The 144,179-nt window shown below is 41.2% G+C and overlaps 2 protein-coding genes across 2 annotated transcripts; both read right to left on the reverse strand.

Annotated features, from left to right (window-relative positions):
- Nucleotides 1-5,927: 5,927 nt before the first annotated feature.
- On the reverse strand, nt 5,928-16,049 carry URAD (ureidoimidazoline (2-oxo-4-hydroxy-4-carboxy-5-) decarboxylase). Its single transcript, XM_059377562.1, has 2 exons — nt 15,811-16,049; nt 5,928-7,084 (listed from the first exon to the last, which is right to left on the reverse strand). The coding sequence occupies exons 1-2, from the start codon at nt 15,992-15,994 to the stop codon at nt 6,744-6,746; spliced, it is 525 nt and encodes a 174-aa protein (XP_059233545.1). The 5' UTR covers nt 15,995-16,049; the 3' UTR covers nt 5,928-6,743.
- Nucleotides 16,050-27,879: 11,830 nt separating this feature from the next.
- Nucleotides 27,880-103,121, reverse strand: FLT3 (fms related receptor tyrosine kinase 3). Its single transcript, XM_059377815.1, has 24 exons — nt 102,991-103,121; nt 80,500-80,621; nt 74,454-74,656; nt 71,629-71,744; nt 67,029-67,158; nt 64,987-65,114; nt 64,518-64,657; nt 64,271-64,424; nt 63,109-63,277; nt 54,313-54,416; nt 53,257-53,365; nt 52,805-52,983; nt 51,925-52,031; nt 51,706-51,838; nt 51,512-51,616; nt 48,236-48,346; nt 47,199-47,352; nt 45,077-45,159; nt 44,129-44,256; nt 40,143-40,265; nt 37,239-37,350; nt 36,614-36,713; nt 36,056-36,161; nt 27,880-28,487 (listed from the first exon to the last, which is right to left on the reverse strand). The coding sequence occupies exons 1-24, from the start codon at nt 103,031-103,033 to the stop codon at nt 28,365-28,367; spliced, it is 2,982 nt and encodes a 993-aa protein (XP_059233798.1). The 5' UTR covers nt 103,034-103,121; the 3' UTR covers nt 27,880-28,364.
- Between the last annotated feature and the right edge of the window lie 41,058 nt (nt 103,122-144,179).

The following is a 144,179-nucleotide window of genomic DNA, read 5'->3' on the forward strand; positions in this document are numbered from 1 at the left end:
GAACAAAGCTGGTGTTGGCCTCTCCATTTTACAGATGACACCCACCAAAGCTGCAGACCGGAAAGAGGCCAGGCCCAAGGAGGATCTGAACTAGCCCAGGCCTGTAGGATCTCCTGCTTGCTGGTCCCTCCAGGTCTTTGCCTTTCCTAAGGAAGATGGTTAAAAATCCGGGCTCAGTGGAGGGTCAGAGAGCTGAGCGCTCAAGAGGTGGGAACCAGGAGCAGGTTCTGCATGTGGACCTTCCCACCTGGACCAGACAGCTGAGTGTCACTGGACCTCTCAAGAAATAAAATAGGAAATACATCGCACATTATACATATGTATATATGTAATGAGATCCGTATATCTGTAATGTATAAATGCATTACAGAACCCAAATCATTGAGCTGGGGGACAGGGGGAGAAAGGGGGTGTCTGTAATCCTGATGAGAATGGGCTGAGAATATGGGAGGTTACATGGTGGGCATTGCAGACTTTTGATCTACCAAACATCTCCCTCCCCTTCCTGGAGACACAATTCCTCTTTCTGTCCCCCACAACCCCCTCCCCAGCCTCGAGCTCTGGAAGCCGAGGCCCAGGCTCAGCCTGTGTCTTCGGAATGTGGGCATTCTTTGGAACAATCACTTTATTGGGGACAGCCATTCCCTCCGCCCTGCAGTGGCCACTTCCTGCGTTTTTATGGCTCGGCCGCCGGCCGCTGGCTAATTGTCCCGGTTTCCCAGCTGTGTCTCTGTGCTCTGCCCCCGAGAAAGGGTTCTGGCCTGCCCAGCCAAATGCTTTGGGAGCACCCGGGGTTGCTCTGGCCCCAGGGGTCATGGCGGGCCCCAGTGCTGGTAAAGCCCACAGGTTCATTTGGGTGGCAAGTGCTGGAGAAAGGAAAGCGTGATGAAAAAACAATTGGTTTTCTTCATGGAAAATGGGCCTGCAAGCAATAGGTTGTACCCCCACCCCTCCCCACCCCTGCCCCCAAGGTCCTGGATCTAGGCTGTTTGGTGAGGGAAAGGAGCCTCTACTGATGTCCTTGGACAAGCTCCTCAGATTGGAAATGTCCCTTCACATCCAGTTGCCCTCTCAAACAAGAGGCCCACGTGGGCCCCCAAGAGGTAGGGCGGCAGGAGCAGTCAGAGAGCATTGGAAGGTGGCTGGCTGCTGAGAAGAAAGCTTGCATGCGTCTTTTTGTCATTATGGCTTAGCCTCTGGTGGGTCTTCGTCAGGTGCCTACCCTCTGGAGGCCTGCTCTAGTTGGGACTCTACCAGCCTTTGGGTGCAGATGTGGGCCCTGGGAGGATGTTGGCGTCACCTGCACAAAGCCCCACGGGGAGCTTTCTCAGTCCTGGACCCAAGGTGCTTGGCAGCTTTGTTAGAACCATGTGAGCTGAAAACTGCCTGGGATAGTCGTCCCCAACTTCTCTGCTCAAGGTTCCTTTCCAGCCAGTACCTCTGGTCTCCAACTGGCTGCCCCACCAGAGAAGCCTTCAGCAGATCGTTCTGGAGGAGGCACTGGTGGTAAGCTAGAGGCTGGGGTTGGGCGGAGGCAGAATGTGACCCCATGGAACCAGCGCTAAAGCAAGCTTTAAAGGGTAGGAGAGGGTGGGAACAAAGAGACCCAGGTAAATAAAGCATCAGGAATACTACAGGGCAGCCACAACTCGGTTATCAAAGGGATGTCTCTTTGTTGCTAACATTGTAAAGGCCATTCAACATTCCTCGGGGAGAGTCAGGGCTTCCAGAATTCTGGCTGGTGGCAAGGGCAGGGGCGCCGGGCTAGGGCGGGGCAGGGGAGCGTGAGGCACAGGAAGGGGCGGGCTGCTCCTCTAGGCAGATGGGACACTCCTTGAATCCACAGATCATTGACAGAACTCTCTCCCTGCTCAAAGGTCCCCAGTGTTTGCTTCAGCTTGGGGGACCCTCCTTTCCCCTATATTTGTAGCTCCTGAAAACTGGGGCACCTGTGATCCTTGTAACCCAGACAGGGCAGTCCATCTCTGCCCACCTTAGCGTGCTGGTCTACTTTTGGAATCCCGTTCAGATCAAGGGAATTATCCAAATAGTGCAACATTTCTGTTCTCCCTCTCCCCCTCCGCACAGGAAACCCTCACCTTGCACTGACCTGGATTCCCAGCATAATTAAGGAAGAGTGGGAAGGAAGAGAATGCGGTTTGATACAATTGGTCAGTTTGGCAATCTACATTGCTGAGGAGATCTCTACTTAATTTGGTGTTTAAGGAGTTCTTCAGCCATTGCACCCAATCGGCAACCCCCCTGCACAAAGAAAGGCTCAATAATGGGTGGTTTGACCGCAACGGCCCCCGCCCCCCCGCCGCGGCTCACTCAGCTAACATCTCTGGGAAGGAAATCGAAGGAAATCGATGGCAGTGTCCTTTCTGTGGGGCGTCCCCAGAGTCCATTGCCCGCTCAGCCCCATCAGGCCACAATGGATCCCCAACGCGTTCATTCTGAACAACAGTGAGGGCCGCAGCTGTCCACAGCTGCCCAGGCTTCCCTCACAAGAGCAGATGTCCCTTGCCCCCCTCAGAGTCGAGACTGTTCCCCCACCCACCCTCTGCGGCAAACTGAGTAGCTGGGCTTTTCTACCTGAGGAAAAGTTCCTGAATTTGTGGGAGGTCTTTAGTGGACTAGAGTTTTACCACTCAGGGGAGAGGGGGCAGGAGCATGGGGGAAATCCACTGCCTTATTTGTCTCACAGAGGAATCCAAGGCTTTCTTGTCCAAGGCAAGGAATTTACAGTTTTCATTATTCTCTTCTATCTACATTCTTGAAGTCAAGAGATTTAGGAAAAGAAAGAGCCTCAAGGGAAAGGGTGACATTTGGGTATAGAAATCCAGTTTTGCTCATTGGGTGAATATGATGAAAATAAGTGATGGTGGCCTGTTTTCATTCTTTCTTCTGAAATTAGAGTCTGTGGTCACTGTGGAGTTATCGTATAACCCATTCCCGTTCCGTGTGATGGATGAGCACTGAGAATGATTTAAAGTCCCCCAAGGGAGGGCCTTGGGGTCTTACCCCAGGAGAAAAACCCTTGATGCTGAGGAGAATCGGGCTCCCGGGCCAGCAGCAGCTAAACGTTATCACTTGGTCTTGACGTGGAAGGCCTTCAGTTACCATTTGTTCACTCACAACGTCTGTGCCTAGAGTGACCTTTGCTTATCATATGAAAATATGTTCCGAGGAAGCCCTACACAGTAGTCTTTATGAGGCTGAGGGAAGGGGCTCAGATAAGGTTCAGCTCTCCTTGAGTCACTGGGAAGCTACTCACCCGGGAGGGGGGACAGGGGACTTACTGTTCGTGCAGCACTTCCACTTTATAGGGGAGAAATCCAAGGCTCAGAGAGGTTGGGCGACTTTCCCAAGGTCACACAGCTAGCTGTTCCAGTCACTAAAACTAAATGAGCTACTATAGGTACATTGGAACCCATAAGATACTGTATGGATGTTAATTATTACTAAGGTTGCTGGTGCCACCCTGGAAACACAAAACCAACTAGACGATTCCCGGAATCCAAACTCCCCACTGCCACCCCCCACCCCCCACACCAAATAGTACCAGAACAATCAGGTTCTGCTGTTGCAACATTTCGGACTACTTCCCGCATCCCACTTATTTCTCTTTTATTCTCTCTTTCACGGGCACCTGCTAACTGCTGTTTATTAGTTTATTGAATGGCGAATTTTCCATAAATTCCATCCCAAGTTTTCCATCCCAAGAAGGTCTCCATCTACTCCTGTCCTACAGTACATACTTACTAAAAAGAGCTCTTTATTTTTGAACTGGAATTGACATCCTAAGGCTGATCTCTGGAAGTGCGTCAAATTTAAAATGAATAAAGAAATTTATGCAAAGAAATTGTCTTGTCATTTCTCCCCTTTCTCTTCTTCCCATGCCCGTGTCCGTGGACATCTTTTGGACACACAGACCAAAAAGACGGCATCTCTGGGCAAATGAAAGCAGACCCCTCCCCAACTTGGTTTCTCAGTTACACATGTGAATGCCAAGCTGGGACTGGGCTCGTGGATTCCTAGCGGGAGCAGGGAGCACTCTTTTTGCTCAGAGCACACGCTGGGTTGGGGTTGGACATTTTAAGAGGGGGGTGAAAATTGGCAAAGCAGTACCGGCACCTGGGAAGGGAGTGTGCTTGGAAGGGCTGCAGGGTTAGGGGACTGAAAGCAGCTCCTCGCCTTCCAACTATTTTTTGCATTGCTATTGTGTTCGTGTGTTAACGAATTAGTAAGTAAAAGATTAAATTACCCACCCTGGGAGCTGCACCAACAACTCTGGAACCCCAGATGCCCAATGCTCTCAGGCCACCCCGCCGCCTGTGCTGGTGCACACACAGGAAGGCCTCAGACAGTGGCCCTTGGTCTCCACCATCTGGGTTTGTCTCCCGCCTCTTGCGCAGGACAGCACGGAAACGAAAAAATGTCTCCGCCAGGCCAAGGCCAGCACAAGCCCAGGGCGTGTTGCTGTGTGAGTCCACAGAAAACTGCTCTCCCGGACTTTGGCAGCCACAGGTGACCTGCTCCCACAAGACCCAGCCTCGGGCTCTTCGCTCCTACTGGAGGAAAAAAAAAGCCAGAACTGCCAGTTGTATTTGCCAGAGCCCTTGCCAGCTTGGCGCCCCTGTCCCGCGTCCTGCGTCTGCCTGTAAGACTACAAGAGCTCCGGAGTCTTGGCCGAGGAACCTCCCAGCTCCTTTCAGGGGTGGATCCAGGGTCTCCCCCCACGGAACATCCCCCTGCAGAAAGAAACAATTTCGGGCAAGCTTTGAAATGTAACTGTGTGACTGAGGACACCCAGGTGGAGCCAGCCCCAGAGGTCCAGATCTCCTGGACACTCAGTCTACAATTGTAGCTGGAAGTGTCGTCCCCCAACCCTCCAAGCCTGGCTGCCTTAGGTCGAGCCTATTTACAGGGACAGTCCAGACTCTGCAGTGGGGGGCCATCTATCTAAGCAGGACTTATCCTAGGGTTGGACAGGGTGGCTTGAATATAGTGGATTAGTGTGTCTCAGACCCAGTCTGATGGCACTTGTATCCTAGGCCCCCAAGTTACCCATCTAAAGTGAAGCAGGATTCTAGCCCCAGGCCTAAGGGGCCCATCGTGGCCTTGGGGTCCTACAGCACAGGAACTGAGTCATCAAGTTGCCTTTGTAGTGTACACCTGGTGCTCTTGCTTCCGGAGAAGCCTCTGGCACAGGCCCAGGCCAGCCAGGCCCTGGCATTAATCTACAGGGATGTGGGTAGCCACAGCTCACTGCCCTGGCACCCCCACCTAGCCCCCTCACCAGCTCCAATCTTCCCCCCTTACCTCGAGCAGAGAACATCTGTATGGTGGGAAAGGAGGGATGGAGGTTCCCTGTTTGAAATACCTGGTGTGGTCAGAGCAGCTTCTTTCTGTGAGATTCAGCCCCCCCAACCCATGTGTGGCCACACTGCTTTTTGTGAAAAAGTTTTCTTGCTGCTGTTGCTGCTGCTACCCTGGGCCTGGGATGGTCCCTAATGGAGGTTCCAGTCTTCAAAAGGGCCTTCACTTCTTACCAGGTCTGCATCTAGGAGGATGGGTATGACTTGTTTCTCCTGTGCCAACACAAACTTCAGTCGTGTTGTTGGGGTCAGACAAACCCTCCAGTGTGTGGGGAGAACCCATGCTCCCCAGAGAGAGAGAATGAGTGAGATCAACCCCTTTTGCATGAATGAATGGACATTCTGGCTTTCAGGACCGACAGCGCTGGAGCCCCAGGGTTGGTAACCTCCCCAGAAACCGCCTATGCGGGCCAGAAAGATTGCAATGGGCACCATTTTCCTCCATTACCTGCTTTATCAGCGCTGTAGGGGGTGGTTTCATCCTCATCTTGGGGGCCAGAATATCCAGCACTACTCAGTGAGTATTATTAAATTATTATTATTTATTTTATTATTAACTTTTTAATGACCGATGGCTCTCCCGAGGCAGCCTGAAGTTCTGACGACCCAAGTCTCAAGGGACGACCTTTGTGAGAGTCGGGGGTGGTGGGACGATCTCTGGAAGAGGCGGGGAGGCCGCCTGCCCCTGACTTTCAGGCCCGTCCAGCTTGGAGACACCCCCACTCCCACCCCTCTTTCAAGAGTGCCTGTGGCAGTTGCTCCGCCTGCCCCCACGGGGCGCCTTCCCAACGTTGGCCCGTCGCGAGGCTCCCATTCGCCCACGGACCCCCCACCCGCGGCTTGCCGGGCGCGGAGGACCCAAATCAGTACCTCGCTCTCCTCGCCCGGGCTCCCGGCTCCCGTAGGCGCCCCAGAGGGAGAAAACTACTTCTGCTCACATGTTAATGTCGGTACGGCAAAAGAGGTGGGGAAGAAAAAACAAAGTGCTGTGGAATAAAAAGATGCCTTTTCCTCCGGTTTTGCTTTGCAGCTCGGGCTTAGCGGGAGAGGATGCGGACCCAACAAGAGCTGGATAAGCGCTTTGGAATCCACAAAGGCTGGTGGTGTCAACGGGCTGCAAAGGGAGTGAAGAATTGAAGCAGTGAGCTGGATAAATCGGGGCCAAAGCACGAACCTCTACAGAGATTTTGGCAAAGCGTGCGCGTGTGAGTGGGTGGACAAAAAGGCTCATTATTCGTGCGGTGGCTTCAGTTCTCCCCTCCCTCTGCGCGCGTGTTGGACGCCGTTCCCGGCCCGCGCCAGCTACCGTCCCCGCACGTCCGGACGTGCGCCCCGGGTCCCGGGCTCGCGCGGCCACTACAGTCAGGTTTGTTCCGCGCCCAGGAGGTCGGCGAGACGCAGGTGGCCGATCTTCTTCACCTCGCCCAGGGCGGTGCGCAGCTCCTGCTCCGGCGGGCAGTGCAGCCTGCGCGCCAGCTCCCGCGGCACGGCCGCCCTGTCGCTCAGGCGCGCGGCGAGCACGAACGGGAAGCCGAAGCGCGCGCGGTACTGCGCGTTGAGCTCCGCCAGCCGGAGCCGCTCTTCGGCGTTCAGGCTCGTCAGGCCCGCGCTTCTCTGCTCCCGCTGCGACTCGGCGGTGAGCGTTCCCCGCTGCAGCTCGCGGCCCGCCAGGTCCGGGTGGCAGCGCAGGATGCCCTCTTGGCCTGCAGGAAAGCACAGACACGCGACGGGAACACGTTACCCCGCGGGCGCGGCGGAGAGGGCGCACGGGGCTGCGGGCCGCCCGAGCCCGGGCGCCTGCACCGCCCGAAGAGGGCTTCGCCAGGGAAGCCGGGTCTTCAGGAGGTGACGAAGGGCAGCAAGGGGTGTCCTGGAAGTGCAGGGGTGCCCACGGCCACCGTCCCTCAAACACGTCCCGAACCTTGCGCCCCTCCGTCCCAGCTTCAGGGGCCTCGGCCTGCACCCAGGGGCGGGGCGGGAAGTGACAAGTTTGTCCTTTGAGACCTTGGGGCAAGAAGAGCGGAGGGGAGAGGCCACTGGGGCTCGGAATTTACGACTTGCTCGGGAGGGAGCAGGGACGCGCGATAAGGAGACCGAGCATTTCGTATCTTTTCAAAGTCCTTTGCTCTCAAGGGGGCTTTGATGTCTCAGAGGGCCGGACACGGGGGCCTGAAGACTTCCTGCAAAAGCCACAGAATGGGTTTCGTTCTGTTCCAAAGGAGACGGGCGGGGAGGGTCCAGAGGGATAACATCCATGGGGCTTGGCAAATAAATGTCCAAGATTTTGTGATCCTAAGTGTGAGTTTTGGGCTTCTGGAATCAAGCATCCAAAGAGGCTTACAGATGATTAAGTGTAAAGAAACCCATTTCCAGCCGGAATTCCACAGCCCTTTGAATGAAAGTGACTTTTTTCCTTTTAGGAAAATAACACCCACTCATCACCTACCCTGCCTGAGGCTCCTTCCCCTTCTCCAACTGTAGGTTCCAAAGACACTGCAGACTGCCTTGGAGTTTTCTTGGGAGATAGTTTCTCATAATCTCCTAGACCTAAAATTGGAAATCCCTGGTGATTGACACCTGAGATTTTAAATCCAAATCCAGAGAGTTTCCCTGAGCCCCAGCCAGCCATTTTGCTCTCTCTCTAGAGAGAGAATTCGAATAGTCAAGGCTGGGCAGAATTTCAGATATGGTCAGCAGACAGCCGTAATCTGTACAATGAGGATAATGACATCTAACTTGCAGAGGAGCTGTGAGCATTAGAGACAATTCATTTCCCTAAAACACAGTGCCTGAGTCCGTGGGTGGCTTAGTGGGTTAAGCCTCTGCCTTCAGCTCAGGTCATGATCTCAGGGTCCTGGGACCCAGGCTGCATTGGGTTCTCTGCTCAGTGGGGACCCTGCTTTTCCCCCTCCCCCTGCCTGTCTCTATCCTTACCTGGTGATCTCTCTTTATTTAAATGTGATCTCTCTTTATTTAAATTTAAATGTGATGTCTTTTATTTAAATAAATAAAATCTTTAAAAAAAGAAAAAAACCACACACAGTGCCTAATGCTAGCAAACATCCAATAAACAGCCATTATTAGAAGTCGTAGTAAACACTGTTAATGGGACTGTGGTGCAGTTGGGAGTATCCGACTGTGGCCCTGGGATTAGCCATGAGTTCTGTTGGAAAAGAAGATCATTTAAAACTTGCTTTAGTTACGGCATAAACCTCCCAGTACTCAAACCTGGTAGTTTCTGCCCAATTAAACGATGATTGGGATGGCACCACCTAACTCTTAGACAGGGGCCAGGTAGGGATAACTGGGGTGGGGACATCTTTATTTAAGAAAACATTCAGTGAAAGTTCCGATGGGATTAGGTGACCTACCCAAGGTCACTTAGTAGCTCAAATGCCAGGCGGTTTGGGGGCACTGGCTGCCCCATGAGGCTAAGGGGCGCTTATTTAAACGAAACTCGTGTCGCCAATTCTCCCATCTTTATAACACCACTGTTTTAGACCCCCTCTCAGGAGCCCTATCCCTGGGGCGCTGCAAATGCCAGGTGGTTCTTTTCCATTTCCTGCGTCCAGCCCGGTCCGGGTGGGGCGAAAATGAAGGCGTTAAATTCCCTACCTGCACTCCCGGCCCCAAACGCTGGCCCTGGAGCTTGGCTGTGCCCAGCGGACACCTGCCACGCAGAATCTACTCTGCACCCACCCAGCCCTGGGCCCCCGCAAACAGTCGGCTGGGAATGGGGAAACAGAGTCGTGCGTGGCTCTGCAAGTCGACCCTGAGGGCTCCCCCGGGCTCTCCCTCCTTGCATATTCAGGTTTTCAAAGCAGCATGTAGACAGTGGTGACTTGTGTGTGTGTGTGTGTGTGTGGGGGGTCTGGCTGAGAGTCAGTATTCTCACCGACTCCCCTTCTCTCAGCTTCCCTTCCCCCCTTATTTCTTATTCTCTAGAGACCTAACTGGAGCTGGGGAGAAGTAGTTAGCTATTGGGTGGCGCCCGCATGGGGGTCCTTCCCCAGCGGACTCCCCTAGCTGACCACAGAGCAGAGAGAGGTAGAGGTGCAGTGGGGCTGGTCCCTCTTTCCTTTTTGCTTTCACACCTCGCTTCTCACTCCCCTGGGTTTGATTCCCCTCTTGAAAATGCCGCCTGGGGTTAATGTTTGCCCAGGATCCAGCCTGTGTTTTACACTGTTTGCAGGGAGGAGTGGGAGAAGAGGAGAGAAGGGAGGCCCAGAAAAGGGCAGAGCAAAGAGAAGAAGAACACACACACACACACACACACGCACACGCACACGCACACGCACGCACAGAGCTGCAGATAAAGAGAAAAGTACAGGGAGTCCCTCAGAGGATGGCAGCTCAGGAAAAAAGGGAACCTGATCCCATCTAACCAAAGACTTCCATTATTGCCCCACACCGCTGACCCCATGAGCATTCTCCCCACCCTCATTGGGGGGGGGCAGCTCAGCAGTGGAGTATCTTGTGCTTCTCAGGACTATGTCAATGCTGCCTAATCTTCAGTCTTTCTTTCTTTTTTTTTTTTTTTAAAAGATTTTATTTATTTATTTGACAGAGAGAGATCACAGTAGGAGAGAGGAAGGGAAGAGATCACAGAGAGAGAGGAAGGGAAGCAGGCCCCCCCCTGAGCAGAGAGCCTGAAGAGGGGCGCCTGGGTGGCTCAGTGGGGTAAAACCTCTGCCTTCGGCTCGGGTCATGGTCCCCGCATCAGGCTCTCTGCTCAGCGGGGAGCCTGCTTCCTCCTCTCTGCCTGCCTCTCTGCCTACTTGTGATCTCTGTCTGTCAAACAAATAAAAAAATCTTAAAAAAAAAAAAAAAGAAAATTAAAACCTACCTTTGATTCCCTACTGTCCTCTAGTTTCTTTCTATATCGCTGCTCCTCCTTACAGTGAACTCCTCAAAGGAGTTGTCTACGCAGTGTTCCCCGTTTTCTCACCTCCTATTTCACGCCTCCTATTTCACGTTCATTCTGTTAAGCTTTCAGCCCCGCCCACTAGCGAGTGCACACTCATCAGGGCCACAGATGATGGACATCTTGCCCAAGCCCCATGACCAGTGCCCGGTCTTCTTCCTCAGCCTCTGGAGAGAATGTCACAGGCTCGCTCCTCTCTCCTTAAAAGATTACCAGCGCTGGCCTCCTTTCTTCGCTGGTTCTTACTTTGCCAGATCACTGACACGGGAGTACCCCAGGACTCAGTACTTACCTGTCTTCCCTTCTGTATTTACACTGATGCCCAGATGTTCTCACTGAGTTCTGTATCTTTAAATGTCATCAGTTTTTTGTTGTTGTTGTTTTTTAAGAATTTCATTTCTTTATTTGAGAGAGAGAGAAGGAAAGAGAGGGAGAGAATGAGGTAGGGGGAGGGGCAGACAGAGAGAGAAGCAGGCTCCCCGCTAAGCAGGGACCCCACCAGCAGGAATGCCCTCTGTTTTGTTTTGTTTTGTGTGTGTGTGTGTGTTTTAACGACACCCAGATCCAGTCCAGCCTACAGCTTGCCAATGAGTTCCTGTGTTGTAATCCATAAGGACACTCAATATTTTCATTTGGATGATTATTACGCCCCTCAGACACAACAAGCTCCCATTTTCTACCTTGTCTTCTCAATTGTAAAGTTTTCCCCATTGTAGAAAACGACACCACTGCCCATCCAGTTACTCAGATTAAAAATTTAAGTTACCCTTCATTTCTCTTTGTTTTTGATCTGTCTTCCCCCCCAAATCCATTAAAAAAACAAACAAACAAACTATTGAGGGGCAATTGGGTAGTGAAGTCGGTTAAACCTCTGCAGACTCTTGGCTTCAGCTCAGGTCCTGGTCTCAGGGTCCTGAAATACAGCAGCCCCCCTCCCCAGTCAGGCCCCACACTCAGCAGGGAGTCTGCCTGAGACTCCCTCTCCCTTTGCTCCTCCCCCCATTTGCTCTCTCTAAATAAATAAATACACGTTTTTAAAACCTGCAAATCAAACTCTAAAATGTATTCTGAGAACCCAGTCACATCTCTCCATCTCTCCTGCTCCAACCTGAGTCCAAATGAGCATCTCCCCTCACTTTTACCACCTCCTCAGTCCCTGTACCTGACCTCCCTTTCCTTCTATCTCTCCCCTTGTCACTATTCTCCCCACACTGTGGGCTTTCTGTGCTCCCGAAATGCCAAAAATTTTAAGTGCCTTTTCTCAGATGGCCTTCTCCTGGATCTTAGACTGCTTCCTTCTCATTTCTCAGTCTTAAACTCAAATGTCACTTCCTAAGAATGACCTCTTTCATTACACATTTTCTTCTAAGAGTTCCTAGAATGTGAAAGTATCTTCTTATTCATGTTCATCCTGTCCCTCTTTACTAGAATGTAAACTCATTGAAGGCAGGCACTTGTCTTGTTCACTGCTCTGTCCCCCATGCCTGGTACGATTCCTGGGACCCAGTGGGCACCTGACCAACACATCACTCTCAGGAAGGAGTGCTATATGTTTTTTTTGATGGAACACCCTTTAATAGTCTCTTCTAAGTACCTTATAATCTGCATTTCAGGGAATTATGAGTATCTTTCTTATTCATTCAACAACTATGAAATATGTATTAAGTAATAAATTATAGAACGACTGTGCAATTTTGGAATGTCACAAGGAGATACACGATTAACCCTATGTTATGAGAGGGCTTTTTCCCTCTTTGATTTTTAACACAAATCAATACTGAATTGGTTTGTTATTGGCTGTGTGTGTTTGTGTGTATGTGAGGGTACGTGTGTATGGGTGTTTCAACCATCTTCCCTTTACTTTTGCCCTGCCCCTTGCCTGGAAATGAGGAACTGTTTGGCTCAGAGTACTTTGCCAGTTGAGCTAGAGCTGAATATTAATCCTGGACTGCCACCTACTGACCAATAATCATCATAGTGCAATGGAAATAGATTGTCAACCTTGGTTTACTCTAGAAACAAGATTTTCATTTCCACTAATGGTAGACGGTTTTCTTTTCTTTTCTTTTCTTTTCTTTTCTTTTCTTTTCTTTTCTTTCTTTCTTTCTTTCTTTCTTTCCTTCCTTCCTTCCTTTCTTCCTTCATTCTTTCTTTCAGATTTTATTTACTTATTTGACAGAGATCACAAGTAGGCAAGAGGTAGGCGGGGGAAAGGGAGGAGGCAGGCTCCCTGCTGAGCAGAGAGCCTGATGCGGGGCTCGATCCCAGGACCCTGAGATCATGACCTAGCTGAAGGCAGAGTGCTTAACGCACTGAGTCACCCAGGTGCCCCATAGACAGTTTTCTTAGATCATGTATAAAACAAAGTCTTGACCAAGTAGATTACCATATCCCGAACTTTACTTTAAGGTGTCTTTTAGCTTTCGGATTCGAAGACTATTACACCCATTTGTTCCCAACCATGCAAAGATTAAAGCTAGACTAGTCAGTAAATCCTATTTTATTTGCTTATTTAAACAGCTGAACATAGCATCTGGGACATCGGGCATTAATATTAATTGAATAAATTACTGAACAAATAGATGTAACCCCTAGAAAATGTTTCTAGCTGTTCCTCCCTGATTCTCTAAAAATGCCGCAAAAGCTGTTGGGTTGACTATCAGAGTTCTGAATTCCAGTTCTGCCACTTTCTAGTTGTGTGTTCTTTTGACCAAGTTATTTAATCTCTCTGTGCCTCAGTTTTCATCTGTAAAATGGGTATAATAATAATACTTGCTTTATAAGATTGTTACAAGGATACAATGAGTTGACAAGTGCAAAGTGCTGAGAAAAGTGCCTGAAACACACCAATAGTAAGGGTGAAATGCATTGTAGCTATTGTTATTATTAGTTGCTTATTTAACAACATCAGCAGCAGCAACCTCATCAGTGTGACCACCCATACAGCATTGAAGCTCTGCTCCCACCTGTCTGAGAGAGTGTGGATGCTGGCTTAGGGCTGAGAAGTAGCCCACAGGGAAGTCCCTCCACAGAACAAGGTCTAGTCCAGAAACGAACAACCCTCCAGTTTCCTCTGGGCATTTTGTCCCACTGACTTGCCACTAAAGTCACTCCAGGGAAAATGTGTGGGAACAGCGTAATATCAGGAACCGTCATCTTTAAAAATCATTTCATGATTTCACCTTCTAAATCATTTCATGCATTTAAATCTTTATTAAGTCCCAGTATCCTATTCACTGAATGATGTAAGATTCTGACACTGGCTGGAATACAGAGTTCCTGTTGAGTTAGGAGAAGGATCAAAAACAAGCCTTGGGAGAGAGGGAGTGAATGCCAATCCCCAAATCCCACTTTGCTCGGGATTGTGATTGGATTTAACCTTAACCAGACCTTTTTTTTTTTAAGATTTTATTATTTTTTGACACAGAGAGAGAGACAGAAGCAGGCTTCCTGCAGAGCAGAGAACCTAATGCGGGGTTCGATTCCAGGATCCTGGGATCATGACCTGAGCCGAAGGCAGGTGCTTAACAACTGAGCCACCCAAGCACCCCTTAACCCAGAACCTCTGCTCAAACCTATCAGGGTGCCTGCTGGTGGGAAAGAAGACAGAAATAGGGAAGTTTTAATTTTATTATCTAAGTTTCTGGCACAGCAAACTCTAAATAAATGTCAAGTAACTGGATAAACCAGTGAATACTGGATTTAAATTATCCATGTAATACCTTCCCTCCCCAGCCCCATCACCCAGTCCCATCATCCCTTGTGTTTTAAGACAGATAATGGGATTTTTCTCTTATTTTTACCGTGATAGAAAAAAATGCTATTCATAAGGCATTCACACCCTTTAAAAATTATTTCCCTCTGGTCTTGAAGGCTTTCGTTTGATCCACATTTTCCTGTCAGACATTTTGAACACGGGTTCTGGTGAACATGGTGAACATGAACATGGGTTCTTGCTCTTTCCAGCTCACTCTGTAGGCTGTGGGCTGACAAGGGGAACCCCTTCCCTCCCCAAGCCAGGGCTGAACATTCCTGTGAGTCATCAGTCACAAGGCTCTGGTGTCCATCAGCCTCATTAATTTCTGAGCCCATGGCAGAGCTGAAAAAGGCCCTGAGAACTGGGTGACTGCCAACAAAGTCTTGATATTTCTGTCAGTTTGATTTTCTAACACCTTCCTCCCCTCTTGCTAAATGTGCTTAAAACAAATTAAAATGAGTTCCTTCCTTGGGAGACATTCATCTGACAATTGGAAACCATCCTGAATGTCAAACTCCGGATGGATAGGCAAGAGTTCTGTTTCTTGGCCTTGTAATGGTGAAGAGAGTGGCCATTTTCCCCCAACCCCTCCAAACACAGACCAGATCTCTGTAGAAGGCCCCTCTGTGAAGGCAGCCCTTGCCCCTCATCTCCCTTCGAGCTTTTCTGAAGATACAGGACAGCCCAGTGAGTGGGCTCTAATCCTGGGCCTCTGAATCTTTGTGAGGCCATGTGTCATTCTGAGTCACTTGGGGTTAGACTAAACCTCCACCCCCGCCTCTCCTCACCCTACACCCAGAAGTGTCTTCTTTTCTCTCTCTACCCAGAGGAAGTCAACAATTTCTTTCCCTTTCTCCAGAGGAATTCTTTCAGATTTTTGTCTTTTCCCCTTCACTCCCTCAGGGAGTTGCTGATCTGAATGAGTTTACTTTCTTTGGCGGTCCAGTCCAAACTGGCCCTTTCTGGTAAAAATGTCACCCATCTGCTCTTTCCCCTGGGCTCCTGAGATATTCTGATACTGTGCTGTCTCCTGTCCTGCATACAGGACATTCCCAAAGTGAACACACTTGGCTAAGAGAGGGTGGGCCCTCTGCCTGACCTTTGGCCTCTGAGCCACTATGAGGCCTGAGGAAACAAGTGCCTGTTCCTCTTCCTCTTGACCTCATAGCTTTAATATTTAACAGCTCTTTTACCTGAGCCAACGTATGTCTCTTTTTCTAAAAATTTAATACAATTTTTTTAAAAAACAGACTCTGTGCCCAGTGTGGAGCCCAATAAGGGGCTAGAACTCATGACCCTGAGATCACTACCTGAGCTGAGACCAACATACATCTTTAATTCCACTTTGGCCTAACACCTTGCAAGTGTCTGACTCGCATTGAATAAGCCTGAGGAAAGTAAACCTTACAATAAAAAGTGCTGATCAACATATCAGCGATAAGCAACTAGGCTGAAACATATAAAAATATTTTGAGGGGCGCCTGGGTGGCTCAGTGGGTTAAGCCTCTGCCTTCGGCTCAGGTCATGATCTTGGGGTCCTGAGATCAGCCCTGCATGGGGCTCTCTGCTTAGCAGGGAGCCGGCTCCCCCGCTCCCGCCCTCTGTCTGCCTCGCTGCCTACTTGTGATCCTTCTGTCAAGTAAATAAATAAAATCTTTTTAAAAATTAAAAAAAAGATAAAAATATTTTGATAAGCATATTCGAAATCCTTTTGTGGAGATTCTCAGCGTCTAATGCCGAAGCCTTACCTGACTGCGGAAGGGCGTCAATGAAGGCAAAGAAGTGCTTCTCTAAATCTTCCAAGTTGGAGAACGGGCGCTGGGACCAAACAGCAGCGGCAATCAGAGGACACCTCTCAATGACATTCCCAAACACATCCACAAATTCCCCAAAGTCCATGGAGTTGACCTTCTCAATGTCCATTGCTTGCATTCAGCCCGAGGCCGGAGAACGGCAGCTCCCCTCTCAAAAGCAGGTGACCCTGGCTCTGCTCGCCAGCTTATATTTGCTGAATACGCAAGATTTTTTTTTTTTTTTTTTTTAAATGCAACACCAGCGTGGCATGTTTTGAATGCCTCTGGCAGGAGTACATCCACAATCCTTGTGTAATGAGCAAACTGAGGTTAAGGTTCTAATCCGGGGAGTGGAGATCTCTATATGGGAAATGTTTCTCACCAAATTGTTCCCACCAAGCTGGGAGGGACCCTATTTCACTGTGGGCCTTCAAGCCAGAGACCCTTTTGGTGTCATTAACATTTTTTTTAAAAGATTTTATTTATTTATTTGACAGACAGAGATCACAAGTAGACAGAGAGGCAGGCAGAGAGAGAGAGAGAGCGGAGGAAGCAGGCTCTCCGCGGAGCAGACAGCCCGATGTGGGGCTCGATCCCAGGACCCTGGGATCATGACCTGAGCCGAAGGCAGAGGCTTTAACCCACTGAGCCACCCAGGTGCCCCTGTCATTAACATTTTAATGTCAAGGGTATCCCAGGAAGTTTTGTCTGATAACTCAAACACAGGTCACAAGTCCACCTGCCTAATGTGTGATTTCCCATTGGTTGCTGCTAGAGAGGTCAGATGGTGTGTTTTATCTTTTCTCTGTATCTCAGATGCTTAACATGACAGGTACTTCATAAATGCTCATTACACAGGATGTGGCATCTAAGAGATAATGGTGTCCCCTTTACAGTTGTCTCTCAGACACCATGACGTGTTAGTTTCTTCCTGAATATATATACAAACCTATCTGAAATCACCTTGCTTATTGTATTTACTTATTTGCATATCATCTCTCAGCCCCAACTAATTCCATGAGCCTGGAGACAGTGTGTCTTGTTTGCCTCTGTGTCCTGGGTGCCTAGAGCTGTGCCCACGGTAGGGGTGACTTAGTTGACCAAAGGACCACAAAGATTTAATTTCTCACCTATAGCTTTCATGTGTACTCAAAACAAAAGAAACCATGGAAGATAAAGTTAAAAAAAAAAAAAAGAAGGGTCAAAATTTTAAAATAAATTGCTGCTGTTTCCCTTTAGAACAAAAAAATGCAAACATATTTGTAAAAGTCATACTAGCTACATGTTTGCCTCCATCGGAGTCAAAACTCAAGGGTAGAGTGGCCATATTAGCTTTTTTTTTTTTTTTAAAGATTTTATTTATTTATTTGACAGACAGAGATCACACGTAGGCAGAGAGGCAGGCAGAGAGAGAGGAAGGGAAGCAGGCTCCCCGCTGAGCAGAGAGCCCTGATGCTGGGCTCCATCCCAGGCCCCTGGGATCATGACCTGAGCGGAAGGCAGAGGCTTTAACCCACTGAGCCACACAGGCGCCCCCCCCCCCCCCATATTAGCTTTACTAAGTCAACTACATCGTCCACTGTGGTTTATGACAGGTGGGTGACAATAGTGCCCTTGACCATCTTTCAGATGTCATGGAATTTGTCCTCCTGTTTGTGGACATTGTCTAGCCCAGGTTCCCTCTGACGACCTGACAGAGGGACCAAGAATTCATCTCTTGAAAAGAAGCTGGTAAGGTTTGCTTTTGTAGGAAGTAAATCCAGTGACACGAGACTGCCATTACTGGCTTGTCTTCATAGAAGTTAACAGGGATATATAATGTACCATGTATTTGTGAAAACACAGAGAATCCCCTAGTGTGTACACGGTTTGGGGTATAGAACTCAGTGTGGAGAGCACAGACCCAGGAGAGTTCTGATCCTGCCTCTGTCACTGATCAGACATTTGGCAAGTGATCAAACTTTCTGTTCTTCAGTTTCTTTGTAAAATGGGGATAATGATGTATTTACCTTGTGGGATTTGGGGAAAGATTGGTGACTACACAGAAGTACAGAAAACAGCTCCTTTACAGAGCTCTACATGGGCTAACGTTTTCTGCATACAATCTCTCCATTAGACCAACCACAGAATTTTCTCCTTTATCCTTTCTGTCATTAGAGCTTTTTCCTTGTCCATGCGGACTTTGCTGCAGACCCCGCTAATAGCTCAATATCCATTTTTTCCCTTTCTTGAGGACATCCCTGCCCTGAGCCTCGGTTCACTCTAGCATGACCTGTGCAGCATCTGCAATGTCCAAATAAGACTGTGGAGAGATAAGACTGAGGGGGAATCTGGCTGGATCCCCACGACTGGTCTGTCCAGGCTCTCCAGCCTTATTACCACCCTCATTCCTGGAATCTGGGAAAAGAAGGTAGGCCAGAAGCCAAGAAAGAAGACCATCCTGGGTCCACGGCTCTTTGTCCCCCACCCCTCAGTCCTGACCCCTTACAATTTCCTGCTCTTATCTCTGCACACTGAGGGTCTCCACCAGCAAAGGAGCTCCTGCCTGGGGCTGGGAGCCTGGGGGTTCTCAGTTCCTCTGAGAACAGCAGGAGATAGACATCTGAATTTGCAAGTAGAAACTCCTTCCTGTCATGGCAATGCTGATACACAAGGATGGGAAGGACCTCCCTGCTGATATTGCTACCTTTCTGGCACAGACTAGACACTGAAACTTCTATTTTGCTCTATCTATTGTATAATAATGAAACTCCAAATTACCTACTAACATTCGAACTGCGAGACACAAAAAAGTTAAGGAATTAAATAATTGCAGACATAAAAACCTATGGACAAAAAAAAAAAAAAAACAAATTACTAATGTGGAACTCAGCAGCTCATGCTGCTGGGCTTAACTCAGCACTCTGGGCTTCACCTCTGTTGACCCTCACCGATCAAATCAATCGAAGAAATGGCAAGTGGTCAGAAGGTAAGGCAATTTGTAGCTGAGCAAAAAGCCAATATATTGAACAGTACACCATACAGAGGGGGATTGTGTGGTATACAAATTATATATCAATAAAGCTTTTTAAAAAAGTGCAATGAGGGGGACCTAGGTGCCTCAGTGGTTAAGCATCTACCTTAGGTTCAGGTCATGATCCCAGGGTCCTGGGATTGTGCCCACATCTGGCTCCCTGCTCAGCGGGGAGCCTGCTTCTCCCTCTGCCACTCCCCCTGCTTGTGTTCCCTCTCTTGGTGTCTCTCTCTCTGTCAAATAAATGAAATCTTTTTTTTTTTTTAATTTGACAGAGATCACAAGTAGGCAGAGAGGCAGGCAGAGAGAGGAGGAAGCAGGCTCCCCGCTGAGCAGAGAGCCCAATGTAGGGCTCTATCCAAGACTCCGAGATCATGACCTGAGCAGAGGCTTAACCCACTGAGCCACCCAGGCGCCCTGAAATCTTTTTTTTTTTTTTTAAGTGAAATGATATAAACATGTAGCCTCATAATTTGTTTGATCCTACCAGATAGGATTCTTACATTCTGGTTGCTGAATATATTATATTTGATTCTATTATAATTTTTCTCTTAAGACGCTTTTAGCTGAACATGGAGAATTATTTTTTTCTTTAAGTAAGCTTCATGCCCAGTGTGGAGCCCAACGAGGAGCCTGAACTAATGACCCTGAGATCAAGACCTGGACACTTACCCGACTGAGCCACGCAGGCACCCCAACACAGAGAAAATAGTTAACCACAAATTTTTGTTTCATGTTTTTTTGGTTGTAACACTCACACATCCATTCCCTTTAACTGGCAGCCCTTAACTTTTCATTTATGGAGCTTAAACGGGAGCGTTTTCCCAATGAAATGCCAGAAAGACAGATTGCTTTTCTTCATATTATGTATTTTTAATTTGAGGCAAATTGGGAGTCAGAACTCATAATCTTGCTGTTACCAGACCACGTTCATTAGCTGAGGACTGAGGCAAAGCAAGAAGCACTGGCAGGAGCCCAGACCTTGGGTGTGGCTGTGAAGAGGCGGAGGGTGTGGTGCTAGGCCAGGCCAGAGCTTAGTACCTGCTTTGTGTGGCTAAGTTGGTGACAATCTTCCTAAACCTTGATTTCACCGGTTGCTAAACTGCCACAGCACATCCTTCTACCTCCCGTCTTGTTCAATGAAATACACATGTGAAGCCTTCAGCGAGTCACTGGAATACAGTCTATTATCAACAAATGTTCATATAAAGCCAGGTGCAAAATGACCAATACTGGATGGTTCTACTCCTATGAGGTACCTAGAGGAGTCAAATTCAGAGACGCAGAAAGTAGAGGGGCGCCTGGGTGGCTCAGTCGGTTAAGCATCTGCCTTCAGCTCAGCTCATGATCCCGGGGTCCTGCTTGTCCCTTGTCCTCTGCCCCTCCCCCAGCTTACACATGTGCACTCTCTCAGTCTCTCTTTCTAAAATAAATAAATTTTTTTTTTAAGAAGCTTTTTAAAATAACTTTTTAAAAGTGATTGTCAGGGGCTGGAGGTAGATGGAAAAGAGAGTTATTGTTTAATGGGGACAGAGTTTCAGTTTGTAAAGACAAAAAATTTCCACCAGAGCTGGATAGCGGTGATGGTCATATAACACTGTGAATGTACTTAATGACATCGAGCCCTACACTTAAAAATGATTAAGATGGTAAATTGTACATGTACATGTATGTAGGTTATATATATTTTACCACAAAAAACTCATCAAGCCTTTTCTGATTAAGTAAGATAATTTGGAATTTAAGTACATGGTAGGCTCCGAGGAACTAAAAAGATGTGCTGTTTTTATTTTTACTTTATTTATTATTAGTATTTTTTAAGGAAGCACACAGAGTTCTGTCTTTTCTTTTTCTTATTTTAAAAAGATTTTTATTTATTTGACAGAGAGAGAGAGACAGTGAGAGAGGGAACACAAGCAGGGGGAGTGGAAGAGGGAGAAGCAGGCTTCCTGCAGAGCAAGGAGCCAGATGCAGGGCTCGATTCCAGGATCCTGGAATCATGACCTGAGCCGAACGCAGATGCTTAATGGACTGAGCCACCCAGGTCGTCCAGTGTGGTGTTTTTAGGTGATAATTCCCCCTCACCCTTTTTTTCTGCTGCTTAGAGTCATGATGGCATAGACAGAAGCAAATTTGAACGCTGATAGGTAATTTAACAGAAATGACAGTGGGAGTGGCAAAGGGGTTCGGATAATCATGTCACTGGGAAAGTCCCTCCTGAAGAGCTGAGGAAAGAGAAGGAAGATCAGGAAGAAACACAAGTGGCAAAGGTGGGTGAAGGAGGGACAGAAGATGGATAATCGAAGGGCTGGAACTTTGATAAGAGGTCACCCAGGACATCTTCCTGCTGCAGGCCAAACACCCCTGGCTGTTTTCCTTACTCCAAAAGATCTCTGAGAAAAAGACTCGGTTTTCAACTGGAAGCCAGCCAGTCCAGGCTCAGGCAACACTATGCATAGAAAGTGTTCCAAAAAGAATAAGCTCCAAAGTCAGTCCCCTGTGCTGGTAAACGTGCTGTGCAGAATCTAGTGGTAAAAACTGAGTTCCATAAAGAAACTGACAGACTGCTCTGTTAATGTGGGAAATGTGAAAATAATGTGCGAAATGTGAAAATAATGTGTGTAAAATGCGCAATAGTTATCATAGTCAAGAAATAACCAGGTACTGAATAAATGAATTTTAAGTGATCTGTGTAGAGGATTGTTCTTCCTTCTAATTAATAGACTGGCCTTTTCTTTATTCTGCTTGTTAAAATTTGTCTTTCCAGAGGCAGGGTGAGGGAATGAAGTCCAGCCCCCTGCTTGGGATTAATTAAAAACACAGTAGTCCTAGGGCGCCACCTACTGGTCAGATGGAAGGGACTGCACGCAGTAGCAAGAACACATCTCTAAAATCAGTGCTTGTAAGTTGTGTTTTTCCACGTGGTAACAATGTGTGGTTTGGGGCGCCGGAATGGCTTAGTCAGATTACTTAAATAAATAAAACTTAAAAGAAATTTAAAAAATTAATATTTAGTTTTTATGTAATCTCTACACTCAACGTGGGCCTTGAACTCACAACCCCATGGTCAAGAGTCGCTAGTGCTTCTGACTGAGCCAACCAGGAGACCCCAAAATAAAATCTTTTAAAAAAAATGTGTAGTTAAGTCAGAGATACAACTTGACCTACATTAATACCGGATCTGTGATAAGAGCTGGGTTTAGTAGAGTCTAATTCTGTTTTCCCCAATACAGTTTTTTAAATGCCTCCCTTCCTCAGAGAATGTTGCCTTTTAAATATCATATTATCATTTTTGATATTTAAATATCATATTATCATTCGGCTCCGGTGGTGGTCCCAGAGTCATCAGGCTCTCTGCTCCGCAGGGAGCCTGCTTCCCCTTCTCTCTCTCTGCCTGCCTCTCTGCCTACTTGTGATCTCTGTCAAATAAATAAATAAAAGCTTTAAAAACAAACAAACAAACAAACAAATAAATAAATGTCATATTTGGGTGAGTTGGGGGAAGTTGGGGGGAAACTGGAGGGGGAGACCAGCCATGAGAGACTGTGGACTCTGAGAAACAAACTGAGGGTTTGGAAGGGAAGGGGGCGAGGAGTTGGGTGAGCCTGGTGGTGGCTATTATGGAGGGCATGTATTTTTTTTATTAAAGATTTTATCTATTTATTTGACAGACAGAGATCACAAGTAGGCAGAGAGGCAGACAGAAAGAGAAGAGGAAGCACGCTCTCCGCTAAGCAGAGAGCCTGATGAGGGGCTAGATCCCAGGACCCTGGGATCATGACCTGAGCTGAAGGCAGAGGCTTTAACCCACTGAGCCACCCAGGTACCCATGGAGGGCACGTATTGCTTGGAGCACTGGGTGTGGTGCATAAACAAAGGATGCTGGAACACTGAAAAGAAATAAAGTAAAATAAAATGGAAAAAAAATAAATATAATATTTGGTATTTTAAAAAGTTATATTACAAAGTAAGATAATATCACTGAACACCATGAACCCATTATCTCACCTAACCCAAAAAAGCCTCAAATATCATCAATGTGAAAATGAATGAATAGTGTAATTTTATAGTCACATCACACATCAATGAAATGAAAGAGTTTGAGATCCATAGAACACCACGAGTGAATCTTAGAAAGCATGATGTTGATATCTTTTTTTTTTTTTATTTTTAAAGAAAGCAGGAACTGGAAGTCTATATAGAGTATGGTGCCATTTTTGTGAAGCTCATCAACAAGAGAATATTCATTTTCAAGGAAATCAAAATTTTGGTGCTGTAGATACTACAACAGCAAGGGGTGTGTTGCGTTGGTGATTCCATGTATAAATGTATTTGGTTCCATCTGCAGTGAATTCATGTTCAGAATATATGTGCGTCTGACATAAAATGTGCTTCTCTTTTCCTCCCTATGATCACCCACAGTTTTGGCCAAGCTGTTGAAGAGAGCTTACTCAATGCTTGTGACTCTACTTCCTCAGATCCTGTCAACATAATGGAATCAAGTACAAATGAAGATAAATTATTTGAAAGTTGAAAGGAGATCACTGGACAACCAAAACAGAGAGGACTTTCTAGAAAAGGCCAAGCAGATGAAATCCTCAGTTTGGCAGAGGAGACTATATATCGGTTCAGGTGTGTGTGCCAAGGGTCTTGGCTGTGAGCTCTGGAGACAGATTTGGGCTCCTGGGGCAAGGGGATTTACAGAAAGGACACTGGGTAGCTCACAGGCCTAACAGGAAGGCCAGAGACCAAGGCTTGTGCAAGAAGAGGGACCAAAGCAGCTCCAGGGATCTAGGAAGTGGGAACTGCTTGTCACTTTTGTCGGAGACCGGTAGTGTGAGAATAATGAGTTCTAACTCCCTTTTTGATCCTTGCCTGAATCTAGTCCAGATGCAAAGTTCCAGAATAAGAGAGGAGGTTTATGAGCTGAGCTTCAGTCAAAGACCCTCCTTGGCTAGAAGACCACTTATGCAAGTCCCACTCTACTGCATGCCATCGGGAGAAGCCATGCCCCCAACCACAGAGCTGTTATCAAAAGAAATGGGAATTGATACTGGATGGCCAAAGAAACACATGATCACTACACCAGGGTCTTTTAAGATAATACAACAAAAACTTAAAAATAGAATTACCAGTTGATCCAGCAATCCCACTTCTCTATAAAAGCATATGAAAATATACCAAAAAAGTTGAAAGCAGGGTCCCAAGAGGTACTGGCACCTCTGTGTTCATAACAACAGTATTCACAATAGGCAAGAGGTGGGAGCAAACCAATGCCCATCAGTGGATAAATGAATAAATAAGATATACACACGTACTGTGAAATAGTTATCAGCATTAAAAAGAAAGAGAATATGCACATACTTCAACATGGATGAAACTTGAGGCCAGGACACTCAGTGAAATAAGTCACTCACAAGAAGACACATATGGTATAATTCCACTTATATGAGGTAGTCAAATGCAGAAAAACAGAAAGTAGAATGATGGTTACTAGGGCTTGGGGGGGGTCGGAAAAAGGGGAATTATTGCACAATGGGGGCCAAAGTTCCAGATGTAAGAGACAAGAAAATTCTGGAGATGGGCTGCAGAACAATGTGAAGATACTTACCATTGCTGAACTATACACTTAAAAATGGTTAAGACGATACGTGTTGGGTTTTTTTTTTTTTTACCACAATTATAAATAAATGGATAAACAAATACAATAGATAAAATACTGGTAGGACCCAGGAGTAACTACATGGTAAGTGTTAAGAGGGGCTTGGAGACCACAGGTTACTAAATTAAGCTCCAAGTTCTCCAGAAATACATGGTATCATATTAGTACCTACTTCATAAGGCAGCTAGGAAAATTACAGAAGGTAAAACATATATCAGTCTTAGCACCATGCTTGGCTCGCCACAAGTCGTACACAGACATGTATAGTTGGGAAAATATCAATACATGGTCAAGAACAAAAATACGTTTGGCCATAGTGCTAGTATAATTCCATTTATATAAAAAACAGAGTTTGGCGGGGGTGCGTGTTTGTGTAAATACCTGTAACATCAAGTATATTTAAGCAAGAAGATGGAAGAATTATACCTGATACTTGAACAGCATTTCCTCTGACGAAGCAATCTGGGATTTGGGCTGGGTGCATAAAGGGTAAATTTCACTTATTACTATAAGAAAAAATACAAAATTCTTTGAATTTTTAACATCAAGCATATTTTATGCTTTAACCTGAATAGGTAAAAAATAATTGAATACACATATGGTGCGCATCCTGACTGTACACACAAATAGGAATTAGGCATACAACTTGGAATAAATCGTATCTACTTTCAACCTTCTAAAAATCCAAGTGAAAAGACATAATCCTTAAGATCAGAGAACCAGGGTCAGCTGAGTTCAAAATCAGAGGGAGACATGGCTATAGAATGGAGAGATGAAACACCGTAGGCTATAAGGAAGGAGGAAGGGGGCCAACTGCCAAGGAATTCCAGCAGCCTCTAGAAGTTGGTGAGGAACAGAGTCTCCGCTAGAGCCTCCAGAAAGGAAGGCAACGTGGATGACTCCTTGATTTTAGCCCAGAAGGACATTGCTGAACTGACTATAGAACTCTAAGATATGCTTTTGTTGCTTAAAAAAAAATCCAGGTGAAAATAAGGAATGTTTGGGGCGCCTGGGTGGCTTAATTGGTTAAGCGCCTAACTTCTGCTTAGGTCGCGCGATCTCCGTCCTGGGATCAGCGGGGAGCCTGTTTCTCGCTCGCCCTCTGCCCCTCCCCCTGCTCGGGCGTGAGTGCGCGCGCGCAGACACGCTCTCTTCCTCTCTCGGTCTCTGAAAGAAGAAAAGAAAACAAAAGAAAACAAAAGAAAAAAAAATAGAATAGGTGAGGAGAGGAGAGGGAAGGGAAGGGAAAGAAAGGGAAGGGGGGAAGGGGGTAGGGAAGGGAAGGGACGGGGAAAAGAGGAGAGGAGGGGCGGGAAGAGAAGGAAGGGAAGGAAACGGAAGGAAAGTTTATGTTAAGAGCCAGTTGGGGGGCGCCTGGGGGGCTCAGTGGGTTAAAGTCTTTGCCTTCGGCTCAGGTCATGATCCCAGGGAGCCTGCTTCCTCCTCTCTCTCTCTGCCTGCCTCCCTGCCTATTTGTGATCTCTATCAAATAAATAAACAAAATCTTAAAAAAAAAAAAAAAAAAAGAGCCAGTTGGATGATATGGACAAGGAGCCTATAGATTTCAACGGAGGAAGCCAGCACCCACGACTGGTGGAGCTGAGAAAGATCTGAATTATAAGACAGAGCTCAAGTCTGGCCACGAAGCAGGGGTTTACTTGAATAGGAAGAAGCATCCCAGGATGGTGGCAGGTGAAGAAAAGAAACACAGGAGATGGGAATGCCCAAGACATTCCCACTGAACACGAGCAGATGGTTTGGGCGACAGAGAGTTATGTAACCTGACACAGAAATGCAGGGGAGCCCAGCTGTGGTGGGCGTGTAGGCTGGCAAGAAAATCCGGCTTTAGCTGATAGACACTGGGAGCCACGGGACGTGCTCCTGCCGGAAGTGGCAGGTGCACAGGAATACTTTAGGAAGACAGATCTTTCTGTGGCCAGAGAAAACACTGGATGGCCCAGAGCTTGGGAGAAGGGGTGACGTGAAGAACGGATTTGTGTAATCTAGTTTTTGTGGTCTCGTCTAAAGTAAAAGATTAAAACCAGAGAGGGAAGTGCAAATGACAGATTAGGGTACATTTATGGACGAGGTACTATCTTTCTGTAATATAGCTCGTCCTCAGCTTGCGATGGGGTTATGTCCCAGTAAACCCCTAGTAAGCTGAAAATATAAGCTGAAATACATTTAATACTCCAACCCATCAAACCTCACAGTTTAGCCTAGCCCACCTCAAACGTGCTCAGAATACTGATGTCAGCCTCGCGTTGGGCAAGATCATCTAACACAAAGCCTATTGTATAATAAAGTATTGAATATCTCATGTAATGTATTGAATACTGTGTTGAAAGTGAGAAACAGAACGGTTGAATGGGTATACAATGGCTGTCAGTGTTTTGATTTTTCACCCTGGGATCCCATAGTGGACTGGGGGCTGTCACTACCCAGCACTGTGATAGACATTGAACTGCATATCGCTAGCTCCGGAAATTCAAAATTCAAAGAATGGTTTCTACAGAATGTGTATCCCTTTTGCACCACCGTAAAGTCAAAAAATTTTAAGTTGAGCCACCCTTAGTTGGGGACCATCTGTGTGTCTATTATAACATACATATATTATATATGTAGTCCATCTAATCCTTATCAGAACCATGTAAGATAGATGTCATCCATTATTATTTCGTCTTCCAGAAGAGGAAGCCGAGACCCAATCAAGTTGTTACTTGCCCAAGGTTGCCCAGTGTTGCTCAACTAAGCAGCATTGGAAGGAGAATGTCAGCCCAGGCAGACTGGCTTCAAGGTTCTTATCTTAACCACGCCCCAGAAGGGAAGACAAGAAGAGGCAGACCTTGGGGAGGTGGGTTGGTTAAGACCTGGGTGGTTCAGTTGGCTAAGCAACTGCTTTCTGCTCAGGTCATGATCCTGGAGTCCCAGGACCGCATCCCACATCAGGCAGTACTTTCTCCCTCTGACACTCCCCCTTCTCGTGCTCATTTTCTCTCTCAAACAAATAAATAAAATCTTAAAAAGAAAAAAAGGAGAACATCACCACACATACCCTTCACCGAGAACCACGCCTGGAAAATAAGGATGAGGGCAAGTTCAGCTTTATAAGCCTGTAGGAGGGAAGAAGCTAAGCTGAATTCGAAGGGCGAGAGAGGCTGAATCCACGGAGCGCCGCAGAGAAGCCAGCAGACCTCAGTGTTTCTGCCCTAGTCTGGGGGCAGGAGTCACGCGTCCTCTTAAGAATCTGATGGAGGGCTAGAGCGTCTCAGTAGGGAAAAAAAATACACATGCACAAACAAATCGTTGCACATAATTTCATTAGGTTCCTGCCCTCCTGTTAAGTCTTGCCCTAAATGGGACATGTAAACAATTCAATGACAAACATTTCTAGAGAAGAGATTTTATTTCCATTCATAAAATATATCACTAAATAGCTGAAAAAAGTTACATATTATTTTAAAACATAGATTTAAAAAATCATATCAGCTTCTCCTTAGCAAAATGCTTTTGTGTTATCTATTTACAAGAACGTACTGTACCTCAGGTACACGATTTTCACTCAAGCCAGCCCAAGAAGGCCTTTGGATCTGGATAGATACTCCAGGAAAAGTACTTATCAGCTCTTCCCGCCTTGTGCAAAGGATGATTTGTTTTTACAAAAGTCCCTTTGAAAACAAGAGTAAATACAGAGAGCTTCTAGAGAAAAGCCCAGCAAAGCAGCAGTTGAGATCATGCTTTCTTTTGGTGATGAAATTAATCCTGTTTTGGTAATCTATAGCCTGTTTAAGGAGGGAGTCAGAGGGAGGAAGGCCTTAAGACTCAACTGTTTCTCTAGGAATCTTCATCATGAGCCTGTGGAGGCAGGAGCCCCGAGTCCACCTCTCTGCTGTAAGGTCGCCTGTTTTGGTAGACAGAAGAACGGTCTGAAACGTGGCCCTCCATGTTCTGATACATCTGAAGGTGAGGGAGAAGACAGAACACTGATTACCATCCAAGGAAGACGGACATGTCAAGGGCCTATGTTGCAGATTACTTGCTATTATGATACAGAAGTCTTAGAGGACAATCTTAGAGGATGTTAATTGACAAACCAAAATCAGTTTACTAATGGAGAAATCAAGTCACCATCAAATAGCTAATTCCAGTATCATTTCTGCTCTTGCATTTAAAGTCCCAATCTAGAGGGCGCCTGGGTGGCTCAGTGGATTAAGCCGCTGCCTTCGGCTCAGGTCATGATCTCAGGGTCCTGGGATCGAGTCCTGCATCGGGCTCTCTGCTCAGCAGGGAGCCTGCTTCCCTCTCTCTCTCTCTGCCTGCCTCTCCATCTACTTGTGATTTCTCTCGTCAAATAAATAAATAAAATCTTAAAAAAAAAATAAAGTCCCAATCTAGAAATCCAAAAGGTGAGCAGTAAAACCATAAAAAAGGGACTCCTGGGTGGCTCAATTGGTAAGCGTCTGCCTTCGGCTCAGTCATGATCCCAGGGTCCTGGGAGCGAGCGTTGAGCTTCCTGCTTAGTGGGAAGCCTGCTTTTCCCTCTCTCACTCTCCCTGCTTGTATTCCTCTTTTGCTGTCTCTGTCAAATAAATAAATAAAATCTTTAAAAAGCCAAATAAACCCATATAAGAGAAAGGCCACTAAAAATGATCTGTTCATTATGCAACTAATACAGGTGATTCTTGACTTTCACTTGGGAGGTCAGTGACTTTAAAATGTTTTTCCAAAATGAAAACAGCTCTACTTTCTGTCTGACTTTAAAGTTAACACACATTCATATAGACACCTTAAGCAATATAGGAAGATATATAGAAAAAAGCCTAAAATTGTCAGAGATAGCCCCCATGACAGATGGTTTGCTGTGTATACGCAATTTTGTGTTGGTAGGCTCAGAGTGTAGACCTTGTTTCAGAACCTTATTTTGAATTTCTAAGACGTTGTTTGCAGGTTACACATTACACATTTTCATATTTACTAAATATGAGCACATTCATGTTTTTAATAGTAGCCTAGCATTCCATAGTATGGATGAACCATAATTGACCTTTTGATGGACTGTTTGTATAACATCGACTGAGAAGTGCACACTGGCCCTGTCTGTCTCCAGGGTGAATGAGGGCAGTGGAATTGCCAGGTCAAGGGGGATGCACATTGAATGGCGACGTACCTCAACAGGCTGCCCGGCAGAAACCGTTACTTATTTCCACTCCTCTCCGCTGTGTCGGGGAACAATGCTGCTTTCTCCCAAGCCCTACAGCAGGGGTGTTAACTATCGCCCACGGCTCTAGCCCTTTGTCCAGGGAAGGTCTGATCCCCTGGCCTGCGTGTTTCATGATAAGCAAATCTGAACATCTTTTTCTAGATTCAATGAACATTTGCACTTCATTGGGAATTGTCTGCTTCTCTCCTTTGCCCTTTTACATTGGGTCATCCAGGTTTTTCTTATTACTTATGAGAACTCTGTGATGTAGGGATCCTGGATTCTTATGTGAGTTGGACAGACTCCCTCCCTCTCCCTGGCCATCACTACTGTGTATTTGTTTGTGTTAGTTCACTTGGCAGTTATCGTGTTCACTGAACGGACCATCTCCTCCTCTTATTTTTTTCTTTCTGGAAAACAAATGGACAAAAATCTCCTTTTAAACCTGGTCTTCACCATAACAGTCTGCCTCTATCCTTAAGGATGAACAGTAATGATACGTTGTTTTTGTAGAGCGGGCCTAGCAGTTGGTTATGACCTGTTGAACCAAATGTTCACGTCCAGCACTGAATTTTGACCATCTAAGGAAACCTGGGACAGAAATACCAGTAACACTTCAAACCCAACAGCTCCACACCTGAATCCATTATCTCTGATCCCTGATCCTTCTTTCCTTCCTGGATCGAGAGTTTCACTTAGTGAACTGCCCCAACTCCAGGCCCAAGATCCAGGACTTTCAGAATCATCTTCTCAACCTCGCTGTACTCCCACAGCCAGAGACTGGGTGCTATTCTGGTGTGTCCCCACTTTTAATGTCTTCCTGTCCATTGCTTTAAGAGATTTTTGTTTATGTTAAGTAATTAATTGGTTTTATTGATGTATAGATGAAACACAGTGTTATACCAGTTTCAGGAGTACAACATAGTGATGCCGAAACAAGTCTGTACATTACGCCATGCGTCCCAAGAGCAGCGCTCCCTTCTGCCAACATATAGCACTATGACAACCCCATTGACTGAATATTCTCTGTGCTTATGGCCTTTCATCCTGGTGACTTTCATTCCCTAACTGGACGCCTGTGTCTCCCACCCCCTCACACCTTTAAGTGATTTTAAAATAAAATGTGTATATGCTCCTTACAAAGATTTTGAAACCCTAGCTTTTCAAGTATATCAATAGAAAGAGGTGCATAAGATTTTCTTACATTTTTTTAAATGGTGTCTCTATCCAAAGTATGTTCTTTTTATCTGAATGTCATCTGTGCTTTCTCTTTTTTTCCTAATTGTTCTCTTCATAGTGTGCGTTAGTGGTATATTTGTATACCATATTAACATACAATATTAATATATAGTATAAACTAGATCCAGACTCCTGTGTTCAAATCCTCAGTCTGACACTTACTGGGTTACCTTGGGCAAATGACCGAACTTCTCTGTATCTCAATTTACTGATCTGCAAAAGAGGTAATACTCAAACTTACTTTGTGAGATTGATGTGAGAATTAACTGTTCGTATGGATAGTATATTAGTAGAGTGTATGGCAGACACTTAAAAAATGTTTGCCATTCAATCTTATTATTATTAGTTCAAAAAACAACTTCTGTGTTTCCTGATTATCACTCTTGTTTTGGGGGCTACTCTCAGTTTAATTAATTCTGCCTGTAACTTTATTAGTTCTTTTATTTTATTTTTAACATTAGTTACTTATTTTAGAGAGAGCACACACAAGCATGGGGAGGAGGGAGAGGGGGAGGTAGAGAGAGGGAAGAAGAATCTCAGGCAGACTCCACGCTCAGCATGGAGCCCAATGATGGGCTCCCTTCCAGGACCCCGAGACCACATGCTGAACTGAAACCAGGAGTCCGACACTTCACGGGCTGAGCCACTCGGGCACCCCTCTATTAGTTCTTTTCTTCTGCTTTGTTCATTTTCTTCCTCTACTCCTTCCTCCTTGTTCATTGTGGGTTTTTTTTTTTTTTTTCTCAGTTTCTAGAGATGAAAGTTTAAGTCATTCATTCTCATTCTTTGTTTTCTAATGAATTTAGTTATAAATTTGGCTGGCTCCTACAGGTTCTAATAAGCAGGGACTATTTTTATGTCTTTTTCCTTCCTCCTTCACCTTCTTGTGAACCAAAGGCTTCTGTAAGAAACATGAGTTTTAATTTCTCATGTAGGACACGGGGAGCTTTTTGGGTATGACCAGTGATTTCTCCTTTCACTGCACTGATGTTAGTAAATGTGATCTGTGTGATAAGAGTCTCATTTATTTTGACATTCTCTCTCTCTCTCTCTTTTTTTAAAGATTTTATTTATTTATTTGACAGACAGAGATCACAAGCAGGCAGAGAGACAGGCAGAGGGGGAGGGGGAAGCAGGCTCCCTGCTGAGCAGAGAGCCCGCTATGGGGCTCCATCCCAGGACCTGAGATCATGACCTGAGCCGAAGGCAGAGGCTTAACCCACTGAGCCACCCAGGCACCCCTGATATTCTCTTTCTTAAGTGGACTTACTAATCTTGACATTTTGAGCTTTTTCTATTTCGATGAATGCTCTTTGTTTCTCTCTTCCCCACTTTGTGGCGTTGATCAGGTTTTCTATGGTCCTTTTTCCTCTACCCTGAACCTGAGATTATAGATTATATTTCTGTTTTCACAGTGGCATACTTACATTCTTAACACCCATGTTATTCTTATGTGTATTTAACACTGTGACTCGTCCCACTGAGGAACTTCTGCGTGAGCCCACCAGAACTCTCCCTACTCTCTGGGAAAACACTAGTCCTCATTCTTTCAACTTTCAAAGAGTTCTCTGTTGTGGGTCTTCCCAATTCAGTCCTAACTACTTTCATTGTCTCAGGGGTTTTCCACAGTTTCTGGTCTACAAAGATCTCCTTCTGGCTTTCAAAGGCGATTATGGCCTCACTTCTTTAAAAAAATATAATTAAAAAAATGTGTATGTATGTATGTATATATATATATATGTCTTATTTTTTAAAGATTTTATATATTTATATGAGAGAGAGATAGAGAGATTAAGAGAGAGAAAACACAGTGGAGGAGGGGCAGAGGGAGAAGCAGATTCCCCACTGAGCAGGGAGTCTGACATGGGGCTCCATTCCAGGACCCTGGGATCATGACCTAAGCTGAAGGCAGACGCTTAACCGACTGAGCCACCCAGGTGGCCCATTTTTTAAGTATTTATATTATTTTATATTTGTATATTTGTTTATGATATAGTATATATAAATACATTATATATTGATAATATATTTATATTCTATGTATATATTTCCTATGACTTGTGGGCATGGACATGAGAAGAGCGTGATGTGAGTTCAGGCCCTTTCTGAAACAGGAGCTGTGCGTGTCCCTTCCTTCTGCACCCCCTCTCCCCACCGTCTAGTTCACCCCCTCATCTTTGCTCACCTCTGTTGCCACAGTCACCTCTTAACTGATCTTACTTCCTCTCTTAGGGTTTTACTTTCTCAAATTTACTTTTATGCCTGCCTGCCTTCCTTCTTTCCAGAAATATTTGCTTAGCACTTTCCATCCACTAAGCATTATGCCAGCCACTTAGGTATGTAATGGCTGAACTAGGTATGCCATGGTGAACAAAGCGGATGTGACCTCTGACGTACCGTTGTGGTGATAGGCACTCATTTATTTGATAACTGGTGAGTGTCGCCTGCCTACGGGACTGCGTCAGGTGATGTGAAGACGAGCAGTGCATCTGCTTGCCCTCATGAACCAAGTCTAGTGGTGGGAAAGACAGACCCATAAAGCAAAGTCTCACACACCATCACTGGAGTCTCACACACAGTTAAAGACAAAGTGTTAGGGAGACTCAGGAGAAGGACCCTGAAATCTGACTAGGGAAACTACAGGGGTCTTTGGAGAGGAGAGAATACTCCATCTGGCTCTTTTTTTTTTAACTGAGGTATAATGGATATGTAACTCTATATTAGTTTCAGGTGTATGATATAATTCATGTATATATTGCAAAAACGATTACCACAATAAGCCTAACTAATATCTGTCACAGTCGTAGTGATCTGGGCCATCAAGACCAATACTGGAGCATCTGCCCATTCTAAAAATCCCTGTTGGTTCACCACTGTCTGAATAATGCCTTAGCACATTATTCGGTGATCTCCCTGCTCTAACTCCACACCACTGGGGTTGGGTTATACCTAAAAGCGTTAGCCTGTGTTTTCTCAGTGAGCTTCTCTCCCCTTCTCACTTGTCCCCTGAGGGCCATTTTCCTTCCCTAGTCCATGAAGAAGCAAAAGCAGAGACTGTACAAAAAGCGTTCACATGCATACCAGGAAATATCACCTCAGGCCTGCTGGCAAGGCCTGTCTTCCCACCCAAGAGACTAGACATCGCTATGCTTAGGGCATGTGAAGGGAAAAGCATTCCCTGGAGGAACCAGGGTTCACTAGTAGTGGGCAGAGCTGCCTGGCATGGTTGTGTAGACTAGGCCTTGCTCAGAGGTGCCCAGCCAGCGGGGACTGAAATCCAATCTCATCTCTGCTCCCCAGGCTTCTAGACTGGATCCCACTGCACCAACCAGTACCAAGATGTTCCTCTTGGTGTATTCATCCCACCCAGAGGGGACACTATTAATCGAATCTCCCTGAAGAAGACAGAGCTTGCTATCTGTGGCTGATACTGGTAGGAAAAAGAACCTTCCATGACAGAGGGTCAGAGAAAGAGAGGAAGAGAATGGTGGTGGGGGGAGGGTAGTTAGAGGGGTATCTCTGAGCTCAGACCCCCGTGGCTGAATCATCACCTGTGGAAAAGCTTGCCATTCAACAACCCTGATTCCCTGAACAGAGGGAAGGGCATCTGGACATCCTGTGGGAGTGGGGACATGAAAGGAGACTTGTACTCCAAGATAAGGGGTTCTGAACAAAGCCAAGGGGCTTCTGAGCAGTAGCAGAGCCCATACCCTGGTCCACTACCTTTCCAGTCCTGTTTTTCTCCATATCCCCCCACCGACCCTATACTTTCAGCCACAACCATTTATCTTCCACTACACTTTCTCAACTTTGAGTCTTTCTTATATTACTCATCTAGCCTGGAATACCCCCACTCACCCCCCACCACCTCCCAACAGCCAAAATACTACTCTTTCTTCACAGCTTGGTACAAATAACACCTCTGTGGAGCCACACCCAACTGCCGGGCAAGGAGAAATTATTCGGTCCTCTCTGGAGCCCACTTCTGGTTTCTCTCTCTTACTCTTCTTTTGGTTTGTATTATAGGGTCATTAACTGTGTCCAGGCGGTCTGCTCGATAGCCTTGAGGTTTTCCATCTCCCCCAACCTTGTTGGCCTAATTCCCTCACAATAATTTAGTTTCCGAATGTGATTTTTAAAAACAGCCTACCAGGAGGAAGGGACATGACCGACCCACCCAGGTCTCTGGAGAGACTACAGAATTGAAAATGGGCTCTTAATAATTTAGAAAAAGAGAACAGACAATCCATTTAAGCAGTCAGGTTCCTATGTGACTAACATTTACTGATTAACTACTAAGGGCCTGCTATGTGCTAATAGATCTTTTCACATACATCCTACTCCTTACAGCTTCCTAAAGCAAGATTTATTAATTCTATGTTTCAGATAAGGAAATAGAGATTATGTCACTTAATCGAGGCCTATAAGATGTAAATGATGGAGCCACAATTTGAACCTGGTTATTGGAGGTTCAAGGTCTGTCCTTTGTCCACTTCCTCTCTCTGTTCACTACGGTGGATTGTAATACTGAGGGGAAGAGTGAGCAAAGTGATTCCAAGTTCCCAAAGCCTGAGGATCACCTACCTCGGCAACCCATTTTACAGGTGCGAAAACTGAGGCCAAGAGAAGTAAAATGATTTGCCGTAAGTCATACAGCGATGAGGAGCTAGAGTGCTAGAGCTGGGATTAGACTCTCATGATTCCAGGTCAATGTTTTTTCCACTCTGCTGTATTATATGTCTGGGTTGTACGGATTATTCCATACTAAAGCTTCATGTTGAATTAGGAAAGGTCAGTGGTGATCAGGGATTAAGTTTTGTTTAGTTGTCTAGTCCTATGCATTAATTAAATACTTAAAAGCATTTAATTTCTTAATCAATTGGCTGACAATGTTAGGGAAAGCTTTTCCCCCCCAAAAAGCTTACCAATAAATATATCTCACCCCACGCAACTTTCAGAGGGCAACCAAGACAAACTATGCTGAGACAGACAACGTGATACTTTGATTCTTAGGAAATGAGTGCGTGTTCTGAGTTACTGCTCTCCTTTCTAACAGCGCTTTGTAAAATACTAGGAAGCTACATACGGCTTCTTCTGCATCCGCCAGCTGACATCCTAAAAATGAAGTCAGGTTGGGGAAGGATGGCCGTTTCCTTGAGTCGAAAGCCCAGCAGGATTGCATTATAAAGTATCTGTAAAACCAAGAGAAGGTGGAGTAAACTGAGAAAATCTGAAAGAAGAAAAGCTGATCATTTCCCGCCATTTCTTGCTGGAGCTACTCATCATCTGTGGCCTGTTTGTTCTGTGGCAAGTACTCTGCTTGACTTTGAACCCCCACCAGGAAGGGCAAATTAGGTGACGGGTAGAAATGCATTCTGTGGACCAGAAATCAGGAGATGGAGTCTTAGCACCCTGAGGGACCCCTTCCAACAAAAGAACTGAAGCCTCTAATTCACAGTATCTTCAGTTTTGTTCAGAAATCCCCAAAACAAAAAGGAAGAATTTCCTTTTCTTTCTTTTTCTTTTTTAAAAAGAGGAATCATGGATTTTGCATTAAGGAGTTTTACTGTCTTCAACATGCTTTGGAACTAGAGAGACTGTAAATTCCTGATTTCAGCCACGGTGCAGTCTGATCTGAACTCACATTTCTTCCGTAGCATAAAAGGGCTGATCCATCTTAAATCCACTTTGAATGAGTTTGTAGAAGTTAGCGTCAACCGGAATACCAGGGTAAGGATTGACACCTGGGGGAAAAATGAGGGAGGATACACCATTTCATTTGGTTAGTCATTCAGTGAACAAGCAGGTACCAAGAGTGCCCATGGGCCGGAAGCTGCTTGGTGCGAGGCTGTAAGTGGGGAAAGTCAAGGCTCCTGCTCTCATGCAGGTACAGGCTGGGGGGTGGGGCAAAGACACCACAATAAGACATGAAGTGGCACATATATCACAGATGACAAGGTGGCACGTCATGAATGCTTTATTTTTTTTTAATTTTTATTTATTTATGTTTTAAAGATTTTTAAAAATTTATTTAACACAGAGGGATCACAAGTAGGCAGAGAGGCAGGCAGAGAGAGAGGGGGAAGCAGGCTCCCTGCTGAGCAGAGAGCCCGATGTGGGGCTTGATCCCAGGACCCTGAGATCATGACCTGAGCCGAAGGCAGAGGCTTCACTGACTGAGCCACCCAGGCACCCCTCATGCATGCTTTAATATAAGAACAGGATAAGGCGCGGAGGGGGCAGGGATGGTGGCCACGGGCAAAACTTACCAAGTGAGAATATCTCCCAGAGTAATATTCCATACGACCAGACGTCACTCTTTATGGTGTAGATCCCTTGGAATAAGCTCTCAGGAGCCATCCACTTTACAGGCAGACGAGCCTGTGCGGAGTCCAGGAGGAGATCAGTGGTGAACAGATCGAATGGTGAAGGGGATTTCTTTTCTCTTACTAGCTAGATGATAAAATTTCTTTGCTTCCTAAAGTTACTCTCAATGCTTAATGGAGAAAATCATATTCCTCAAATGGAAGTTTCTCACTTTCAAATCAACATCCTAACAAAACAGCCTGACAAAAAAGAAAAGAAAAAAAAACCCAAACAAACAAAAAACTCCAACACAATATCTTTCATTTTTTTTGAGAGAGAGAGAGCGCACCTGCATGCAAGTGTTGGGGGGGAGGGGGGCAGCGAGAGAGGGAGAATTTTTTTTTTTTTTTACTATTTAGAATCATTCTGTTTCAACTTGGTCCTGACAATGAAGATTTATAGGGCAATTAGTTTTGTTTTATTTTAAAGATTTTATTTATTTATTTGACACACAGAGAGAGATCACAAGGAGGCAGACAAGCAGGCAGACAGAGAGGGGGAAGCAGGCTCTCTGCTCAGCAGAGAGCCCGATGCGGAGCTCCATCCCAGGACCCTGAGATCATGACCTGAGCCAAAGGCAGAGGCTTAACCCTCTGAGCCACCCAGGCACCCTGGGAGAGGGAGACTCTTAAACAGGCTCTACACTCAGCTCGGAGCCTGACATTCTCAGCACAGGCTCCATCTCATGACCCCAAGATCATGACCTGAGCCGAAATCAAGAGTCATGTGACTCTGAGTCAACCCACTGAGTCACCCAGGTGCCCCATAGCTGGCCATTGCTTTAAAGCTCATCCTGAACAAAGCCTGGCGATTGGAATGGGTAAGTTTAAAAGCAGATAATTCCCATTAGGGAATAACCAGTCCTTTGCCCAGAGGTAAGGAAATATTGGTGAATTGGCGGAATATTTTGTTAAAGCATTTCTTGGAAGAACTTTAGTGGAAATGCCAGCTACAAGAATGTGGTGAGGGGAGCATATGTCATCACTTCCAGAAATGACACCAGGCTGGCTTCTGTGGCTTTTGTAATTTCCAGTAGCACGAAAGGCAGGTTTAGAGTCAGTACAGTTGGGTTAGCATCAAGACACAGAAGCAGGTAGGTTACTGGGACACAGCTTTTTGTAGTATTTCTTTTTTTTTTTTTTCATGAAATGAGGAGCCCTTCACTGTGCTCGTTTAATCTTCCAAGTAAAATCAGAGTTCCAAGGGCACCTGGCTGCCTCAGTCAGTACAGCATGTGACCTTGGATCTCAGGGTCGTGAGTTCCAGCACCACAGTGGGTGTAGAGATTACTTAGGGAAATTAAAAAAAAAAAAAATCAAAGCTCAAGAAAGAAACCCTATTTAAATTCTATACAAACCGATGAGCTGATAGAATCATACAGGCTCATCTGGTTAATTTAATTAATTAAAAGACTTAACTGAGGTGCCAAATGGAAGTCACCTTCCCACATAAGAGACCACCAGCTAGTAAGGTAAAAAGACTGCACAGTCGCCTACAAGCTTTGATCATCTTTATGACTTCAGCTACAACAAGGGAGATATAGATCTAAAATCAGCTGAGATGGCTATTTGATTCTAATGGAAATAGTGTTTGATTTGATTTTTAACATTTATTGGCTGTTTACTGAGACAGGTGCTTTCATGTTAGTTTTATTGGTTTATTCCCACAACGCCAATGTGGTAAGCAGATAATTGTCATGGGAAATGCTGCACCTGTCACAGTGGTTATGCACAGGCTTGGGGCTCAGACCATTCACGCTCTCTCTAGTCCACATGCTGTGTAACCAGGGGCAAATTATGTTCTGTGCCTTGGTTTCCCAGCCCACAAGTGGGCACTGTGAGGACTAAATGTATGAATGTACGTAAAGCGCTAAGAACAGTACCTAGCTCCTGGTAAGCACCAAGTCACTATTATTTCACAAGTGGGGACTATAAAGCACAGGGAAATTCCAAAAAAAAGGGGCTTAACTCTAGGTGTTGGGATTCTTACAAGCCACTCTTTCCAGTACACAATTTTATCATCTAGTATTTCTAATAGTCCTTAAATAACACGTCTGTCCCTAGTTGGGTTTTGTTTTTTGTTTTTTGTTTTTTTTTAATAAGTGGATTTGGTCATATTTTAGATCTTCCTGTGTGACAGTAATAAGATGCTAAATATTCATTAGCTCATATCTAATTTAAATATTGTGTCCTTTAAAAATGCACATTTAATATTTAATTGATATGTTGTACTTTAAAAAATGCTTTATTGTAGTGACTGCCAAATTCCTGTAATTGGAAACCTGACTCTAGTTGCTTTATAGCTAATGGAACTGAAATAAGTTCAAGTAATGAATTTTTTTTTAAGTGTGGCTTGTACTCCAAGATCCCTAATTGGTCTGTTCTGACTAGCCCAAGGACAGATGTGATGCTATTTTGCTCAGTTTAATTGTAACTGGAATATTCCTTGAAGCTACAGAAAAAGCTTTTAGTGGCACATGGGTGGCTCAGTGGGTTAAAGCCTCTGCCTTTGGCTCAGGTCATGATCTCAGGGTCCTGGGATCGAGCCCTGCATCTGGCTCTCTGCTCAGCTCTCTCCCTGCCTCTCTGCCTACTTGTGATCTCTGTCTGTCAAATAAATTTTAAAAATCTTAAAAAAAAAAAAAAAGAAAGAAAAAGCTTTTAAATGTAAGAAAGCTGACTGCAGTAAGGAAGCTTTTTGATGTTGCCATCAAGCAAACCCTCACTACGGTGAGTGCCAGTGTCTACCGTCCCAATGACAAAACACAAAATAACAGTATAAAAACATGTGAGAAATAGTGGCCTCACGTTGCCCCTGATAACATAGTTGGAGTCACTCATAATGTCCCGGGCCAGTCCAAAATCACAGATCTTCACCACCTTCCCGTGGGTCACGAGCACGTTCCTGGCTGCCAGGTCTCTGTGAACACACTGCAAAGAATGAAATTGGCGTGTTATTTACTCTGACAGAGATCATCACAGAGGGCAATTTTGCTTCCAGTTTCAAGTTCAGCAGGAGTTACAGATGACAGGAAAGTGTGGTTCCTCGAGGTGTCTAATCTTTACTGGGCCACCGGCTATCCTCACACGGGACCTGCAGCACACAGAGTGAACGCGGATGGCCCACTTCTTCAGCTGTTGTGAATACAGTCACTCGTGCTACTTATGGAACATTCCTGGAGGCCAAGGGGGTAGGTTCTTAGAAAGGAGATCAAACCTGGCTGGGTGTGTCTTCCTATAAATAAAAGACACAATACCGAGGCCCAGTCTTGAGCTCCCTTCCGAAGAGATTTTCCAAGGCCGTTGTCCAGCACTCTTACTGAGGGGTGGAGAAAAACGATCTCCTTTCTGACTGGAAAACAGCTTTGGCAATGAGAGTATGACCAAAGAATATATTTGGAGAAAAAAAATGAAAAATCAGTTTGGGAAGGTTGACTCAAGTGGAATTAGGAGCCTCGGAGTGGACAGAGGACATGATATGAAGCCAAGTGGTCTGACAAGAGAATTAACCCTAAGAAGGAAGATATTCAAAGGAACAGAGCACTAGGAGCAAAGGCCCAAAGGGCTCTCCTCAATCTTGAAAAAATAAAAGCAAAAACCGGGCAGACTAAAATCCCCCTAGCTCTCCTTCCTCCCTCTCCAGTTTTCTGAGAGTGTTGCCCACTGCCTGCAGACTCCATTCACGCTTCACCCACGTTCCTACCAGTCCCCCACACCTGGCCTTCATCCTCCCAGATGTCTGCCCCAGCTGCCTGGGCTAAGCCCCGCAGGGACACCGACTGAGATTGGATTCGGCGTCCTGGTGGCACCTGGTCCTATGGGCCAGGCCCTCCTCCTTCACATCCCTCCTTCTGTGCATTCAGCATGTCGCTGGCCCCCCGTTTTCTTCCTACTGACTAGTGGAACCTGTTTCTTTCTGCGGCTCCAGACAAGCCTGCTCTCATTCCCTGGGGCAGCACCCTCTCATCTACACCTTCCTGAGTCCCTTCGTCCAAACCAAGAGACGCAACTACCATCATCCAACCTCTGTTCCCGACCCAAACATTTCTCCTGAGCTTTAGATAGGAATATCTGCTGGACTCTGTTGCCCAAGGAACCACAGGTCACACATTTAATGTGACCTTTCTCAACAGACTTCCTCCTGATTTTGTGCTCCCTGCCCTATCCCATGTTCCCTGCTGGTTTTCCTTTTCCTCAGAAATCTCCTCTAGCCGAAGCATGAGCTGCTTCCCCAAGCCTTTTTCTGCACCGCTCCCCCTCCTGGTTCTGATGGGTCTGTGCCTTCCCTGGGTTCTCAGAGCTTACTTGAACATGAATGTTTACCACACTACAGGGTCATCTTTGATTTGCCTGTCTGCTCATCTCTTTCTCCCCTGTCAGTGATAAGCTCTAACTCTATCTCAGCACCTAGCACCAGACTTGGCACTAGTCAGTATGGTGGATGGATTCATGGCAGCTACAGGGAAAGCAAGGAGCAACCAGAGAAGTAGGGAGAAAAGACAACCAGGAGACAGTGACGTCATGGTGCAGGGGGTAGGACCTAAAGGGAAAATAAGCGGGGAGCGTCTCAGAAACTGGATATTCCTCAAAAAAATTCTTATTATAATAAGCCCAGAGGGGAAAAAAGCAGGGCCCTTGACCTTTGGTTGTGAGTAATTTGCCTATTTACTTCACGACAGGCAGGAAATCAGGCCAGACTATCGAGGTCGAGGCCCTCCAAGGTCTATAAAGACACGCAACCACTACTGTAGTCAAGGAGGTGAACGATAAATGAACTATAGATACACTTGAGAAAAGAGGAAGCCAACAGCAGGCAGGGAAGACGAGGAGAAGAATGTGCCTCAGACAGGTGAATGGATAATGAAGATGTGGTATATATCTACACCAGAGTAGCACTCAGCCATCAAAAACATGAAATCTTGCCGTTTGCAAAGACGTGGATGGAACTAGAAGGTATGATGCTAAGTGAAGTGAGTCAATCAGAGAAAGACATAGATCATATGATCTCACTCTCATGTGAATTTTAGAAACAAAACAGAGGATCATAGGAGAAGGGAGGAAAAAATAAAACAAGACAAAACCAGAGAGGGAGACAAACCATAAGAGACTCTTAACCGTAGGCAACAAACTGAGGGTTGCTGGAGGGCAGGGGGTGGGAGGATGAAATAACTGGGTGATGGGCATGAGGAGGGCACGTGATGTAGCGAGCACTGGGTATTAGATGCAACTGATGAATCACTGCCCTCTACCTCTGAAACCAGTGATACATTATATGTTAATTAATTGAATTTAAAAAAAAGAATGTGCCTCAGAGATGAGGGGTGGGAAAATATTATGAGGCAGGAATTTTTTTTTAACCTGTGAGCAAGGATGCTCATATTTGGAAAAAAAAAAAAAGCAAAGAAGGTAACATACACTTTCAACATCCGTGAGAGTGAAAAAAACATCCTTGAGATTCTAACTGGAGTTGTGTTAAACATACAGATTAACTTGGACAGAATTGGCTTTTCTAATAAACCCCGTATCTCTCCTACATGATCATGGTAGAGCTCATTTATTCAGGCCTCCTTTTTGGCATTTAATAATGTTTCATTTGGGTCTGGTATATTTCTTCTGTTTACCTCAAGATGGTTCACAGGTCTGATTGCTATTGTGAACATCACTTTTTTCTTCAAAGCTGTTGATTTATTTTATGATAATCTTTTTTTTAAAGTTGAGATATACCTAACCTATGACAATATATTAGAGAAATTTTTTTCTCTATATATTAGAGAGATTATTTCTCTATATTTTCTCTCTATATTAGAGAAATTATTTTTATTTTTATTTTCTAATTTTTAAAAAAAGATTTTATTTACTTATTTGACAAAGCGAGAGATCACAAATAGGCAGAGAAGCAGGCAGAGAGAGAGAGGAGGAAGCAGGCTCCCCACTGAGCAGAGAGCCCGATGCAAGGGTCGATCCCAGGATCCTGGGATCATGACCTGAGATGAAGGCAGAGGCTTTAACTCACTGAGCCACCCAGGCGCCCCAAAAGTAATTTTTTTAAAGAAAATAAAATATAGCTGAAATGATTCTCTCCAAATTCAGGAAGGAGGAGGAGGGAAGAGGCAAAAAGAGGGACATGGAGAAAAGAGGGAGAAAGAGAAGCAAAGATTTAAAGGGAAAAGAAGAGGAAGAGTTTGGGGGAATACTCAGAAGGTAACAGAACACAAGACGGTGTGGACAGAAAGCAGCCAGAGGAATGCTCAGAGGTACGAGACCCTTGAAATGTCCCAGAACAGGGCTGAGAGACGATGATAGAAAGAAGGCAAAATTGAGGTAGAAACCATGGTTTGAGGCAGGCTTCACGGCCCTCCCATCATAGCCCTGTGGGTCTGGGATTAGCATGGGAAGCGGGGGGAGGCAGAAGGTGTACCAGGATCCCAGCACACTGTGTTTGAAGTCCTGCGTACCCAGGGTCAAATGCCCACACACAGGACACAGCTTGGACAAACTGGACTGCCCAAGGAAAGACTGACGCTGTAGACCTCGCTTTGACTTCCTATCTGGAAGTCTCAGGGGACTCTGGACCTCCTGGAAGGGCTGCAGTAAGGGATCTCAGGCATTCCCCTATAATTCACCCAGAGCTGCTGAAATGAAAATTCTAGGTGGTTCCGACAGAGAAGAGGGTGGTTGTGGATAGTGGGCGATACAGACTGTAAGGGATACAAGTTGAAATAAGAAAAAGAAAAGCACATCCCATTTCCAAAATTATCTTGTTGCTGTTAGTTTCTCCTTCAAAGGGGGCTTACCGACTTAAATTCCAGAAATTCCATTCCTTTGGCAACTTGATATGCAAAGCAAAGAAGGTCCTCAAATGTCAGCACGTTCAAGTCTTCTTCTTCCTCCAGCCTTTTTTGGTTTTCATATTCAATTTCATCTGTAAAACAAAACTGGTCCTCATGCTTGCCCCAAGTTTAAGAAGTTGCCCCATTACATCTCTATGGGGACATTATCAAAGCCACAGTGAGGAGGAGCGCCCAGACTACAAAGGAAGCTCCCACTGCATTTTCCCAGTAGCACTGGGGCTAACCTGTTTACGCTAAACCTGTGGGGCCTCCGAGGGGCCAGCCAAAGGTTTCTTTTGGTTAGAAGGGTAACCTGTCCAGCTGCTTTTATACAGATGGCCCCTGATCAGTCAGGAGCTTCTGATCCTCCTCTTTTGTGCAAGGTAGTTTTGTCATGTGGGAAAGAATTAACATTGCGCCACCACATTTCACGAACAGCACTGGGCACTTAACTATACTTCCATTTAATCCTTCCAATGGTACTATGACGAAAGTACTATTAGGCCTATTTTACAGATGACAAAACTGTGGCTCAGATGATTACATAAATTGTCCAAAGTCTTCCAGCCAGAAAGTGAGGGAACCCAAGGTTAACCCAACTTCTGTCTGATTCTAGAACTCATCTTTTTTCCACATGTCAGTAATCAGTGGCTCTGATTAATGTATTATTTTAAAAAGAACAACCTGACCAAATAACATAGCTCTCTGTGTTTATTAGTTGCTCGCTGACATCAAACCCACAATATATAAACTGTTGGCTTTTCACTACCTTTAAAGCAAATATACATTAATAAACCCTATGGGTGTCATTAGCAAATAAAAGCATTTCTTGCATTGACACTTTTTAAAAACTAACCGAATTTCCATACCTGTTTCTATTTAAAGGTGCTACTAATTAGGATAAAATATTACCTTCAGATTGGAATGAATTCCCATTGAATCCTGAGATATGATCCGAGTCCTGGTGTAACTGAACTTCTCTTGAACCAGGCATACTATAAAAAAAATTATTTTGTTATTTATGTTCTTCTTCTAAATAGAAATTTTATTTAAAAAAAAACACAGTTCATCAAAAAAGTTGAATTCTAGTTATAAATGGGCTTTGAGATTAAAAGCACAGTATCCACTTGTCCATTTTTTTGTGTATATGGACATTAAAAACGTGTGGAATCGAGCTTGCCAAGTCTAATGAGAGGAGTGATCCCATTATCTGTACAGGGTCCCAGAGTTCAAACAGGACCTCACTCTGTCCTTGCCACAACTCAACAAGCTGGGTGTCAGAATCACATTTTATAAAAGACTTGGTGAGATAAAGGTTTGCTGAACCTTTATGTTCAGCAAGATGTACAGTTAGGACTCAAGTACCTCTTCTGTTTCTAAAAGCCCACTTTCCCTATGAAAGTTCCTGTAATACAGTTCTTCTTATAAAGACCTGTGTGGTTTTTTTTTTTTTTTTTAAGATTTTATTTATTTATTTGACAGAGAGAGACACAGCGAGAGAGGGAATACAAGTAGGGGCAGAGGGAAAAGGAGAAGCAGGCTTCTCACTGAGCAGGGAGCCCAGTGTGGGGCTCTATCCCAGGACTCTGGGATCATGACCTGAGCCGAAGGCAGACACTTAATGACTAAGCCACCCAGGCACTCCAAGACCTGTGTTTTATCATCCCTCTTTTCTCAGGTTTTGTAAATAAAGCACATTTCCTTTTCCCATGAAATTAATAAAGTGATAACAAAACTCTCCTTTGTGGTGAATAACATAAAATCCTTCACTGAGGAATTCTGTGTGCATTATATACAATGATTCCATTTATTCCAGCATACAAATTCACCCCGACTTATAATTTTCCCTATCTCTGGCAAATGGCTTTATGCTTGCAGACCACAAATATTCCTAAGTCGCTTCAGTGTAGTTAATACCCCAATGACTAGAATGAATCAAAGACCCTGTTGACCAGCGTTAGCTATTGCTAACCATGGAATGCTGATCTCACCATCTGACTCATTAAGAGACTCTATTCTAGAATACAGATGACATTGCAGAATTTTCTCAGTTTTAAAACATGAACTGAGAAACAAGTGTGAAAGATAAGACCGGTGTGACATGAATTCGTTTCGGGCAACCACACAAAGACATCCAACGGGGATCTCCAAGGGGTCTCCCAGCTTCAAGATGTAACATCCTGTCTGGGGCACCTGGGTGGCTCAGTGGGTTAAAGCCTCTGCCTTTGGCTCGGGTCATGATCCCAGGGTCCTGGGATCGAGCCCCATATCGGGCTCTCTACCCAGCGGGAGCCTGCTTCCTTTCCTCTCTCTCTGACTGCCTCTCAGCCTACTTGTGATCTCTGTCTGTCAAATAAATAAATAAAATATTAAAAAAAAAAAAGATGTAACATCTTGTCTTAAAAGACTCAGTGTCTTAAGAGGCCAAAGTCCTACGCTGAAACCTACACACCAGGAAAAGGGAGAGCTTTCACGTGTGTGGAGGAAATAAGGATGACACTGTGGATTAAGGAACATAGAGACAAATTGACATTGACAGAACATAGAGACGAATGTTACCAACTACTCAATTTCGTCCCCATCACATTATGTCAATTAATCCATTCTAATTTTCAAAGATCCAATGTGTGAGTTCAGAGCTCTTTTGTACCAACCTCCCAAGACCTGCACTACTCTCTGTGAATATGTCATGGGAAAGTGTTCATTCTACCAATTCCTGTGCGTCATCCAGGAGAGCTGAAGGACTGAAGAATGTACTCTCCCCAAAACTGAATATGTGGCCAGAGTGTGATTCAGGCACAGGTGGATGGAGACAGCTACAGCCTTTGTACCACAGGAAAGCGAAAGTCTCGTTGTTCCAGATCAGCAGAGAAGCTAAAACAAAGACAAGTGACCTTTCTAGATCTTAGAACCCATAGACCACAGGAGGTTGGACTCTGGCCTTCAGAGACTGCCCAGTGCGGGGTGTTTAACCATCACACTGGGCCTGTGTTCTGTGACATAACATTGTGAAATCCTGACCCACTTCTCTTACCTGGAACTTGGGTGTGATTGGAAAGTGGGGTAAAAACTGAAATTGTGTTCCTTGAAAATCTCCGTCCATGTCCTGTGGAATTTTTCTCTTTTATTTCTTAGATAGTTGAGAAGATCACCATAGCAACAATATTCAAAAATCAAGTAAATTGGTCCTGAAATAGAATTTTCATCATAGGCATACAAATTCCAAATATTTCCTTCAGATGTCTGTGTGGCAGCCAGCATCACCTAGGAGAGCCCTCTGCTCCCTGACTTGGGGAGAGTACAACTTTTTCTGACTATCTCTTGTACTTGAAACTCAATTTTGGCTTTTGGCTCTAACTCCTTTGGAAAGCGGGATCTTCCTGCCTTCCATGTGGGCCCTTGCTGTCCATCGCCTCACCAATAACCAGTGGCCACGTGGATTCTCCAGTTTGCAACGGGGCATGATATGCCAGCAGCGTTGTGAGCACTTGGCAAATCTACGCGGCTCTGTTGTTCGCCTGAGGAGGGAGATACAGGCCACGGGTTCGCTCCTAGATGTGTTCGCTCTCGTTCTCTTTCGTTTAGTCCCCGTCCCAGGAGGAACGAGCTGCGAGCGCATCTTTCCGGGATTTCTAGGCGGAAGTGAATCAGAGCGCATGCGCCACTGCATGCTGGGAAAACGAGGGCTGGCGTCCCGCCCTCGTTGTCCCTTATTTGAAGCCGACCCAGCTGGGCAGCGGCCAAGCTCTGCGGCCATTCTCCCCACTGCAAGGAGGCCAGCTTCACAGCCTGGGGAGAAGCTCCACCAGAGCAGGTAGAATGAGAGTCCACAAAATGCGCCAGCAGGGCTGCTGTTGTTTTTAAGGAGGTTAGAATTACGCGGCCTGGCCTGGTGCGCGGAGGCATTCTCTACACGGACGCATCCGCTCTCAGAGCGCTCACTGTCTAACTCCGCTCGGGTTGGAGGGCCCGTACGAAGACGGGGGAAAGAGGAAAAGTTGAGAACAAATGTCCTCTTTGTCTTCAGGCTAAAATATTTTTGATGAGAGGCTTTTAGTAGGAATTGATTACCTGACAGTGTGCATGCCCCCAGCAGATTGACGATATTCTCGTGGTTTCCCAGGTGAGTCATCATTTTGAGTTCAGACATGAGAGCCTCTCTTTCGGAACTGTCTGCTTTTTCTGTCGATGGAAGAGCATGAAAAAATATAAAACTAAAGTAAGAGAGGCATTTTAGATCATTTAATAAATGAAAACTTTCTTCAGTTATTTGCATGAAAATTTTAAAATGTGTAAAATAATACATGAATTTTGAATAAAACTATCTTGTGTTTAAGACAGAATTTCAAAGATTGCAATATAAAAGTTTGGTCTGATAATGTGCCTTTCTGCTGGACGTTCCTCTACTTACCCAAATAAAAATCAGTAGAGTTGACCCTCAAAAAACAAAATAAAACAAAATGCATGATTTTCCTCTATGGTAGAAGTTAGTAAATATACTGAAGGGAGAAACATAACTTTCTTTTTGACTCTTGATTTGTTGGACACAGAGAGACAAGATAGGAATGTTAAGCAAGGTTGGCTCCAGCTTGTGGTCTTCAGGTCTAAAACCTTAAATTTGTCAGTGGGTCCAGTGGTGAGAAGGTCAAAGAGACCAATTCCCTCCAACCAAGTTCTCAAGAGACTCATTGATTGATCATGAGAAATATAACTGGCAAATAGGCTAGAATGTATCCGTTGGCCAATGCATTCTCTCCCTGAAGATAAGTCTAGATAGTTTGGTAAATTGTACTCATAATCTTGCTTAGAAGCATATCATGAGGGTAGTTATTGATAAACTCAAAGGTCTCATGTCACTGAGAGTGAGGTGACCAGGTGCTTGGGGAACTCCTGCCCAAGAAGAGGGTACTAGAGCCCTAGAGGTAAGGGCAGGGTCGTTGGACTTTCCTCTCCACACACCAGGCACCTACTCCTCTGTTAATGTCTTCTTTCTCATAGACATAGTAACTGAAATTTTGATTTGATATTCCGAGGTGTCATTATTTTATCTTGGAAGACACCTAGCCTTTATGCTAACTTTTTCAGATCACTGAGGCCATTGATTTTCATTTAGTGAGTTCTTGGGGATATCCTTACTACCAACATCTTGGCATGGGAGTGAGATTCTTCACTGTGAGCACTATGACCTACCAGTATGGGTCATGTCTTCTGCTGTTTCATGTTTTATAGGGGTCCATGGCTTGTTCCTCTCAACTAAAGTGGTATATTTTACGGTGTGCTTAACTTTTTCAAAGCACTGTCATTACCCGACTTTCGTTTAGTCTTATCCATTTGTTTACTGAACTAGTGTTTATTGAATGCCTACAGTGTATGAGGCAACGTGCGAAGCAATGGAGGAATGAAAGACAAGACACAGCCCCTGTCTTCCTGGAGTTTAGGTCTCCTGGAAAAGGAAGATGAGTAAATAAACAATTATAACAGTGTGATAAATACAAAGTGGCAAATGAATGGGGGGGGGTGCTGTGGGGTCACACAAGAGGGATACCTAACCTAGCCGTGGAGAGGTTTGGAAGGGGACGCCAAGTGCCTGTTGCTGAGATGTGAGGAAAAATAAGAGTTAACCAGGTGAATTTACAGTGGGGAGGGAGGGGGAATATTTCATACTGAAGTAATAGATTGGGCAAAGATCAAAATACAGAAAACACAATAAACAGATCCAACCCTTGCCCTCATGAGACTTACAGACTAATATGGCAGATGAGACATTAATGGGATAATTAAGCAAATAATAAATTGCATGGAAAAGAAGTCTGCAGAAAGCTAACAGAGCATAGGGCATGGAACTTGATCTCTTCTGCGGTGTGAGAGAAGGCTTCCCTGAGGAAGTGATATTTCTGCTGAGATCTAGAAGAGGAGTGGGAGAGGACTACGTGAAAGGGGAAGGGTGAGCAGAGGGATCCGCCTGTACAAAAGCCCTGGGAAGGGAGGGAGCATGGAGCTCTGGAGGAACTGAAAGAAGGCCAGTGTGCTCCTGTGCTGAGGGCGAGGTGGGGAGGTGGGCAGCCAGATCTGCAGGGCTGTGTAGACTAGTTCAGGAGTAATTAAAAGCACCTGGCAACATGAAGTAGGAAAGTGATTGGAGAAGATGGGTTCAAGGAACACCAAGCAGGGAACCTGAAGGGATGGCTTTATAGGGTGCTAGAATGAAGATGGTTTCTGGTTTGCCTGACTGTGGGAGATGTGGCTAGTCACTAGTACTTATAACCAGTCACAGACCAGGAGCGTTGGTGGAGGGCCAGGGCTGGAGGAGTTCAGTCTGAATTATAGACACCTTTGAGACACCCAAGCACTTGGACAAAACCTCGGGCTCAGAAGGGAGGCATGATTGTGAGAATGTGGGATGAAGTCAGGTTGTCTTTGACCTAGCCTGTGGAGAGCATGTGGAGAGCATCCTTCCCTAAGGAGGCCCAGGAGAAAGCCTTCTGGAGCCCCACCCAGAAAACTGGGTAGAAGAGGAGGAGCCAGCAAAGGATGGTGAAGTAGGGGGAGAGGGAGGAGGAAAACAGAAGAATATGGTGACATGGAAACCAATCGAAGAAAGCATTTAAAGGAGAGAGCAGTCAGTTGTGCCAATTTATGCTGAAAATTCAAGCAGCATGAAGACTGAAAGATGTTCATTAGACTTAGTTTGTTGGAAGTTGCTGATCACCTCAGCAGAAGCTGACTGGGGCTCTGGCTGGGGGAACAATGCTAAGGGGAGGGATGGTGGTGGAGGCCAGGTGGGAGGGCATGAAGCCACGAGTGGGAAGTGAGAATACAGAGGGCTTCAACTTGTTCTTCTACCCAGAGTGTGTGTCAAAATGTGAGAAACAACATCTGCCTGTAGTAAAAGTACCCCCTAATACTGAAGCCGAAAACACTAAAAAAAAAAACAGAAGAGGAAGAAGAGGCGGAGTTTTGCGTTTGCGACTTGTGTTTTATATTCACAACTTGGTTGACTCGAATCCCAACTCAGTCCCCTTTAAGCCTTGAAGAATGGCAGCCATAGCCATAAAAATGATGGAAAAGAGTAGATGAGGCGGTGGGAAACCATGCCTCCCATTTTTGTGCATGGTGTGGACATCATTCCACTTGTACTTTTTTTTTTTTTAAGATTTTATTTATTTATTTGAGAGAGAGAGACAGGGATGGTGACAGAGAGCACAAGCAGGGAGGAGAGGGAGAATCAGGCTCCCCGCTGAGCAGGGAGCCCCACACAGGTCTCAATCCCAGGACCCTGGAATCACAACCCGAGCCAAAGCAGACCCTTAACCGACTGAGTCACCCAGGCATCCCACTTTACTGTACCTTTCAGCATTTTGACTGCCACCTGGATTGAGACTCCTGTTTTACTAATTCCATAAGCTGTTGCATTCATCACTTTTCCGAAAGCACCTGATCCTAATACCTTCCCTGTAAGACAAATGGTCAGTGAGGGCATGTTAGAGATTTTCCAACAGAAAGGAAATGCTACAGAAACACTCGGACCGGTCGGTTCTTACCGAATTCTAAATTTTCTCTTGGAAACTCCCATTTGATATCATATTCATATTCTCTGAAATCAACGTAGAAGTACTCATTATCCAAAGAGCCGGTCACCTGCACCATTTGCAGCTGGCTTTCATACCTGAATTGCTTCAGAGATGAAATAATGGGTCCATGAGCAATGGGCAGTCCCTCAGAAATGGGAAACAGGGAGGAATTTTTACGTTTGCTTTTACCTTTTTGTACTTGTGACAAATCAGCATGGTCAGAATAGCGATGAAGGGAAGACACAGCCCGACTGTTGCATAGAAGGAGATGTTGTCTTGGATGAAAGGGAAGGGCCCTGCAAGGCAAGAGTGTCACCGAGCAATGAACCTGTGTACCTGGTGGTTGGACTAGAATCTCATTATCATCTCTCACCTCCTGTTTGAGGAACCATCATTTGCAGTCCTCGTAAGCACTTGACAAATACTCCTCTCGCCCCAGAAAATCAGGCAATGTTCATCTAAAGGCCAAGTTCCCTTCCTAGAAAATTGTGACTAACTTTGACCCCGTTTTTACAAATCACTTACTAGGGTTATACAGATGACATCGAATTAAACCCATGGGATATATAAGTCAGATTAAAAAAATGAAAGAAGTCTGTGCTCTCCCAATAAAGGTATCCTATGAATATGGGAAGTTGGTCGTGTAGGTGGGCATGTTTCAGACTTGTTTAAGTTTGGAGGGTTCTAAAAAAAACAAAAGTATAAAAAAGCAGGCTAAAGGAACAGAGGGAGATGAACCAAGAGGGAAAATGGAAGGGACCCCAAATTATTAAATCAGTTTCTCTCAAGTTGGATCTTTCAGTAGATACTTCCTGTTCTTGGGGTTTATGGTTCTGCCTCCATCACTGTAATGTGTGAGTCACACTCACGTAAGCAGAAACCATTCTGTCCCTGAATTACAAAATGGCAGAGGTTCAGTGGGGATTCTTGCCTGACTCAAAAACCCTTCTTGTCACACACCAAACCTACGTGTTCTGGTGAAATTCCCCAAATAAAAGCCAATGACAGGGACAGCCTTCTAGTGGGGAATTCCTGGAGGTGGTGTATTATGGTGGTGACTACTGTATACCTGGCGAGTTTAGGAGGATTGTTTCACAGGATGTGCCAAGAGAATTGTAGGCACAGCACTTCACCAGGAATCCCTTCACGGCCTCACTCATGTTAAGGGTGCTGCTTGATAGCCACTGTCCAAACACTTTTCTGTTAGCCTTTTTATTCCAGATTCCTTCTGTGATCTCCTCTGTGCAGCTGAAAAGAAATGGCCGACAGAGAAATCAGGCAGGTGAGGCTGTGGTCAGATTAGAAGTTAGGGTTGGTCTCGGGAGCTTGGAAAGGGATTTCGCTGTTCTAAGTTATCAGAAATGCTCTGTGCCCTTTGAAAATTATGGTTGACTCAGAAGGTAAACATTTTAAATACTTCACCATTTCTTCTTAAAGGTATTCATGAGAAAGAGTCGATATGTCAGAGAGAGTAAGAGTTCTATGTTCTTCCAACACAAGAGACACCAATGTCCTGCTTACTTGGGAGACTTATCTGAACACTTCTTCCAAGTCCAAGATGGTAATGGGTAGCCATCAGAAGAACACGAAGCCTGACTTGCTGATGTCTTGGCTAGCACCTGAGGTTTCCCTGTAGAGAATAACACCTAAATTAAGCTCCTGTGGTATGGGACTTTCCAGAAATGGCTTCAGCGTTCACTTTATCGAGGCTGCCCATCTATTCCAAGCTGTTTGTGCCTCGGCAAGGGTGTCTCATATGCAGGATGACTCAAGTCCTCTGGTTATTCCCTTTTTGCCCCTTGTATGGAATTTTCTATCCAGGCAGCCCTACCACCCATTTGCAAAATACCCCTTTTCCACAGCCAGGCCCCTCCTGTAGAGAGTCAAGGCACGCTACTCTATAACCTTGAAGAATCAAAATGATTCTGAGCTTCAGAGAAACCCTTACCAAAGTCCAAGGAAATGTACTCTCAGCTTTTTATATTGCCTTCTTCCAAAGAAACAGAAATTACTAAGACAAACCAATGGAAGATATCATGACTTTTAGCTGTTCCTTAACATGACCTTTCAAGATACCAAAGCCAATGAGGCACTTCACCAAAGCATGTTCAGACAGAACATGGAAGCATTATCTTAGCTTCAAGGGATGAACACAGAAAGAGATAAACAGGTATTTATCTATCTATATATGGATATATAGATCTATATATAAACAACAAAGCCATAGGGACATCTGGGTGGCTTAAGGGGTTAAGCCTCCGCCTTCAACTCAGGTCATGATCTCAGGGTCCTGGGATTGAGCCCCACCTCGGGCTCTCTGCTCAGTGGGAAGCCTGCTTCTCCCTTTCCCACTTCCCCTGCTTGTGTTCCCTTTCTCTCTCTCTGTCAAATAAATAAATAAAATCTTTTAAAAAATAAATAAAGCCAGTAGATTTGAAGTAAAATTTCAACATATTTCAGCATATAAAAATAACATAGTATCCCTTCTAAGCCATTACTTAGCTCTTTCTGGTCATAGTTGATATATAATGAAGGAGTTATGAAAAGAAAATGAGATTTCTTGATAATTTAACTTACTTCTTATGTTCAGCGTGAACATTTTTGTGAATTCAGCATCATCATTTTCTGCATGGAATATATATTCTCCCGGCTGGTGTTTATGGTTGCAAAACTTAGATATGCTGTTTGAAAAAGAATTAAAGATCCACTTAGCCAGATCTTTATAGGAGATGCTGAAATGAACGTCATTATGCTTAGGAGTTTTCCTTGAGACTCTGACCCCTTAAAGTCCAGTGGACAAGGAGGAGTCTGTGTGCTAGGCCCTTGCTAATCTAAGTGTGGTGTGGTCCACAGCAGGTAACATCAGCATTGGTATTATCTAGGAGCTTGTCTGAAATACAGAATTTCAGGTCCCACCCCAAACCTACCGACTCAGAGTCTGCCTTTTAAGATGATCTCCACATGATTCATATGCACGTTTAAGGCTGAGAAGCCCTCCTCTAGACTGGGGTTCCTAAGAGAGATAAAAATGTTCCTGCCCCTACTGTTCTATACCTTCTGGACTAGTCTGACTTCCCAGACATTTGGAAGAACCTCTATAGGGAGAGGAGCCCATAACCCCCTGCTTCCTAAAAGGATGGCTCTCTGACATTGGTCCGAGGTAGGACCTATAATCAGTCCTTGACTTCAAGAGCAATTAACAATGACAAGGTCTCAAATCCACTGAGTTTGTACAGAAACCTGTAGGTGTTTTCAGGCTCCAGTATTTACTTGGAGTGTTCATTAACCACTCAGTACATTTGGACACGGACAACTTAGTATTGGAGATTAGCCACCATGCCTGCTAGGAATCTAGGATGCTGAATGTTGTAGCCGGATATTATATACTATAGGGGAGATAGGGGATCAAAGAGCTTTTGAATATGCCTTTATGCATTGAAGAAATTGAAAAAAATTTCCCTTAAAACAGAATGAGAGAATGTAAGGCTTGTTCAGAAGATATATAATTAGGCTACCTCTATATAACCTACCAACAGTAAACAAAACAAAACAAAACAAAAATATATATATATGAGAAACATATTGCCATATTGCCAGGGTAGATGTGTAAACAGGAGAACACAGGATGTGGAAACCAGACTTAAACTAGGAGCTATGGAGAATGCAGACTATAAAATATGGCTTCTGTCCTCAAAAATATCATCATCCAGGTGGGTGGATAAAACCTCCAGAGGTAAGAATTAAACTAAAAGCCAATAGAGGATTAAAGAAGGTGGAGGATGCCAATATAGATGAGAAACGTTCAGAGGTGTGCACAGAAGCGGGACCCGAGCTAGCTCTTTGTGGATGGGTTGAGTTTAAGGAGAGGGCAAAAGCAATGCATCCAAGGGGGAGGCAGTGGCATTCCCAATGCCATGAGACAGGCACTGGTGTGGCCACTGGGAGAGGAGCAGGGAAGCACAAGTCGAGATGTGGGAGAAAAGACTGAATGGGTATTGTGGGACCAAGTGATCAGGGGTCCATGAAAAACAAGCCTCATTATTTAAACCTCATGGGGAAATCAGGAAGATGCTGTGGATTCTTGAGCAGGAACGGAACACCATGAACAGTACTGTAGTTTAGATTGACGGCAGGAGAGAGATCTGGAGGCAGTTGCAGTAACATAGGAATTAATGAATTATTCATTCATTCATTGTATTACCAATGGTAGAATCTACTTATTGGAGGAATCGGGGATACAACAGTGAGGTACAAGAGGTAAGTTTCTGTTCTCACAGCATTTTCACATTGGTAGTGAAGGTAGACCAGTGATTCCAGTAGAGTGGGAAGTCCAATGAGAGCAGAAGTAAAAGTTCAGATTTGAGAATTCAGAGCACGCAAAAACGAGTGCTATCGAAGGCAGGGAAAATGGGAAAGGATTGGAAAGAGCAAACCCAAGAGGCACCAGGAAAAACAAATACAACTAAGCAGGTGCTGTGCTAGGTACAGAAGAGGGAGAGAGCGGAATCCCAGCTGATTCTCAAGACTCAGCAGCCACACCTGGCACCTGACTGATAGAGCAGCTTTGAAGCCCATGTGTATTTGACACCAGTGTTCTGTGCCCTCAACTCCAAAGCTAAAGGATAATTCTGACTCTGTATAGCGATAAGGGAATTCATTTCTCTGGCCTATCAGAGTGAGCATTTAATGAGTTTTTTGTTTGCCCTGTTTGGTTTTTGTTTGTTTGCCCTGTTAACAACAAGAAGGCTGAAGTAGAGGAATTTCTTACCCGACCTACTTGTGGACAACAAGGAAATGGCTGGTGACGTGGAAGTGATGGAAAGATGGGGGAACACACCAGTATAACATTAGGGAGAAAAGTAAATATAGCCACTTGTGACTCCCAGACTTTAGGAAGGCAGAGTATAAGTGGCCCAAGAAGGGAAAGATGCATGCTTCTAAAAGAGAAAATGTTAATTCTCACTGGACACCAAGAGCACCAATCAGCTGGACTGAAGAAACTACCGGTGCAATAAGTGATTATCATGTGGACCAAAGCAAAATGTTTTGTGAACTTTTTTTTTTAATATTTTATTTATTTGACACAGAAAGGGAAATCACAAGTAGGCAGAGAGGCAGGCAGAGAGAGGGGAGAAAGCAGGTTCCCTGTGGAGCAGAGAGCCCAACGTGGGGCTCAATCCCAGGACCCTGGGATCATGACCTGAGCTGAAGGCAGAGGCTTTAACCCATTGAGCCACCCAGGTGCCCCTGTTTTGTGAACTTTTTCCTTCCTAAGTCTTTTGTGCTGTCTTAATGGAGAATGATTTGCCATGGGACAGACGAGAGAGCATCTGAAATGTTCTCACTCTTCTGGGTAGGAAATGGGTCACCTACGTAGCCTGATCACAAAACCACATATCCAGATCATTTTCAACTGCTTGGGCCCCAGTTCCACCCTTCACTGACAGTTAACCCTAGCAAAAGCAACAACTGGGTCACTGAACCTCCTCTGGGAATTCCAAGGGGAATAACCAACCAGGTGATCTGGAGATACAAAGCTTCCTCTTTCCCCTTAGGGTTTTTCTAGAAATGGCCAGCTGACATGAGATGGGAGATCAGGACATTGGAGTTTACAGTGAAAGAGTATCTTGGTGACATACAACCATGAAAACCACGAGTTTTCTTCTCTGCACAAGCAAAATGAAGGTCCTCTTTACTTTCTGTGTGGTGCCTAGAGGAGACGGGATGAGGAAGGGCTGGGTCTTCCCAGCGGCTCAGGGAGTACTTGTTCTATAAGTGAAGAACGCTTTCTGCAAAGAGCAAGGGATTATTAAAGTCAAATCAGCATGCGGAGAATAATACAGTATCCACTGGGGAAGCTGAGAGCTTCTTAAAGAGGAGAACAAAAAGCTGATGGGAGTGGGGGAGGCTTCCCCCGGCACCGAGTGCTATCTGATCAAGAAACCCACGATTCTACCTCTGCAGAAGGGGGACACGGCCAGGCTGAAGCTGGATCTGATCTGTTCCAACTTCTGTCCCGAGGGAGATAGAGTCAGGAGGTGGGAGGAAGGTGATGATGATTTCATATAATACCATCCTCGTTTTTATCTTGGGGGAGTCAGCAAGCCTGGGGCAACAGAACCATTATGGACTGAATAGCAAAGCATGGCCCATCTCATTAGGAGGCACACTTTATTTTTAAATAACGGAAGAAAATGATTGCATCGCTTGCATTTTTGTTTTCTTACATCCTGGGTTTGGGACTTCTACACTTTTGAAATGAGTTGGCGTCCAGAGCCAGTATAGTGATGTGGTTAAAAACATAGGCTCTGGGGGCACCTGGGTGGCTCAGTGGGCTAAGCCTCTGCTCTTCGGCCCAGGTCATGATCTCAGGGTCCTGGGATGGAGCCCCGCATCTGGCTCTCTGCTTGGCAGGGAGCCTGCTTCCTCCTCTCTCTCTCTGCCTGCTGCTCTGCCTACTTGTGATCTCTCTCCCTCTGTCAAATAAATAAAATCTTAAAAAAAAAAAAAAAACCCAAAACATAGGCTCTGAAGTCAACCGTTTTTGCCAGAATCCCAACTCTGCCATTGCCCAGTGGTGTGACCTTGGGCAAGTCACTTAACCTCTCTGTACCTCCTCATCCTTGAAATGAAGACAGTGGTAGTACTGACCTTGTATGGTTGTGGGAGGAGAACACTGTTACATTTTTAAGTAGTTTTGTGTGACGTATCTATAATGGGGCCCAGCTCACATATTGAAAACAACGTATGTGTTTATCATTACTATGAGGCTTATTAACTCCAGTAATCATTTTGAGTAAAAAAGAAATTTAGAAACTTTACTGTAGTGTATACTGTGAGAAAATAACATTAAAACAAAAGAAAGCTGCAAAGAAAAAAAAAACCTAAAGTAAATGTCCATCAACAAGATTCAGTTAAAATAAAATGGTCCAAAAAGCAGAATACTGTGCAGCCATTAAGATGCTAATGTAAGGGCGCCTGGGGTGGCTCAGTGGGTTAAAGCCTCTGCCTTCGGCTCAGGTCATGATCTCGGGGTCCTGGGATGGAGCCCCGCATTGGGCTCTCTGCTCTGCAGGGAGCCTGCTTTCTCTCCCTGCCTCTCTTGTGATTTCTACTTGTGATTTCTGTCAAATAAATAAATAAAATCTTTTTAAAAAAAAGATGCTAATGTAAATAAGATAAGATGTAATATATTTAGTATCATAGAGAGATGCTCACAATATATTTTAAATAAAAAATCAGGTTACAAATGGCAAAATTAGTGCCATAGTTGTATAAAACCTGTATTTATATGTTTCTATCATGGTGGTTACATAGAAAAAATCTGAAATATAATCTCTGGAGGTAGAGTTATTGATGTTATTTCTATTTTTTTAAAAGGCAGTTTCAGAAAACAGGAGTAAAGGAAGGGTACTGACTTTGTTCCACGTGGGCAAGTAACAGCCTGTTTCCATCTTTCAAAAAATGATATTATGGGCATTAAGCGAGATAATTCACATAAAAGATGTGCACATTGTCTGGTATGTGGTCAGAGTTTAAAGAAGTTTCTTTCGCTCTCAGTGAGCGGGGTCTTGGGGAGGAAAGGACAGGTGCCCCAAACAGCAGCGGCAAAGAGGGACAGGGTTTGCTGGGGGCTCTCGGTGCTTTACTGAACCCACACGACTTCTCCCTCCTTTCAAGATACCTTCAAGGCCCATCTCTTTCCAGGAAAAAAAAAAAGTCTTCCCAAAGACGCTCAATACACTTCTGCAATTACATATCTTTTATTGACTTGAGAGCCTGCTTTTCTATTAGTCTCTGTGCTTGAGAAGGACAACATCTTATGGCTCAGAAGTCACATGCCCACCCCCCCTGATGTCTCCCCTAAGCGCTCACCTAATGCTCGGTGTGTGCAGAACTCCAGGCTACTGGAGGTGGAAAATGAAATACTCCAGGGAAAAGGAAAACACAGGGATCAGGCAAGCTAAGGAGAGTCTTTCAGAAGGAATCACTAAATAATTCTAACATCTTAAGGTTTGCTTATTTGTTTGAACCACAAAACTGGGAAAGGCTGAGGTAGATTCAGCATTTATAAGGAAGTCTAGAGGGACAGGAAATTATGCAAAGCAACCGATAACTATCCTAGGACCTTTTCTCAAGATGAAGATATCAGGACTGCTAGAGAATTCCAGTGGAATAAAATGTAAACACAGAAAGACAAGCCCTCACACTTGGGGTATGATGTTTGAGGAAGTAAATAGGAGAAATGAAGCTGTGAAGGTGGGGAAGCTGACAGACTTCTGGCACACGCACGACGACTACACCATAGTCTTTTTTCATGAGGCGGGTTCCTACAGAGGGCCTTCCAGTTATCGCTACAAAAGCTCATGTCACTCTGCTTATAAAGTCACCTGTTGCAACATGATTAAGATACGGTCCTTCACCAACAAATTTCAGTTTGGTTGAACTTTGAATAACAAATTTCAGTTTTGGTTGAACTTTGAATGTAAGTGGTAAGGGAAAGAAAGCTCACTGTATGATTCTTTTAGCTTATTAGTAAATTGGAAACTTTTTAAATAAAAAAAATGATATCCAATATTCAGCTAGCCACCTGTTCTCTCAACTCAGAGCCTGGTGTGGAGAGCAAAAGACATTCAGGGTCCTCACTTGAAGCTATGTTTAGATTTCTCGTTATTCACTTTTTGTTCAGTATTTTGAGCATCTTCTTCAAGAAGAAGGATGATCTGTCTTCCCCTTGTGTTGTGTGTTACATGGCGTATAGGGTGATACAGGATATCAGGCACACCATTATCACTGACAAACCCTGTGTGTCACCCAGTGTCAGTATCACCAACAAACACTGCAGCTCTTCTAGAACTTTTCAGATAAAACAAACTCTTGGGTGTTGGGTATTATGTGAGTGTCTGGTGTGTGGTCCTCACAGGGCACAGAGGATGCCACTGACTCCTTCTAGCCCAGGCACTGCATCACCACTTCCAGGGATGATGATGAATTAATTAATTCATTCATTAAATACAAGTTGCCTCAATGAGGTATTGTATGAGAGAGAGACATGGTCCTCTAATCAGTGATTCTGTAAAAACTCAAAAGCTTGTGTCAGAAGTCAGCAGCAAAGGAGCAATGAATCGTATCCAAGATGCCCCTTGACCATGAATGTGCCAGTCTAATTCTGGGGGTTGGAGAGAGAGAAAGAGACATTACCTTATTCATTCTTGTAGACCCTCATAGCATCAAGCCCATCGAGAAGATATTTAAAGAATATTTATTGAACTAAAGAGAATTGATTCTCTAGCTCTTTGAATCAGGTTCAGGAGAGAATCCCATAGCACTAAGAGCTTCTCTGACACGGGTCACAATACAAAGAAGGGAGGGAATGTTGATATCACTGATAGTCATCTGAACAGAGGCCTGTGGTGGTCAATTCAACAGAAAGACAGAGGCTGACTCCCCGGCTGCCTACATTCAAAGGTTTGATAATTCAGAATAAGCAGCTTATGATAATGGGGTGATCCCTCTGTGGCAGTGGTTCTCAACCCCAGGCAATTTCTCCAAAGCAAGGACATCTGGCAATGTCCAGAGATGTTTTTGGTTGTCACAGCTGGGGGTAGGGTTTCTACTGACATCCACTGGGTGGAGGCCAGAGATCCTGGTAAAGATCAAACAATGCAAAGGACAGTTACCAGAACAAAGAATTATCCAGCCCAGGATGTCAATAGTTTGCTTTTGAGAAACTCTGATTCAGAAAGTGGGTATCAGTCAGCTCACAGGTCAAAGACTGTGTTCTTGATTAACTGCAAAATGAATGCTTTGGACATTAAGAGGTTAGGGCAAGAGAGGACAGAGAGTTCCATGCAAACTCTGCATTACAGTCTTTCTAAAAATGCAAACAAAGATCACTTATAAACTATTTTGGGTTATGAAAAATAGTACAGTAATTGTGAAACAGAGGTGAACCCAGGTTAAAAAAAAACAACTTTTTCTCTTCACCTGGACCAATGTTATCCGATAGAAACAGAATGCAAGCCATACAGGTAATTTAAAATTTTCCAGTTAGCTATGAAAAAGAAAATAATGGGGCACCTGGGTGGCTTAGTCATTATGCGTCTCCCTCAGGTCATGATCCTATGCTCCTGGGATTGAGCCCTGCATCGGGCTCCCTGCTCTGAGGGAAGTCTGCATCTCCCTCTCCCTCTCCCCCCTGCTTGTGCTCCCTCTCTCGCTGTCTCTCTGTCAAATAAAAAAATTAAAAAGTCTTTTAAAAGTAAAAAAAATAATAATAATATAAAATGATAAATAAAAATAAAATAAAATGTCAAATAAAGAAAAAGAAAAAATAAGTAAAAACTAAACATTGTTTTTATTTAACTGGATATATCTAAAACACTATAATTTAACTTATAATCAGCTTAAAAATTGAGATATTTTACAGTCTTTTTATTTTCCAAACTAAGTCTTCAAAATCTAGTGTGTATTTTACAGTTATGGCACATCTCAGTCGGGACTAGCCCATTTCAAGTACTCAACAGCCATTGTGGCTGGTTAGCTACTGTAGGCAGAACACAGATCTAGACCCTTGACAGGACTCACCAGAGGGAAGGACAACATGTAGAATCTGGGCATTTTTCCCCAGTTGTTGAGCATAGCTAGAATGGGAGCTAGGAATCCATATTTTTAACATTTGCCCAGATGATTCCTACAGAAGTGGTTTACAGACCACACGTCAAGAAATGCTTTATTCTAGACCACTGACATGTTTGAGGGATGACAAGTGTCTTTCAGGCACTCAGAGCCCCGCATGAAATCATGGTACACAGGACTACATTTATGAGATAAGAGGGGTCTAACTCTAGGAAATACCAGAAAAAAAGAGTTGTTTTCTGTTTCCTGTAAGACAATCTTGAATACAGCTGTACAGATCCCCAGGAAAATGGAATTTTCCTTCAGCATTTATTCTTAGGCTATTTCTGCATTGATATTTTTGAAAAGTTAAATCAATACACTTGTAAGTAATGTTTTGCTGTTTTTAATGGGTTTTACTTCCTCAATCATCTGCATACGTGCGGAGGGAGATTCGGCATAATAAAACACAGTACTCTCAAATAGGAAGTAACAATCGAGTGACTCAGAAAATGCCGCAGAACCATATTCAGACTAGTAGGATTCTTTCTGTTGTTGTTTTTTTTTTTTGTCCAGGGGGTTCTAGATTTGAACTGATTCTAAGACTATCACAATGGCCTCATCTTTGCTTTTTCTCTTCTCATCTTCCATGTCAACTCAGTAATATAAAAACTTGTAATACAGAACCGCTCTTCTGGGGGCGAGAAGTAGGGCTGTGCTATGCCCAGAGAGCCCCTGAACAGTCTGTCGGCTCACCTGGACCCGTCATCAAGCCCACGCTGCTCACAAGGAAATGATTTTCGAGAGAAGGTCCATGTACATCTGATCTGCGGATATGCTTTAAACCTGACAGAAAAACAAAACTCTTCATACTGGTCAATCTCATAGTCTTCACTCGATTTGGAACCATTTATAAATCCCTTTTCTGTTAAAAAAAAAAAGTATGTTTATACATTAGATGGGATTCATATGGACATACATTGAAAAATAAAATACATTTTTATTCATCAGTTTCACATAAGAAAACTCCAATGTGGCCATGCCGCAGGTCAGAACTGACAGTTGACAAGAAATTCAAGAGTCCTCTCCCTAGTTATAAACCTGGGTTTGTCACCTTCTACAGTCAAGATTCCTCTAAGAATTGGATGTCAGTAATTGAATCCCTCCCCAAATCAACCTCCATATTTTATGGACAATTTCAAGAGATCCAAGAGCTCCCCTAGCCTGGCAAGCCTGTCCATTTCGGGGCAACTGACAGAATTTGGAAGCCCTCTGCTGAGTGAAGACTTCTCTCTCGGTGAGTGACGCGTCCCACAGAAAATCATCTCAGGCACAAATGAAAGAATCTGGCCAGCAGTATTCACTAGATTTCTTTACGGAGGACTTACTTGTTAGTTTCATAAGAGAATCACTTCATTTTCTAGCATGTCTGAGGCTGCCACCTGATCTAAGATTATTGAAGCGTGGTTATTTTCAAATCCTGCACAGCCCACCCAGTTTCCGTGCATCTAAGCGCTTGTCCCTTCTCTCTGTCCCTGCCTGTCACCTGCAGTTTTCAGAACAAGTATTTATCAGGTGCCAATTTTGCGTCAGGCTCTCTGCCAAGTTCTGGGACCACAGGGGTATAGAAGGGATTATTTCCGTCCTTCTGGAATTTAGTCTGTTGGTAGACAAACATCCACAAACAGATGGTCACATTACAATGACAGTACAAAGACAGTGGCATTCAAGTGAGCACGGTTTAAGTGGAAAAGGAAAGGGGCAGGTAGCTTCTAATTACAAACCGATTCTATTTCAGTTTCATGCTCAGCTTTTTGATGCTACTGTGTCCCGACAGAATTTGCAGTCCGTACCTCACATTCCACACTAAAGCAACTGAAAGGATGGAGAAAGACCGAGAAAGAGCAGCCCGCATTACCTAGGATGGTAACCAGAGCGGATTTACTGGGATGTTCTGAAGAGGAACAAGTGTAATAGCCGGTGTCATTTCTTCCCACTGATGATACAAAAGCAAACAGAATCCGTATCATAGTTCTGTTTGTGGAATAGGTACTCATCTCAAAGGAGCTGCCCTGGATTTTAATAAAACAAGAGTTTGAATTTAATGACTTCAACCCGTACTTTGTAGCCATCTGCAGTTTCAGAATGCAAACTTGTCATCTTACCTCCCCCAGCGCTTTATTTTCTAGCTCCCAGCTGAGTCCGAATCCATGGTTTACGTGAACAGCTTTGCACCTTATCCATAAGGGTTCCCCTACTTTAAGAAATAACTGTGGCGGTGTGGTCTGAGGCGTTTGATTTAGATCTGGAAGGACGAAAACATCCCGAGTGAGAAAACAAGGTGATTTTTCCACCCCCACCCCCCCATTATAGAATACATCCCGAGCGTTCCAGTGACCAAAGATATTTACCATCATCTCAAATGGTACCCACTGCTTGGATAGAAGAATCCTTTAGAAACTGTCTACCCTCGTAAAGAAATTGGTAGATGCATAATCCAAAATATTCTAAGTGGCATAGAGAACTATGGCAGCTCTAAAAGTGAATGATGACCTAAGCAATCACTGTTCAGTGTCGGGTTTTTCCTAAGGAACAGTCACTGAAAAGAGAAGAGCCCCGTCTCATGGTTCCTACCTATTGTGAATAGCTTGGTACACTCCCTGCCCAGCTCGTTTCTTGCACAGCACCTTATGTCTGTTCCAAACAGCTCATAAAGCACGCTTTCCTCCTTTGTAACAACAGCTGCACTCTCCCCTTTACAGCTGCAAGTAGAAAAAAAGAGCTGTCTGACCAAACATGTTTTTTTAAAGTTACAAATGAAAGTGAGGGAGAAAAACAAAGTGAAAGGTTCTAGAGCCTGTTTAAGAGAATGAAATGCATCGGGGCACCTGGGTGGCTCAGTGGGTTAAAGATTCTGTCTTCGGCTCGGGTCATGATCCCAGGGTCCTGGGATCGAGTCCCACATAGGGCTCTCTGCTCAGTAGGGAGCCTGCTTCTCCACCTCTTTCTGCCTACTTGTGATCTCTGTCTATCAAACAAATAAAATCTTAAAAAAAAAAAAAAAAGAGAGAGAGATTGAGAGAGAGAAAGAAATGTGTTGAGAGGTAAACCCAAATCTAAGGTTTCTAGGTAGTTACCCATTATCTCAACCAATTAGAATAACACTAAAAAAAAAAAAAAAAAAAAAAAAAGGAATAACACTAAACAGAATTACATACTTTTTTCCTTTTTTTAGCGAGCTCTACCCTCAATATGGGGCTCAAATTCACCACAGGAGATCAAGAGTCCCATACTTTCCCAACTGAGTCAGCCAGGAACGCCAGATTACATACATTTTTATGTAAGCTTAAATTTTGGGGGGTTTGGTGCCTTCTTTTTTTGTTGTTGAGAGAGAAAGAGAGAATGAGTGGAGAAAGAAGAAAGAGGGAAAAAAAGACAAGAGAAAAGGAAAAGCACCATTAGGTTTCAATACAGCACAACAAGGCGGGTATCTTTTCTTTGAAGCCCTAAAGAGGACTATGAGGGAGAAGAGAAGAATGTTGCAGAAGTCACCCATCCGCAGAGCTCACAGGGAAGAGGAATGGTGAGATGCAGGAGGGAATTCAGTGGGTCTCAGGACCTGACACGGTACCCCTCACCCCCACCCCTTCACCCCCTCTTCATGCCCTCATCACCACCGTCCACATCTCCACCCTTCCTCAGACCCTTATCCCTCCTCAGCCCCCCACCCTCACCACCTCATCCCCATTACCATGCCCTCCCACACCCTCCACCCCCTCACCACCCCCACCATGCCCCCCACCCTGGTGCCCTCACTGTCACCCCTCAGCCCCACCCCCAGACCCCACGCCATCCCATCATCCCCACCCCCACTGTCTTCCCACCCTAACCCTTACCTCCTCATCCCTATCCCATGCCCCTCATGCCCTTAGCATAAGACAGACTTGGATTCCTCCCAGGGAGTTACCCTAACCACTGCCTTTCCAAAAGCAGGAATTGCTTTTGGAGCCTGTGGGTGATTACGTTTCTCCCCCTTACCACTTTAGCTAAATGTATTCTTTTCTTTGTTGACATATTATTCCTTAATGATATTTTTTTTCTTCTTATAAGACAACAGTAATTGAGTTCACTGTAGAAATTCTTGAAAATACAAAAAAACCCAAAGAATTTTACTTGCCCATATTTCTACTACCCTGAGATAACAACTATTATTATTTTGGGGTGCAGACTGTCCATCTCCCCCCGCCCCACCGCTATGCTTATGTTATATATGTATCTACAGGTAATCTCTTTGTCCTCTAAAATTTGTGATCACATTCCTACCATTTGGTAATCTTTTTTTTTTTTTACTTTTTCTCCTGCTTAGTACCATTTTTCACCAAAATTGCTTAGTAAATTTTTATTAGCTCAAACTGCATGAATTCGCACTTTGTGAGAGCATAGCTATGGCACCTATGAAAAACAAAAGAAAACACACATATGGGACTATCTACAGGCGCCACCCTTGCAATGAGCTCACATGTATTGATTCATTTCATCACTGTAGCGTAAGGCAAGTACTATCCCATTCCCATTCTTCTGATAAGCCAATTGGTACACACAGTGTGATGTCAGCTATATCAGAAAAAGACCAAAAAATAAAGCAAAAATAGCAATTACCTCTATAAATGTCATACCTTTCACTCTGTGCATTGCAGAACACCCATTCCACGGTTGGTTCTGGAATGCTTTCAGATATGCAGACCAGGGCATCCTGATTTTCCATTTTTCTAAAGTAAGGTCTCCTTAATGTATAAAGCAGTGTGTCTAGAGTATCATAAATGAGTAACATTTTAATATTTCAAAACTAATTGTCTTAGCAACCCCCTCAGAAAAAGAATTCTGCACTATTAAGGAAGGTTAAATATTTTATACCATAGCAGCCTCATCTGCTCCCCTCCAAATATGTACAATAATATATCTCCTCCATTCCAATACATTAAATTCAACTCTGGCTGAAATGTCTACTTCAGCATCTGTCCTCTTAGCTAATTTCTTGGGATATTTCATAAACCTACAGACAACTGAAGTTAAGTGGAGTGAGGTCATGTAAAAATACAAATAGTGATTTGCATAGGAACAAGAAAACGAGAAATAACAGCTTAAAGCTCATATAATTAAGCCTCAGTTTTCTTCCCATGATTTATTTTATCTAGAACTAGGCAGAACTATGCTGATAAAAAACACAGAAATACAGTAGGAGAGAGTTAGGATTGGAAGAGAACTGAGAGGTTCGGTTTTAGCTTCCCGTTCTTTTTGGACCATCATACCTCCCCTCTCCCCCCACCCCCATCTTTGGCTCCCACAATGCTTAATGTACAAACTTTCCACTTCTGGGTGGACCCCTCTAGCCACAGGAGTTCACTACCTCCCTGGGTGGATCATTCCATTTATCAACAAACCTTTTCCTTTAAAAGAAAGTTTCCCTGTTCTAAATTCTAATTTCTGATCTTATATTCTGTTTACAAATATTATATATATGCACACAAAAGAATATATGAAGTGTACATTTCAAAGCATAATAATAAACACAAATGCCCACAGACCCGTATCTGACTTAATAACTGGAATATTAATAAATATCTTCAAATCTATTTTATGTTCCCCGCCATCTCAATCCTAGGTAATCTTTATCCTGAATCTTGTGTTTATCATTCCTGTGCTTTTAAAAATATTTCCACCACATAGATGTGTGTCCCCCAACAATCTATTGGTTTGCTTTGTTTGTTTCTGATCTTCAAAACGTGGTATCCCTCAATATGTAGGTTTCCATAACTTCATTTTCTCATCCAGCCTTATGTTGGTGGTTTTGCCTTATGGTTTTCATGTAGCTATATCACATTCATTTTTTTTTACAGCTATACAGTATTCCTTCGGTGAATATATTACCATTTATTATTTCATTTTCTTGCAATGGACATTTAGCTTTTATCAGTCTGTTGTATTTGCCAACAGTGGTACTATGAACATTCTGTACTGTACTGAGGCAGGTGTGTAAGTTTCTTTAATAATATTCCTAGGAGGAAAACTGCTGGTTTATATGATATGAGCATGTTCCGCTCTACATATAACGATAGTCTGCTTTCCAAAATGGTGGTACTAATTTAACTAACATAGCAGGACATGAAATTTCCTTTTTCTCTGTATACTGACCAAGACTTCTTAATTTTCAACAATCTAGTGGCTATAAAATGGTATCTCAGTGTGGTCTTTTTTTTTTTTTTTAAGATTTTACTTATTTATTTCTCAGAGAGAGCGAGCACAGGCACAAGCAGGGGGAGAAGCAGAGGGAAAGGAAGAAGCAGGTTCTCTGCTGAGCAAGGAGCCTGATGCAGAACTTGATCCCTGGATGATGAGATCGTGACCTGAGCCGAAGGCAGACGCTTGACAGACTGAGCCCCTCAGGCACCCCTCTCAGTGTGGTCTTAATTTGTTTTTCTCAGTTATTATGTTAATATATTTATTGACCATTTAGTTTTCGTGTTCTGAAAGTGTAACGTCTACTCGTCTTTTGTTCATTTTTCTACTGTTTTTTTCTTACTGATTGATAGAAGCTATTTACCTATTACAATTTTTAATCCTTTATTGATTACATGAATTGCACATATCTTTTTTCATTATGTGATGGTTTTTATTCTTTCTTGCAATTTCTGACCATTGATCAGGCCCCACATAGGCCTGATCCTGTGACCCTGAGATCATGACCCAAGCTGAAACCAAAAGTCAGTTACCCAACCAACTGAGCCACCCAGGTGCCCCGCCCTCATCCATGGTTTAACTAGTTAGGCCAGGGTTCCCTGACTCATATTCCAGAAGAGTACATTACATTACACTGCCATCAGTCTCTTCCCTTCAAAATATTTTCTTCTCTGTGCTAAACATTGTTAAATCCTTCAGCTGTTTGAATTTAACCAAGTTCTTCACTATCTGGTTGCTCTGTTTTGTCAATATTCGTCTGAGAAGAATAATCATCCATTCATTTCCTGAACCTAGACATTCCAACATTCCATTCTCATGAATGCTGCCAAGGTTCAGTTTTCCTTTTTTTTTTTTAGGTAACCAGGCCTTAACTGCTGGTTACTGCTAAACTTGTGGTTTGCTAGTAAACCCTTTCCTCTTTTTCACATTGGATGTTGCCAAGTCTCTTCCGCCCGATTTTTTTTTAGCCTCACCCAGAATGCTGAAAGCATGTTACAATTTACCTGAATAGTTGTCATATTTTTACACTATAAATCTGAAATGCAAAGAAGATACTCTACATATAATAAAGACAACAGCAGACACCACTTATCTGACACAAATTCAACTCTAAACATTTGGCAAAAAAAGAAAGACAATAAGCAAAGAATCGTTGATTCCCTTCCGAATTGAACTGAACCACAGAGACCCGTTGTTCCACAGAATGGGATCAGGGACTGAGGAGGGGACAGGGAATAAGACCAAAATCAAAGAGAAACAAAAGCTCTCTTTTGATTTTTGGGCTTTCAGGCCTCTGGTCCTATACATATCAGAGTAAACTGAAGGGCTTTTCAGAACTTCTGACAAATTTTGACTCTACCTAATTTCTTGCCTTACAGGCCGATTTTAGAAACCTACCACACCACCCCTGGCCCCAATTAAGGTGACACTAATAGGGATCTAAATGGCCACAGGTGCTCTTTGTGTTAGCAGCTAGGACCACAAGCCCCAGTACAGTGTGGTGTAGACTGCGTAGACCTGGCTTCCAGTGGTGTCCAGTGTGTCTGTTTTCCCAGCTGCATGAAGGGGGAATGGCTGTGAGGCAATGAGATGGTGCCAGCGGCATCCCCCTCAGCACAGATGGTACATACAGAATACTATCCATGGTTATCAGCACGGCACCTCCGTGGACTGGACCCTGGCTTTGTGCCTTCAAGTCACTTACAAGGAATAGGAAGCCTCATCCTCAGGTGTGGCCAGGTAACCTAATTTAAAATGGCTGGGGGTGGGGGGTGCCTGGGTGGCTCAGTGGGTTAAAGCCTCTGCCTTCCACTCAGGTTGTGATCCCAGGATCCTGGGATCGAGCCTCGCTTGGGGCTCTCTGCTCAGCAGGGAGCCTTCTTCCCCCTCCTCTCTCTCTCTGCCTGCCTCTCTGCCAACATGTGATCTCTGTCTGTCAAATAAATAAATAAATAAAATATTTTTTAAAAAATGGCCTAGGGGTGCCTGGATGGCTCAGTCGGTTAAGTCTCTGCCTTCTGCTCAGGTCACTATCCCAGGTCCTGGGATGGAGCCCCGCATCAGGCTCCCTGCTCAGTGGGAAGTCTGCTGCTCCCTCTCCCTCTGCTTGCTGCTCCCACTGCCTGTGCTCTCTCTCTCTCTGTATCAAATAAATAAAACCTAAAAAATAAGTATATAATATAAAATGGCATAAACCCAGAGATTTGGGAGTGCTGCCTTAGTCCCTAAAGGCAGTAGGATGTATGTGAAGGCACCTACCTCTAGTCCCTGCATGTCATGTGAGGTGAAGTGTTCGGTGTCTAGGAGCTGAGGGGGTGCAATTCCTAGGCCTGCACAGAACTGGGAGGAAACAAGAAGCCGGAAAGCACACACGCGGGGTGATTCTGCCAACTGCACAGTTGCCTCCACAGATAACAACATTTGGATTGTTCCTGGCGGTTTGCGGAATGATCTAGCATTTGTACAAATCAAGGATCCATAAGCTCTATGTGGTTATTTAAGTCCAGTTTGTAACATCTTAACATGAATGAAAGTCACACCTGGTCCTCAGTCACACTGGCCACATGTCAAATGTTCAAGAGCAATGTATGGCCGGTGACTACCTTGTTAGAGAGGACACGGACATCTTCCGAAATCTCAGAGAGCTGTACGGGATGGTGTGGGAATCTTTCAATCCTGTGAGGTATGTATTTTTATCCCCGTTCTACAGATAGGCAATTTGAGGTTCAGGGAAATTAAGTGACCTTCCAAAGGTGGTAGGAACAGATCCAGAGTAAGAACCCAGGACTTCTAACTCCATGGTCAAGATCAAAATTATTTTCCATTTCTTCCCTGTCAGTCATGTCACTGAAAAAAGGGGGCTGAACAGAGAATGTTCTGAGAGTCCACAGGTCATGCCCGATGGTTGAAGTGAATTCAACTATTCAACCACATATTGAGGGAAACCTGAATATTGTGTCTCCAGCAGCTGGCAGGAAGCTCAAGGGCTAAACCACTCCTTTGGAATACTGTGAATACCCAGTAGCGAGGTGCACTTACTTCTTATACTCACTGTAAACAATATTGTGTAATTGGTAGCTTCGGTCTGGATGAAAAGTAGGTATTCTCCAGCTTGGGTTTCTGTCATTTTCAAAATGACCATGGAAACAACTCCTCTGATGAAAAAACAAAACAAAACAAAACAAAAAAAAAAACAAGAAAGAGAACTGGTTATTTTGGAAAATGTGTGAAACTAAAACATAAAATTTCACCCTGAGTCAGCGGGCAGCACAGGGGGCCCCCACGTTCCATCTCTGACTGTGGCACCGGAGGCTGGCAGCTTCTCACTCTGCCGGAGCCTGGTTAGTTTGACTTGGACTTCATTCAGGCCCTCCCCTCAGAATGAGGGACCTCCATTCCAGCAGCTTCACCCCATGCTTCTCAGGCCTCTCAGAGGGACAAAATGCACAGGCTTGGGGGTTCACTCCTGCCAGCAAGAGCAGACCATTCCCCTCAGTGACAAGCACCTCACAGTCATGTTCTGTTACCTGACCACCAGCCTCACTTCCCCACTTGCAGACCCAGATGACTGTACGAGCAAGATACCCAGAGCTAAGGAACATTCTCTTCTGCGTGACTCTCTCTGTAGATGAAAGAATTCAAGCAAAATCTAACACAAGCCATTATCCTATGTGAAGGAGAAAAATCACATATATGTAAGGAGAAAGATGGCTCGGTTTTCGCTCTTTGAACTTCTTAGGGGCTCGATACCAATACATTTGTCTAGGAGCAATCTCTTCCAAGAAACTTCAAAGTGTTCAGTGATATCTATTTTCATTAAAGCTTACGATATTCTCTAATAGTTTGTTGAGTGATGTTGGGTGTAAATTTATGCTTTCTGACCTTTAGATGCTTACTACTCAAGAGTGTAGGATTTCTCTAGCAGTGTTAATCTCAGCCCACCATCCACTGAGAGTCAGACTCTCAGACCCTGCCCAGACCCATTGGACCCATTGAATCAGGATCTGCATTTGAACAAGGTCTCCAGGCAATCCAAATGCACATTTCTGCAGAGATGCCCTGCCCTGCTCTAGAGCTCCAAGCTGCTTGGTTCCAGAATACTATTCGTAGGTTAGCAGGAGACATATTTGATTGGTGCCTGCAATACTCCGGTCCTGTGCTTGCTTTCTCTGAACCACTCATTGTCCTGGTACCATTTGTGAACATTTAATGCATATCATAGGCAACTGGAAGACAGTGATCACAGCCTAGGTATTCAAGCTTTCTAGCCATGAGCCCAGAGCTAGATTTCCACAGTAAGTCTCTATCGTGGACAAATTGCTAAATAGTTTTGGTATTAACTAATCCACAAGATTAGGTAATACCGATCAGTCAAGTTAATACCTATTAGTCAAGACCGGTGATGGGGACTGACAAATGGGACCATTGGTCCTAAATCAAAAAAGGCAAAATCTAATGGAATGACAAGAACCCTGCCTGCATTTGCTTTTTGGTCTCAATCCAGTGGGAAATGTTGTGGTATAAAATTTTAATAGGATTACCAGAACATTTCTTTAAGCCAAAATTTTTAATAGAAGAGTGCTTTGGTTTAACCCCAAGGTACAAATAACCAAAAAACAGAAGTGAGTAATACAGTCTCAAAAGAGGAAAGGAAAATGGATGTGTTCCAAGATTTAGAAGCAAACTTTAGAATTATAGCCACTTTCCTAAAAATTACTTACGAGTTTATTTGACGTTAAGGGAACAAATGCAAATAATCTGGTACAAGTCAGTCACAGAAATGTTCCCCCATACCTCAGTCGGACAGGATACCCACTGTAGGCCATTTGGGTCCCACTTACTGCATGGTTTCTGGAAAGACAGAGACTCCTCTACACCATGGGGCACCAGAACACCCTAACAACTGGAGAGAAAAGTAGCCTTAGAATTACCAAGGGGCATTTGAATGACTTTTGTCTCTTTGTTACTGCCCCCATCTGGTCTCAGCAAGGGGGACCCAGACAGCGGGTGTGTGGGGGGGGGCGTTAAGGAGTGAGAGGGGCACAATCAGAACAGAGTCAAACACAGACTTGGCCATTCCATCACAATTCTTGGCTAAGATATTTTTCTGGATCATGAGACCCATGTTCCATCATACCCAGATCAGTTTCCTATTAAAATACTTTGTGGATATCACTGGCAATTCTGCTCATCATACTGTGAAACAAAATAGATTAAAACCAAATGTTCTTTCCCCTAGTATTTCCCAGAAAGAAGCTTCTGGCTACTTGAAGTAGAATGTAATGAACATTTTCTAACTTTTTATCTTTAAGACAAGATCCAATTAAAAAAAAACAAGAGACCATAAAAATCCCAAATATTCTTTCCCTGTTTGTTTTACATTTTTCCAGCTGCTCACTGCCTTCTTAGGCCCTAACTATATCTATATGCAATTTTTTAGGTACATAGGCTTTATTTTTTAGAGTAATTTTAGATTTACAGAAAAACCAGGTGGAAAGTACAGAGAGATCCCACATATGTTCCCCCAACACACACACACACAGAGTTTTCCCTATTGTTAACATCTTACATAGGTGTGGTATATTTGTTACCACTGGTGAACCAATATTGGTACTAACTCAAGTTTGTAATTTACACTAGAGTTCATTTTCTGTGTTAGAAATCCTATAGGTTGGATAAACACATAAAGCCATGTATTCATGCCCTAACTATATTTTTAGTTCATTATTTCACTGGAGATAACAGTTATGATGGATATAGATAAATATTTGAAAAGAAACTCCAGGCGAACTACATTCTACGGTAAGGAAGTTTTCCTCCCAAAATCCTTGTGGGTGCTCCCAACCCCCACACCCCCCACTCACCTGTTTTGTAAATCAAAGTGTGGCTGGCAATTCAGGGAGCTGTGTTTAAAGACCCAGAGACAGGAAATGTTCCCCGGGGTGTTGACCAGTACTTGCAGCGTGATGGACGCCAACATGTCCACTTCCACAGTGGCTGCTCCATACACGGCCTCTGTGCTCTCAGACTTCAAGGCGCACCCGAGGTCTTCTGGGGTTTCTGATGCCTGTGTGGAAACAAGGTGAATTCACTATTCATGCATGTTTTTACATCCTCTTCTTAGCTGGGACCTTTATCAAATAGATTCACGTTGATGTACTGCCCACTGCGCTGGAGAATGTATTACTAACTGAAAATCCTATTATTTACAATTCTCAAAAGAAGAGATAGGAGCACCAGGGTGGCTCAGTTGGTTAAGCACCCACCTGCCTTTGGCTCAGCTCATGATCTTAGGGTCCTGGGATTGAGCCCCATGTCGGGGTCCCTACTCAGCAGAATCTGCTTCTCTCTCTGCCTCTGCCCCTGCTTGTACTCTCTCTCTGTGTCAAATAAATAAATAAAATATTCAAAAAAATATATAGAGGGAGGGGTGGCTGGATGGCTCAGTTGGGTAAGTGTCTGCCTTCAGCTCAAGGTCATAATCCCAGGGTCCTGGGATCAAGCCCCACATCAGGCTCCCTGCTGGGCTTGAGCCTGCTTCTCCTTCTCCTTCTGCCTGCTGTTCCCCTTGCTTGTGCTTGCTCACTCTGTCAAATCTTAAAAAAAAAAAAAAAAGATAATTGAGTTTAGGCTGCATTTCTAATATGTTTTACATATGGTTATGTGTTGAACTGTGTCCCCTTGAAATTCATGTGTTGAATCCTAACCCCCACTACCTCAGAATGTGACCTTATTTAGATATAAGGCCTTTCCACAGGTAATCAAGTCAAAATGAGGCTGTTGCGTTGGGTTCTCATAAGAAGAGGAAATCTGAAGAAGACACATGCTAGGAAAAGTGCCATGTGAATATGAAGACGAACCTCTAGGAGTCAAGGACGGAGGACTGGAACAGATGCCTCCCTCACAGCCTTCAGAAAGAACCAACCCTGATGACATGTAGATTTTAGACTTTTAGCTTCCAGAACTGTGAGATAATAAATTTGTTGTTTAAGTCACCCAGTCTGTGATACTCTGGTACAGCAGCTCTAACGAACTAATATACAAACAGTAGTCATAAAATGCATAAGACTGCTTTTGTGATTACTGGTATGTAGATAAGAATCTACACAGTAATAGTAAATTGGTAATTGTGTTAGAGGAAATTTAAAAAACAAAATATTTTCTGGGCAGATACCCCCACAGGCTCTTCACCACCACCACACTTCTTCCCTACTTTAAGTAATTGAGACACATTGAAAGAGGGTGTAGTAGCAACTTCTGTCTCTGGACCCTTCATCTCCTACCCTCAAACACAATGTAGCATGCCTACACATGCGCGTGCGCACATGTGTGCACGTGTGCATACCCACAAATACGCACACACAAGCTTCTTCAGGTGAAGAGCAGGGTAGGTCTTCTGCTACTGATCATAAGCCATAATTTCTGGTTTTACTTATCCATTTATTCAGCAAGTAAATGATAAGTTCATTTACTCTGTATCTGTTAAGTGCTAGACCATGTACTGGGCACTATGGGAGTTGGAAGAAAAGACATTGATTTGGTCCTTAAAGTGTTTCAAGTCTAGTAAGAAGGAATAATTAAAACACCAGGTGAAATATGATGTACCCTCTAAAAAGATACCAGTTATTTTGAAAGGCAAATTTAAGTGTCCTGGAACTTCAGAGGAGGAAGAAGTAACTACTAAGCTGGGAGGGTTGTAGTGGGGAGGCTTCATGAAGTCCAGAAATTGAGCCGGATCTTAAAGGAGAGGCACAGAATAAAGTAAAGACAAATCAAAACCAGGTAAAAAAAAATCTGCCATACTAGAAGAAAATATTTGCAACATATATTATAAATATAATATCCCTAATATACCCCTAATATATGAAGAGCTTGTTACCAATGAGGGACACATGACCAAAACACAGTAGAAAAAAGGGAAAAAGAACTGAATAGGAAGATATCAAGAATAACCTTTGAACATAAGAATAAAATGTTCAAACTCAGTTATCAGTAGAAGACGCAAATTAAAACAACACTGAGGTATTACTTCTCATCTATCAATCTGTCAAGAATTTTTCAGTATTACAACACACGGTGTTGGTAAGGTTGTGAAGAAACAGCTATTCTCATACATTTCTGGAGGAATATAAGCCAGTGTGACCCCTCTGGAGGAATGTTTGGCAATAGCTAATGAAATTACATGTGCACCCATCTTTTCAGCCAACAACCCCCACTTGAGGATATATGTATAAACCTATACCTACAAACAAGTAATTGCAAAATACTAGAAACCAACTAAATGCTCATACACAGAAGAGTGGTTGAATAAACAATGGTACCTCCACATAATGGAGTACTGTGCAGCTATAAAGAAGTATGAGGACAATTTCAATGAACTGATTTGGAGTGATCTGGATATACTGTTAAGTGAAAAAAAGTGAAAAAATAGCTACTTTCACATATACTACACCTCATGTAAGAAAGAAGGGGATTAAGAAAATACATATGTATCTGCTTATTTTGGGCATAAGAAATCTAGGACTAAGACAAAAAAATCTGAAGTGGGAGCACTTGAGTAGCTCAGTCAGTTAAGTGACCAACTCTTGATTTTGGTTCAGGTTGGGAACTCAGGGTTATGGAATTAAGCCCTTTGTCATGTTCCACAGTGGGCATGGAGCCTGCTTGGGATTCTCTCTCTTCCTCTACCCCTCCCTCTCTGCCCCGTACACACTCTCTCTAAAAAAGAAAAAAAAAAAAAAGCTAAAGGGATTGACTATAAACAAGAAGTAGGTGGGAAAAGAATGGAAACTTGGTTATAGGTATGAAGAGGGAGTAATACTTCTTTGAGTATATCTTTTTATACACCTTTGGCTTTAGGACCATAAACAAATTTCACATACTCAAAAAAATAAACAATTAAAACAACCAGGATTTGGGGGGGACTCAAAATGGAATAGTAAAAAAAATTTTAATTATATTACAGATTCATAATGTAACCATGGTAAAGGGGGTGGGAAAGAAAAGAACTAACATAAATAATAGAAAAATACTACACTGGATACTGTATGGTTAAAGACAAAAAGAATTATGCACAAAGACTCTATTCTAGTTTGTGAATCTGTTTCTCACTGTAATGTGGGTTAGCAATTCTGAAATTTGTTTATATATATATATATACCAGGTTTATATATATACCAGGTTTATGTAAGTCATTTATTATAGATAATGAGAACCTTGTTTCTATCACAGAGAGAAAAACAAATAGGGAAAGAGGAAAAAGTACAATAAAACCGTTGATGCTGAATTGACATCATAGCTATCAGCATGAATTTATGGTGATCTAGAGATAGGTAAGTAGGTAGATGTAGAGATGATAGAGAGACAAAGTGTCGTGTGTGGTGGTGGGGGAGATTGTATACATACATACATACATATATACATTTCCTAGAGGGCCCAGAGGCATCCCAATAGAAATGAGCACACCCAGCTCTCAGACCATGGTTTCTAAATACTATTCTCCAAAAAACCCAGTGTTGTTTTTGTTTTGTTTTGTTTTGTTTTGAGAAGTGGCTAATTTTAGGGCTAAGGCAGGAAAAATGCAAGATGGGCCTGAACTATATTGTAGTTACTAGAAAATAAGGCAGTGTTTGAGAAAACACGGGCACAGGTTGAAGGGACATAGAAGACAGCCTGAAGTAGCTCCCAATGGCCAAAGCTGTACAAATCTGAGTAACAAAATAAAACTGATAGTCTTGGGTTATAAATCATAGAATAAAATAAATATCTCTGAGTCCATATGATATAAATAAATAAAATGGAGAGAAGAGAGAACCCTTCCTTATGCAATTCCAATTTAGAAATGTAGAGGGAATAAGGGAAAAAGAAAATTATCATTAGGCAAACATCACAGTTATAACTGTTGTAGGCAAGATCCACCAACGGGTGCTAAAACCAGCAGGTGAAAACTGGAGGAGAAATAGGATATTGGCAAATGCCCCCAAATACCTGCTATTTACAAAGAAAACAGTAACTTTACAGTGGAGAAACTCAGCATATATTACATTCATCTTCAAACAAAAATTATAAATGGTGAAAACATTCAGGTTTTAAACAACAATTAAGTGGATTGTGGGAACAGTAAAATCATCTTATTTTGGTTCCAGGTTTTATCGGTAATACAGCTAAGGATGTAATTGCTTATTTAATAGAGTTATATTGTCAAGTTTCGTCTACTAGAATGCTTGGTTATTCAAAACACTCCTGAACTGTAAGAGTCTCAGAAAGATGTCTTATCTGAGCAACGTGAACTGTGGAAGAAATCAAAACCAATTTTTAAAAGACCACTGCCCCCCTAACAATACACTTCCCCACTAAAGTGGGAAAATGCCCAAAAGGAGCAGCTTCAACTTCAGGAAGGTGAAAGCACATTATGTAGACTGCTCATCTTTGCATCATCTAGGATTTGTAGGATTATCTGTTTAATGTTGTTTGAGAGACTAGGTCTTAAAACAATCCTAAATATTGCATAAGAACATAACTTCTACAACATGAAAAAGAAATGCAGGACTTAATCCTAGGAGCCAAGACCAATTATTAGCTTCTTTTACAGATTGTGTTTTCTAAGAAAACACTTCAACATGTGCAGCTATTTTCTTAAGTTGAAAAGACACCAAAAGTTTAAAACAGCATAGCCAATAATATCAACATTTTTCTGAGCATACTGAAATACTATATGCAAAAATATTAATTATTAATAAGCAATATGCTATGATGCCAATACCTGTTTTTAAAAAAGTAAAACCAGCCATGCTTCTGGCATAAAAAAATCACGAGTTAAATCAGGAGTTTTCCATGCATGTAGAATGTTATGGAAACCTATTTAACACTATATTTTAAATTTGAGAATATTTTTACTATCTCTGATCTTAGGGGGTAGGGAGTGAAGTCCAGGGCATCATGTAGTGTATGTTATGTGTTTATGTATTCTATTTATGTAGAAGAAAACAGAATGACTTTATATTGGTATGAATCCTTAGCTTGAAATGTTCATGGAATTGGCTGCACTTCATGTTCACTTTTTGTTACGTGTTTCTAATATTTTCAGTTCTCTATTATCTAAGCTTCCTTCCTTTGAGTAAATATCTAAGCTGTTAGAGGAATTTCATGAAGGAGAAGGGTGATGGAAAACAAATTTGTAACCTGAAGGAGCCAGAGTCAGATGACGGAGCAATTTGCATGTCAGTTTAATGGGAAGCCACTGACGGTTCTAAGGCCGGCTGTAAAGGATGTGGCCATGCTTCAGAATCGTCTGGGAGCCCTATCAGAATGAACTGGAGAAGGAAGAAGCCAGTTACGATATTATTGTGATTACAGAGGAGTTAATGAGGGAAGTGGCTATGAGACCAGAGAATATGAGGTGATTATATGAGAATTATCAAAGAAAGGGAATTGACAAGACTTGGTAACTGACTGAATGTGAAGGTGCAGGGGAGGAAGTAGTCTAAAATAATGCTGACCTCTCCAGCCCAGAAACTAGACAGGCCCATAAACAGAAATCATTTAATATAAGAATAGGTGTAGGTTCGGGGAAATGAAATATAGGTGGGTTTTAATGAGCAAATGAAAAATCTGTTATATCTAGATCCAGGAGGCACTCGGAAATTAGGGACTTGGGTTTAAGGTAGAAGCCTAAATTCTCTTTAAGGAGAAAGGGTAATTCCTTTTACTTATTCATGCTGAGTATCTGTGTCTTTCCTGAATCCAGACCAGGAAAGAACATGACTCTAGATAGAATGGAGTGCATATAAGTACATAATATATTTAAACACACAAAAGGAAAAACCCATATAGCTGTGCTAAACCTCAATAGCTTACGAAGTATGGCCTCTGGAGAAAATAACTAATGTTAGAATTTTAATATTACTTTACCATGGGATACGATGATGATATCCCCAGTGATGAATCATTGTTCTTATGATTGATTAAAACACACTTGATCACAGGCAGATCTTGATTTGTAATAGTCTCAAATATCATTGCTGAAAAAACAACTGTAAAACAAAATAAAGACAACAATGTTGATACATGCACACCTTTAAAAGAAAATACACATTCATTTCACAACAGAAGAACAAAACAAAATGTAATCAGGCAAAGGAGGCCAACAGGAAAGTATGTAGGACATATGATTTCATAAAAGGCAAGTCTTATTATAAATCAGGAACAGAGGTACTTAGAGCAGTCCTTTCCAGTGTGCTACTGAGCATTTTGAAATATTGAGGAATGAGGAATGATTATTGGCACACAAACAATTTTTCCTTCTTCATGGATGTTTGTGAAATCTTTTCTTTGTGCACTTAAATTTTTAGAATTATGTACCTTATGGAGAGTCTGTTTTCATCCATTGTGCTAGACACTCAGTTGGCTTTTTCAATCCAGAAACTCACCTCTCAGCAAAAGTTTTCTTTTTTTTTTTTTTAAAGATTTTATTTATTTATTTGACAGAGAGAAATCACAAGTAGATGGAGAGGCAGGCAGAGAGAGAGAGGAAGGGAAGCAGGACCCCTGCTGAGCAGAGAGCCTGATGCGGGACTCGATCCCAGGACCCTGAGATCATGACCTGAGCCGAAGGCAGCGGCTTAACCCACTGAGCCACCCAGGCGCCCTCAGCAAAAGTTTTCTTGAATTATTTCTTTGATTCTTTCTCTCTCCTTCACTTTATGTTCTCCTATCATTTGGATGTTTTTCCAAAATGACTGATGATCTTTGACAGTATGCTCATATATAAGAATGAAGTCCAAAGTGGTCATTGTAAGCTCTGTGGGCATGGTTTGACCTGCTACCCCATTCTCTCTGTGCGGTTATCTTTAGTTTTTTTCCATGGGCTAATCAGATCTCCCAAAGAAGAGTTCTCACTCATGTTGGCTACCTAGGTTGTGGGAGTTGCTGCTGGCAATTTATACTTTTTTGGGCAGGGGGGGTCCTATAATGGAAATCAGGTTGCTTTTCAGCTTTTTCATCCTGCATCTCTTGATTCCACTTTCTTCATGTGTTTTAAATCTCTCTAAATTTTATTTTCTGCCTCTCCAGTGTCCTTGTAAGTTTATGTCTTTAATAAATTTTTGTCATTTGAGTGGATTCTTGGTGGAAGGTAAATGAATGTGTTCAACCATCTTTGTACCATGTCATCTGATTAAAATCTCAGTATTGTAGCTATGAGAACTGCATATTAAGATACATTCACTGGTTTGTTTTCATCTATCTTTATTATTTTATTCTTTATTAAAGAAGTCATATTATACCAATACAAGTAGAACTGTAAAAGGAAATTCACCCTAAATCATGACATCCTGACAAATAAACCATTTTCATTTCCCTAGAACCTTTCCCATCCATAGACATCGTTTTTAACTAATTGCATTAATAGAGTAGAAATCATTTTGTATTCTGATTTTGAAAATAATATATCATAAGCATTTCTTATGATACTAGATGCAATTGATTTGCTTTTCTTTGGTGGCACTAACAAAAATGACCTAATCATTCTCTTGCTGTTATACATTCTGCGGTTTTGTTTTTTTTGCCCTCTGCCATTTAAAATACTTCACCAAGGGACACCTAGGTAGCTAAGTCGGTTAAGCATCGAACTGCTGATTTCAGCTCAGATCCTGATCTCAGGATTGTGAGATTGAGCCCTGCATCAAGCTCTGAGCTTAGTAGTAGTCTGCTTCAGATTCTCTCCCTCCCTCTCTCCACCTACTCCTTCCCCTGCTCATATGCACATGCACTCTCTCTCTCTTAAATAAATCTTTGGGAAAAATGAAATAAAATACTTCACTAAGATTTTTACTGTTTCTTTTTTATTCTAAGCATTTCACTTTTAAAATATTATTTCTTTAGTATACATTTCTGGAAGTGGAACTAGTGGATTAAAAGATATAAAAATACATAAAGGATATACTTAAATAGTTCTTGATATGCATTGCCATTTGGTTTTCCAAAGGTGCTATACCAATTTATATAGACACAAGTAAGATGAGAATGTAATTGTTTGACTACAATCTTATCAGCATTTAGTCATTATGTGTTTTTTAGTTCTCCTAATATAGCCCCTAGTCTTTTGTTTTCCTTTCTTTTTTATTTTAAGCAATCTCTACACTCAACATGGGGCTCAAACTCATGACCCTGAGATCAAAGAGCTGTATGTTCCTGGGAGTCTTCTTGAGAGTCTCTCTTTCTCTCTCTCTGCCTTCCCCTGACTCGCATGCTCGTGCTCTCTCTCTCTCTCTCAAATAAATAAATACACTTTTAAAGGTTTTATTTATTTATTTGAACAGAAAGAGAGACAGTGAGAGAGGGAACACAAACAGGGGGAGTAGGAGAGGGAGAAGCAGGCTTCCTGCAGAGCAGGGAGCCTGATATGGGGCTTGATCCCAGGACCCTGGGAAGGCAACCTGAGCCAAAGGCAGACACTTAACGAGTGAGCCACCCAGATGCCTCTAAATAAATAAAACTTTAAAAAGGTGGGGGGGTTGCATGGTCTTTCATCTGAGCCAGTCAGGTGCCCCAGCCCCTAGTCTTTTAAAAGAAAAAAAAAAAAAAATCAAATAAGCACAATTGCAAGGATGGGGGATGGGGGTGGGGGGGCGCAGATCAGAGAGTTTAGGAAACTTCCCTGTCTTATTTCCTAGTGTTCTTTTTTCTCCCTACTCGTTTTTTTCAAATAGTTTTATTCAGCATAATTAATATACAGGAAGCTAAACATAAAGTATATAACTTGATACGTTTTGACATAAATACAAATCAGTCTATAAAACCATCATCATAATCAAGATAGTAATCTTATTCAGCCCGAAAAGTTTCCACATGCCCCTTGATAATCCCTCCATCTTACTCACCCCACAAGCGCATGCCATGCAACTTATGATTTCCTTTCTGTCACCATAGATGAGCTTGAATTTTCCAGAAATTTCATATAAATGGAATCACATAGTATGAAATTTCTTTTTTTGTCGGGCTTCTTTTGTTCTGTTTTATTTTTAGATTCATCCCTACTGTAGTATGTATCAATAGTTCACTCCTTTTAACTCACAAATAGTAGTCTTTTATACAGATATAACACAATATTTTAATTCATTTACCTGTGGATAGAATTTGGATTGTTTCCACTCTTGGCCTCTTACAAATAAAGCTGCTATGAATATTTGTATAGAAGTCTTAGTTTGGACATATGCTTTTATGTTTCTTGACTAAATACCAAGGATTGGAATACTCATGTCATGGGGAGGTGTCGATGTCTCTTTCTAAGTGCCAAGTTGCTCTCCAAAGAGGTTGTTATCATTTTATATTCTTATTGTCATTGTATGGCATTGTCATGTATGTCATTCCAGTTGTGGAAATCACATCCTCAACCAACACCTGGTATGATGAGAATTTTTAATTTTAGCCATTATGCTAAGTATATAATAAATCATTGTGCTTTTAAGATCTATTTTCCTAATGATGTTGAGCATCCTTTTGGATGTTTCTATGACTTGCTATATATTCTTTGGCAGTGTGTCTGTTTACATAATTGCCCTCATCAAATCTTTTAAAATTGGGGTGCTTATTTTCTTATTATCGAGTTTTGACAGTATTTTCTCCCAGTTGTATTATGTTATTGTCAGCATGTACCATTGTATAAGATTAAGGTATACAACACAATGATTTGAAATATGTATACATTACAACATGAATACCATAGTAAGTTTAGGTAATATCCATCATCTCACATAGGAATAATTTTTTTCTTGTGCTGAGAAATTTTAAGATCTACTCTCCTAGCAACTTTTTGTTTTTAATAAAAAATCCTTTTTTTAAAAAAGATTTTATTTATTAATTTGAGAGAGAGAGAGAGAGACAGAGTGAGAAAGCGTGAGAGGGGAGGTCAGAGGGAGAAGCAGACTCCCCATGGAGCTGGGAGCCCAATGCAGGACTCGATCCCAGGACTCCTAGCACCCCTCCTAGCAACTTTTAAATACATAACAGAGTATTGGTAACTACAGTCACCATGCTTTACATTACATCCCTAGAATTTATTTATGTTATAATTGGAGGTTTGTACCTTTTAATGACCTTCAATCATTTCTCCTACTCCCTACCCATGCCTATGGCAACTACCAATCCCTTCTCTCTGTGAGTTTGTTTTAGATTCTACATAAAGATGAGATCATGCAGTATTTGTCTTACTCTCTCTGACTAACTTCACTGAGCATAGTGCCCTCAAGGTCCATTCATGTTATAAGAAATAGCAGGATTTCTTCCTTTCTTTTTTTATGGTGGAATAGTATTCATAGATAGATAGATTAGATGATTGATAGATAGAGAGATAGATGTATACTTATCTCAATATCTAAAAAAGAAAAGAAAAAGAAATCTGGTTGGAAAATGTGCAACAGACACTTCTCCAAGGAGGGCAGTATCACTAATCATTAGAGAAATGAAAATTGAAGCCACAATGAAATATTATCTAACACCTGTTAGAATGGTTGTCATTAAAAGGACAGAAGATGACAAGTGTTGTTGAGGATGTTAACAAAAGAGAAGCCTTGTGCACTATTGGAGGGAATGTAAAATGGTACAGTTACCATGGAAAACAGCACATATAGTAGATCTATCTATCCACGTACCTCACATTTTCTTTACCCTCTATCCATCAATGGACTCTGAAGTTGTTTCCAAATCTTGGCTACTATGAAAAGCACTACAATGAACACAGGGGTGCAGATATTTCTTTCAGATAGTGATTTTGCTTCCTTCAGATACGTACCCTGAAGTAGAATTATTGGATCACATAGTAGTTCTATTTTTATTATTTTGGGTAACTTACGTACTGTTTTCCATAGTAGCTATACCACTTTACATTCCTTCCAATAGTGCACAAAGCTTCTCTTTTGTCCACATCCTCACCAACACTTGCCATCTTCTGTCTTTTTAATGACAGCCATTCTAACAGGTGTTAGAAAATATTTCATTGTGGTTTCAATTTTCATTTCCTTAATGATTAGTGATGTTGCCCTCTCTGGAAAAGTGTCTATTCATTTCTTCTGTGCATTTTCTAACCAAATTTCTTTTTCTTCTCCTCTTTTTCTTTTCTTCTTCTTCTTCTTCTTCTTCTTTTTTTTTTTTTTTTTTTGGTTGCTATTGAGTTGCATGAGTTCTTTTCATATTTTGGATATTACTCTCTTATCAGAAACATAATTTATAAATGTTTTCTTCCATTCCATAGGTTACCTTCTCATATTGTTGATGGTTTCTTTTGCTAAGCAGAAGTTTTAGTTTGATGTAGTCCCATTCATTTATTCTTGCTCTTGTTGCCTTTGCTTTTAGTGTGAAATCTGAAAAATCTAAATTTGCTAAGACTGATGTCAAGATTACCACCCTATGTTTTCTTCTATGAGATTTATGATTTTAGGTTATATGTTCAAGTCTTTAATCCATTTTGAGATTTTTTGTATATGGTATAAAGTAGTAGTCCAGTTTCATTATTTAGCATGTGGCTGTCTAGTTTTCCCAACATCTTTTACTGAAAAGATTATCCTTCCTGGTTGTATACATTTGGCTCCTTTGTCATAAATTAACCATATGTGTATGAGTTTATTTCTGGGTTCTCTGTTCTGTTCCATTGATCTATGTGTCTACTTTTATGCCAATACTGTACTATTTTGAATACTATTGCTCAGTAATAGTGTTTGAAATCAGAAAGTGTGACGACTTTCACCTTGTTCTTTCTCAAGAGTGCTTTAGTTATTTAGGGTCTTTTGTAGTTCTACATAAATTTTAGGATTTTCTATTTCTGTGAAAAATGCCATTGGAATTTTCATAGAGATTGCACTGAATCTGTAGATGGCTTCAAATAGTATGGACTTTTTAACAATATTAATTTTTCTAATCCATGAGCATGGAAAGTCTTTGCATTTATTTGTTTTAGTTAATTTCTTTTATTAATATCTATACTTTTCAGGGTACAGATCTTTTACTTCTTTGGTTATATTTATTTCTAGATATTTTATTCTTTATGATGCAATTGTAAATGGAATTTCTTTCTTAACTTTTTTCCTGATAGTTTGTTGTGAGTGTATAGAACCAAGAACTGAATTTTATATATTGATTTTATATCCTATATCTATTAAGAAATAGAGTTTCTTAATTAGTTCTAACACTTTTTCGTTGGAGTCTTCAGGGTTTTATGTATATAATAACATGCCACTTGCTACAGAATTAGTTTTACGTTTTCCTTTCTGATTTGGATGCCTTTTATCTCCTTGTCTTGCCTAATGGCTCTGCCAAGAACTTTCAGTACTATGTTGAACAAAAGTGGGAAGAGTAGGCATCCAAGTCTTCATCCCAATGATAGGAGAAAGGATTTTAGCTTTTAATCACTGAGCATATTAGCTATAGGCCTGTCACATATGACCTTTATTACATTGAGGTATATTCTGTCTAAACCCACTTTGTGAAAGTTTTTTATCATGAATGGATGTTAAATTTTTTAAAAAAAGCTTCTTCTGCATCTATTGAGATGATCATATAGTTTTCCCCTTCATTTTGTTAATGTGGTATATCACATTGTTTGATACTCAGATGTTGAACCATCTAAGCATCACTGGAATAAATCCCACTAGATATGGCATATGATCTTTTTGATGTATTGTTGAATTTGGATTGCCAATATTTTGTTAAGAATTTTTGTATCTATTTTCATCAGGGATACCGATCTGTAATTTTCATATATGTGTCTTTGCCTGGTTTGGGTATTAGGGTTATGCTGGCCTCATAAAATGAGTTTGTAAGTGTTTTCTTGTGTTCTTTTTTGGGGGGAAGGGAAGAATTTGAGAAAGATTGATACTCAATTTTCCTTAAATATTTGGTAGAATTCACCACTGAAGCTATCTGGTCCTGGATTTTCTTTGTTGGTAGGTTTTTCAGTCCTGATTCAATCTCCTTCCTAGTAATTCTATTCAAATTTTCTGTTTCTTTATGATTCAGTCTTTGGTAGGTTGTATTTTTTTTTTTATAAGTTTATCCATTTTGCTAGACTGTCCAATTTGTTGGCATATAAGTCTTCATAGTAAGTAGTCTTATGATCTTTTGTATTTCTGTGAAGTCACTATGACCATTAATTTAAATTCTTTTTTTTTTTTTTTAAAGATTTTATTTGTTTATTTGACAGGCAAAGATCACAAGTAGGCAGAGAGGCAGGCAGAGAGAGAGGAGGAAGCAGGCTCCCTGCTGAGCAGGGAGCCCTATGTGGGGCTTGATCCCAGGACCCTGGGATCATGACCTGAACCAAAGGCAGAGGCTTTAATCCACTGAGCCATCCAGGCGCCCCTTTAAATTCTTAATAGGTAAAAAATTTATCTTTGTGAATCACCAAGGTTTGTTTCTGCAGTTTTATCTCATTCTTTTGTTTGGAACATATTCCTCTTAACTTTTCTTTACTCTCTGTGTTGGTTTCTATGCACTGGAGAAAACAGCTGCCTCTTCCAATATTCACAGAATGATCTCATGTAGGAGATAAACCTTGTCATTCAGTCCAGGCTAAGACCTTGGTTGCCTCTCAAACCTTTGTAATTGTCCAAGCCACCTTTTTTGTTCTTACTGGATTTTTTTTTTTTTAAGATTTTATTTATTTATTTGACAGACAGAGATAGAGATAGACAGAGAGTAGGCAGAGAAGCAGGCAGAGAGAGAGGGGGAAGCAGGCTCCCCGCTGAGCAGAGAGCCTGATGCAATGCAGTGTTTGATCCCAGGACCCTGGGATCATGATCTGAACTGAAGGCAGAGGCTTTAACCCACTGAGCCACCCAGGGGCCCCTTTCCTGGCTCTTAATAGTAAAGGTATGCCATGACCTGTGAGTGCCTCAAAGGGGAGGATCTCAATCAGCACCTAGATGAAGAGTGATTGGAAGCCAGACTCTCAGGCAGCAGTTTTTCAAGTATGCAAATCGACCTCTTTCAGGAAAAGACAGGAGCTGGAAGTTTCTGTCTGCTCCCTTTGCACAGAGCCCTAGGGGATAGCCACTTAGGAACTGTTTCTTTGTTTGCTACAGTCTTGGGGGATCCTTCAATACAAGCTCTGCTGAACCAGCGCCAGGCAGTTAAGGGGTGAGTCCTCTGGGCCGCACCCACAAAATCCAGGGCTCCAAACATGTGCACATGTTCCTTTCAGGAAGATAATAACAGAGGAAAAAGTGGAGATGGTGCTTGCCTCCCCAGTTTTGGGCAGGATCACAGTCAGTTCCTAAATGTATGTTAAACTGGAAGCCTAGCCCTCAGGCTGCAAACACATCTCTTTAAGAGATATGCATTTGGGTTGTTGCTTCTGCACTGAGCCCTAGGGGTATGACCACAGAGAGTCCTCCCAGGCCCAAAGAACTGTTTCTTTGTTTGCTCCAATCTGGCTGGTCTCATAGATGCAAGCCCCCCATAGGTTTTCAGAGCCATGTGTTTTGGGAGTCTGTCCCTCATAAGTCTTAATGATAGGAATGCTAGATGTTGGGTCCAAACCCTTCATTCGTTAGGGAGAAGCTGAGAGTTATGAGTTCCTTCTGGTTTATATATTGCTGTGTTGGGTATTGGGTTCTCGTGAGATTGACATGTGTCTCTGCCTTTTCCACCCATTTTAGTGTGGGTTCTTTCCTCATTTTGTGTGATGTGTGAGAGTCACTCAGCTAGTTTCTGGATTCCTTTCAGAGAAATTGTTCCATGTGTAGCTGTAGATTTGGTGAATCCATGGGAGAAAGTGAGTTCAGGAATCTTTTATATGGCCATCTTCAAGTTTTGAAACTTCTTTTTAAAAAATATATTCTGGATACAAGTCCTTATAGAATATGTAATTGACAAATATTTTCTGCCGATCTGTGGCTTGTCTTTTGTAGACTTGAAATTCTTCATCTTAAAGATGTTCAATTTATCATTTCTTCTGTTATGGACCATGCTTTTGGTTTTGTATCCAAAAAATCTTTGCTCTATGTAAGGTTGTAAAGGTTTTCTCCTAGTTTCATAGTTTCAGGTTTTAAATGTACATTTTAGTCTCATATTTAGGTCTATGATCCATTTTGTATAGACTTTTTAAATGGTATGACTATGGATCAAAACTTTTCATATAATTATATTTACATGGGAATATTCAATTGTTATAGTACCATTCATTGAAAGATTTTGATTTCTCCACTGAATTACCTCTATACCTTCATCAAAAATGATTTTGATGACTGCATATTCTAATTTCTTAAGTCCTTATACTTTTCCATTGATCTATTTGTCTATCTGGATCTGATTCCACATTGTATAGATTATTGCTTTATAATAAGCCTTGAAATCAAGATGATAAGTTTTCCAATTTTGTTCTTTTCCAAGTTGTTTTGGGTATTGTAGGTCTCTTTCATTTTCTTTCTTTCTTTTTTTTTTTTTTTTTGAAGGTTTTATTTATTTATTTGACAGACAGAGATCACAAGTAGGCAGAGAGGCAGACAGAGAGAGAGAGAAGAGGAAGCAGGCTCCCTGCAGAGCAGACAGCCCGATGTGGGGCTTGATCCCAGAACCCTGGGATCATGACCTGAGCTGAAGGCAGAGGCTTTAACCCACTAAGCCACCCAGGCTCCGCTAGGTCTCTTTCATTTTCATATTAAGTTTAGAATCAGCCTGTCAAAATCTGCAAAAAGGTCTGCGGGGATTTTGATAGAAATTATATTGAATCACTGGGACAACTGAGTAAAACTGACATTTTAACAATACCGAGTCTTACATATATATGGTACATCTCTATTTAGATCTCCTTTAATTTCTCTTAGAAATTTTTTATAGTTTATAGTTTTCAATGTACTGATCTTACCTTTATCCATATTTCATCTTTCTGGACATTTTTTCTTCAAATTCTGATTCTTAGTTATAGAAACAAAATTGAAATTCTACACTAATCTTCTGTCCTACAAACTTATAGAACTTACTTATTAGTTGTAGTTACTTCTTTGTAAGTTCCATAGGATTTTATACATAGATGATCACTTTGTTTGCAAATAAAGATAATTTTACTTCTTCTTTTCCAATCTGGTTGTTTTTATTTTTCTTGCCTTAGTATACTGGTTAGAATCTCCAATACAATGTTGAAGAGAAGTAGTGAGAATAGTCACCCTTGCCTTATTTCTGATCTTAGTAGAAAACATTCAGCCACTTAATATTAAAAGTATGATGTCTGCTAAAGGTTTTTTACAGATGCTATTACTTAATTGGAGGAGGACCACTTCTATTCCTAAGTTGTTGGGAAATTTTATTAGGAATGTATGTTATATTTGGTCAAATGTATTTTTTGTATCTATTGAGATAATTATGTAGTTTGTTTTTGTTTTTCTAGTGGCTTTTCTTTTTTATTCTGTGAATACGGTGAACTACATTGATTCATTTGCAAATGTTAACCAACCTTGCCTTCCTGCAATAAACCAGCTGAAAATGATGTGTTATCTTTTTTATATATGATAGAATTCAACTTGTTAAAGGATTGCTAGGAATTTTTGCATTTATATTCGTGGTAATTATTGGTCTGTAGGTTTATTTTTTTTTTATTTTATTTTTTTAAAAGATTTTATTTATTTATTTGACAGAGAGAAATCACAAGTAGACTGAGAGGCAGGCAGAGAGAGAGAGAGGGAAACAGGCTCCCTGCTGAGCAGAGAGCCCCATGCGGGACTCGATCCCAGGACCCTGAGATCATGACCTGAGCCGAAGGCAGCGGCTTAACCCACTGAGCCACCCAGGCGCCCCTGTAGGTTTATTTTTGTTTTTCCTTCTAATATCTTTGGTTTTGGTATCAGAGTAAAGCTGGGCTCATAGAATGAGGTGAGAAACATTATCTTCTCTAAAATTTTCTGAAAAAGTTTGTACAGATTTGGTATTATTTCCTCTTTAAATATTTGGTGAATTCTTCCCCAGTAGTTTTCATTATGGGAATATTTTTAACTACAAATCCAGCATCTTTAACAGGTATAGCATTGTTTAGGTTATCGATTTTCCTTGAATGAACTTAGCAGTATGTATCTTTCGAGGATTATTTTTCCTTTAAATGGAGGTTGTCAAACTATAGGCATTAAGTTGTTAATATTTCCATATTATCCTTTTAGTATCTATAGATTCTGTAGTGATGTTGTCTGTTATTCCTGATTTTGGAAATTTGTGTCTTCTCTCTTTTTCCTGATAATTTGGTTAGAAGTCTAGCAATATTACTGATCTTTTATTGATCTTGGTTGCACTGATCTCCTTTTCTTCCTATTTTAATGATTTTTTCACTTTCATCATGTTTGTTTCTTTTCTTTTGTTTATGTGGGTTTTAAATTGTTAATTTCCCTCCTTTTGCTTATGCTTGAAATCCAGTTCATTAGGTTGAATTTGTAGTGTTATAATTTAAGGCTATTAACCATTTAATAATTAATAATTTAGTGCTATAAATTTCCTCTTAAGTACCGCTTTAGGAACATCCCACAGATTCCAGTATATTGCATTTCACTTTTACTCAGTTCAATATATATTCTCAACTATCTCTTGGTTACTTCTTTGATCCACAGATTATTTAGAAATGTGTTCTTTGGTTTCCAAATATTTGAGGACTTCCCATATATTTTTCTGCTATCAATTTCTAATTTAATTACAGTGAAGTCACAGTATATATTTTGTATGTCTTTAATCCTTTAAAATTTACTGAAGCTCATCTGATGGTCCAGAATATAGCCTAGCTTGGTAAGTATATTGTGTGTGCTTGAAAAGTGGAATATTTTGAGTGGGATATTCTATAAATGTAAATTAGATTAAGTTGGTTGACATTGTTTTAAGTCTTCTGTAAATTATTCATATCTTTTTTTCTATCAGTTATTTCCATAACCGGAAAGAGTACTGAATTCTGAATATAATTGTGGATTTGTCCATTTCTCTTGGCAGTTCAATCAGATTTTGATCCATGCATTTTCAAACTCTGGTATTAGATGCATAAATATTTATGATTTTTATGTCCTTTTGATGATCCAAGTCCTATAGCGTTATGACATGACTTTCTGCTCCTACCAATATTCTTTGCTCTAAAATATACTTTGTTATTTATCCTCTCCAGCTTTTGACTAGTGTTGGCATGGGATTTTTTCTTCTACATCCTTTCAGTTTTAATATTTTTGTGTCTTCCTATCGAAGGTCAGCTTTATTTATGTATCATATAGTTGGGACTTGCTTTTTTTTTTTTTAAACCAAGTCTCACAAACTCTGCTTTTCATTTCTGATGTGTAGATTATTTAAATTTAATGAAATTATTGATATGCCTAGGTTTAAATCAATCATGTTGTTTTTTATTTGATCCATCTGTTTTTTCCCCCCTTTCCTCTTTTTCTGCCTCCTTTGGGAGTAAGTGAGAATATTTTATGATTCTACTCAATCTCATTTCTTGGATTATTAACCATAATTTTGTTTATTTTAGCACTTGCTTTAAGGTTTATAGTAATCATCTTTATCTTAATGCAGTCCTTTAAGTACTGCTATATCACCTCATATAAAATATAAGGATCTTACAACAGTATATTTCAATTTCACCCCTCCCAGGTTTTGTGTTATTGCTCTCATACATTGCATTTTGACATAAATTATACACCCAACAAGTCATTGTTATTATTATGCCTTAAAGAGTCAATTATCTTTCAAAGGAGTTTAGACAATAAAAAAAGTCTTCTATTTTACTCACTTTCAGAGGTCAAATATACATGTTATTGGAAAGAATAGGGGAAAGGAGGTCAGGAAAAATAGTTGATGAAGTAATGGAGAAAATGCCCAAATCTGATGTAAATTATAAACCCACAGATCTAAGAAGCCCAACAAAACCCAAACACATGACTCAGGAAAAAAAAAAAAAAACCTACAAAAGTGCATTATAATCAAATTGTTTAAAGCCAATGATAGAGAGAAACTCTTGAAAGCATCCAGGAAAAAAAGGTACATTCTGACAGTAGACTTACACATCTATTTGACCAAATGCAGTTCTCAATGATTCTTTGTTCATTTTATTTTGTCTTTTCTGTTCATTTTGGATTGTTTCTATTGCTGTCTTCAAGTTCACTAATCTTTTCTTCGGCAGTCAATCTGCTGTCAACTCCTTCTAGTTAATTGCAATTTTCGTCTTGGGAAGTTCAATTTATGTGATTTTTTTTTAATATTTACTGTGTCCCTGCTTAACACGTATAATCTTTCCTCTAGTTTCAGAACTATGTAGAACTAGTTTAATGCTCTTGTCTACTAATTTTATATTCTATGTCATTTCTGGGTCCCTTTTGGGTGGCTGATTTTTCTCTGTGGGTTGAATTTTTAATCCTTTGTTTGTCTATTAGTTTGTAAGTGGAAACCAGGAATTGTAACTTTCACCTCATATCAGATGTTTCTGTATTTGTTTACATATTTTTGAACATTTCTATGGGATCAAGTTAAGTTCATGAAACACTTTTCCTTTCAGGTCTTCCTTTAAACTCAGTTAGGTAGGACCAGAGCAGTGTTTGTTCTAGGGCTAATTTTTTCCATGAGTGGATGTCATCAAAATTAATAACTTCTGCTCCCCAAAGGAAGTGCTCTTAAAAAAATGAAAACTGAAGCCATAGACTGGAAAAAAAAATCTTCAAAACAAACAACCTGATTAAAAATAGGCAAAATACCTTAGGAAACACTTCACCAAACATAATATAGGGTGACAAACACACAGAAATATGACCAACATCATTAGTCACTAGGGAAATGCAAATTAAAACCACCATGACATATTGCTACACACCTAGGAGAAAGGTTAAAAAACAAAGACAAAAAACTGACCATACCAAGTGAAGACAATGATGTTGAACAACTGCAACTCTTGTACACTGTCAGTAAGAATGGAAATTGGTAGAAGTACTTTGAGAAACTGGCAGTTTCTCATAAAGTTGTATATTCATCGAGCATACATTCCAGCAATACACTGCCACTTTTCAGTGTTTACCCAAGAGAAATTAAAACCTAAGCTCACACCAAAACTTATATTCAACTATTTATAGCAGCTTTAATGATAGCTGCCAGAAACTAGAAGCAAACAAATGAACTTCATCTTGTCAATGAATAAACCAACCGTGGCACATCCAACAATGAAATATTATTCAGCAATAGAATGGGAAAAAAGTACTGTTAAAAAAAAAAAGAAAAGAAAAAGCACCAGAGGTCCAAAACAGAGTTATTCATGCTATGGCCAAGTCACCAAACCAGGGCTTACTACCTAACCTAATGGCAATTTCAACCTTCCCTAGAATACAGTCTTAACTAACCAGTCAGAAATTTTCTGGTGAGCTTCCACGAGTTCATCTGTCACAAGGGCCCTCTCCATCCCCCAAAGAAGGACAAAGTAATCCACCTAACAAGACACCCTGTCTATCTCCCTAAAGGAAGGTTACCTTGTCAGAAGCAATCTTTTCTTTTGCTAAAGGTCCCAGCCCATGTCTGTCTATAAAACCCTTCTGTTTTGTACAGAGCTCCCCTCTACTTACTAGATGGGAACTGTCCAGTTCATGAAGCACTTAATAAAGGTAAATAGATCTTCAAAGGTACTTGATGGACTTTTGGCTTTTGAGTACTGATATGGGTAACATTGATAAATCTCAAAGAATTAGGCTGTGGGAAAGAAACAGACTCAAAAGTCTAGATATTACAAAACTTCATTTACATGACATTCTGGAAAAGGAAAAATTATAGGGACAGAAAAGAAATTATTGGTCACCAGAGGTTGGAGGTGGGTATTGGGGTTGATTAACTATAAAGAAGTATAAAAGAAGCTTTGGGGGGAATGGAAATGTTCTATATCTTAATAGTAGTGCTAGTTATATGATGATAGGTGTTGGTTAAGCTCAGGGAACCATACACTAAAAAGGGTAAAATTTGCACTAGGAAAATCATATTTTAATAGACTCAACTTTTTAAAAAGCCAAAGGAAGAATTTGCCACCACTGAGATTAAGGTTCTTTGTTAGAGAATCCATTCGCAAACCCTGGTAGCACTTCCCAGAGTCCAGTTCCAAAGACAGTCTAAGCAATGAGGACAACTTTGGAATTGGAAAAGTGGTGTGCTTTAAAGAGACAGGGCTGGGGTGGGGGTAAGTGGAAAAAAAATGCAGCACCAATCAAAAATAAAATTTCAGGTACAACTAAAATCTCCTCCACTGAAAGGGTGATGGATTTAGACATTATAAAACAAATCAGAGCATATCAGGTAACCTCATTTTCAGGTTCTCCAAGATGAGTCTCCCGGGAAACACAGAGCTGGCGAAGACTTAAAAAGTTTGAGTTCCCAGCCCCTCTTCTGAGAGTTACCCACTTGGATGACTGAATTTCAGCAAGTTCTTTAACCTTTCTGGACCCCATTTCCCTCACCAGGTAAAAGAGGGCAGTAGATCGGACTGGTGTGGTATATAATAAATATATATGACCAGTCCTGGTTCCTGGCACAAAGCTCCTAAAACCCTTGAAATTCCCCGAGTGACACGAGTGTCTTGTAATCCATAGTGGGCCCCTTTTGAGAACACTGGAGTTGAAGCTAATGAGGTCACTTTGGGTGGGGTCCCTAGATGGCCTCAGAATGGGGCTAATAGCCAGAAAGACCAAGTAATCAGAGGGTGGGAGCTTTCAGCCCTTTCTACTAACCTCTGGGAAGAAGAGGAGCTACTGATTAAACTCCACAAATATTCCTGGACTGGAAGTTTGATGAGCTTCCTGGCTGGAGAGCATATGGATCTGCCGGAGAGGGGCTTCGTGGAGAGGATGTGGAAGCCCAGGCCCCTTCCCACACACCTTGCTCTATGCCTGGCTTCTTTCTGGCTGCTCCTGAGTTAGTTTTTTTTTTTTAAAGATTTTATTTATTTATTTGTTTGTTTGTTTGTTTGACAGAGAGAGAGATTACAAGTAGGCAGAGAGACAGAGAGAGAGGAAGGGAAGCAGGCTCCTATGCTGAGCAGAGAGCCCGATGTGGGACTCGATCCCAGGACCCTGAGATCATGACCTGAGCCTAAGGCAGCAGCTTAACCCACTGAGCCACCCAGGTGCCCCTAGATCCCTTTTTTTTAATAAATTAGTAATCTATAAATAAAATGCTTTTCTAAGTTCTGTGAGCTACTGTTGCAAATTAATCAAACCCCGGGTGGGGCATGGGGTGTCATGAAAACCGTGACAAGAGGGACCATGTGAACCCCTAACCTGTGGGATCTGAGGCTGTCTCCTGGTAGATAGTGTCAGAATTGAGTGACATTATAGGACATCAGCTGGCGTCTGAGAGTTGCTTGGTTTGGGAAACACCCACTGCAAGACACACACACACACACACACACACACACACACACACACACATTTTGGTGGCCAGAAATGTTCAGTGCTGTTACTGGAGAGGAAGAGACATACAGGAGTGCTTTCCCTTACAACTGGGTAGCTCAAAGGTCTCGTCCCCTCTACTCATTTTATGCTCTTTTTTCCTGAAAATTCTCATGATTTTAACTGTCATCTGTTTGCTCATGAGTTTTGAAATCGTACCCCCAGTGTGTATCACTACATATCCGGGAGTTCCAGGAACCCTCAATTCGGACTGAACTTTTTTTTCCCCTCCTAAAGTTACTCTCTCCTTTTTCTTCTCTCTCAGTGGCAACAGAGCTACTGTTTTCGAAGCCAGAAACCCAGAAGCCATCTTTGACTCCTCCACATCCCTCATTTCCCATCAGCCAGGCCATTGCCAAGCCTTGATATTTTAATCTCTTGGTAATTCCCAAATCAGTGTGCAGTTACCATTGCCCCCATTCAAGCTCTAGTCATTTCTGGCCTGGGTGACTGCCCACAACTTCCTAGCTGGCCTCCCTGCCACGGACCTGTCAGCCTGACATCCATCCTCTCTACAGAAATGTCTTTCTAGGGGCACTTGGGTGGCTCAGTCTCATGATCCCAGGGTCCTTGAATCGAGCCCCACATCGGGCTCCCTGCTCAGCGAAGCCTGTTTCTCCCTCTCCTACTCCCCCTGCTTGTGTTCCCTCTCTCACTGGTCTCTATCAAATAAATCAATACAATCTCTAAAAAGAAATGTCTTTCTAAAATATCCATCAAAGCATGCCACTCCTCTGCTTAAAACCCACAGCAATGGTGCTTACTATTTCTTAAGCTGGACCCCTTGAAAAATCTGATGAATGCAATTAACCCTCTCTCCAACACACACACACACACACACACACACACATGCACGCACACCCTGGAGGAATTCATGGATAACTGAATTCCATTCAGAAACTCCTGTTGTACAGGATAAAGTTCGAGCCCCTCATCACATCACCAAAACACTCCTTAAATATTAGACACGGAGCCTCTGACAACCCAGAATGTTTTTTGAAAGATGTCCACTGAACAGTCTTCAAGTAATTTTCTGAATCACAACTTTTCAAATGAGAATCACTCTGTTCTAGAAGCCTTGTACACTGTGTCTCAGCCACCTAGAAAGGAACTCTACTTTTCCATCCACTGCGTGTTTCTTACCTCTGGACTTTTACTTTGCTGTCCAATCGGCCTGAAATGTCTTCCTTCCCTTCCTCTGTCAACTCTTCCTTACCTTTCTAGTCCCGGCTCTGGCATGACTTCTGCTTGGAAGCCTTGCCTTACTTTCTCCATCTGGGTTACAGGATCAGTCTGTGCGTATTTCCAAACTTGCACTGCAATTTCCCTTTTGTATGCTGGATTTTTTCCTGCCAACACCCCCAACATTAGACTGTGGGCTCTTTGAGGGCAGAAACCAGTATTATGGGGGACTTATACAAGTCCTAGATAAAGGCAGTACTCAAAAATGTCTAAGAAGGGAAGGAGGAAACTCCTGTGACTCTAAATCCTGATGATTTCTTAAGACATTATATACTTCCCTTTCTGCAAAGCACCTGCCTAACAAAGAATGCAGCTGTACTTTACAGGAATTATCTGATGAAGGAGTAAGATACTGCTTATCTCCTTTTTACAAATGAGGAACTTAAGTGCTGAGAATTTCTCTGCCAGAGGAAAGAGCACATGTTTCCTAACTGTCTTGTTAGTCCTAATATATCTATCTGCATTGCCTCCAAGAACAGAATCCCTACCATTAGGAAAATCCTAACTCAAGTAGCAAAGCATTTGAAAACAGAGTTCAGTGAATATCTTCTAATCCAAACATAACAGTTTGTATAAATAATGACAATATCCTGTTTTAGTGTAAACTGAAAATAATTACCATTTGACTTATAATGACAGCAGTGGAAAAAAAATATTTTACTGTTTAAACCTAAAAAATAACAATAGTTCCTCTTTTAGGATCTTATGCAATTCCTCTAGCCACAAAAGAACACTGTGTGTGTACTTTATATTATTTTTAAATTTCCTCCACATGTGTTGGTACCCATAGGCCAGAACTGCATGATTCAAATTAACGACCATCCGTGAGTTCTACAAAAGCTTTTATCCCTTGAGGACCATTGATGGTATGGCCATAGAAGGTAGCAACCAAATGTAAGTAAGTCACCTACGTATAAAGCTCATAGCTCATATAAAGCTACATATAAAGCCCAACCCCTCCAAAAGATCAAAAATCTTTCGGCCACATGACTATGGCTACCTAACTAATCAGTGGCAAAGGATCTTCTGGAAGTCATGGAAAAATCTGAAGATCACAATGTCACCTGACGAAAACCAAGAAGCTCTACTCAGACAAACCACCTATAGTGAGATTCACAAGAGTGTGTTATTTCAGAGTGAATGAAGGATAGAGCAGGGGGGCTAGACCAAGATATGCAAACTATAAAGCAAGTTAAGCTAATTTTCAATCCCTCATATTCCCCCCTCCAAATTCTTACTCCTGTCTCCGCAAGGTCTTTTCAACATAAAGAAAAGTGATATAATACTTTTGAGGTTATTTGCTTTTTGTTAAATCAGAACCTTTACCCAAAAATAAAGGCAGTATCTGGTGGGTGTCTGGGGAGCTGGCACACTTGTGAGCTTGAACATTGAACGTTAAGGGCTCTTGTTACACTGCTTACTGAGTTTTACTGAAGAGCGACAAGATGACAGGAACAAAAAAAAACTGTGTAGAAAGTGTTAGCACTGAGCCTTCCTGTGGGCTTCGCAAGGGAGAGAGATGCTCTCTGGGGGTAAAGTGAGGTTGATAAGCTTTGTTCAAAGAACCACTTAGAAAACGCCTTCTTCGGGGCGCCTGGGTGGCTCAGTGGTTTGGGCTGCTGCCTTCGGCTCGGGTCATGATCTCAGGGTCCTGGGATCGAGCCCCGCATTGGGCTCTCTGCTCCGCAGGAAGCCTGCTTCCCTCTCTCTCTCTCTCTCTCTGCCTGCCTCTCTGCCTACTTGTGATCTCTGTCTGTCAAATAAATAAATAAAATCTTAAAAAAAAAAAAAAAGAAAACGCCTTCTTCCCGACACCATGCATTTCTTAAATAGAATAGAATTAGATATTAAATGTGAGTTCCTTTACCCTCAGTCTCTTCCATCCCTGTATCCCGCACAGAAATATGTGTTCAATAAGATTTTATGAGATAAAAAAATGTCTTTCTTTCTCATGCACACTTCCTTTTCAACTTTCTTATCCTAAATCCTCTCTGGAATATAAGTAAAGTCTTCCTCCTTCACATTTAATATCTCCTCTCTTGATTGTTTTGCAGTTCAACGATAGGAGACTTCAACAACAACAAAGACAAAATCTTGATTCATAATGAAGAGTTCCTGAAAGTTCCTTTATAGTTATAAAAAGTGGAGCCACCCTTTCATGGAAAACAGAGTCCAGAACTCAACCTCAGAGATAATTTACTATGGGCCATCAGGTCTGGTGTCCCATCTAATGCAAACCTATCTTTGCCTAGCAGTCCTTTCCCTCTACCTCCTCCTGAATCACTCCTTCCTCAGGCTAGCGGTCCACAAGAAGGCAAAAAAAAAAAAAAAAAAAAAAAAGCAAGAAAAGCAACAAGGGCAGAGGATGACAATAAAATGTATAATTCAAGGTTCTATGAATTTTCCGACATGAATGAAGAAGAGCATCACATTTACTGAAATATCAAAATCCCCCTCCTCTTCTCCAGTCGCAGCACATAATGCAGTGGAGACCGTGGAGAGCACATTTCCATTCTTTAAATCCTACTTAGAAAGCGTCATCATTTTTCAGGAGAGGTAGAGCTGATAATATAAGGGAAATGGGGATAGCATCTTAGAAGCCAAGGAATTTCAAGTTTTTAAATATTATGAAGTCCTCACTTGAAGTTTCTCACGTTCTGCTCCTTTGTTCAAGAAAAATGTGTAATACCAAATATTGGTAAAGATGTGAGGGTCTGGAACTCCCAAAAGCTGCCAGAGGGAATGTAAATTGGTGGTAGGGCCACTTTGGAAAACTGACAGTTTCTACCAAAACTGAATCTATGCCTTCCCCTGTGATCTGGGGATTCTACGGGTGGGTAGCACCATAGGAAAAATGAGTGTTTGTGTCCACCAGAAACCTGTAAAACAATGTTCACAGCAGTGTCATCCCTAATTAAACAAAATTGGAAATAACTTAAATGTTCTTCAACAACAGACTGCATAAATTGTATAGTATATTGATATTTTAGGAATAGTACTCAGCAGTTTAAAAAGCAAAAACAAAACAACGTTACTGAGACCAAGGCTGAATCTCCTAATCACAAAGTTGAGTGAAAGTAGCTAGACATCAAAAAGCACATAGGATGATTGGATTTACATGAAGCCTAAAAACAGGCAAAGGGAGGGTATTGAAAGTCTGAATGGTGGTTACCTTTGGGGGGATATTGACTGAGAGGGGGTGGGGCTAGGATTGTTTACTATCTATATTCAAGGTTCTGTGGGTACCTACACCTATAAAAACCAATGGAATTGTACTGTTAAGACGGGTGCATATTTGCTGTATGCAAATTATACCTCATTTAGAAAAATCTGGAAAGAGATGTGAAATTTCTGAGATTGTTCCTAAATATAAAGGAATTCAGTGCAGCTTAAAAATAGTTGCAAGTACGAATCTTTGTTAAGCCTCTGTGTGCTATTGAAAAATTCGCTTACTACTTAATGTCGTACGTAACAGAGAGCCAGCTTTTTGTATTAATAGACTGGAAAGCATATTGTAGGATACATCTGAAATGTACATATTTACCAATTAGCAAAGATAAATGTTTAAGAAATGCAAAAGGTCTGTTTTCCCACTCTTCTACCCCTTATGTTACATTTCTTAATCTCTAATTCTGAATTATTTTTAACAAAAGCTATTGGAAATAATTCCTGCACGTCTATGTGCCACATGGATTTCAAGTTAGAATGCTCGAATTTTGGAGCTGGCGAAAACACAGTCGGATACCCTCACTGGATGGAGACCTAGGGGGACAGCGGGGCGGGGGCGGTGAGTGCCAGTCCCAAGGTTGCAGGACTAGACAGAGACCCAAGGCTCCCGGGCTCCTCAGGCTCCCACAAATGTCTCCTTCACCCTAAATTCAAACCAACCCTCTTATCTTTCCGAATCGATGAGCTGGATCTAAAGGGGATTCTCTCTCTCTCTCTCTCTCACTGCCGACCATGCCATCCAGGAGATTATTTGGGAACAGTCAGCTGAGTCCTTGAAAACCCCCTTGGGGTTTAATGCCAGGATAAAAATCGAGTAGAGTTAGAAAGGGCAGCTAGTATTCTCATATGTAAATCCTGTTTGCATAACATTTCCAAAGTAGCTATTCGTTGATCCCACCGAAATGCGGCGTGGGTGGGGGGTCATTACTCGGGATGAGTAGCTCTGGGGAAGAACGCGGGCGCCTTTCCCCCCTCAGAGTTCACTCCGTAAATCAAAACCTCAAAAGACGAGTCCAAGACGCCACCCGGTCTCCGGGGTCGGTCCAGGTGCGGTCCGGAGCCACCTGGGGCCACCCTTGGGGCCGCGGCCTCGGGCGGACGGCCCAGCACCCGGCGCGGGAGACCGAGCGGGCGGCGGCGCGGCGCGGGGAGGTGGGGGTGGGCAGGCGGCTGGCGCGGCCCCGACTCCGGCCCCGGCCCTGGCCCCCGGCAGCGCGTCGGGAGGCCGCCCGCGGAATCTGGGCCGCCGTTCGGGACGCGGGCCGAGCCGGAGCGGCGGCTTTAGAAAAGAGGCAGGACGACATGGGGTGGGCAGGCAGAGGCCGCGGGCAAGTTCGGGGCGAGCCGGGAGGGCGCGAAAGAGGGGAGGGGCGCGGGAGCGAGGGAAGAGCGAGCGCGGGGAGGAGCGAGGCGGCGGGGACCGAGAGGCGCGCGCCCGGGTCCACAGTGCGGGGTGGGGGCGAGGGCCGCGCCGGGGGCTGCGGGGGCGGCGAGCGGGCGTGCGGGGCCTTACCGAGCAGCGGCAGCCGGCCGCCACGGCGTGCCCACGCCGGCATGGCCTCCGGAGCCCGGGGTCCCCAGGCCGCGCCGGCCCAGCCCTGCGATGCCGCCCAGAGCGGCGCGCCCCGCGCTGCAGGTGGCTCGCTTAAGGATGCGCGTCACCGACCGCAAATTCCCTCGGACTGGTGCAAAGTGGAAGGGGGGAGGATCCCTCTCCCCACCGGCAGAGGCCGAGGCGGGAGCCGAGAGGTTGGGCCGAGCCGGGAAGCGGGTGCCTGGCGCAGCGCTGCGGCCGAGCCCACGTGCCCGCCGTGGTCCGCAGCCCGCGCGCTCCGCGGCGCCCGGGGCTCCCCGATTGTGGCGGGGGAGATCGGGCGCCGTTCCGCTGGGGAAGTGGTCGGAGCTCCGTGGCTGTGGCTGAGGGGAGGGGACGCGGCAAGGGATCTGCCTTGACCCCGGGAGTCCCTGATCCCTCCCGTTTGGAGCCCGGAGTTGGGAACAGCAGAGAGCCAAAAACCGTCCCCCTCGCGCGCGGGGGTCTTTGAGGTCCCGGGATGGCAGCGAAATCCGCGCCACACACCCGCAGCCCTGGGTGGCGCGCGGAAGAGCGGAGGGTCGCATTTCGAGGTCGGTGGATCCTAATTAACGGACTGATTTTCTTTGTCTCCCCCTCCATCTCCAGGGATGCTCAGGACCCGTTCAGTAGTGGCAATGAGGAAGGCAGGCTAGGTTTCAATGTCAACCGAGGCACGTAGGGAGGCTAAAAACCAGCCATGGAAACAAAAGCAAAATACACAGAGTACATCCTAGAGGATGGCTTGAATTATCCATTCCATAATTCTTGTTCTTCATCGAATATATACCTCCAGTTGAAAATTATTTTCTTTGCAGTAAGTTGAAGATTGGAAAGCCCTGGATGCTAGTTCTGGGGCTTTCCTTAACTAGCCCCTTGACCTCACAAGCTGCTTGCCCTCTCAGAGTCCCAGCTTACTCATCTGTAGATTAGTGAAGTGGGCCAAATGGTTTACAGGTGAATCCCAATTCTAGGAATGCCGTGCCTTCAATTACGTAAATAATTTTCTAAAGAAGCATGATAATTGGCAGTGTTCATCCTTGGCCATAAATCCTTTCCCTCAGCTGTACTCTATAGCACCATAATTTTTACCCCATAGGGTATGACGGAAACAAGTGTCTACCGTGGTGCCGCCACTGTGGAAAACAGTATGGCAGTTTCTCAAAAAAGTAAAAATAGAATTACTGTGTGATCCAGCAGTTCCACTTCTGGGTATATACTCAAAAGAACTGAAAGAAGGCCATGAAGACATATTTGTACACCCACTTTCATAGCAGCATTAGTCATAATAGCCAAAAGGTAGAGGCGACCCACATATCCATCTACAGATGAATGGACCAACAGATGTGGTATATATGTACAATGAGCTATTATTCAGACTTCAGAAAAAATAGGAAATTCTAATATGTGCTGCAACATGGTTGAACTTTGAGGACATGCTAAGTGAACTAAGCCAGTCACAAAAAGACAAACGCTGCATGATTCTACTTGTATGAGGTACCTAGAGACGTCAAATTCATAGAGACAGAAAGTAGAATGCTGATTGCCATGGGTGGGAGGGAAGGGAATGGAGAGTTGGTGTTTAATGGGTACAGAGTTTCAGTTTTGCAAGATGAAAAGCGTTCTGGAGATTGGTTGCACAACCATCTGCATGTATGTAAGGCTACTGAACTGTACATTTAAAAATGACTAAAATAGCAAATATCATCTCGGTGGATTTTATCACAATTAATAGTTTCCAAAAAATAGTAAGCATCTACTTTGGGTCCAACAAAGAGCTAGAGGAAGAGGCATGAGTTAAGTGAGGCATGAAGAGATAAAAGCAATGAAGTAGGCTAGTAACGAGAAAAAAATGGGCTGTGATCCTCCTTTCAAGATCAAACACATTACCTTTTATTTATAGCTTGATTACCACAAGCTTTCAAAGAAACTGAGTGTTGCAAGTCTGTAGAATATCAGCTTGGGAGGAAAAAGGTTCAAGAACACAAAATCATGAAGATATGATGTTTTGTCAAAGAATCTTGGGCACAAGGCAAAAATCTCTACTAGAAGTCGTAAGAGGGAAGGATATTAGTCAAATAACAAATGAGTGAAATAGGGAAAGACAAATACCATATGATTTCACTCATCCGTGGAATTTAAGAAACAAAACAAGCAAAGAGACAAACAAAACCAGACTCCTAAATATAGAGAGAAAACTGGTAGTCCCCAGAGGGGAGGTGGGGGGAAGGATGAATGAAATATATAAAGGGGATAAAAAGCACTCTTTCCCAGTAAGCACTGAGTAATGTATAGAATTGTTGAATTACTCTATTGTACACCTGAAACTAATATAACACTGTATGTTCGTTATACTTTTAAAAATGTGCTCAAGAGTTGAAATTTAATAAAAAAAATAATTTCTATGCCTTCAGAAAAAAGAAGAGAAGAGAAATTAGGAATGGCTTCTACACACACTTGATTTTCCCTGGAAATTGGTGGAGAAAAATAATTCCAGGAAGAGCAAATTTTATGGACTGAAATATTTTGAGGTATGAAATATAGGCTAACCTTTGGGAAGTGAGATAATACCTATCATTCTTCGAAGTGTGCCAAGAGTTATGTCTCATATGGGACCTAATTTAGTTCTCATAACATCACTCTGAGAAGTTAGCCTTACATTATCTAGAACCTTAGACCACACAGCTAGTTATGCATGCCAACTGTGAAATTTTCATTCCAGATCTCCCAATATAAAGAAGCTCCTACAGGGGCAAGAAATTAAAAGGAGGAATGAGATTAAAGAATCAGTCAAAAGAGAGACGAGTACATTTATTTCTGGGTTGAATGGAGGGACTTGCATTTGCTCTACAAAGGACATAGTTCGTGTAGATGCTTAGCACCGTTATGCTTAGTGCTACATAGCTAGAAGTGGCCATTAAATTACACAAACATATTCCTCTCCCTCTTCAGAAATCATGGTATATTTTCAATAACAACCTATAGGTAAAGTGCTTTCATATCATTTTTAAAATACAAAGCTTTACACTTTCCTGAAAATAAGGGACAAGCAGAAGAAATATTTGAGTAGGATTCTTGTGAATCCAGTTGAAATATCAACCAGAGAGTATAATTTTACACATTTTTTAAAATTTTACTTATGTGTTTACTTTTTAGTAATCTTTACACCCAGCATGGGGCTTGACCCCAGGATCTCACGATCAAGAGTCACAGCTCTTCTGACTGAGCCAGCCAGGAGCCCTAATTTTATACATTTCTATTAACAGCAAACTTGAACCTACATCTCGGCAAAACTAACAATACCAAGCATCAACAAGAATTCAGAGCAATGGGTAGCTCTCATCTATTGCTAGTGGGAGTCTAAACTGGTATAAACACTTTGGAAAGTAATTTGACATAACTTACTAAGTTGAACGTGTGCATACCCTACACCCAAGTTTCAACCCAGTATATATAAACAAATGCATATACTTTGGAGAAATTCTACACACATGCACCAGGACACATACACAAAAATGTTCATAGCATTATTGTTGGTGATGTCAAAAAATTGGGACCCATCTAGGGGCGCCTGGGTGGCTCAGTGGGTTGAGCCACTGCCTTCGGCTCAGGTCGTGATCCCGGGGTCCTGGGATCAAGTCCCGCATGGGGCTCTCTGCTCAGCAGGGGGCCTGCTTCCCTTCATCTCTCTCTGCCTGCCTCTCTGCCTGCTTGTGATCTCTCTCTGTCAAATGATTAAATAAAATCTTTAAAAAAAAAAAAAATTGGGACCCATCTAAATATCCACTATGAAAGAATAAACTCATATATTCACATAATGAAATACTATATAATGGTGAAAATGAATGAACCACCGATACTTGAAACAACATGGATGAATCTCATGAGGTGGGGGATGGTTAAGCAATTCATGGAATGATAGACCCAAAGGCAAAACCAAACAATAATCTTTTTAGGAATATATTCATAAAGGGCTTAAAGAAAGAGAAGGAATAATCACAAAAATCAGGATAGTGCTTAACTGTAGAATGGGGTGGGAAGAGAAGGATTAAATTGAAGATTTCATTCGAGAAGGCAGGCTGGCTATTTCTGAGGACCTAGAAATACTCTTATTTTAACCTCTGCAGTGGATGCTGGGTGTCTGTTTTATTATTTTTTTAGCTATGCAACTATTTTTATACACTGCTGCAGGTATTATGTATTTCACAATAAAAGGAAATTTAAAAGGAATATTGATTGACACGACACTTCTACCTATGAAGTAGTCTTATCCAAACAAGCAAAAACCATTGAATCTGATTGAGATCCTAGGTCCAGCTACCAATGAGTAGGAAATACAAGAGATAGTGGGACATGACAAATAATGACACAAGGATACAATCAGAAAATCCCAGACTCGGGCGCCTGGGTGGCTCAGTGGATTAAGCCGCTGCCTTCGGCTCAGGTCATGATCTCAGGGTCCTGGGATCGAGGCCCACGTCGGGCTCTCTGCTCAGTGGGGAGCCTGCTTCCTCCTCTCTCTCTGCCTGCCTCTCTGCCTGCTTGTGATCTCTCTCTGTCAAATAAATAAATAAAAATCTTAAAAAAAAAAAAAAAGAAAAGAAAATCCCAGACCCTAGCAAACTTTATAGAGCAAGTAACTTATTTTCTTCAGTAAAAATTGGTAAGGAAAAAAAGAGTCGGAGAGAACCTATAGATGAAAAGAAAACTAGCAGCTATATCAAGCAATGGCAATGTACAATGTAAGGCTTTCCTTTCAAGCAAACTGAAAATGTGAAGTAGTCAAGAAAATGTGACCGTGATTTTATCTTTGATATTATTGTTTTAAAAAGCTTATATATCATAAAATTGTTACATATTTTAAAAATAGTTCTACCTTTCTAGAAGCTCATATGAAATCTTTACAGATAAAAGGCAGAGCTTGAGAGAGGAATAGAGAATGACAGCTAATGAATACAGAGTTTCTTTTGGGGAGGATGAAAATGTTCTAAAATTAGACTATGGTGATGGTTGCACAATTCTGTAAATATACTAAAAACTACTTTCATGTGAAAGAGGTGAACTATAGGGCAGATCAATTTGATCTCAATACAGCTGTGAAAAATGATATAAAGTCTGAGATGTTCTTCAAAATCATTTGATGTGGGAAGGTTTGAGTGGGGAAATCAAAATTGACCATGTGTGACTAATATTGAATCCCAGCGATACTTAAATAAGCCCATTATATTTTTCTTAGAAATTTTCTGTAATAGATTTGGCAGGGGAAAAGATTTTGAAATAATGGTGTAGTTAAGTCACCCCGAATGTGTGGAAGACAACTGTCCTCCCTTGGACATCACCAGCTGCTCCTTATTGTCATAACCCACCTGAATTAGAATGAAAGATTCCACCCAACCCTGGAAACTCTCTTCAAGACACAAACTCAGTGGCACACAGGTGAACCACAAAACTCCCACTGAAGGATTGTGTGGTAACTGGCAGTTCTGTGTGTAGGAGGAGTTCAAAACAAGCATTTCCTTAGAATTTTTGGCAGCAGATAATGTATTGGTTGGTTAAGTCTACTGTAACATATGACAAAATGAGTGACTTAAATAAGAGAGATTTATTGTTTCACTGTTCCGGAGGCTAGAAAGATGGAGGTGAGGTAAGGGTTGGTTTCTTCAGAGATCTGTGTGGGAGAATCTGTCCCATGCCTCACTCCAAGCTTCTGGTGGTTTGCTGGCCATCCTTGGCGTGCTTCGGCATCTGCTACATTGCCCCGGTTCTCTGTCTTCATCTTCATGTGGCATTCTCCCTGTGTGTATGTGCCTATCTCTCTATCTATGTGTCTCAAATTTCCCCTCTCTTATGAGCATACCAGTCATACTGGAGTAAGGACCACTTAATGAGCACACTGTAACCTGAGTACCTATGGAAAGACCCTATCTCCATATAAGGTCATGATCTAAAGTACAGAGATTAAGGACTCCAAAATAACACTTTTAGGGACGAGGGGGAGGCGCAATTCCACCCATAACACATAGGTTTCAAGATCGGTACCTAGAAATTAATCCACATGATTCTTCTATAGCTTAGTTATTAACTGCGGGTAGATTGTAATTTAATATTTTGCTTTTACAAAGAAATAGAACATGAGTTACTTTTAACTTGTTGTTTTTTTTTTAAAGATTTTATTTATTTATTTGACAGAGAGAGATCACAAGCAGGCAGAGAGGCAGGCAGAGAGAGAGGAGGAAGCAGGCTCCCTGCTGAGCAGAGAGACTGATGCAGGGCTCGATCCCAAGACTCTGATATCATGACCTGAGCCGAAGGCAGTGGCTTAACCCACTGAGCCACCCAGACACCCCCTCTTAACTTGTTTTAACACAAAAATGAGAGCCATTAAAAATTTTGCCTCTAAAAAACTTCCATTAGAAAGGAAACAAAATGGGCACCTGGGTGGCTCAGTTGGTTGAGCATCCAGCTCTTGGTTTTGGCTGGGGTCATGATCTCAAGGTTGTAGGATCAAGCCCTGCCATCAGGCTTCCATGCTTACCAGGGAGCCTGCTTGAGATTCTCTCTCTCCGTCTGTCTCTCCCCACCTTTTCCCCTCATGCTCGCCCTCTGAATAAATAAATAAATAAATAATAAAATCTGGGGGGGAAAAGTATACAAAATAGTGCAAACATGTATTAGATTTTTAGCGATTTTATATATATATCCCAAATGCCTGGAAGGCAAAATGCAAACTAGTGATCTCTGACTTGTGGCTTTTTGGAGTGCTATGGAACTGGTTCCTCCAGTTAGAAATCCGAGGCTCAGGGGTGCCTGGCTGGCTCACGTGGTAGAAAGACATACACACAAACGGAGAGCATGCGACTCTTGATCTCAGGGTGGTGTGTTTGGGCCCCACACTGGGTGTGACATTACTTAAAAATAAAATCTTTAGGGGCACCTGGGTGGCTCAGTCAGTTGGATATCTGCCTTTGGCTCAGGTCATGATCCCAGGGTCCTGAGATGGAGCCCTGTGTCAGGTTTCTGCTCAGTGGGGAGTCTGCTTCTCTCTCTCCCTCTACCTGCTGCTCCCCCTGCTTGTGCTCTCTGTCTCTCTCGGTGTTGTCAAATAAATAAAATCTTTAAAAATAAATAAAGAAATAAAATAAAATATTTAAAACAAACAAACAAACAAAAGAAATCCAAGGCATAGCTCTGTTAGGTGGCACACCTAAGGTCTTTCACCTAGTGTGAGGCTGCTGGGATTCAGACTGGCTCGCAACCCTCATCCTGCTTTTAACCATCATGTCTCAGTATAACTGCCAAACACTGTACTAAGCACTTTATAACTGTGATCTTATTTAATTCTAATAACAATCTGATAGTTTATTATTCCTACTCTAAAGATGTCTATTAAGAGGGTAAACTGAAAAAAAAAAAAAAAAGAGGGTAAACTGAAGCAGGGAGAGATGGAGGATTCCAGGGGCCAAAGGAAGGAGTTCGTGAAAAGAAAACAAGTATTGAAGATGGTTGCATCCAATGTAATGACTCCTTGGCCCATCTCAGAGGGTCAAACGACAACTAAGCATGCTAAGACTCAAACAATATATAATCAACAAATCATTTACATCCTACAAGCAGAGAAGGTATCTTTTTTTGGACTTCTTTGGCACGGGAGAAATCTTGATCATATACCAGGTTACATAAATCAATCTCAAAAGCAAACATTACATTCTCTTATCACTCTACAGTGAAGCCAAAAAAATTCGTAATTCTGATTCTAAAATCTTGGAAGTTTATAAACACTCTGTTAAGCAATATTGGGCTCAAGGAGAACAGCATGATTCAATTACCAGCATCATATAAAATAATGGAACTAAAAACAAAACGGAGGGGAAGGAGTAGAGCTATAGCAAGTCAAAAAAGTGATCAGCAACGAGCTAGTTAACATACTTCAGACAGTTGGAATAGAGAAGAGTGGGTCTGGGAAAGGGGAACTTGGGTCCATTTGCATTTCAAGGAAATGTATATCACATTTCAAGGAAAATCACCAAGGACTCTACTATCTTGGTGTGCAGGAAAGGAGAAAGGACTTTGAAGAACCACAGCCCTCAGGAGCAAGGGATATAAGGACATTCGATTCATTCAATTGGTGGGGAGGGTAGGACAGCATCCTCTCCTAGGGAGCCAGAGGAAGGGGACTTCAGGAAGGGTGAAACTAGGTATGTCAGGCCAGATTGGTCCAAAGCCAATTTTTAGGGATTGAAAAATAATTGGCTTTTCTTGCCCACAAGGCTGATAAAGCATAGAAGGGCCGTTTTGTTGGGGCCTGTAAGTCCCCTACAGAAAAGCGCAGAAAATACTGATCCAAAAAAAGAATCAAGAAGACAAATAACAAGTGTGGGGAAGATGTAGAGAAATTAGAACCTTCACACACTCCCGGTAGGCATTTAATATGGTACAGCTGCTCTGGGAAATATTCTAACAGTTTCTCACAGGGTTAAACATTACAGTTACTTTATGACCCAGCAATTTCAACATAGGTCTGTACCCAAGAGAAATGAGAACATGTGTCCACACAAAAACTCGTACATGAATGTTCTTAGCAACTTCATTCATAGCCAACAAGTGGAAACAACCCAAATGCCCACCAACTGATAAATAGAAAAACAAAATGTGATGCATCTGTACAATCGAAGGTTACTTGGCCATGAAAACAAGAGGTAGATACTACAATATGGTACCTTAAAAACATTATGCTAACTGAAAGAAGCCAGTCATAAAAGACTATGTACCATATGATTCCCTTTATAAGAAATGTCCAGAATAGACAAATTAGTACAGACAGAAAGTAGAGTAGTGGTTTCCCAGAGCTGGAAGAAGCAGGGTTGCAAAGGAGGGGTGACTGCTAATGGGTCTGAGGTTTCTTCTTGGAGTCATAAAATTTTCTTCACGTAGATTGTGGTGATGGTTGCCCAACTCTGTGAATACACTATAACCACTGAATTATACATTTTAAATGAGTGACTTTCGTGGTCTGTGATTTATATCTCAATATATATATATATATGTATGTATGTATATATATATATGTATATATACATATATATATATATTTTTTAAAGATTTTATTTATTTACTTGACAGAGAGAGATGACAAGCAGGCAGAGAGGCAGGCAGAGAGAGAGGAGGAAGCAGGCTCCCTGCTGAGCAGAGAGCCCGATGCGGGGTTAGATCCCAGGACCCTGAGACCATGAACTGAGCCGAAGGCAGTGGCTTAACCCACTGAGCCACCCAGGCGCCCCAATAAATATATTTTTTTAAACAAAAAAAAAAAAAAAGGAAGAAAGAAACTGAGAATTATAAGCTTGCCAAGAGTCAGCAGCAGAAATAACCGTGTATTTAAGAAAGGAATCGTTTTATTTAGGACCCAAGCGAACTACGGAAACTACCCCAGGCATCTCCAGCATCCTCAGAAAGTGGGGGTGGGGTGGGACTGAGAGCTGTCCTAGGGCCATTTACACTTCCAAGAAAACAGTGACAAACAAACTGATCTAGTATTTTTGCAGAGTTGCTGTGGCCTTTGTTTCTTTACTTCTCTTGTAGCTTCTTAAATGAATATACTTAAAAATACTAAAATGCATTTGTTTCTTGTGACAAGATAAGAAAAGTAGAATTGGTAACATTTTCTGTTGCTCAGGAAGCCTGGCTGGTGAGTGGAGAGAGCAGGTAGGGGTGGAAGACAGCAAACCATCTTAGGGCCTGTGGAGGATTCCAAATAGAGCAGCCCAGCTCCGACCAAGAAGCTGATGGAAGAAAGGCTGTAGGTTTCACATTCTTCCTACACAAACCTGTTCCTATAGAGTCTGCGTGACGCTCCTTGACCTTAGGGGAATTTTTGGGTTTGTCTTTGTGTACTTCTTACCACTCCCATGCACATCTGTGAAGTCTCGTGTTTTATCCCTCTAGACTTCTGTTAAGCTGTAGGCAGCTAATCTGCTAATATCTTATTAACTACAACCATCATCCTCCCACCTCTCGGATAATACCTTCTCAATCTTTGCAGGTCTGCCTTCTCTTTCCCATCCCCAAATGCTGGTGTTCCCCTGAACTGAGGCCCCTCTCTTCTCTCCTCCACTCCAGGCTTCCTAGTGATTTTTCTACTCCCAGCACCACCTCAACACCGAAGATTCCAAGGTCTGTATCTTCAGTTTATACCCCTCTCACCAACCACATTTTCAAAAAAACCAAAATGGGCTCCTCCTGAAAGACACTATCCCAGTCACTATTCATCCTTTTACTAACCTCTTCTTTTAAATCTCCACGTTCAACTCATCATCAGGTCTAGATTGGGATATATAGCCTAGATATCTTTTTTTAAATGTCCCTTCTGTCCTTTCTATTCTCCACTGCCATTAGTCTTCACAATGATCTTGCTTAGATGATCACAGTCACCCCACAACAACCATCACTGTCTCCATCTCATTGAGAGTCTCTAAAACACAATAGGATCATAACACTTTGTTTCAGTAAAGCCTGGATGACATCGCATGCCATTCTATAAAAACTAGAATATTGGTGCAGCCTTAGAACACTCCCTTATAAAATATTAATCAATTACAAAGTGGAAAAAATGACTCCAGGAACCTAGCATGTGCCAGCCCAACCAGGTGATCAAGGTTAACATCACCCACAGGATGGGTCAACATGGAATGTCTCTTGTAGGGATGCTTGAAGAAGAACACAGTGTTATTTCTGTGGTATTCCTTCTAAGAATGCCTTACCAGAGTCTGGATGAGGAGACATGAGACAGACTAAAATTGAGGGTTATTCTAAGTAATGAAAGGCCTGTACTCTTAACTGTCAAGGACACAAAAGACTGAGGAATTGTTCTACAACTGAAGAGTCTGCAGAAATAAACAACAAAATGTAGCCCATATTCCTGAATGGGATCCTGGACCAGAAAGGGAAAGAGACATTGTTGTAGACAATATTTGAATGACATCTTGAACTGTGTACTAATGTTGATTTCCTGATTTGGAGGGTTTGTTTCCTAGTTAGAGAGGAGAGTGACTTTGCATGAGGGAAATGGAAATCAGAGATTTTAGGGCCATGCCTCTTTCTATATGCATATAGAAAGAGAGCCTGAATACAAGAGAATAAATGCAATAAATATTGACTGGAGAATCTAGATGAAGGAAATACAGAAATTCCTTTTACTGGTTAGAAAATTTTTCAATAAATTTGAAATTATTTCTAAGTAAATTATTTTTTGAAGGCAGTTTCTTGCCTTCCATGTCTGCTTTTTCTTTCCCCTGAGCTTTTTCTTTCCTCTGAGCTGGAATGTGGACATGACTGTCAGCCCATTTTGATGATGCAGATGGGACCACATCCTAGGGTCTGGTAGAGCAACAGTATGGAAGGCATTTAGGGCTCAAATGAGCAACCCTGAAAGTCTGGGCTACCTACATACCTCTAGACAGCTATTTGAGAGAAATAAACTTTGATTGTGTTTAATCTACTGTATCTTGGGGTGTCTTTGTAATAACAGCTTAGCCTGTACTCAGCCTATTTTTATTCCCACTACTCCTCCATAGGTACCCGAAGTTAGAGTCATAGTGAACAGGAATTCCAAACTCACCACCTTCTCCCTGGTTTCCATGTCTTGAAACTTGATACTGTTTCTGTCTTGAGTGACCCCCTCCCCCTTCTCACCATTTTCCCTGCCCCTTCCAGCCTGCCTTCTAGATTTGTTCTGGACCACTCTGTCAGTCCCTGACTGCACCCCAGCTGTGAGCTAGTTATATCCTCTTCCTTTCTCATGACTGTATATTGCACTATATGCTTGTCCCATACTTACCCACAACCCACCTAAACCCCTTTTATTCACATGGGTGTCCCTAGACTCTAGCACAGTCACCAGCGTACAGTATACTCTCATACGTCATTAGATATTTGTTGCATGACTTGTTGAATTTTTTGACCGATTTCTAAGCTATCTTTTAATACAGAAATGTTCAAACATACACAAAAGTCAAGTTAACAATGTAAATGATACACATTTCCATCACTCAGTTTCAGCAACTATGATCATCTTGCTGGTGCTGGGAATGGATAAAGTTCAAAGGTGAAGCATTTGGACATAATGCTTTAACTAAAAAAAGTTTACTTCAACAGGGAGAATTTCAGTCACTGTGGCAAACTGGCAAGGAGATATTTTAGAGTAGATTGGTGTTTCTGGGATAGGAAGTCTTCAGATCAGTATGCATTTTCAAGTGGAGAGGCAAGAAGAGAAATGAAAAGTATTCTTCATTCCCTCTTTCAAGCAACACTTATTAAATGCCTTCTAGGTGCTAGACACTGGGGTTACCTAGGTGAGGAAGACAATTCCTACATTTAAAGAGGCACACACACAAAATAAAATAAAATAATAGAGAGGCATGCAATCCTTTTCTTTTTTAAAGATTTTATTTATTTATTTATTTAAGAGAGAGCGAGCAAGCATGGGGTGGGGGAGGGGCACAGGTAGAAGGAGAAGCAGATTCCCTACTAAGCAGGGAACCTAATGTGGATGCAGGGTTCAACCTCAACACCCGGAGATCAGGACCTGAGCCTAAGATAGATGTTTAACCAACCGAGCCACCAAGGTGCCCCAAGAGGCATGCAATCTAATAAGAATTGATAGTCACATAAAAAAATACTTGTGGCAGAGCGCCTGGCTAGCTCAGTGGGTAGTGTGTGCAATTCTTGATCTGGGTGTTGTAAGCTCGAGCCCCACCTTGGGTGTACAGATTACTTAAAAATAGTATTTAAAAACACAACCAAAAACACTCTCACCAAAGTGTGATTAGGGTTTTGATAGAAACTTGTGCCAGGCACAATAGAGTTACAGAGAAAAGTGTGGTCAGTTTTCTATAAAATATTCCCTCCCCCTCTGGATCTGGAAAGCTAGCTTCCTCGGTAGCTCTCTCAAGTGCTATTTATTTCCCCCAATTTCATGTATCTTGGAGCCTGGAATGTGGACATTCTGCCAGTTCTCTATTGCTTCTCCCATACCATTGCCTCTTTTTTCCCCCCCTCTATCTTATTTAAAAAAAAATTCTGAATTTCTAGAAGTAGTATACATTTTAAAGGCAAAAAAAATTGGAAAGTACACATTCATACACAAGTGTTAACTAGTATTAACAATCTGATGTTAGTAGATTTTTCTCTATGCATGTATGTATACATAGTTTTAAAAATTAATAAATATTAATCAAGTGTAATTTTATTTACTATGATGAATTAATTTAATCAATCAATTAATTTTAATAATCATCATCAAATAAATAAAAAATCTTAAAAAAGCAAACAAACAAAAAACAGCTCATGACCCTGAGATCAAGAATCACATGCTCTACTGAATGAGCCAGCCAGATGCCCCTGTATAAAAATTTTTTTAAGTGTTTTTAAAAAATAGTATCATCTTGGGGCACCTTCCTGGTTCAGGTGGTAGAGCATGCAACTCTTGATCTAGGAGTTGTGAGTTTGAGCTCCACACTGGGTGTAGAAATTATTTAAAAATAAAATCTTTTTATAAAATAGGATAATCTTTTTTTTATTGTATTTATTTATTTGAGAGAGAGAAAGAGAGAGGGCACAAGGAGGCGGAGGGGTAGAGGGAGAAGGACAAACACTAACTGCTGAGCAGGGAGCCTGATGTGGGGCTCAATCCCAGGACCCTGGGATCATGACCTGAGCTGAAGGCAGAGGTTTAACCCACTGAGCCACCCAGGCACCCCAGGATAATCTTATATTATTTTTATACCTTGCTTTTTAAAAAAATCAAATGCTCTCTATATGTACATTTTTCTACAAAATTATTTGTAATAATTAGAAATTTCATCATACCGATGGGTCAAAATTTATGTAGCCAGTCCATGCTGTTGGTATTTTATAGCTATTTTTATTTTAATTAATATTCATTAATAGGGGCACCTGGGTGGCTCATTTGGTAGAGCCTGCAGCTCTTGATCTCAGGATTGAGTTTGAACCCCATATTGGACATAGACATTATTTAAAAGAAAAAAGGTAAGAAAAGAAAAAAAGAAAAAAGAAAAGAAAAAATATTCAGTAATGGTCACAAATTTTTCAACTAAGTGTTTTGAAACTTTTGAGCTCAACTTAGGAATCTTATTTTATTTATAAATCCAATGTAGTTTGTCTTGAAATTCAAAATATCCATTTTTACTTTTTCAGGGTTAACACTCAATCATCTTATAAATTTAAATTATTAACTATAAATTTATTATTAAATATTCCAAAACACTTAATGGATTTATAAATTTTCTTGGATATTTTAAACTATCACACTTTAATAACTTTATTCTTCTTTACCTAATAAAGTCTAATCAAACTTTCTAAACATTCAAGGAATATTTGCATGAATAATAAGGGAATCCTTGTAGATTTAATAATTGGATTCCCTTAAATATTGATTATAAATTTAATTAGTCAAATATTTCTAAGTATTTCACTTAAAAGCATAAATCTAACATGTCAGGTTCTCTTAAACACATCAAATATCTCAAATCATGAGTAAAACATAGAAACTGTAACAATGATTTACAAAACATAATACTTGAACAAAAATATTAACATTGTTATTTGGGATCAATTTTATTTTTACCATTTAAAAACTTATCTTTATACATTCTAGCATTGCAAGCTTACTTCTCTAAGAGAAGCTTGGTTTGGCTGTGATGTACATTTAGGGTCACAAGTTATAGATTTGTCATTAGGAGGTTAGAGCATGGATGCATCTTCCAGAATAATTCACGGGCCAGCCTGTATTTGGCTGATCACTTCTTCAAGCCACGTTGGTTTTTAAAAATGAAAATCCAATACATTATGTATTTTCTCTTAGTCACTGCCACCCCTTTTTAACTGCAACCTCTCTTTCCTGAGTCAAGTTGAGGGAATGCTGTACTTGCCTCCCCTCCGCAAGTCTAGTTACTTTCCTCCTTCATTTGCACCCCTCCGCCCAACCATTTTCATGAGGACATACACCTGTCCAGCTCTCTGCCCCCGATCACATAACACCCTTGCTCCCAACAGCTCTGATCAAAATCTGCCCATTTCCATGGTTCCACCCTGAAAATCCTCTACCTCTGAAATCGTAAATGTCAGTGCATGGGTCGGAGAGCAACTCCCTACCCCTCCGTGGTCTGCACCTTCTTTCAAGTCTAATTGTGATTAAAAAGCTGCTGAGGTTCATCCAGAAAGTGAGCTTTGGCAGATTTCTCTCTTTCTTTCTTCCTCTTTCTCTCTCTCTCTTCCTTCCTTCCTTCCTTCCTTTCTTAAAGGACAGGGAGAACGTGGTTTAACGGAAAGAAATAGAACGGATCTGTCATCAATCAGGATGAGGGCTATGTGATGGCCTTGTGGGCAGAGATCAGCGGATCTCTTCCACTCTTTCACAGTGGAAAACTCACGTGGGGGTATAGTGAGGGATGACTTAGGTGAATGAAAGGAGGGGGATCCATTTAATATGAGGGCTTTAATTTGAAATGGGAATTGAGTGCCCCTCTCAGAGCAGCCCACGTTTTCGTGCTTTTCCATGGACTACTATGAGTCCTATGAGTAAAACATAGAAACTGTAACAATGATTTACAAAACATAACACTTGAACAAAAATATTAACATTGTTATTTGGGATCAATTTTATTTTTACACCAGGACTACTTCAACGTCCATGGTACCAGGGAAAAGTCTTTAAGAGGGATTAACCATAACTTGCCTATGAACAAAACTTGACCCGAGCACTTATGATTATAGATTTTTCAAAATACAAGCTTCTGAGAATTTTAATGTTGCTATTATGATTTTAGGGGATGGACTATATTTCATATTTGGGGGGGTGGGTTTTCCTTATAAATCAATGACAAAATCCTAAAAATCCTAGCATTCCAACAAACAGTAACCAAATATCTTTAGTCAGGACTAATAACCAAATGGCAAAAATGATAGGATGCCATTTTCGAGATTAGGTCATAAAAAGATTGAGGCCTCCATCTTGCGTGTTCTCAATCTTCTCTCACTCATTCGCTCTAAGGGAAGCCACCTCCATACTGTGAGTTTCCTCACGGAGAGGATATGAGGCCCAACATCAGCCACATAATAAGTTTAGTAGGTGATCGTCCCCAGTCAAGCCCTGAGATGTCTGCAGCCCTGACTTTGATCATAGCCCATGGGAAACTGAGCCAGAGGCAACACTTCTAAGCTGTGCCCAGATTCCTGACTCACAGAAACTGTGAGACAACAATTGCTCATCATTTTAAGCTGCTGAATTTTGGGGTAATCTGTTAAGCAACAGCAGATCACTAATATACTCTCCTTTGTTTAGCCTATATTTAAATCTTAATAAATGAATTGGGGAATGCATGGAAATTTGGTCAAGCAGGAAATCATGAAATTCTATAAAAGGAGGAGAAGTTCGAGGGTGTTGAAAATAAAGAAGATGAGACTTGATTAGTAATCATATGTAAAAAGTATATTTTTTTACTCTATCATTCATATAAAATTTCCTCTGGGTTGACATTTTTTAGTAGGAGGAACACATTTGTGTTGATTCATCCACACTTGGAGCTTTAGGCCCAATGGCACATATTTGTGTATTGGTTGGGATGTGTAGTATAACTGATGCTGAAGAGGATGGTGAGAGCAGGGGGCTCAGACTAATTGAAATTGAAGTCATAGGCTTCTTGAAACCAAGGGATAGATGAAATCATTTTTGACTCTACTCTAGTCCATTGGACAGAGCTGTCTACTAGAAATAGAATGCAAGCCATGTATGAAATTTGAAAGTTTTTAGTAGTCACATTTTTAAAAGATAAAACAAAACAGGGGAAGTTATTTTAATAATATATTTTATTTAACTCAGAAAAAATATAAAAATTTCAGTATGTAATCACTGTTAAAATATTATAGAATATTTTAGTGTTTTTTGCCCCATGTCTTCAAAATCCACTGTGTTTTTTTGAACTTAAAGTACATCTCAATATGAATGCTAAGTTTTTACTTATTTACAAGTAAATGCTTGAGACTATTTTGCATTTTCGAAAATTTAGGATTGAAAAGGTAGATTTGCATACCCAAATTGTTCCAGACATACCTTAAAGTTTTCCAATAACTGATTTGAGAGTCAGTGCTTAAATTTAAATTAATTAAAAATAAGGTAAAAATGCAGCACTAGCTCTCTCTCAGGTGCTCAATAGGGACACATGGCTGGTGGCTACTATACCACACAGGGCAACTCTAGTACAGAGTCATACTCAATACATGATTGCTGGAAGAATTAATTTCATCAATTAAATCATCCATGAGTTTGGATGCTTGGCTGACTCAGTCTGTAGAGCATGCGACTCTTGATCCTGGGGTCATGAGTCCAAACCCCATCCTGGGTGTAGAGATCACTTAAAAAAATTAGCCATGAATCAGGGAAATACAAATCAAAACCGCAGTAAGATACCACCTCACAACAGTCAGGAAATGTTCATGTTAACCAGTCAGGAAACAACAGGTGTTGGCGAGGATATGGAGAAAGAGAACCCTTTTACACTGTTGGTGAGAATGCAAGCTGGTGCAGCTACTCTGGAAAACAGTATGGAGGTTCCTCAAAAAGTTGAAAATAGAGCTACCTTATGACCAGCAATTGCAGTGCTAGGGATTTACCCCAAAGATACAAATGTAGTGCTCCGAAGGGGCACATGCACTTGAATGTTTATAGCAGCAATGTCCGCAATAGCCAAACTATGGAAAAAGCCTAGATGTCCATCAACAGATGAATGGAGAAGGAAAATGTGGTATATATATATGATGGAATACTATGCAGCCATCAAAAGAAATGAAATCTTGCCATTTGCAATGACGTGGATGGAACTAGAGGGTAAAATGCTTAGCAAAATAAGTCAATCAGAAAAAGATAATTATCATATGCTCTCACTGATATGAGAAATTTGATAAACAAGACAGAGGTTCATATGGGAAGGGAGGGGAAATGGGAACAAGACAAAACCAGAGAGGGAGACAAACCATAAGAGACTCTTAATCTCAGGAAACCAACTGAGGGTTGCTGGAGGGGAGGGGTGTTCAGGGGATGGGGTGACTGGTGATGGACGTTGTGGAGGGTATATACTGTGGTTGGTGCTGTGAATTGTGTAAGACTGATGAATTATAGACCTGTACCCCTGAAACAAATAACACATTATATATTAATTTAAAAAAAAGAAAACATTAGCCATGAATTAAACCAAAAGGCTGCCAGAAAAAAAATGTTATTAATAATTATGTTAGTAGCCACTAGAATATCTTCAGTATTAGGTGGTTTTACTTGTACCCATACCCTGAAGACAGCATGCTTTCTCTACACAGTGCAGCTTGAACACTGAGTCATCAGGGAATCACTCCAAAATGTGTAAATTTTTTGAAAACACTCATTTATTTGTGTTTTTTACCCATGTGACAATTTAGGGATTTAAAATTCTCCATTAATAAATATGGGGATGAAAATCAAAATGGCTAATGAATCATGAATGGAATAAACTCATTTTAAGAATTGAAATGAAAGAAAAAAAAAAGAAGAGTTGAAAAGGTGAGTAACTTTTCAAGGACATGCCAACCAATATTACCTTCATATCACAACATCCCTAGGTTGATTAGCATATTTCCAAAACAACCCAGATTTCCGTCCCCGCCCACACATATACCCGTACATTCAATCTTCCATGAATCCAGTTATATAAATTAGAAGTTTACATTTTAGATTGGGGTACAGTTGTATACTATGAAAGACTTCAGAAGGCTGATAGTAAACATGTGCTATTTCTAGATATTTAACAGAGACATACAGTAAGAAAGTAGAGAATGTTCACCTTATCAGTTAATTTGCTTTCCTTAAGTTAAAGCTATTTCTGTCCTTTCCTAAAAGGGGAAACGGACTACACAAGTATTGCTAGGATCTTAAGTTTAGGCTGAGTTTCTAAATCAAAGCACAGGAATAAATGCTTAGAGATGTAGTGTGGGGACCCGTGGGTGGCTCAGTCGGTTGGGCCGCTGCCTTCCGCTGAGGTCAAGATCCCAGGGTCCTGGGACTGAGTCCCGCATGGGGCTCCTTGCCCCGCAGGGAGCCTGCTTCTCTCTCCACCTCTGCCTGCCTCTCTGCCTGCTTGTGCGCGTGCCCTCGCGCGCTCGCTTTCTCTTTCTCTCTGATAAATAAATAAATAAATAAATAAATAAATAAATAAAATCAATCTTAAAAAAAAAAAAAAAGAAATGTAGTGTGTCTTTGCTCTCTCTTGCTTTTCTTCCTTCATTCTCCCTTTCTTCTTTTCCCGTTTCTTTCCTTCCTCCCTTCCTCCATTCCTTCCAATCTTCTTTTCCACAGATTAAAACCTTCCTCCAGGGGCACCTGGGTGGCTCGGTGGCTTAAGTCTCTGCCTTTGGCTCAGGTCATGGTCTCATGGGATCAAGCCCACATGGACTCTTCATTCAGTGGGGAGCCTGCTTCCTCCTCTCTCCCTGCTTGCTTCTCTGCCTACTTGTGATCTCTCTGTCAAATAGATAAATGGAGTCTTTAAAAACAAACAAACAAACAAACAAACAAAAAACCACAGAAACTCAATTCCAGGTGCCTGGGTGGCTCAGTTGTTAAGCGTCGCCTTTGGATCAGGTCATGATCCCAGAGTCCTGGGATAGAGTCCCACATCCGGCTAAGCTGCTTGGTGGGAAGCCTACTTCTCCCTCTCCCACTCCCCTTGCTTGTGTTCCCTCTCTCACTGTCTCTCTATCAAATATATAAACAAAATCTTCACAAAAGTAAAAAATAAAAAACCAAAAATCTCAATTCCTAGAGTTTTTGTTTTTGTTTTTGTTTTTTAAAAGCACTATGTGGAAAAACCACAGACATTGAGAACTCTTAGAAAGTGATTCAGAAGAGCTGGGCTCTTAAAGTGAAGAAGTTTTAAGAGAAACTAGCCAATTAATTTTGCTTATATTTTCTTTTTTACGGATGCCAAAACTGTACATAATTTTAAAAAAACCTGTCTAAGTAAGTCCAAAACAGCTCCTTCAATAGATATAAAATAAAAATTCCAATTGGTAAGAAGATATTTTTCCCCCTGGTATTATGTAAGATAACAGTGTATCTTACTCTATATTTCAGGGACTATAATAATCCAATCCACATAGACATTTCTGAATATAGAAATGTTCTAAAATATGTTAAGTTGTTATATAGTCCTACAGGTAGTTTTAAAATAATAAAATATTTAATTATTACAGAATAATATCTGAAAAGTTCTTTTTTTGAAAAGCCAATGTTACTGAACAAACCTGAATATAGTGTGAAATATGGTAGGGGTCAAAATTACGAATATCCTGAAATTTCTTAGTTTGTTTACTTAACATTTATAATTTCATGCTCCCTGCTCTCTCTTGCAGTTCACTGCTACCTTCTAGTGAAAATTAAAAAATCACTACATGGCAGTTCTTCAAAGATCTGGTGTCCAATCCTAGCTGTTCCATTCACACTGTATAACTTAACCTTGGTAGACCACAGCTTCTCTGTTTCTTCATCCACAAGGCTACTTCCCACTTTAAAAATGTTTTTAACTTTAAAAAGTCTACAATTCAACCACTAGTCAATATAATTAGTCTGAGGAAATGCAAATATTTGGCATTGATATGCCTCACAGATGATATTGACGTGAAAACCATACCACAAAATAATAGGAGCAGAGATTATTTTCTTCTAATCCTGTATCATAATTTTGATAGTCTTGATCTAACTTTAAGTAGGCATCATACCACTCATTCATCAACAAGTGTTTGTTGAAAGCTTTTGTGCACCCAGTTCTGAGGTAAATGGAAACTGTCCTTGCGGAGCTGATAGCCAGTAGGATGGACAAACATTAAAGAAATAATCTATCATAACAAATTATCATTCCAAATTATGATCTATCCTAAAAGGGGGAAAGTGTCAATTGCTAATGAGAGACTAAACAATGGAGACCCAGTTTAAATTGGGGGGTGGGGAGGAAGGGTCTCCCTGAAGAGATTTAAACTGAGACTAATAGCAGGATTTGTATCAAGTGTGCATGTTGGAATAGAGGTACGGGCCTGTATTCCATGTAGAGGAAATGGTGTCTATAAAGACTTTGAAGTGGAAAAGATCTGGTGTGTCAAGAAACTCAAATAAAGCCAGTGGGGGGCTGCTCTGACAAGAGGTGAGGTACACAGGCATATCGTATCATGCAGGTCTTTGAAGAACATGCCAAGGAGTTTGGATTTATATTGATTCAGTGGGAAATGAATAAAGATCTTAATGGGGGGATGTGGGGAGGTGTGATTTGATCAGCTGGTTAATTTTATTTGTTTATTTCCTCAGCCTTACTGAGATATAATTGATATAACATTATATAAGCTTAAGGCATACGACATGATTTAAAACATGTATATGTTGTCATTACCACAACAATGCTAGTTAATCAGTCACCTCCCATAATGACAGTTTTTGTGTGTGTGTGTGGTGAGGACATTTAAGATCTACTTTTTCATCTTGCCATTTGCGACAACATGGATGGAACTAGAGCGTATCATGCTTAGCGAAATAAGTCAACTATCATATGATCTCCCTGATATGAGGAAGTGGTGATGCAACATGGGGGCTTAAGTGGGTAGGAGAAGAATCAATGAAACAAGATGGGATTGGGAGGGAGACAAACCATAAGTGACTCTTAACCTCACAAAACAAACTGAGGGTTGCTGGGGGGGGGGGGGTTGGGAGAAGGCGGTGGGATTATGGACATTGGGGAGGGTATGTGCTTTGGTGAGTGCTGTGAAGTGTGTAAACCTGGCGATTCACAGACCTGTACCCCTGGGGATAAAAATATATGTTTATAAAAAAAAAACTTAATCTCCTCTGATAAATATAAACATTTCACATAGATGTTTGCTGACATTGAGATTCTGCGCCTTTTCTCTCACTTGGAATCAGAGTCTATTTTCTATCTATCTGTATAACCTCAGACAATTTTTTAAATCTTTCTTTTAATAGTTCATATTATTAAAGCCACAGGCATGTTTTACCTTTCAAATAAAAACATGTATTACAGTAAAAAAAAAAAAGAAAAAGATCTACTTTTTCAGCCACTTTCAAATATGTCATATCGTATTGTTTTTTTTTTTTAAGATTTTATTTATTTATTTGACAGAGAGAAATTACAAGTACACTGAGAGGCAGGCAGAGAGAGAGAGAAGGAAGCAGGCTCCCTGCTGAGCAGAGAGCCCGATCCGGGACTCGATCCCAGGACCCTGAGATCATGACCCAAACCGAAGGCAGCGGCTTAACCCACTGAGCCACCCAGGCGCCCCTGTCATATCGTATTGTTAACTCTAGTTACCGCATTGAGCATTAGATTCCCAGAACTCACTCACCTTACAACTGGAAGTGTATCCTCTTTGACAATATGTATTTTTAAAATGTTGATTGGATGATATTTTGGAAAATGGATTGCATAAGATAAAGTAGGGGGCTAACAGTCATCTAGGAGAGAAGTGACCATCATATGAACAAGTATCATGGCGGTGGAGAGGAAGGGAACGAGTTGATCCATTTTGAAGGTGAGGTAAAGGGAGTTTGGGAGATTGGGTATTCAGGATGACATCAGGTTTCTGCCTTAAGAAACTGGGCCTTTGGAGGTGCCCTTTACCGAGTCGGGAAAGGCTGGCAGAGGTTTGTTGAAATAGTGAGATTGTAGTTTCAAGATGGTACGGTTGAAATATCTGTGAAAATTCAAGTGAGAATGTCAGGTAAGCATTTATAAATAAGTCTGGAATCAGAAGAGAAGTCCGGGTTGGAGATATAAATTTGAGAGTCTCCTACAGATGGTATTTAAGCCATGAGTCAGCTGGGTGGGATCTCGGAGGAATAGAATACAGAAGGAAGAACAGAAAGGGCCCAGAACTAAGTGTATTTGTGTACTCTAAAAGAAACTAAGCCTGTGAATTTGGGGATACAGCAGTGAACAGGCTTACTTTTCCATTGGTTCATTAGTTTACTCATTCAGTTATTCTGCTATATATACCTGTATCTACCTTATTTTAAGTAAGTTCTAAACTGAAGGTCCTGGGGCATTTTTCCCTCGTTGTCAGAGCCAAAGGGAGGATCCAGGTTTGGGGGTGGAGGGACTTGAATCATATATAATTTGGGGACCCTTCTTTTTAAAAAAGGAATGCAACTTTATAAACATAAAATTAGGCACAGAAATAAATATTTATTAAGAACTGGAAAAGATATAACAAATTACAGATTTTTATTTTTTAAAATTCCAACGGAATTGATGTACAGTGTTATATTGTTGCAGATGTACAATATATAGAGTTTAAACAATTCTATATCACTCAGTGCTCAACATGATAAGTGTTCTCTCAATCCCTTATACCCACTTTACCCATCTCACCCACCCACCTGCTCTCTGGTAATCACCAGTTTATTCTCTAGATTTAAGAGTCTGGGGTTTTTTTTGTCTCTTTTTTCCTTTGTTTTGTTTCTTAAATTTCACATATGAGTGAAATCATTTGGTATTTGTCTTTCTCTGACTTATTTCACTTACGATTACACTTTCTAGAACCATCTATATTGTCACAAATGATAAGCTTTCATTCCTTTTCATGGCTGTGTAATATTCCATTATATATCTATATAAATATTCCATTATATAACTATATATATCTATATATCTATATCTAGAACCATCTATATTGTCACAAATGATAAGATTTCATTCCTTTTAATGGCTATGTATTATTCCATTATATATATATCTCTCTCACATATTCCTTATCCACATATTGTTGGACATGAGGTGCTTCCATATGTTGGCTATTATAAATAATGCCGCAATAAACATAAGATGCATACATCTTTTCAAATTAGTGTTTTTATTTTCTTTGGGTAATTACCCAGTAATGGAATTAATGGGGCACATGGTAATTCTATTTTTAATTTTTTTCAGGAACCTCCATACTGCTTTCCACAATGGGTGCACCAGTTTGCATTCCCACCAATAGTGCACAGGGTTCCTTTTTCTCTACATCCTCATCAACACTTGCTGTTCCTTTTATTTCTGATTTGAGCCATTCTGATGGGTGTGAGGTGATATTTCATTGTGGCTTTTTTTTTTTTTTGGGGGTTCCAACATTTTATTATTTTTCTTTAAATTAAATTAATTTATTTTCAGCATAACAGTATTCATTATTTTTGCACCACACCCAGTGCTCCATGCAATCTGTGCCCTCTATAATACCCACCACCTGGTACCCCAACCTCCCACCCCCCCGCCACTTCAAACCCCTCGGATTGTTTTTCAGAATCCATAGTCTCTCATGATTCACCTCCCCTTCCAATTTCCCCCAACTCCCTTCTCCTCTCCAACTCCCCATGTCCTCCATGCTATTTGTTATGCTCCACAAATAAGTGAAACCATATGATAATTGACTCTCTCTGCTTGACTTATTTCACTCAGCATAATCTTTTCCAGTCCCATCCATGGTACTACAAATGTGGCTTTTTTTTTAAATACTTAAAATTTATTTTTTTAATTTTTTAATTTTAATTTTAATTTTTTTTAATTTTTAATTTTTTATAGACATATATTTTTATCCCCAGGGGTACAGGTCTGTGAATTGCCAGGTTTACACACTTCACAGCATTTACCAAAGCACATACCCTCCCCAATGTCCATAACCCCATTCATTGTGGCTTTGATTTGCATTTCCCTGATGATGAGTGATGTTGAGCGTCTTTTCATGTATCTGTTGGCCATCTGTATGTTTTTTTCTGGAGAAATATCTGTTCATGTCTTTTGCCCATTTCCAATTGGATTATTTGTTTCCAGGGGGGGAGTTATAGATTTTTAAAAGTTGACAAATACCAGAGATATAACAAAATTAAAACAAATAATTTTATTTCTACATTTATATATTAATTAACTAATAATTAACTGTCTGGTGTATCTTTATATCACTTTTTTCCTACCCTTTCTGGCTCCACAAAGTTTCATTGCCTCTTCTCATGTCATTGTTTTTAGAAAATAATATTTTCTAAAAAGAATAGAAAGATAATTAAGTCTTTCATAAAGTATGGTCAATCAACATTTTTATTGTTATTAATAGTTTAAAATTTCTGCATTACAATTCATGACTGGTTATGACATGTCAGTTTTTAGTATTGTTTTCAAATCTGGTAAAACCTCAATTAAATTTCTTTCACATATGAATGGTAAGATTTCAGGGTCATTTCATTGCCTTAGTGCCAGCTTTGCATGCCATCTTGTCTAGAACAACCAGAATTTGTCAGAACAAGAGGCGTTAGATATGTTAAAACTCAAGCCAATCATAGAAGCATAAAATTTAACTTCTCCCAAAGACATACTGGCTGGCTGTAATACTGCTACAGGCTTTGCTCCACACACACAGGAATTCTGGCAAATTCTATTTTGTGCCATTCCTATTTTTTAAAAAATGAATGGTTCATTTGTATGTGTATACATTGCATTACTGAACATATTCCCGACAGGCTAGGATTTCCATTTTAACTAGGTGTTGATGAGAACCAAAGACTCCAGCTTACAATTTCACATGTTATCCAATTGGAAGAATTGACTGGAAGACTTTTCTACAGACTAGGCTACAGACTTGGTTTTAGTCCTAGATGTTTGTGTTATGCTTCATGGCAAGGTGACATTGGAGGTAGGAGTGCTCTTAGAAGCCATTCTTATAACCTGGATGACTCTCGGTGACTTATCTATGCATAGAACTGACTATGAATCCCTTAACTATATTCCATTAAACCCAAACTAGGTAAATACACCCAAACATAACCCAACACAAGGGAAAGGCGAGTGGAAAGAAATAATTGTTTGAGTTAGCTGTGGTTAAAATGTATTACTTTTGAAAATTTTACAAACAAATATGACTATGAGGACACATTTCTAGGGCCCCTCCCAAGGCCTTTTGCAAGGCCATATGTAAGCCCAACTTCATTAGTTTCATAGTAAGTTCACCTCTAGTCATTAAATTTTCAAACACAGAGTTATCAACAGTCTTCAAATGGATATTATTTTATCCTCTCCTTGCAGGCAGAACAGTTATTCCTTCTCACACGTTCCTGTTTGTCAGTCTTGGGAGGAAATCTCAAAGGTGATGGTTTGAGCTGCTGCTCTGGGGACACCACTGTCTAGTATAAATTGCTTTTTTCTTTTTTTCTCCTCCTCCTCTTTCTTCTTCCCTTTGTTGTTTTTGTTGCTGTTGTTGAGCTCCAGCTTCTTCTTCTTCTTTTTTTTTTTTTTTTTAAGATTTTATTTATTTATTTGACAGAGAGAATCACAAGCAGGCAGAGCAGGCAGAGAGAGAGGTGGAAGTAGGCTCCCTGCCGAGCAGAGAGACTGATACGGGGCTAGATCCCAGAACCCTTGAGATCATGACCTGATCTGAAGGCAGAGCCTTAAACCACTGAGCCACCCAGGTGCCCCAGAGGCCCAGAGTCTTGATTTCAGCTCCTGTTGTGATCTCAGGATTGTGAAATCGAGCCCCAGATCTAGCTCTGCACTCAGTGGGGAGTCTGCTTCTTTCTCTCTTCCTCTCCCCTTGCCCTTCCCCCTGCTCACACTCACGTGTGCGTGCTCTCTCTCTCTAAAAATAAATGAAATCTTTAAAAAAAAATTGACAGCCTTGGGGTGCCTGGGTGGCTCAGTGCATTAAAGCCTCTGCCTTTGGTTCAGGTCATGATCCCAGGGTGCTGGGATCGAGCCCTGCATCGGGCTCTTTGCTCCGCGGGGAGCCTGCTTCCCTTCCTCTCTCTCTGCCTGCCTCTCTGCCTACTTGTGATCTCTGTCAAATAAATAAAAAAAAATCTTTTTAAAAAATAAAAAATAAAAAAATTCACAGCCTTGAAAAAACTTACCATATACATCTGATTAATTCAAATCCAGGGGGTAATAAAAACCTACAACTAACTATTACTAACTATTCGTCCAATAGTAGCTATCACAACTATGTCTCTAATTCGGTGATTCTCTTCCTTTGAAAACTGTGATTTAATTCTAATTTTTTTTTTTAGCATGTAAATAACTCAAGTAGTATGTTATACTTAGCATATATATTAGCAAATATATTTAGTGTGTCTAGCATGGAAATAACTTATATAGTATATTATACCTTCCTTAACACACTATGAATAGTTGGCCTAAACAAAAATTACCTAATTATACTACCTAATTATACACCTGTCCAGAGAACAGTTAACCCTACCTGGGAGGGAGAGAACAGATAAGGGAAAGCAGAGCTTGGTGGGAGAGGTGTTTGGGGAAGGAATAACAATATTGATTCTAATAGAGGTATTTAAAAAACATAGCTCTTAAATTAAGATGGTCTAGGTTGAAACATGGCTTTCTTTTACTTAGCTATATGATCTTAGGTAATTTAGTTGACCTTTCTCAGCTTCAATTTCTTTTGAAAATGGGGGCAATAATATTTGAGAGAATTCTTGATAAATTTGATGAGGTAACAGTAGGAAATAATCATTAATACTTTAAGATTTTATCATCATCACATACACAGACAGAGCTTTTTACTTATTTTTTAAATCTTAGTGTTCATTTTTGTAAAGTAGGCTCCACTAGTGTGGGAACTTGAACAAGTCCTCCACAAGTGGGGACTTGAACTCCTGACCCCAGGATCAAGACCAGAGCTGAGATCAAGAGTCAGACACTTACCTGACTGAGCTATCCAGGCACCCCTTAGTATGTGTTTGTTTGTTTTTTTATCAAGTTTATCCAGGTACATTATTTAAAGCTTTTAATAAAAAACAGTTCAAAATTTGGAAGGTATGTCCATAATATTTTCATGCTGTCTTCCCCGCACTATTCAATGTTAGGATTTCTTTCTCTCTTTATTTCAAATGAGTGTCATTTTCTGAATCTCATTTCTCTCTCTTGCTTACTGGGTTTCCAATACTGCTGAAGGTGTTGGACGCAATACTATATACACACTCTCCTAAACTTTCTTATTTACTTTTTATATCCCATTTGGATTTTATTTTTATTTATTTATTTATTTATTTATTTTTAAAGATTTTATTTATTTATTTGACAGAGAGAACTCACAAGTAGATGGAGAGGCAGGCAGAGAGAGAGAGAGAGGGAAGCAGGCTCCCTGCCGAGCAGAGAGCCTGATGCGGGACTCGATCCCAGGACCCTGAGATCATGACCCGAGCTGAAGGCAGTGGCTTAACCCACTGAGCCACCCAGGCGCCCCTGGATTTTATTTTTATATGCTGGATCCTTCTAGAATTTTCACATGCTGTTTTGTTTTCTAAAACAGCAAATCATAGCAGCAACAGTTATTTTTAAAAATTCCTTTTCTCATAGAACTAAAACAACAACTTTGTCATAGATTAAGTTTTATAAAACTTGGATGTATTTTTCTCTTATTATTATTATTTCTTACTATTTAGTTATCTGTTCCAGTGCCAGTACTGTACTCTTGTAATTATAGGAACTTTATAATAAAGTTTTAATGTCTGCTAAAGCAGGTCTTCTCTCATTTTCCTATTAATTTGTTCTTATGATGATTAAATTCTTGGCTTCAGATACCAAACAAGAGTAAAATATCACAGACAACCAAGCAAACAAATCCCCTAACAGCCCATCGTCTTGTGAGGATTTTGATTTATGTATGTAATTTTCAAGGATTTAGAGTTTAATGATATGACATATTCCCACACAGGCATTTCTGTTAGTTTGTTTATTCAGATACTTTTTCTTGTCAATAAATTACTAATAACTCTCTTCATAGAAGTCCTGCAGTGTTCTAGTTAGATTTATTTTTACATGGTTTATAATTTTACCACTAATATAAGTAGAAATATCTTTAAAAAAATTTTTTTTAAAAGATTTTATTTATTTATTTGACAGAGAGAAATCACAAGCAGATGGAGAGGCAGGCAGAGAGAGAGAGATAGAGAGAAGCAGGCTCCCCGCTGAGCAGAGAGCCCGATGCGGGACTCGATCCCAGGACCCCGAGATCATGACTTGAGCCGAAGGCAGTGGCTTAACCCACTGAGCCACCCAGGCGCCCCATAAGTAGAAATATCTTTAGTTCCATTTGTAATTGGTTCTTAAAGAGAAAAAGTTATTTATTTTTAGCTATTTTTCTAATATTCAGCCACCTTAACATTTTTTCTTAATTTATATTGGTATTAGACACAGAAAGGCAGTGCTGTCCAATAGAACTGTCACGCAAGCCACATACAGAATTTGAAGTTTCCTAGTAGCTCAGTTATAAAAATAAAAAGGAAAAAGGTAAAAACAGTTTTAATAGTATATTTTATTTAGTTCAATATATTCAAAACTATAATTTCAAAACAGAATATGCAAAATTACTAATTAGATGTTTTATATTTTTTTGTTTGTTTACACGACATCTTTAAAATCCAGTATCTGTCCTATCCCAGTAGCACAGCTTGGACCAGCCACATTTCAAGTGCTCAGTAGATACCTGTGATTAGTGGCTACCATACTGGATAGTATGACTTTCAGATTTTCTATATATACAATCCATGCAATCACATCATTTATAAATAGTGTTGATTTTATTTTCTGACTATCAGGAAAATCTCTCTAAAAACATTAACAAGTAATGGTGATAGCAAGCATCCTTGTCTTTTTCCGTATTTTAATAAACATGACTTTAATGAAATGCTTAATTTTTTAAATAACATTCTCCTTAAATAGTTTCCTTTTGTTTCCAATTTACTTAAAGCTCATATGAAAGAACTGAGGAATTTTAATTATTTATTTTCACCCTTTGATATAATGTCATCTAATCTGTGGATAGAATTAATTTGTTAAAAGATTTCCTAATCTAGAACAACCCTTTCATTTCTACAGCAACAATTCTTGGCCATGATTTATTATTCTTTTACATTCAACTTGCTCATATTCTAAATTATTTTAGATGTTTATAGATTCAGTTTGCAAATATTTTATCTAGGTTATTTATGTTCATATTCTACAGTGAAATTAGCCAATAAATTTCTTTATTTCAGCAATATCTTTACAAGGATATTTGGGTAGTGAGGTTATCTTAGTTTCATAAAGTGAACCAGGATATTCTCTTTTTCTAGCATTGCACAGTCCTTGAGAATTTTCTGTTCTTAGAAACTTATATAAAATTCAGAGGCAAAACTGTTTGGATTTGGCTTATATTTTAAAAAGTTATATTTCAAAGTCATGTTTTAATTCCATTGCTATTGATCTTCTGAGTTTTCAACCTCTTTCTGAGTCAATTTTGAAAATTTAAATTTTGCTTTGAAAGCCCATTTCCTCTAGGTTTTCAATTTCACTGCCATAGCATTCAGACTACATTCCTTTAAAAATACTTTTGAAATTTCTGAAAAAGGGAAGTCTATAGAAAATCTATAGAGGCAGAGAGTACAAAAATATTTGTTAAAGGCTGGGGCAGACACAGGGGAATGAAAACTAAAGGGTATAAGATTTTACTTAGAGGTGATGGAAATCTCTAAAATTGTGGTGATAATGCACAAATCTGTGACTATACTAAAAATCACTGAACTGTATACTGGAAATGGATGAATTGTATAATAAGTGAATTGTAACTCAATAACGATGTTTAAAGCTCAGAAAAGTTAGGAAAATAGAAAAAAAGATTATATATATATATATATATATATTTTAAAAATTTTTTTTTTTTTTTTTTTTTTTTTTTTTTTTTCCTTTTTTTTTTTTTTTTTTTTTAAGATTTTGTTTATTGGGATGCATGCATGGCTCAGTCAGTTGAAAATCTGCCTTTGGCTCAGGTCAAGATCCCAGGGTCCTAGGATCAAGTCCTGCATGGGGCTCCTTGCTCAGTGGGGAGCCTGTTTCTCCCTCTGCCTGCAGTTCTCCCTGCTTCTCCTCCTTCTCTCTGTCAAATAAATAAGATCTTTAAAAAAAAAAAAAAAAAGATTTTATTTATTTGACAGAGACAGCAAGAGAGGGAATATAAGCAGGGGGAGTGGGAGAGGGAGAAGCAGGCTTCCCGCCAAGCAGGGAGCCTGATATGGGGCTCAAACCCAGGATCCTGGGATCATGACCTGAGCCAAAGGCAGATGTTTAACGACCGAGCCACCCAGCTGCCCCGGAGAATATACTTTTAATCTCAAAACCACAATGAGATATCATTTCACATGTATTAGGATGATTACTATTTTTAAAAAAAAAGTGTCAGTGAGGATGCAGAGAAACTGGAACTCTTTTGGTTCCAATATCCAAAAGAAAAGCAGCATGTGTTTCAAAGAGATATTTGCTCACCTATGTTCACAGCAGCACTATTCACAATAGCTGGGAGGTGGAAGCAATCCAGATATTCATCATCGGATGAATGGATATTATATAGGCTAAAAAGAAAAGAAATTTTGGATGAACCTTGAGGACATTATGCTAAATGAAGGAGGCCAGACACAAAGAAAGAGATGCTGTATGATTCCACTTATATGAGGTATCTAAAATAGTCAAATTCATAGAAACGGAAAGTGAAATGGTGGTTACCAGGGGCTGGGGGCAGGGGAAAGGGGAAATTGTTTAGAATTTAGACAGTTCTGCAAGATGAAAAGTCTGGAGATCTGTTTTGTAACAAGGTGAATATAGTTAACACTACCCAACTGTATGGCTACAAGAGGGTAAAATGGAAAATTTTACGCTATGTGTTTCTACTGCACATAAAAATCTTTCAATCTCTTCCATATCTACTGTCATAGCACTTTTAAAATTCCTAATGTCTACTATATCATTTACTAAAAATACTTTAACAATGTAGAAAAAGAGAAAAGTGAATAATTCAGAAGTGTTACTGATCAATGAATTATCATATAGTGAACACATATAACCACTACCCAAGTCAAAAAATAAAACATCACTATTATCTCACAAGTCCTGTACATGTCTCCTGCCTAATAACTTTCTCTCTCCTTCCTAAATATAGACACCATACTAACTTTAAACACTACAGATCAGTTGTGCCTGTTTCCAGACTTTTATATAAACAGAAGGTACTCTTTTGAATGTACTCCCTGGCATCTTTCTCTTGATATTATGTTTATGAGCTCCATCCATATTGTTGCATGTAGCAATAGTTAATGCATTTTTTTTTTTTAAGAGAGATAGCATGTGAGGGTGGGTAGTGGGAGAGGGAGAGACAGAATCTTAAGCAGGCTCCACCCTGAGTGTGGGGCCTAACATGGGGCTTGATCTCACAACCCTGAGATCATGACCTGAGCCAAAATTAAGAGTTGGCTACTTAACCAACTGAGCCACCCAAGTGCCCTGATACTTAATGTATTTTTCTTAGTCTATAGTATTCTACTGGATGAACATATTCCATAATTATCCATTCTATGATTTATAGGCATTAGTATTTTTTCAGTATTAACCTGTAATAAATGATATTTTTAGGAATAATTTATATGGCTTTTGGCACATGTGGGTGCAAAGAAATAAATGCATTTCTGTTGGGAATTCACATAAGAGTTAAATACCTGTGTTTGTGTTTATTTTTAATAAATAAGGCCCATGTTCATAGCAGCAACCATTTCCCAATATACTTGTACCAATTTCAACTCCCAATGGCAGTATATAAAGATTCTGGCTACTACATATTCTTGTCAGCATTTGGTATTATCACTTTTTATTTGGTATTTCACTTTTTAGCCAGTTTGTCAGCTACGCTATAGTATTCATTTGTTTTAATTTTCATTCTGATTATTAATTTGTTGAAAATCTTTTCATACTTAGTGACTATATATCACCTCTTGAGAGTTGCCTGTTCAATTTCTTACTAATTTTTCTATTGGGCTATCATTTTCTTACTGATTTGAGGGAATTCTTTATACGTAATGGTTACAAATCCTTTACCTATTTTATGTGTTAGAAATATTTTATTCCACTTCTACTTTCCAATTTTTTTTTTGAGAGAAAGAGAGAGCATGAGTGGAGGTAAAGGGGCAGAGGGAGAGGGAGAGTGAGAGAATTTAAGCTGGCTCCATGGACTCGACGCTTGACCTCATGACCCTGGGATCATGACCTGAGCTTAACTGACTGAGCCACCCAGGTGCCCCAAGATCCCTTATGAGTTATGTGTTATTTTTGTATCTTTTAATTACACATCTATTTAAAACCCCACAAAGTCATTGCTATTGTTTTATACTGTCCATATTCATTTTTTACCGATATATTTCACCCTATTGCTTTTTATCCCATCCATCTAAAGTCCTTTAGTGTGGGTCTGCTAGTGATTAATTTTCTCATTTTGTCAAGACTGATTGTCTGATTTTTGTCAACAAATGAGCCACCTAGGTGCCCCTTCATCTTCATTTAAAAAAATTTTTTTTTAAAGATTTTATTTATTTGACAGAGAGAGATCACAAGTAAGTAGAGAGACAGGTTGAGGGGGGGCAGGTTCCCTGCTGAGCAGAGAGCCTGATGCAGGGCTCGATCCCAGGACCCTGAGATCATGACCTGAGCTGAAGGCAGAGGCTTTAACCCACTGAGCCACCCAGGCGCCCCTCATCTTCATTTTTAAAGATTATTTTCACTGGACATTGTATTATAGATTGGTAGTTATTTCCTGTATGTGTGTTTTTTTTTTTTTTTAAGATTATTTATTTATTTGACAGAGAGAGATTACAAGTAGGCAGAGAGGCAGGCAGAGAGAGAGAGGAGGAAGCAGGCTCCCTGCCGAGCAGAGAGCCCGATGCGGGACTCGATCCCAGGACGGTGAGATCATGACCCGAGCCGAAGGCAGCGGCCCAACCCACTGAGCCACCCAGGCGCCCCTTCCTGTATGTGTTTTGAAGATAATAATGATGCTTATTTTTCTTTTTTCTTGCTATCATTGGACTTGCCAGGAGTGCATCTGTTTAAAACCTTTCGATGTTTTCTATTTCCTTAGTTTCGATCTTTCCTTTATTACACATTTCCTTTTCCTCCTGTCTCCCAGTTCATTTTGTCCTTGAATGAGTTTGTTACTATTCATTCCCCTTTTTTTTTTTTTTAATATTTATTTATTTACTCACAAGGGGCACCTGGGTGGCTCAGTGGGTTAAAGCCTCTGCCTTCGGCTCAGGTCATGATCCCAGGGTCCTGGGATGGAGCCCTGCATCCAGCTCTCTGTTCGGTGGGGAGCCTGCTTCCTCCTCTCTCTCTCTCTGCCTGTCTCTCTGCCTACTTGTGATCTGTCAAAAAAAAAAAAAAAATCTATTTAATCACAAAACAAACTGAGGGTTGCAGGGGAGGGGGTGGTAGGTGGTGGGGAGGAAGAGTGCGGTTGGGTTATGGACATTGGGGAGGGTATGTATGAGGCTCTGAAGTGTGTAAGTCTGATGATTCACAGATCTGTACCCCTGGGGCTAATAATACATTCTATGCTTAAAAGAAAAAAAAAAAAGAATTGTCTTTGGGGGCACCTGAGTGGCTCATTCAGTTAAGTGTCTGACTCTGGCTCAGGTCTTGATCTCAGCGTCCTGGGATCAAACCCCGCATCAGATTCCCCACTGAGTGGAGAGTCTGCTTGTCCCTCTCCCTCTCTTTCTGTCCTTTGCCCCACTGTATAAGCTCTCTCTCTTTCAAAAAATAAATAAAAATCTTTAAAAATATTTATTTATTTATTTGAGAAAGAGAGAGAAAAACAGAGAGGCAAACTCCTCATTGAGCACGGAGCCCAACCGTGGGTGTGGGGAGGTGGGTTGGATCCTATGAAGCAGAGATCATGACCTGAGCCGAATTTGAGTCCCACACTTAACCAAGTGAACCACCCAGGTGCCCCTCACTCTTTTTTCATAATTAAAGTACTTAAGACTATGTATACACTTCAGGGCACGTGGGTGGCTCAGTCCTTAAGCATCTACCTTTTGCTCAGGTCATGAGATCCAGCCCTGCATAACGCTCCCTGCTCAGCTGTGAGCCTGCTTCTACTCTCTGACTCCCCCTGCTTGTATTCCCTCTCTCACTGTGTCTCTGTCAAATAAATAAAATCTTAAAAAAAAGAGAAAAGACTATGTATATATTTCTTCTTAGTATAGCAGTGTTTTCTAGACTTTAAGATGCAGTATGTACTTTTTTCATTGGTGTTTGCATGTTTGTAATTTCAGTTTTATTTTCTCGTTGGTCCTGGAAATATTCAGAAAAACATTTTTTAATTTCCAAATAGGTAGGCTTTCTTATCCTCTTTTTAGCATTGATTTGTAGTTATATTGGATTATAATCAGAAAATGTAGCCTATAAAATCCCTATCTTTTGAAATGTATTGTGATTTATATTATGGTCAAGGGTATGTTTAATTTTTGTGAATCTTCCATAGTTATATGAATAGAATACATATTTTGGCAATTGGGTACAAAGTTCTCTATTTGGCTGAAGCATAAGCCAGTTGATTATATTATTAATATAATATATAAAAATATACATAATATTTATATATAAATATAATATAATATAAATATAAATATTGTATTATTATATAATTACGTAATACTATTATATATGTAACATATTATATTTATAAATATAATAGATAAATATAAATATTTATAAATATTTATAAATATTATATTATCATATAATTATATTATTTTATATTATATACTTATATAATATATATTTATAATTTACATATTATATAAATATTATTTATTTATTATTACTTATATATTATTATATATTCATATTTTATATGTAAAATATGAATATATAATATACAATAATAGAATATATAGACTATAAATATAATATAAATATTAACATATATTATATATTATATAAATATAAATATAAAATAAATATAAATATAAAATAATTATATAAATATATAAAAATAAATAAAAATATTTATAAATATAAATACCCCTGGGTTTTTTGTCTGTTAAGTTCTGAAAGAGGTTTATTAAACTCTAACATCATAATTATGTGTGTGCATGTTGATTTTTGTGTGATTCAAACCATGTTCTGTATTGCTAGGTGTTCTTGCAGTTTGGCATTCAGTAATATTATTTGGCATATGAAAGTTTATTACGATAATTATTATTTTGTGGAGTTCACCTTTCATTTTTTCAGAATGTTCCTCTTTTTCACACTTAATGTTTTGGTCTTAACTTTTCTTTACCTCATGCTAATATTTTCACTCGTTTTTGTTTTCACTTAGGCCAATCAAAAATCCTAAAAACACTGTAGTACCTAGATCCTTGCTCTAGAGGGTCTGAGTAGACTTGTGCTAAAGACGAAGTTCCTAGCTTCAAGGAGCTTCATTTTAATTTTACTAATGGCATATCCTATTAAGATTCTTGTTTTAACATATACATTTTTTTCAGCAAGTCTCCTGATATAAAGCTTTTTATCAGAGTATCAACTAGAAAATTTGCACAACAAATATTTAATCTTTGCAATAGTAAAATAAATGATTAATATAGCACTATTAGATTTAAAATGATAACATACTTTCTAAAATAAAAATAAAAATAAATACATATAAAATATAATTAAAAATTTAGAGTAATTATTTAGAAAAATTTAATATAACTAAAATATAATGAAAATTATAATAATGGGCATATTACACATGGGAATGTTGAAGTGACTTTCTGGAGTAGGGGGTGTCTAAGCAACAGAAATGGTAGCAGTGAGCTTTGCTAAATTGAAGCGACTTCTGTAGGGCTGCTGGTAGCTATATGGATGCTAACAGTGATTTCCTTTAATAATCAGGGTTATTTCCGAGGTACAACTAATGTTAAACTCATGTTTGCCTTCACACAGGAATAGAACGAGAGTCTTGGAGTTCTTTGAAAACTTGTAAAGGAAGGTAGCAAATTGCTTTTATTACCACAAAGACTTAAAATCTATATACTGCATACAAGTATGTAAGTATGATGACGCTGATGAAAGACTACCTCTTCTAAGGAGGGTCACAGATACACTACAATCTTTTTTCAACACATCAACTGTTTTTTGTTTTTAAGTAGGCTCTACATCCAGCATGGAGCCCAACTCGGGGCTTGAACTCATTACCCTGAAATCAAGACCTTAGCTGAGATCAGAGTTGGAGGCTTGACCAACTGAGCCATCAGGGCAGGTGCCCCAACATATCAGTTATTTCTAACTGCCACAAACAGACTTTTGTTTTAAGTGCACCAGAAATTTGTCAAAACAAGATTAACACTAGGAAATTGCCAATAATCTTATATAGAATTATAGAGCAGAACTTAGAACTTAGAGCATAAGAGGTCACACAATTTTGCAACTATAGAAGAAATAGATATAAATGCAGTCAGTTCATTTCTGAGACTCAAAAATAGTAAAAAACCTTATCTACATGTAGTTTCCATGTTAGTTGTCTTGATGGAGAATGTTTTAAACTCAGGCTACTATCACTAACTACTCAGAAAATGTGAAGTTTTCCCTATTACTTGTATTCAATACAAATTAACATCAGCTTTAGCTTTTAGCAATCTGCTACTGGGGGAATGTTGCTAGAGGCCGGCCACCCAGACAAAATATAATTCTTACACTATATTCCAAAGCAAATATGATTTATGGATTATTTGCAGTTTTGGATATAGTCTTCATAGCATGAAAATGACTTGGAGTTGTCTGAAGATTTGTTTTTAGTAAAAGATACTTAAGAATGAATATTTCTTAAAGAGACAGCCCTCTTATGAAGGAGGCAGTTGCCTACAAAATACTTTGGAGGAGATACAAAATGTGTGAAAAATAAGGTCCTAGGATACTTTTCAAAAAGCAATCACATTAGACTATAAAATCAAATGAACACATTTCCTGTAGAATACTTTTTATAATTACATGGGAACATTATACACTTACATACTTATAAATTTGCCATTGTTTTAGGAAATTATTTTCAGCGTCAGCTTTTAAGCCACACAAGAATATTGGTTTTATTTATATTGACATCATTATTTTAAATAAAAAATGACATGGCCCTATTCAGTTATTTTTATCATTTATTACACCTGGCTCTGATAAACTTGGGTCATCTCCAAAAATCTGGTCTTCCCTTAAAGAACAAAAATTTGCTACCATGATGATATTTTAGAAATGTGATTAGGGTGCATAAATACATCTCAAAAACATGGTATAACTTAGAACAAGCCTTGTTTTTACCAAGGTGACAAGTTGCGAAGTAATGTTCACTTAGATTATCAGGTGAAGGAGAAAAAAAATCTCATTATTTCATCGTACCTCACAGTTCTTCCATCCAGAAATGGGAATATTGCTGCATTTGTAAATACTACCATTAAAGCACACGTAAATAATTTTGGAAGTTACCTCCCTCTGTCTTAGTATGTAGTTATGGGCTTCAAAACCCAAGACTTGCTTGAGGGCTATCTTAATTGAGTATCCAATGGAATGAAGTATGAATTTGGTGCATTTTAATGAAGGGTAAGGACGAACTATATTAATCTCAAGGTGAACTAAAGGCAACAGTAAGAAAATCCAGAATGAGAGGACACAAACCCTACTGAAATGTTTATAGATTAGGAGAAAGATGATAAAATACAAGATTTTACAGAGTCTAAGCGGACTATTTTGGGGCAAGGCATAGAACCTTAGAGATCTTTTTAAAGTCTCAGGCTCCCAATATTAAAATAACATTTGCATTTTAACTGTTTCACAGGATAGTTGGGAGGAGAGATGAAAACTATGCCTGACTGCTCTTTAAGCCGTGAAAAGCTGTGGAATTTGAGGCATCATTACAGTAATTGTCAACTTCTTCATCATATAAGAAGAAAAATGTATGAAGGAGAGTGCCTGAAGAAGTAATATTAAAGGCAATAAGATACAAAGTTGGGAGAAGTAAAATGCCTTCTACACAGGAAGGTGGTTACAATTATTTTAGAAATAGAAACTTTGTTTACTTAGTGGCAAAGAGATTCAATCCTCAAGACAGCCCCATAAAGTAGGTATCATCTCCATTTTCAAAATTAAGAAACTGAAGCTAAGAGAGGTTAAGAGACTTGCTAAAAGCCACATGGGTCTAAAGTAGTAAAAACTAGATTTCAAATCACTTATTTTAATTTCAAATCCAGTGCACTTTTGTGTCTCAAAAACATAAACATTTTGTGTTCACCACACAAGCTTAAGCTTCAGAGGATGTCCTATGCATTGTATTAAGTTTTAATACATTAATGCCTTGAAATGCATTTTATAGTATTTCTACAAGACGTACCATGCGGGCAGCACTGAATGGCAGAGGCAGAGGCAAAAAGATGAGGAAGAAAAACCAGAAAGGGGTGACTGCAAGCTGTGTGGGGAGTGCTACAAAAATGGTTATTACTGTTGAATATTACAGAGGAAGCATAAAATGGCTGAAAAGTAACTAATAAATTTACTAATGAATATCAGCAGTGGCCCTAGTTAAAAAAAATACTTTAACAAAGCAAGGGCAATTTTTTAAAAAGCCAAAAAACAAAGCAAAGCAAAACAACAAAACAAAGCAAGGGCAATGTCTGATTATTCTCGATTAAAGGATGAATGGAGATGCAGAGACTGGTTATGAAAGGATGATTCAAATAAATTGCCTGTGAAGAGAAGTTAGGACAAAAGAAGGAAACCAATGGAGAGTGAGGATTTTCTTCCTTTAAAATCAAATTTTAATTACTGAAGCAGGCATATATACTTGTAAAATCTGAAATATCAAAGATAAAGCTAAATCCCCTTTCACCACTGCTCCTGATGTCCATCCTGATAGCAATGTAATGTTTATGGTTCGTCCTTCCTGTGCACAGTTATATGTATCATTGTAGGAAATAAATTTTATTTTAGATAAAAGGTACTACATTCCATATCTACCTGTTTTGTGGTTTTTTTTTTTTTCATTCAATAACACCTCTTGGTGTGTAATGGCACACATAGGTCTAGCTCTATATTTATGAACATTTAGGTTATTTCTGATTTCACTTTTATCAACAATGCCTCAAATGAACATTGTGAAGCATGCCTCCTTAAGCACAAAAGGTTTTTTCTAAGGGAGATATCAACAGTGGCATTGTTGGGTCTTGGGAATGGATATTTGAAAATTTTACAAATCTTGCCAAATTGCCCTCCAAAATAGCTGTAGTAGTTAGCCCTCCTACCAGCACTGTTTCTTTCTGGTATTTTTAAAAACAGAAACAGAAACATTTTTGTTTCAGATTTCAAAAGGCTCACAATAGAAAGGAATGGATGCCTTACACATTATTGCAGTGTGAGACTTTACATATTCACATTCTAGAAGAGTCAGAAAAGATACTGGATGGAGAACACTAGATCCCTGAGGAAATGTTAAGAAGTCTGGTGCACGAGTGAACAGATTAGTCCTAGATGGGAGGAACTAGATGGGAGGAACGGACTCCTGTTCTAAGGACATAGGCCGTGTTTTCTTTTTATGGCCCCATGAAGTAGAAAGCAAGGTAGAAGGGTTGGAATGGCAGGGTTTGGGGGACTGAAGAATGCAGACACATTTTAAAATAGGTTATACAAGGACAGTGAGAAAGCAGTTGACTGGGACGTCTGGGTGGCTCAGTTGGTTAAGTGGCTGCCTTCGGCTCAGGTCATGATCCCAGCGTCTTGGGATCGAGTCCCACATTGGGCTCCTTGCTTGGCGGGGAAGCCTGCTTCTCCCTCTGCCTCTGCCTGCCTGTGCTCACTCTTTTGCTCTCTCTCACAAATAAATAAATAAAATCTTAAAAAAAAAAAATAAAAAGAGCAGGTAGGTGACTGGGCCAGTGTTCCTCAAAGTGTATTTGAGGAACACTGACTCCATAAGATAAGTTAAAAAAAAAGTTAAAAAATTATGGTAAATTCTGCTTATTAAACCCTGCTTTTGCAGAATTACAACTTATCAACATATTCAAGGACAGAGAGAGATTACAAAGTTAAAGACAAAGTGTTTAACTTGGCATTTCCCAAACTTTCTCAACACTAGAACCTTTTCCTTTGTGTAAAAGCAGTTAATACACTGTTGAAATAGTCATCTGTGAAATATACTTTGGGAAACACTGAACTAGAAATATA

This window comes from Mustela nigripes, chromosome 15 (genome assembly GCF_022355385.1).
Source record: "Mustela nigripes isolate SB6536 chromosome 15, MUSNIG.SB6536, whole genome shotgun sequence".
Classification (NCBI taxonomy): Eukaryota; Metazoa; Chordata; class Mammalia; order Carnivora; family Mustelidae; genus Mustela; species Mustela nigripes.

Coding starts and splice junctions, on each gene's coding strand:
- URAD (XM_059377562.1), bottom strand. CDS start 15,994: ATGCAAGCAATGGACATTGAGAAGGTCAACTCCATGGACTTTGGGGAA. Junction 7,085..15,810: donor TGACGCCCTTCCGCAGTCAG/GTAAGGCTTCGG, acceptor GCTTTCCTGCAG/GCCAAGAGGGCATCCTGCGC.
- FLT3 (XM_059377815.1), bottom strand. CDS start 103,033: ATGCCGGCGTGGGCACGCCGTGGCGGCCGGCTGCCGCTGCTCG. Junction 52,032..52,804: donor AATCCTCCTAAACTCGCCAG/GTATACAGTAGT, acceptor CTTGCCTTGCAG/GGCCCTTCCCTTTCATCCAA. Junction 37,351..40,142: donor ACTATGTTATCAGGGGCAAC/GTGAGGCCACTA, acceptor GACTCCGCACAG/GCTCGTCTGCCTGTAAAGTG.